This window comes from Panicum hallii, chromosome 9 (genome assembly GCF_002211085.1).
Source record: "Panicum hallii strain FIL2 chromosome 9, PHallii_v3.1, whole genome shotgun sequence".
Classification (NCBI taxonomy): domain Eukaryota; kingdom Viridiplantae; phylum Streptophyta; class Magnoliopsida; order Poales; family Poaceae; genus Panicum; species Panicum hallii.
This window is the reverse complement of record NC_038050.1, coordinates 55,064,926-55,186,364: the sequence shown is the minus strand read 5'-3', so window position 1 is coordinate 55,186,364 and position 121,439 is coordinate 55,064,926. Positions and strand designations below refer to the sequence as shown.

At 46.2% G+C, this 121,439-nt stretch overlaps 12 protein-coding genes and 1 long non-coding RNA gene across 18 annotated transcripts; 5 read left to right on the top strand and 8 right to left on the bottom strand.

The window, feature by feature from the left end:
- The first annotated feature begins 3,481 nt into the window (after nt 1-3,481).
- Nucleotides 3,482-5,292, top strand: LOC112877995 (trihelix transcription factor ASIL1). Its single transcript, XM_025942371.1, has one exon. The coding sequence runs from the start codon at nt 4,011-4,013 to the stop codon at nt 4,959-4,961; it is 951 nt and encodes a 316-aa protein (XP_025798156.1). The 5' UTR covers nt 3,482-4,010; the 3' UTR covers nt 4,962-5,292.
- A 586-nt stretch (nt 5,293-5,878) lies between these two features.
- On the bottom strand, nt 5,879-9,377 carry LOC112876641 (polyadenylate-binding protein 1-like). Of its 2 annotated transcripts, none has more exons than XR_003225350.1 (6): nt 9,088-9,377; nt 8,841-8,916; nt 7,388-7,461; nt 6,945-7,136; nt 6,726-6,861; nt 5,879-6,264 (listed from the first exon to the last, which is right to left on the bottom strand). XR_003225350.1 is itself a non-coding variant. In XM_025940794.1 (6 exons), the coding sequence occupies exons 1-6, from the start codon at nt 9,235-9,237 to the stop codon at nt 6,210-6,212; spliced, it is 621 nt and encodes a 206-aa protein (XP_025796579.1). In that variant the 5' UTR covers nt 9,238-9,377; the 3' UTR covers nt 5,879-6,209. The 2 variants fall into 2 exon arrangements, 1 of the variants encoding a protein (XP_025796579.1); XM_025940794.1 differs by having other exon boundaries at nt 6,788-6,861.
- Nucleotides 9,378-13,410: 4,033 nt separating this feature from the next.
- On the bottom strand, nt 13,411-16,635 carry LOC112873156 (phospho-2-dehydro-3-deoxyheptonate aldolase 1, chloroplastic-like). The gene is made up of 5 exons (XM_025936176.1): nt 16,210-16,635; nt 14,953-15,230; nt 14,391-14,667; nt 13,768-14,013; nt 13,411-13,680 (listed from the first exon to the last, which is right to left on the bottom strand). Exons 1-5 carry the CDS (start codon nt 16,633-16,635, stop codon nt 13,411-13,413), a joined length of 1,497 nt encoding a protein of 498 aa, XP_025791961.1.
- Nucleotides 16,636-17,086: 451 nt separating this feature from the next.
- Nucleotides 17,087-20,283, bottom strand: LOC112878272 (serine/threonine-protein kinase SAPK3). Its single transcript, XM_025942717.1, has 9 exons — nt 19,915-20,283; nt 19,622-19,696; nt 19,057-19,158; nt 18,903-18,956; nt 18,730-18,822; nt 18,526-18,618; nt 17,944-18,048; nt 17,718-17,816; nt 17,087-17,596 (listed from the first exon to the last, which is right to left on the bottom strand). Exons 1-9 carry the CDS (start codon nt 20,035-20,037, stop codon nt 17,339-17,341), a joined length of 1,002 nt encoding a protein of 333 aa, XP_025798502.1. The 5' UTR covers nt 20,038-20,283; the 3' UTR covers nt 17,087-17,338.
- Nucleotides 20,284-22,808: 2,525 nt separating this feature from the next.
- LOC112878274 (calcineurin B-like protein 1) lies at nt 22,809-26,204 on the top strand. The gene is made up of 8 exons (XM_025942720.1): nt 22,809-23,415; nt 23,706-23,788; nt 24,498-24,557; nt 24,659-24,767; nt 24,842-24,894; nt 25,107-25,187; nt 25,300-25,412; nt 25,831-26,204. The coding sequence occupies exons 1-8, from the start codon at nt 23,337-23,339 to the stop codon at nt 25,892-25,894; spliced, it is 642 nt and encodes a 213-aa protein (XP_025798505.1). The 5' UTR covers nt 22,809-23,336; the 3' UTR covers nt 25,895-26,204.
- Nucleotides 26,205-27,562: 1,358 nt separating this feature from the next.
- LOC112878273 (putative casein kinase II subunit beta-4) lies at nt 27,563-31,355 on the top strand. 2 transcript variants are annotated; one of them, XM_025942718.1, is made up of 6 exons: nt 27,712-28,015; nt 29,755-29,973; nt 30,230-30,339; nt 30,434-30,599; nt 30,915-31,055; nt 31,216-31,355. In XM_025942718.1, the coding sequence occupies exons 1-5, from the start codon at nt 27,859-27,861 to the stop codon at nt 31,046-31,048; spliced, it is 786 nt and encodes a 261-aa protein (XP_025798503.1). In that variant the 5' UTR covers nt 27,712-27,858; the 3' UTR covers nt 31,049-31,055; nt 31,216-31,355. The 2 variants fall into 2 exon arrangements, with proteins under 2 accessions (XP_025798504.1, XP_025798503.1); XM_025942719.1 differs by having other exon boundaries at nt 27,563-28,015; nt 30,915-31,305.
- Nucleotides 31,356-34,839: 3,484 nt separating this feature from the next.
- On the top strand, nt 34,840-38,717 carry LOC112877340. The gene is made up of 3 exons (XM_025941636.1): nt 34,840-35,927; nt 37,658-37,916; nt 38,009-38,717. The coding sequence occupies exons 1-3, from the start codon at nt 34,987-34,989 to the stop codon at nt 38,180-38,182; spliced, it is 1,374 nt and encodes a 457-aa protein (XP_025797421.1). The 5' UTR covers nt 34,840-34,986; the 3' UTR covers nt 38,183-38,717.
- Nucleotides 38,718-43,341: 4,624 nt separating this feature from the next.
- LOC112873895 lies at nt 43,342-47,648 on the bottom strand. Its single transcript, XR_003224846.1, has 2 exons — nt 47,445-47,648; nt 43,342-43,783 (listed from the first exon to the last, which is right to left on the bottom strand). It is a non-coding gene; the product is annotated as an uncharacterized LOC112873895 (long non-coding RNA).
- Nucleotides 47,649-53,915: 6,267 nt separating this feature from the next.
- LOC112877752 (metacaspase-1) lies at nt 53,916-57,578 on the top strand. Its single transcript, XM_025942111.1, has 5 exons — nt 53,916-54,447; nt 55,617-55,947; nt 56,590-56,710; nt 56,870-57,085; nt 57,177-57,578. The coding sequence occupies exons 1-5, from the start codon at nt 54,120-54,122 to the stop codon at nt 57,234-57,236; spliced, it is 1,056 nt and encodes a 351-aa protein (XP_025797896.1). The 5' UTR covers nt 53,916-54,119; the 3' UTR covers nt 57,237-57,578.
- A 215-nt stretch (nt 57,579-57,793) lies between these two features.
- On the bottom strand, nt 57,794-58,804 carry LOC112873155 (probable CCR4-associated factor 1 homolog 11). The gene has a single exon (XM_025936175.1). The coding sequence runs from the start codon at nt 58,802-58,804 to the stop codon at nt 57,830-57,832; it is 975 nt and encodes a 324-aa protein (XP_025791960.1). The 3' UTR covers nt 57,794-57,829.
- A 9,430-nt stretch (nt 58,805-68,234) lies between these two features.
- On the bottom strand, nt 68,235-71,264 carry LOC112874787 (beta-amylase 3, chloroplastic). The gene is made up of 4 exons (XM_025938314.1): nt 70,532-71,264; nt 69,656-69,866; nt 69,428-69,538; nt 68,235-69,340 (listed from the first exon to the last, which is right to left on the bottom strand). The coding sequence occupies exons 1-4, from the start codon at nt 71,071-71,073 to the stop codon at nt 68,534-68,536; spliced, it is 1,671 nt and encodes a 556-aa protein (XP_025794099.1). The 5' UTR covers nt 71,074-71,264; the 3' UTR covers nt 68,235-68,533.
- A 3,356-nt stretch (nt 71,265-74,620) lies between these two features.
- Nucleotides 74,621-107,274, bottom strand: LOC112874336. 3 transcript variants are annotated; one of them, XM_025937611.1, is made up of 63 exons: nt 106,960-107,258; nt 104,640-104,743; nt 104,386-104,520; nt 104,253-104,303; nt 103,996-104,090; nt 103,810-103,927; nt 103,228-103,329; nt 102,800-102,982; nt 102,564-102,724; nt 101,106-101,276; nt 100,391-100,480; nt 99,998-100,313; nt 99,802-99,906; nt 99,630-99,725; nt 99,479-99,546; nt 98,859-98,979; nt 98,600-98,776; nt 98,281-98,490; nt 98,089-98,198; nt 97,501-97,597; nt 97,300-97,398; nt 97,065-97,217; nt 96,919-96,993; nt 96,340-96,834; nt 95,845-96,177; nt 95,622-95,753; nt 95,380-95,493; nt 95,089-95,273; nt 94,856-94,964; nt 93,855-93,998; nt 93,455-93,742; nt 91,977-92,630; nt 91,690-91,878; nt 91,000-91,103; nt 88,037-88,326; nt 87,870-87,954; nt 87,461-87,778; nt 87,021-87,365; nt 86,456-86,942; nt 86,141-86,304; nt 85,572-85,731; nt 85,167-85,427; nt 84,408-84,596; nt 84,218-84,260; nt 84,014-84,138; nt 82,954-83,880; nt 82,802-82,875; nt 82,364-82,703; nt 82,186-82,284; nt 81,961-82,113; nt 81,230-81,411; nt 80,634-81,149; nt 80,124-80,301; nt 79,901-80,037; nt 79,355-79,481; nt 77,906-78,127; nt 77,474-77,833; nt 76,530-76,688; nt 76,175-76,450; nt 75,881-76,081; nt 75,746-75,798; nt 75,554-75,662; nt 74,621-75,348 (listed from the first exon to the last, which is right to left on the bottom strand). In XM_025937611.1, exons 1-63 carry the CDS (start codon nt 107,054-107,056, stop codon nt 74,980-74,982), a joined length of 12,630 nt encoding a protein of 4,209 aa, XP_025793396.1. In that variant the 5' UTR covers nt 107,057-107,258; the 3' UTR covers nt 74,621-74,979. The 3 variants fall into 3 exon arrangements, 2 of the variants coding, with proteins under 2 accessions (XP_025793396.1, XP_025793397.1); XR_003224944.1 differs by lacking the exons at nt 74,621-75,348; nt 75,554-75,662; nt 75,746-75,798; ... (1 more) ...; nt 76,175-76,450; nt 76,530-76,688 and having other exon boundaries at nt 77,483-77,833; nt 79,375-79,481; nt 106,960-107,274; XM_025937612.1 differs by lacking the exons at nt 100,391-100,480; nt 101,106-101,276; nt 102,564-102,724; ... (6 more) ...; nt 104,640-104,743; nt 106,960-107,258 and having other exon boundaries at nt 99,998-100,075; nt 100,165-100,224.
- A 6,131-nt stretch (nt 107,275-113,405) lies between these two features.
- LOC112875846 (BOI-related E3 ubiquitin-protein ligase 1-like) lies at nt 113,406-115,359 on the bottom strand. Of its 2 annotated transcripts, none has more exons than XM_025939843.1 (4): nt 115,014-115,359; nt 114,799-114,920; nt 114,383-114,666; nt 113,406-114,293 (listed from the first exon to the last, which is right to left on the bottom strand). In XM_025939843.1, exons 1-4 carry the CDS (start codon nt 115,073-115,075, stop codon nt 113,721-113,723), a joined length of 1,041 nt encoding a protein of 346 aa, XP_025795628.1. In that variant the 5' UTR covers nt 115,076-115,359; the 3' UTR covers nt 113,406-113,720. The 2 variants fall into 2 exon arrangements, with proteins under 2 accessions (XP_025795628.1, XP_025795629.1); XM_025939844.1 differs by having other exon boundaries at nt 114,799-114,917.
- Nucleotides 115,360-121,439: the final 6,080 nt, after the last annotated feature.

Genomic DNA, 121,439 nt, shown 5'->3' with positions numbered 1-121,439 from the left:
GTGCGTTGCTGGTGGTCCGGAGCGGCACCGGGGATCTGGAGCCCACGGTTGGGGTCACCTCCCAACTGCCGGACCGCCAGGCCGCCCTCGTCCAGAGTCGGCATCGACGCCAGGATAGATGACCGCAGCGCCTGGTCCTTGCACAGGGCCTTGATCCCGCCCGGGAGGACCAGGGACTCTGGGCTGAACGCATCGCCGGTCATCGCCCGGAGCGCCGCCTCCAGCTCCGCCCTGGTGAAGTCACCGCCGGGCCCGCGCGCGATCCTGCAGCCGTCATTTAGTCCCGTGTACATGTAGGCCATCCGGGACCGCTGTTGTAGGGGAGCAATTCGCCGCTTCAGGAAGTCGCCCAGCACCATCATGGATGTCAGGCCGCTCCTCGCCAGCTTCTTGATCCGGTTCAGGACCGGGTCGAGCTCCGCTGCGATAGTCGGTTTGGCCTTCCAGGTGCTCCGGTCACTTTGGGGGGCTCCGTTGGCAGCTCTAGGCGGTCATGGGGGTCGGCCTTCGTGATGACCCAGCCTTCGCGCCAGTCCTCCCACGTAGAGCTGGAGAAGGCGCTGATGTAGGAGCTCGCCACCCCCTGCCAGAGCTGGAAGTAATAGGCGCCAATCTCGCGCTTAGCCCTTCCAGTCCCGACCAAGGCGTAGAAGTGCTTGAAGATGCTGGTGCAGGGGCGCACCCCCACGAACATCTCCATGAAGTGGGCGAAGACCGCCACGAGGAGGATGGAGTGGGGGATGAGATGATGAAGTTGAAGGCCGAACTCCTCTAGGAGTAGGAGGAAGAAGGAGGAGAACGGAGGAACCAACCCGCACATAATGTACGAGTTGAGGAGGACGAACTCCCCCGCGGCAAGGTCGCGGGGGGGGGGGGGGGGAATCTTGCCGGCCCTGATCTTCCCGGCCAGCGCCGGCGCGGTCCATCCAAGAAGGCGGCGCACTGAGTCCAGCCCCAGCTGGGCCTGGCTCTGGAAGCGGCACGGAAAAGGAAGCGAAGACATCGCGATGGATGTTGAGGTCGCTGAGGGTGGATCGCAAGGAAGCGGGGAGGAGAAAGAAGCCGAGCGCAAGGGAGCTGTTCGCAAGGAAGATGGCGAAGGGGAAGGGGCGCTGCAGCGTCTGTTGATGGCAAGAGCGAAAAGGTAGCCGTTCCCTTCGGCGCTTACCTTTTATGCAAAAAGCTGTTCCCCTCTTGCGCACCGCGGCAACCGGGAGGAAGTCGAACGGTTGCCTACACCAAGCCCCCTCCTCTCACACCCAATGACCGGTGGGCCCAGGCCCGCTGGTCAGCGGCATGACTACGGGATGGAAGGGGGAAAGGTGGAATCCGAACCGTCCTAGCCGCGGGACGGGCTCGAATAAGACAAGAATCTGAACCGCCTGACGCGCACGGCGCGGGCGGTGGACGGGCCCCTCGGGGATCCCGCTTTGGGCGAAAGGACATCCATGCCCTTCCCCGGCGGGAACAACCTGTCCACCCGGCGCAATGCTGGAATCTGGCCCACCTGCGGGTTCATCCCTCACCCGAGGTGGGCCCGGGGGCCTCTGTCGGTACATACGAACAGGGGTACCTCCTGCTAGGGTGTCTAGACCCTTAGCGTCTTATCATCCGTAATCTCTCCCTCGTCTTCTGGGTGACGTGGCGTACGGCCCGGGCCTGACAGCTGGGACCACGGTCTCCGGACCTTCCCCAAGCTCTAAGAGGTCCGGGGCCTCCACGTGCCCAAGAGGGCAGGAGAGCTCTCGGGCAGCCCCCGCGGACCCGGACTCCCCAGGGAGGTCCGGGGCCGCCACGTGTGATGGCCGGACCATCACGGGCCTGACCGCTCCAACCGGCCTTGGGGGCCCGGACCCCCACCCTCCGGGGAGGGGTCCGGTGCCGCCACGTGCCGCCCCTGCGGAAGAAGCGGGGTTGGCCCTGCCACATGCGTGTGGCAGGAGGCCCTTCGCGGGTCTCCAGCCCACCTACCAGCATTTAATGCGGTAGCTAGGCCGGACGCGCCCAAATCAAAAAGTGTGGCCTGCCCCTGACACACGAAACAGGTAGGCTGACACCACAGTAAGCCCGCCTGTTTCCAAGGCGGCGCGTCGCGTCACCGAATACTGTGCGCAGGCGGCGTACAGTCCCGTCACAGCGCCGCGCGCGGCGTAATGATGGTCTGTAACAGGAGGACCGAGGCGTGCGCTGCTACAGTGCGCACGGAGGCAACGGCGCGGCGGGTCAGCACTGCTCTCTCGCCTGACAGAATCACACCTAGCAGTGGCAGCACAGCTTCACTCTTGGGTAACACTGACAGCGGTCACTGTGCCTGTAGGACAGCACACGACCATATCCAGGTTGTGGATACGCACACTATCTTCCCAACCGTGAAGGCTACAACAGGGAGCTGGAGATGGAGATTTCCATATCACTTAGAATAGGTTCCTGTTGGCCGGGCCCGCCTGTCGGGACCCCGCACAGTGTAAGCACCTCCCTTGAACTATAAAAGGGAGAGTGCACTCGTTAGAAGAAAAAGGTTCAGACAGACACATACAAACACAAACTAAGGCGCATCCGTGCTCACACCATCAATACAACGCCAAAGTGGACGTAGGGTATTACGCTCCGGCGGCCCGAACCACTCTAAAATCCTTGTGTCCTTCCTGCGTTCATCCGCCCACCGATCATGCGCTCCTAAGTCTTCTCCAAACCCATCCTAACTAGGATTAGGCGGGTGTATTCCGCCACCCGGCTGGAGATTTCCTCCGACAGTATACTAATGCACGTATTTTATTTTTTAAAAAGTTATTTGCTAAGTAGTTCACTCGTTTACACCAACGTTGAAACAACATAATAAGGCCACGCATCAAATCTCTTTCTCACGATACCTTTGAAACATGACATCGTGTTTTAGGCGTCATATTTAATAGGCTTCCAAGGATACTTGCTCCTCAATGGTACTACGGTTTTTATTTCTATTTCTAGATTCTAGAAAATTCATTCTTTTGGTGCAATTTCCTTGAGCCGTGGTCTTCAATGGTACTATGTTTATTTTTTTGAAATTGTGATATTTTGTACTTTTGCAAGTGTAGGGTGAATTACCTGTAGCCTTGAAAAAGATGCTTCTACAATTTATTGAACCCACCAAAAATATATCTTGAGAGCATATTCAGTTGGAACTATGTATGTTAATATATTTTTTTATATAAATTAATCAATATAAAATCAGTTTAAAATAAAACTAATTCGTGTTTCCATTTTAAAAGACGGTGACCTTCCTATCACTCGCGCGCAGGGCGCGGGCCAACTACCGTCTACCGGGACCCAAACACCATCAGTCACGCCGGCACGGAACGCGCGTGGGCGCGGCCGCCGCCGCCCGAAAGAACAATTAAGCGGAGGAGCGGTTCACCGGATCGATCGGCGTGGCCGCTCACGGCGTCACGCGGACCCAACAACCGCCTCCGCGGCTGGAGCTGGATTTCGGAAAGGCGGGGGCAAAAAATCAGGCCGGGGACGGGCGGAACCGGGGAGGAAAGGCGGGGGGCGGCCGCCGCTCGCCACCCACCTAACCTGCACCCATCCCGATCCGACACGGCACACCGCCACGCCGCGCGGCTGCGGCTGCGGAGGCGGGGGCGCCCGCGCCCACCGCGGCACGGGCTCCGCACGATGCGGCGCCGTGTGACCGGGTGCCATCACGCCCCCTCCGGCCCTCCTCCCCCCCTTCCCCCCTCACGGCCGCACCCGTCCGCCGCGCGCCGCGAGGGTACGCGACAAACCCCGCAAAACCACCGCACCGCTCCGCCCGCCCACGCGGCCGCAGCGGTGGGCGATGATGCCCTCCCCAGCCGGTCATTTCACCGCGAGGGCGCGGCCCACGCCCAGCGGCCCACCACCGCACCGCCTCCTCCGCCTCCTCCTTTTATGACCGGCTCCCCTCCTCCGCCTCCGTTCCCCATCTCCTCCACCACCAAACCCTAGCCGCCTCCCTTCGCCGCCGCCGTCGCCGTCGCCGCTGACCGGTCATGTCTTCCTCGTCCTCCGACGCGGCCAGGGACGATGTCTCCTCCCCGGACCTCCCTCCTCTAGCCGCGCCCGTCGCCGCCGCAGCCGCTGCGGCCGCGGCCGCGGCCTCCTCGATGGGAGGCATGGGGCTCGGCGGCGGGGCCTCCGGGCGGAGGCTGCCGCCGCCGTGCTGGACGCACGAGGAGACCCTCGCGCTCATCGAGGCGTACCGCGACAGGTGGGAGGCGCTGCGCAAGGGCAACCTGCGGGCCGCGGACTGGGACGACGTCGCCAACGCCGTCACCGCGCGCTGCGGGCGGTTCCCCACCGCCACGCCCAAGTCCGGCGTGCAGTGCCGTCACAAGATCGAGAAGCTCCGGAAGCGGTACCGCGCCGAGCGGTCGCGCTCCGCCGGCCGGTCCAAGGGGCCCAAGTGGCCGTTCTTCCCACTCCTCCACGACCTCGCCGGCGGCGGCGTGCCGGACCCGAGCCCCAACGCCATCGTCAAGATCAAGACCAAGGGCCCCGTGCCGCCGGCGTCCACGCCTTCCCCCGTGTCCTCCCCTTCCTCCGAGGAGGCCGTGCGGAGCAGGAGCCTGCACGGGCTCATCTCCAACGGCGGGGCCGGGAGCGGGCTGCGCTTCACCATCCCCAAGGCCTCCCGCTCCAGACCCGCCGCGGTGGCTGCTTTCAATCCGGAGAGGAACCACGGAGAGGACGACGCCGAGTCAGAGGCCATGGCCGAGGTGGCCGACGCGCTGCGGGCCGTCGGAGAGAGGTTCCTGCGGATGGAGGAGCGCAGGCTGGAGCTGTCCCTCCAGATGGAGAAGGAACGGATGGAATCTGAGATGAAGCGCACCCAGACGATGCTCGACGCGCAGCAGCTCTTCCTCGAGGCCTTCCTCGGCAAGCAGCAACAGCACAAGAAGGCGAGGCTCTCCCCAGCCTCCAGGGCTATGGAAGAGGATTGATGACAGACAGCTGCTCCGCTTCTGCTCTGTGGACAATGTGTTTATGCTTACTTGCTCCGGTGTTAACTGCTGTTCATGCTAGTAGTTTTTGGTAGTTGTTGACTTGTGATGTTATCAGTAGCGGTTTACTCTTCTTGTGTATGGATGGTGAATTGAACTCAACAAGGGGTTTGGGGCAAAGGATGTATGTGTAGGATATGGATAAGGAGGGAAGGAGGAGGTTTGAATCAGAATTTAAAAGTCTCAGTTGTAATCAGTGAACCACTTGTTATATAAGTTATGATGAGCTGCCGGTGTTATGTTGAAACGCTGCAAGCTTGTTCAGATGTCATCTGCCCGTTGTAGATTTTGTTAGAGTTTACTTGCTTGATTTTGTTATAAGAATTCTTGTGTGTGTTTGAGTTTGACTTCCCAGGTGCTGGCCCGGCAGTCGGCACTGCGTGTGGTTCTTGAAATTTGGTGAGCAAGCATGTGGCATATCAACTTTACTGAAACTGTGTTTTCTGTGTTAACTGCATCTGTTGCAGTCAATCCGTCAGGAATGTTTCCTAAGCTGAAGCATTACGGGGAACTCTGCTGATTTGTATAGTACCACGATTGTTCAGCTTGTTTTTCTTTTCTGTGTTAACTGCAACAGATTAATGGAGTAGTAAGCTATGGTAGCAGAACTAAGATAATAACAAAGCACAAACCACAAAGCTTCTTCGCACTATAGTATATCAGAGATAGGAACACATGAAAAGAGTCTTGCAAATCGTGGTGACAGATAGAAACAAATATTTCACCCAGACCCAGGTAATTGTGAGTACATAACGCAATACAGCCCTTCCGCTCAGAACAACAGAACATTTAGATTAACTGAAGATCAAAAGGCGGCAAAAGAACATCCAGATTAACTGAAAATCAAAAAGCATACATCACATAACTAGAGTTACTCCATTGCAACTTTCTGGTCAAAAAGAGGGCTCCGAACAAAACTACAGTTCCTGAACATCTGCCAATCCGGTTGATTTCAGATAATTGCAGAAAAAATCACGGATGCACATTTTCTAAGTAGAAGGATGTATTAAAGTTTGATCTTCAAGGGAGGTACGACAATGAAGAAACTATGTAAGGGCCGCGTCTTCCGATTCCTGCCTATCCGGGATGCACAACACTGGAACTATACCTCTATACCACGATATGTTGGGGAGATTTTCTAGCTCAAGAAAACTAAATGTATCGGTGAATCACATCAGCCCAGTAGGATCAGTAGTAAGGGCTGTAGCCGTACCCCAGGAACCTCCTGAACCTTGGTAACTTCCTAAAGAGAAGATAAAACAAAAGTTAGAAATATAATTCGGAATGAATCGGGAAATTCACCACATTTCATGAATCATAAGGCTTGTTTTCCAGATCAACTTCTGCACTGAGAACATTTTAGCCATGTTTTTCCCCAGGGAGAAGCCAACAAGGAAAAGGTTAGCTTCACAGAGAAGATGGAGAAGTCGTTTGGTAAATGTTAACTTGGAAAGGTGAGAGAGAGAGATATGGAGGTGTGGATGGGCACAAGTTTGAGAAGCCATAAATGACACTCCTAACACATTCATTTCCTTTCAACAGATGAGCTTAGCTTCTGGAGAACCTAGGCTTACAAGCCACTCATTTCATCCAGATTCAGATTCATGCTGGAGAAGCTCAAGTGGAGCTAGGCCAAACAAGGACTCAGGGCACCTCAAAGCTCAAAAGTGATAATGTGAAGATTACACCTAATCAACATAGCACCTTCATGTGTAGCATCTTTGCACATCCATGTGTAATGTATCTTCATGAAGAAATGTCCTTACCCATATGATGGATAGAAAGGATGCCTTCCCCTAGATTGCTTCATTCCTGGAATGTTGGTTCTTTTTGGACAAACCTACATTTAAAAAGAAGCAGACAAGAAATGTTAGGAAGTTGAAAACAAATCACGTGTAAATATTACAGAAAGTTCTTTTGGACCTTCAAAGGACGGCCATGAAGTTCTGTTTCATTCAAAAGAAGAGCATTCTGGACAGCCTCAACTTCATCAAACTCCACATAAGCAAAGCCTTTTGGTTGACCAAAGCTGTCTGTCAAGATTGTCACTCTGTTGATAGTTCCACAAAACTGAAAATGCTGCTGAACTTCCTCTGGCAAGCAAGCATAGTCAACCTGACGCAGGGTGACACATGTTTTACATCTTACTCACAATCATAGCAGACTAAGATCTATATGACGTCATTTTAATTCATTTTTTACATGTAGACATATAGTACACCATGAATCCTAGCCACAGAAAGAAACAATTGAAGTTTATTGATGTGCTCCCTTTGAATACAGAATCATTGCTCAAGGACTGCTGCCCCAGTGTTTAGGACATGCTTGAATGACACTAGGATAAGCAGCACGAGAAGAAAACTCACATTCCCGACATAGATGGAGCGAGCATCCACCTCAGCCTTTTCAGCTGTTGCTGCTGCAGCTTCAGATTCTTCTTCTGAGAATACAAATAAAAAGAAAAATAGTGGTAAACAGACTATAGAACTCAATGGAAAATTGAAGCAGTACGCCATTGAAGCATTGGGGTGGGGGGAAACAATTACTGCACAGCACCTGCAATCAGAATTATGAAGTGTGTAATAAGTAAAAGGTACTTAAATACAGCAATGAACCCTTTTATTACTATGATTGTATAAAGTATAGATGGTTTTACAAATAAGTAAATAAGCAGAGGTATATGGTATGACACATATCTTACTTTGACACCTTCAAAATATTGCAGAATACACTGTTTTTCTAAATAAGGTCATGTGAAAGTTTGTCTTTTGCTGCCAATAAATTTTTAGAAGCAGAAGTGCGAATGGGGTGAAAGAGATAGCTATAAGCAATTAAGCTGGGCAAAAGCTTTAGTCACATTATGTCTATGAGTACAAATTGTGCTTTCTATGGAATATAGTGTTGACATCATCATGGTGCCCTATGCAAACACAGCTGTGCTGTGTAACCAGAGAAGAATGTTATGCATCTGGAATCTCCATTATGACACCGATAAATTCTAGCGAGGGGACATAATGCGTCGCAATTATCTTTTTGTGTTTACTTGAATGCTTTCATCACGGAACAAGATGCCTGATGCACATATTTCCTAGCTGTACTGGGCTCATAATCGAATTCTAGGAGACATAAAAGCACCATTAGACAAAAATCAAAATGCAGCCCTGGTCTGATGAACTGATGATTCTCTCTAGAGACACAATTGTTAACCACAGAAAATAACATTCTAAGGGCTCCTATGGAATGCAGGATTCTCAAGATGTTCAATGCCAGAATGTGCTTGCTTAAAGCATCTCCGATAGCTTACCTACTGAATTGTAACTATACTAGGCATGATTTGACTTCGGCCACATATATCGATCATTTAGTCCTCAAAACAAGCGGTTCAATTTCAATACAAAATACTATCACTGACCAACACAGCAAATAATGGCAGGACACATATATAATGCTCATCAACCCACGTAACACCTAAGAATGCTGAAGTGCAGCATCCAGTATTCATCAATCCACTCTAATTAATATATTTAGTTTACTGCAACCAGACAACACAACATCTCCTCAAACATGATCAAATAGAATAGCCAATAGCCATTTATTGGCAGAAAACTGAAGCCAACCACATAGCACCAGAAGGACCGACATGCTCCAAACAAACAGCACCGCAAGTTCTATCACCTAAATGGCTATATTAGGATGCTGTACTCCAGTATCCAGCCAACCTCCTGCCTCCACATTTCAATTCAGCGCCGACTCGCACAGAGAAAACAAGCCGCCAATGCAACAAGCAAACAGAGATGGTTGTGTTAGCGACCGGATTACCGTGCGATGCGGCGGGTGGTATCTCGAACTCCAGCTTCTCCAACTCGCGCAGCCGCCTCCGCATTTCCTCAATCTCCTGCACGCCACAATACCCTAACATGCATGAGCACCGCACGCCACCAAACCATACCAATTACCAAGCAAAACCATCATCGCTCCAATCCCTCCACGTAAGTAAGGACTAAGGAGTCGGCATTGCAGAACACGCGCGTGCGCGCAGGCGCAGGCACACACCACACGCACGCACCTGATCCCTGGTGGAGAGGCTGGCGCGGAGCGCGGCGGCGGAAGGGTGCCCCGTCTCTCCGTCCCCGACGGGGCAGGCGCGCGCGCGGCCCCCCGAGCCGCGCATCTCGCCGCCGCTTGGGCCTCGCTTCGCCGTCATCGTCGTCGCCATCTCCTTCGCCGCAAGTGCTGCTTCGCTTCGGTGCGCTCCCAACTCCCCCCTCTTGTCGCTCGCTTGTCGTGTCTGCGACTCTGCGTGAGCGTGGCGGACGACGCGGTGCGGTTTCGGTTGGTCCCGGAGATGCTTCTGCAGTTCTGTTTCTCTTTTGCTTTGGGATTTGGGAGGGCCGGAGGGGAAGTGGGGAAAAAGGCAACTGGGCGAATCCAACGGTCGCGAATGTACAGGCGACGGTTCGGATCATCCCTAGACGAGAGGCAAAGCAATCTAGCAAGTCCAAAAACGTCGTGACTTGCGGTGATGCATAAGCTGGCAGGAAGCAACCTTGCCTGAGTAATCATGCATTTCCTTCCGAATAGATTTCGTAAGGTTGTGATAGGATGAATACAGTTTTGGCATCAAACATGGATCAAGTGCTCACTCGGTTTGTTCGAGTGAATTCAAGCGCACGACTCTCCGCACAAGCTCAATTCAAATGGCCACCTTCTTAAGGCATAATTGTAAAACTTGTCCTAAACGTCAGTGACTGGTTTCAAGCCATGAGCCAGTCCTTAGGCTGCCTCCAATGACCGGCTTTTGAGCTCCATTATGCGTACTTCATCAGTTTAGGAAGAGCTTTGTTACTATGCTTGGGAGGAACCTGAGGTTCCTTCCAGCGTAATTATCGTCAGCCGTTGATTACAAAAATAGAGGATTTTTGTTAAATAAGGGTAGTGTAGTAATTACTTCCTCCGTTTCAAATTGTAGGTCGTTTTTGCAAATTTAGATGCATAAATTTTGTTATGTATCTAGACACAATATATATCTAGGTGCATAGCAAAACTACATATCTAAATTTGTCAAAATGACCTAAAATTTGAAATGAAGGGAGTGTATCTAAGTTAATTTACTCTTCTCCGTTCAGTTCAACGAGAGATCGAAACAAATCCCTTCTCCTCCGTCTGGCATGCAAAGGGGCTCGCCGACGTCCGCTGCACTGGAAGTCGCCGGGCCATCACGCCGTCTACGTGTTCGTTACATGTTTATGTTCCTCTACCAACAACTTCCAGGAAGGGCACATCAAGAACAGTGTGCGACACCACGGTATCTGTGCGGCCGGCGATCCAAGAGGAGCCGGATTTCCTTGGTGGTGTTCCCACAGGAACCTCTCCATCGCCCACAGCTGCTTCTTCTAGGAGGCCAACCAGGTTCACACCGCCATCAGGAACACATAGTTCATTCCTGAGCTAGCTGGATTGAATCACATGCGGGGGTGGGGGTCTGGACGACGGCGATGGCCGGCAGCGATAGAGATTATGCGGAGGAAGTTGAGAAATGTGCGACAATTGCAGTTGGACCGATGTAACGCACAATTGGCTGAAATGTTAAATCAAAGTACCAAAATACCCTTAATTTGTAGGTTCCGGTCCATATTTAAGTTCCTTTCACTTTTTAACCATTGGATCTGGACTCTTTAACGGCTCTTAAAATTTCCAAGTACCATAAAATTTTTCATTTAGATATTATGGACTTGGTGGTAGTGATTAATTGAGATGTTAGGGTGATGCTGGCTGACGGAACGGTTGGAGAGCTACCAGAGAAGACAAACGATGCAGGTGCAAACATCAGAATGATACACCTTGAGATAGATAAAGTAGATAATGAGCATTAGTGGATCGCCGATCAACAACTCGTGTTCATCGACTCAAGCAAATAACAAAATTCAGTCATCTAGAAGAGAATCGCTTCACCCTAATTACAAAATGAAATGCTTCACCCTAATTACGAAATGAAAATTACTATGAAAACAAATGGAAAGTCTATTATCTTAATATTCTAGTGCTAAGAGAACCACCACGTTATTAGCTTTATAAGGTTAAGAAAAACCTATATTATCAGATTTTATGGTGACCTAACAATCCATATTAAACCAAAGATCCATCTCATATATACCAACTATAGCTTAAATTTGGAATCAAAAATCAAGAAAGATAGTAGTTTGAGTTCCACCAGAATTGGCAGGCAAATACCTAAATAAAAGTAGCTAAATTCAATAAAAAATGAACAAAATAATATTTCAATTTCAATTTGCATTGGAAATAAAAATACCTAAATAAAGTGCCTATTTAATATATAATTTAGTTATAGCTACAATTTAGGTTAAAATATGAACATTTATGCCATTTGAATTGATAAGTAGAACACCTAAATGAAGAGCCCATGCAAAATATAAAAAGTTTAAAGCTATTATTTTTACAATAATAAAAAATAACCACTTCAGTTTTATCCACCCATGATCTTAATAATGCAATTGGTCACACATTTCGCTCAAGTGACTAGAAATTGAAATGTTATTTGTCAAAATAAAACAAGAGAAATATTATTTTGAGTTCCATACTAATTGGAATGCAAAAGGTACCTTAATAAAGAGCCTAGCTCAATTCAGAATAAAATAACGAAAAATGATTTCATTTTTTGTTGGTTTTGGAAGCAAACTGCCTAAATAAAAAGCTTACTTAAATATAATTAATTGAAAGCTAAAACTTGGGTTTAAAAAATATGAAATTCATTCTATTCAAATATGGAAACAAAATACCTAAATAAAGAGCCTATACTAAGCATAACTAATTTAAAGCTGAAATTTTGAGTTAGAGTAATAAAAAAATAGTATTTTGATTTATCAATCCATTACCTGATTCGCTCTCGGTGCCTAGAAATTGAGATATTAATTGTGAGAACATGAGCAAATGTGCACCGTCAATTTTGGTGTGTCTTCCAATTATAAGGGTACAGATCTATCGCAAGAATGAAGGGTGTTCACACATACTCGCGTAGTTGGACCATGCCGAGAACAAGTTGTGCGAGCTGCGGCTACAGGTGAAGTCCGGAATGTGGTTGAAGGCGCGCAGGTTGAGAGTGACAGAGGGGCGTTGTCGTGTTGCTAACTAGATGAAGCATATGGTGGATGAGACATACAAGGACCATGCTTAATTGATTTCAGGTGCATCATATCAAAGGTGAAAGGGAGCGCCGTAAGATCCTGAGGACCAAGATCGAGATGCTACCGAAGAACATTCATTGGCATCATGATGGAGATGTAGGTGAAATTCACCATGACAAACGCGGATACAGAGACCTTCCAGATCAAGGTGGAGCAGGGGCACATCATAGAGAGGAAACATACCAAGAACAGTAGCATATTGAAGACCAAGGCGATGTGGAAGACACATAACGAAGCACTACTACATCCTAGTGAGGCTGCCAGTCTTGTACCAAAGGTGTATTTTTGCTATGGACGCCAAGCTGAACGCGGCTCGCAAAGAGCTAGAGGGTATCAAGACAGGGAGACCCACTTCATATACTGTGGAGGTGATCCCGTTCATGACGTCCACAGGCTATTGAGGCCGCGCTGAACGTGGGCAAAAAGAGGCGAACTGAAACATATCAAAAGAGTAGTAGTTCTTGGCATCCATCGCGTGATCATTTAGTGAGCAAGTTGGCTGGCTCAAGGCGTGTGAAACAATGCGGTGCGTTGGTGTTAGTGAGAAAGACATTGAGAGGAAAGCAGCTCAAAAGAATATATTGAGAGAAAACCAACTCAAAAGAACCTATATATACGTAGCTCATCACTGCGAGGAAAGCAAAAATACGATTAGAAGAACAAAGTTGTTTGTTGCTCTTAACTATCACTGACATATAGTTGCTCTTAACTATCACTGACATATTAGTTGCACTATTAGCACGGGTTACCTTGTAGTTTGCTTGGACTATCACAAATTCCAAAACGTACATGGACGTATATCACTTAACCACAGTCAATCCAGAAAGCATAAGCACCCGATCATATTCAGAAATCTAACTTTTAGATTCACGAATCAATTTACCTTTTTCCAGTTAAGATGGTAACAGCATCCACCAACAGATTTCTTCGTGAATAACGCGGACAAAACACCTCATAGCCTTCGCTTTGGACTGATTACTGAACCGCTAGTTAAGATGAAGACATTATTTTAAGAATAGCTAGTTAAGGATGAAGAATCAAGACATTTCATATCTATAGTCTGTACTGCCAAAAATCAATTGGCAACTATTATTAGTCAAAGAAGAGCTAAAGGATGTGAATCTATCTTCTCTAGCAGCTGTGAATAGCTTATAAGTGGCAAAATTCAATCTTCATTCCTTATCCTCTTAAGCAACAACCCTGGAAATCCAGTTGTTCCATGCCCTGTTTCTCTTGTTCCTTAGCCTGTCAGCAATGGCAAAAGCCAGCTCGAGGGACTGCGACGCGTTCAGCCTGGGGTCACATTGTGTGTGGTAGCAATCACTCAGATCATCAAATGTCACCGCCTTGGATCCACCAATACACTCTGTAACGTTCTGCCCCGTCATCTCCAAGTGAACACCTCCAGGGTAGCTTCCCTCTTGCTCATGAACATCAAAGAAAGCTCTGAGCTCAGCCTGCACAAACAAGTGCCAAGTGGTATGAAAATACAGACCGTCAGAAGGTTGCTTATTACCAAATGAAAGCAGAAGGCCTGTTCTTACCCTGATCGCATCGAATGACCTTGTCTTCAGCCCACACGGTGCACTGATGGTGTTTCCGTGCATTGGATCGCTAACCCAAGTAACAATCATCCCAGCTTGGCGTACTGCTCTGATCATATGTGGAAGCTTGACACGCATGTTCTCAGCCCCCATTCTTGTGATAAGTGTCAATCTCCCGGGCTTATTGTGAGGGTTCAGAATCTCACACAATTTCACAAGCTCTGATGGATCAAGTTTATCACTTACCTATATATATAGCATATGCAAGTTAATACTGGCCAGAGGAAGATAACCATAAAACAGTAACTAATATGCTTCTGTCTATAACTGCTGAAAACGGGACATTGCACTAACTATTATAGCCAGCAGTACGATATTCAATGCTACAAGACTGCAGCTCTCATAGCTTTTTTCAGGAAAAATGATGAGATCTGATAGCTAAGATTACTACTGGTTCACACATGAAATGGATTTTCAATTCTTACTTATGACCATATATGAGAAATCCATCGATCAATACCAATAAGACGCATAGCTTGAGAATTTCTACAGACATATTATATGGAAAGATGTTAACTGGAGATTTTATCCAACACAGTCTACTCTGGTAGCATGGTTATTACCTTTACACCCAGAGGATTCGAAATACCACGCAGGAATTCAACATGAGCACCATCCAGCTGCCTAGTCCTCTCACCAACCCAAAGCATGTGTGCAGAACAGTCATAGTACATGCCAGTGATGGAGTCCTCCCTAGTCAGTGCTTGCTCATATGGTAAATGAAGGCACTCATGGGATGTCCATAACTCAGCTGTGGTCATGATGGGGTGTTGAGGAGTCATACCAGCAGCAGCCATAAATCCAATGGCATCCTGAACCCTCTGTGAAAGCTCCAGATACCTGCTAGCACAAGAAGTTATCATATATGATCTGTAATTTAATATATAAGAATGAATACCATTAAATATGGTATATACAGTACAAGCACTGTGCTAAAAGGGTCTGATGACATCCATAACAGTCGGATAAACAAACTTTTGTTATATTTGTTGTTTTGCACACTGGATTTTCTGCCTGAAGCAAAGCCAATAACACGTGAAGTTTTCATTGAGAAAAGAAAAGTGAAAAGAGTAGCATAAAATTAATTGCAGAAGGCATAGTCACTCGATGACACTAGCTAAGTACCTGTCTCCTTGTGTGCTGTGCCTCAAGAAATCGAGATTCCACTGGGTGACTCTCTGAAGATCTGCGAACCCTCCATGGGCAAATCCTCTGAGAAGATTTAGGGTGCTCGCGGACTGGCCGTAGGCCTGAATCAACCTTTCAGGATCTGGTACACGCGATTTTTCATCAAAAGCGTCACCGTTGATGATATCCCCTCTGTAGGAGGGAAGCGTTACCCCATCCCTAGTCTCAGTTGGGTTCGATCTTGGCTTTGCAAATTGACCAGCCATCCTTCCAACCTGAGATACATCATCATCAACACCTTTTATAAGCTACTCGAGAGTAGCTCTTCTTATATAAACTACTCGATAATCTGCCGGCTCAAACAACAGGTTAGTGTCGCATTTTGCTCATGCAGAATGATAAATCACGAGTGGACAAAATTAAAATGTTTTAATGGTGGCCCTTTTTCTTTTTTTCCCAAACGTAACAGAAGAGCAGGTTAAGAGATTGAAATACAGATTATTGCTTTCAGAACATCACGAATGTATTTTCCCATTTACATATCCACACCAGTGATGCTAAACAAATGTGATCCTAGTCTCAATACTGTGTTGGTTTTCATTTTTCCTTATTTTTACTTAACCTTTTGCAAATGTCCAATCTGCATCTTGTTACAGTCTCCAGAGTCAGACACCTATCTCTGATCTTAGGATAGCCTGAGTCCTCTTTCGGCACATTGAACAAATATTCAATATCTAGAAACATGGCAAATAGCTTGTTTCAACATATTTTCAGCTTCATTTCGCCTATAGTTTGCCGATGACTTAAAACCGATTCAAGTTACCAGAAAACAATCATTATACTACCGAACAGTGAACTATACAGCACAGAAACTTAATACAATGACATTTGTAATGTCATCTATTTTAAAGAGAAACTGGGACTTGGGAGGATGACAAAAGGGATCCTGAAACAGATTAATTGAAAACGTATTGCATATTCTCAAATCTAGCAATTTGAATGTCACGAACGTGCCAAATTCTAAATTATGATTGATATTGAGACGCGTCGAAGTCAAATATCCACAACAATCCAAACAAAAGTCATAAATTCTCGTTAGGGCAGTGCAAATCGTGCAATTTATTAGGCGCAGATTTTTGCAAACGAAGAACGATCATTTAGGGGAAGAAACAATGCTTGGATTGGATCAGGGGAGGGGAGAGGACGCGGGGTGGTGACTGCTGATTGGTGAACCATGAATGAAGGAATAACGACCTTGATGGTGGGCATCTGACCGCCGAAGGTGAGGACGACGGCCATCTGCAGCATGAGCCGGAACGTGTCGCGGATGTTGTTGGCGCCGAAATCCTTGAAGCTCTCGGCGCAGTCGCCGCCCTGCAGGAGGAACGCCCGTCCCATGGCCGCCTCCCCGAGCCGCTCCTCCAGCTTCCGCACCTCTCCCGCGAACACCAGAGGCGGGAAGGCCTCCAGCGAGCGCTCCGCGCCCTCCAGCGCGGCCTGATCGGGGTACTCCGGGATCTGCCGCGCGGGGCGCGCGCGCCAGCTGCCCGGCGCCCACTCGCCCGGCCCCGCAGTGGCCGCGCGCGCCGTCGTGGGGCACCGCCGCCGCGGCCTCGTCCGCGGGACGAGGGAGCGCGGGGCAATGGCGGGAGCCGGCGGCGCAATGGGCAGGGACGCCATTGTGGCGGTGGCCGTGGCGATGGAGTGGAGATCGAGTCTAGGGAGCGAGGCGGCGTCGCGACGAGAGGGAAGGAGGCGGGCGCGGCGAAGTCTGTTGCCGCGAAACGTTTTGCATGGAACGCGTCCATCAGCGCGTCACCCATGTGTCCGGTGCGTGCATGTGGCGGCGCGTGGCAGAGGGCACAGGAGCACAAGGATTATGGACCATTGGATCTGGATTCTGGAAGTCCGGAGCACAGGATTTCCTGGCGGCTTCTCGGTAGTTTGTAGGGTTTTTACCCTTTCACTTTCGCTAGCAGTTTAATTTTTAGGCAGGTTGGAGTTGGGAGTATTTCGCACTGCACAAGGGGTGGGCGCAAAGGGTGCTTTGAGATTCGTACACGTTTTGCCAAAATATCGTGCAAAACAAAAACGATGGCGTGCAGCTGGACCGCCCGTCCGGCACGTACCGTACACAAACCCAACTTCTTTACTTTTATTTATCATTGTCAATCACTGCACCCTAGTTAATCCCGTGCCATGCAATGTACAATTATACAGCTGCTATACAGAGTAACAATGCAACATTCCTTACCACACGCACACTCGACATTCCTTATTGTTGGTTAGGTTCAGCGGCACCGTATCCCCGTTCCTCGATCATGCCCGTCCATATGCAGCACGAAGGTCCCATGATGAGCTGCATGGAAGAGCTGATCACTGATCAGTAGGTGTCCTCGGCGTCGGCCTCTTCCTCGTCGCTCTCCAGCGCGGCCATCTCGGCGAGCAGCGCCGGGTCCACCACCTTGGACATGTCGCCGGGGGTCTTGGCCTCCTGGACGATCCGCATGATCTCGTCCACGGCCTGAGCCGGCTCGGCGGGCTCCGTGTCCTTGTAGTTGGCCTTCTCCCACTCCGAGATCTCCCGCGGCAGGTTCTTCAGGAACCACGGGTGCTTCTTTATCTCCGGGATCGTGATCCTCTTCAGCAAGACAAGAGTTTCAGAAGGATTCACTTTGTCAGTCAGTCTCACGTATTTGCCTCTTGGAACAATCTGAAGGTCAGGGTAACTTGGCTTTCCTGAACACGGAAAGAGGAAGTACCTTTGAAGGATCGGAGACGAAAATTTGAGACAGAAGGCGTCTGCAGTCTGAAGACACTCTCACATAATCCGGGATGGAGTATTGCACGCCAAGAATTCTCTGTCAGGCACAAGACGCACATTTTGCATTGCTTTCAGAGTTCCATGCTTTCAGATTCGCCAAACAAGCGATTGAAGCAAGTTGTGACAACCAACAGAATGGGAAAGGATATGAATGAGATGATTACGCTGATCGTTTTGCGGAAGTTCCTTGGATCCTCGGGATCTTCAAATGGATATGATCCCACGAGCATTACATACAGTGTCACGCCGCAGGACCAAACATCTGCTACCTGGATGAATTGAATGAGTTTTGTCACAACATGCAGAGTTGAAAGGTAACCGTGTAATGTTTCAGAAAGTTCAGAAGTCTAAACGCTTCCATGGAAGCACACAACAACTTCATATCCCTGCTTGTCTTCAGTGTAAGCATTTTCAGTGGTAGTGCCACAATGAATTGATTAGAACTTAAATGCTATATTACTGTGGTCACTCAATGTTAGAAAAAGAATACAGTTCATGTACTTCCGGAGCAGCATATCTGCTTGCTTTTAGTGACAAAACAATATTCTGTGAAGGATTCCAAACTCAAGTCCTCAATCAAAGATATGAAAACTGAAGGCACTAAACTAGCAATATCCTTTAGCTCAGTTCTCACAAAAAGAATTCAAAACTTTCTGTAGATAGTGCAATAGTTGATACATAATAAAGTGGAGAACTTGGGATTGTCAAAAAAAGAAGAAGAAAAGAAATGGCAATAAGTCATTCACCTTGCCATCATACTCCTTTCTTGAAAGAACCTCAGGCGCTATGTAAGCTGGAGTGCCAACTGTTGATTTTGGTTTTGAGTGCAGCAAGGCAGACTGAAAAGCACACAAGCGAAGTTTATAACTGATTCAACGACACAAAAGAAGTCAGTTACTGGTAAAGTTAAGATGCAGAACAGAGCTAGTTGCAATATCCATATATAGCACCTTTGAGTAACCAAAGTCACAAATTTTCACACGAGGTGTTGGACTCCCATCAAGGAGGGTGTTCTCAAGTTTAAGATCACGGTGACAAATTTCCTGCATTCACATTTGCATTTCATCAACTCTTGTGCGCTGCTATTCATAAACTTTGTGGACTGTTTGAAGCAAAACCATACCATGGAATGGCAGTAGCTGACCCCTGATATCAGCTGCTGAAAGAAATACCTGGACTATTGACATTAACAACAAAGGAAACACAAAATATTAGTCAGACATGGTTTGGGGCGAGGAACATAAGCTCAGGATAGGAGAAGTAGGGCCAAAGGGAACCTCATCTTCACTGAATCTCCCCGCGGTGCAGATTTTCTCGAAGAGCTCTCCACCAGCAGCATATTCCATTACAATGGCGAGATGTGTGGGTGTTAAACAAACCTGTTACCCATTGATTCGCAGAACAAACGATGAACTTGTCATTCAATTTGGTCCTAAGATGATAAATTTCTCAGTGTTCGAAAATGATTTAGCTAGGCTTATACTGCAGAGTAAAATAGGATGCCTCTGAAACTGCTCTGATAACTATCAAATGATAATAGTTTGTTGCTTTGTGCAGCTCCGCTAATAGTGAATTCAGTGCTGCTAAACATAGGACAGATGCGAACAGCCGAAAACAACATACTAGAACTGAAAGGCAGAGCTCCTTCCATTTACGTTTTTAAAAAAAGAAAACAACATACTATCCCTTATCTCCCAAAAAGAGTACCACTTTTACTTTGTAGGCATACTTCTCAGTTCAGATTTTCAGATTTCAGAACCATCAAACGTCATGAATTCAATTCGATAAAATCAACAGATAAAGCTAATCAATCAAACGATGAGTTCAATTTTTTTGAATTACCTCCTTGAACCGAACGATGTTAGGGTGCCGGAGCGACTGGTGATTGATGATCTCCCTCTGCACATTCTCATCAATCTGCACGGATACATAGCTCAAAAGTCAAAACACTATCCAAGAAACACCACACACATAAAAAAACATCAAGTCAGGGGCACTTTGTAGACTGAAACCCCCATTTTTCTCACCATGAAACGACCCTGCAACACCCTACCATTCCTAATTCCGAAGCAGCAAACCCCAAAATCAAGCATGAACGGGAAACCAAAGACCAAAGCCGCGAGACTGCTGCGTACCTTCTTGCCCCTCTCGATGTACTTGACGGCGACGAGCTCCTTGGTCCGCTTATCCCTGACCAGCCTGGCTACCCCGAAGTTACCGGCTCCCAGCTCCTTCAGCGCCTCGTACCTCTCCTCCATTTGCAGCACACACACCCGACCAAGACCTCCCGAAAATGGCGACTTCAGAGCAAAGGAGTCTCCCGGAGAAGAACCGAGCGACCAACCCCCAATCAGAAGACTGCGAACTCTAACCAAACCAGACCGGATCGAATAGAGAATTCCTCGGTCGCAGTCGCGGCGTCGACGCGAAAGCGACGAAGTGAGGAAGGGATGTGGGACTTGGAGGCCAAGCGACGCGACGTCGGCGACGGCAGGCTTGGAGCGACGCGGCGAGGCGGTGGGCCGGATGCTCGACAGGTGGATGAGGCGGCGGTGTTCTTCCGAGGCTGTCTCCAGCAGCGTTCCCGTTCTCTATTGCTCCAGCAGCGTTCTCTAAATGGTCCTCTAAAATAGAGAACCCTACAGGTTTCCTCTGTATATAGAGATTCTCTCTCCTCTTCTCTATTTTTTCTTTACGTTTCAAACACTGAATTAAATAAAAATAAAATATGTCCATAGCGTTTGAGGTATGATAAATACGTACGTATAAAAATTTGGAACAAAATACGTTTCTAATATAGGGTTTAATGTATAGAGAACGAGATTTAGAGAACGTTGTTGGAGAGAAATGAGATATAGAGAAGAGAATCTTGTAGAGAATTCTGTAAATGAAGGATGTAGAGGATGGGATTTGGAGGATATCGCTGGAGATAGCCTGAGGGCGGGCGTGGGCCCGGAGTGGCGTCGCTGTTCGAAGGTCCCGGCGCGGCGGCCGGCAGTCCATGGGTATAAAGTAGGTGACGCGTCCTTTCTGAATGCGACGTGGCCTCTGCCGCGGGCCCCTCTAACGGCCTGGGGCCATGCAACCGTAGACCCATGCGGCCCAGTTTGCTTGCACTGCTGCAATTGCACGGACTGATTTTATGGGCCTAGTACGGGCTTCATTTCCTGTGGTATGTTTCCCAGCAAAAGATTTTGACTTGCCTACCATTCAGAAAAAGAAAAATAAAGAACACATTGGAGAAAAAAACTGTGTGACCGGTGGAAAAAAGATGTGGCGAGATAGGAAAAAGTATGACAGGTCTCATTTGACGTTTATCAGTTTATTACATAAAAATGGACCCTCGCCTAAGAACTGTAGCATGCCGAATATTTGGTTCGGCAAACAACCACATAAATGCCAAATTCACAACTGGACAAGGAAACCCGGTGCTCTTCCTACACACAGCCAACTGTTCTTTCTTGATGACGCTTGCCGAGCACACAGAGAAGCGCCCAAATTAGAAGCTCATAGCAGACTTTAAACCACTCCAAGGTAGTACTAAGCCCCACTATTTCATTCAGCAAAGTACCTATCAATTCAGATCTGGGTATCTTTAGCTGCCCCCACAGTTCGCAAAAGTTTAGCTATCTGTGTTCCAACAGTATTATGCTCATCAAGCCCCAATGCATCGCTCGTCGAACACCATTTTGGGGCAAGCCAGTGCTTCAGCCACTAAAACTGAATTGTGATGGTCATACCTGGCGGCTGAAAAGCGAGCACAAACAACTGATGATCGTTCCAAATCAATGCCCCGGACCGTCCCTGTAGTCGGCTTTGGTTCTTGAGATGCGTGGGCAACGACTGGCATGGTAAACCAAGCGACTTGAGATGAAATCAAACACCTGTGATAATCTGCCATCAATCAATCACAATCACATGCAAGAGCAATGATTGTAAGATAATAGCCTAGCCGGCTGTGCTCTTAGGCCAGTCTCGGTGGGGAGTGCTATCTTACAGTTGTTAAGACTGGAAAATTGGTAACTATATCGGGTAATGACACTCATCCTCCTCTCTCCTCATAAACGACTCTGCTAGCAAATTTGCTAATGTGGTATGATATTTAATGCTTATGACACTCCTATGATACTCCTATTGAAATTGGCCTTATACGTGACAAAATCTAGATAGCTACCCAGATTTTAGAAAACTAGTTCAATTAACCGAAGAAGGGCTACTACCTTAAGAGCATTAATTCCCTAGAAGAATAGCACATGAAGCAAGCTAGTATTGCTGATGGTGTCGATGCAGATAATGTTGTCAAGAAATCGTAACATTGCTCCATGCGATATCAGAATCAAATCCTAAGACGAGTCTCAACATGGCACAATTGCCATAATTAAAAATTTAGTATCCGAACCGGATAAGTGTTATAAGAATGAAACTTCTCTTTTATCCCACAAAACTCTCTATTTTTTTCTCTTTATAATGATTCTACTACATCAGCAAAATTTAATGCAATAAAATTTTTATAAAACTTCACTGAGACTGATCAAATCAAAAGGAGTCAGAACAGATTATTCAGGTTCGAGAATCCTCTGATTCCCCCAAGAAAAGGTATACAAGTTTAAAATGGTCTACAAACAACGCACGGTCTCGCGAATTCCGTCCCCGGAGCTGACCAGACGCGAATAACCGAGCAGAAGGATCCGCCGGCCGCCGCAGCGTGTGTGGGCTACTTACTTGGCTGCTGCGACCGAGTGGGAGTGGCCTTCCAGGTCGTCGGGTGCGTGCACCGGTGCCGTGCCCGTGCGCCACCGCCCACCCGCTCGTTTCGTCATTCTGGGCGTGGCCAGCCGCCAGCGACGGGCGGGTCCGAGAATAGCCGCCGCGGGGATCCGCGCGGGTGCGCTGTCGCGTGCCGAGTCGCTCGTGCCGTCGCGCGGCTTCGTCTCGGCACCCCTTTTCGCCGCACGTTTTGGCCCGTTTCCCAGTAGAAGAAGCGTCGACAGGGACGCGGCACATGCGACGCCGTGGCGGAGGGAACGAACTGACCCGAGGCCGAACGGGGGGCAGAGGTACGGGGAAGAGCGTGAGCCCGCGCTCCTGCCCGCCGGGGGCCAGCCAGGGTTCAGCTCCCCGTCCCCGTCTCCGCCCAGGTCGGTTCGTCTCCGCCCCAACGCGTGGGCGCGACGGGTGCGCCCCCCACACTGTCTGGTCCGTTCCGCTACCCGCTCCCACCAACCAATCGCCGCCGCGTCGCCTCCTCTTCCCCGCCCGCACGGCCTCGCCTCGGCGCCTCGCTCCTCGCCAGAAGAAGCCAGGCTGCAGCCGGAGAACTCGAAGGCCCCCAGCCTCCGTCCCTCCGACCCCGCGCTGCCGGCCCAGATCCGCTCGCCCTGCCGCGCTCGTACCCCCCAGCTCTCACTCGCCGCCGCTCTGCGGCGAAGGCAGCCGCCAGCGCGGGCCCATTTCTAGGCGGGGCCGCGGGCGGCGGTGTTGTCGCGCGGGGCGGGGCCTAGCAGATTGGCTGATTTGAGTGGTTGGTTCGGGTTCTCGGGCCCGTCACGCCGCAGCGATGGGGTGCTTCGCTTCCACGGCGAAGCGGCAGCACCCTGGCTACGAGGACCCCGTACAACTCGCCTCCCAGACCGCCTGTGAGTACGCCGATCCCCCATCCCTTGCCGGCTTGCCTGTGCGTGCGTGCGAGCCACTCGCATGTTCTTCTTCGAGCTTTGATTTCATTTCTGAACGATTGCTGTGTTTGGAATTGGATTAGGATGGCCAAATGTTTCGGTCTATATATTTTGGTGTAGAATACTAGGGTATCTTTGATATCTGTGCAGTAGTGCTGGATCAATGCTGCATCATCCTTTTGATTTATGGATTCGTTTCATTGCCCTGAATAGATCTTGCTTAAATCCGTGCATTTGTTTTGTACATGTAGTCAGCGTTAGTGAAGTTGAGGCCCTGTTTGAGCTGTTCAAGAGCATAAGTGGTTCGGTCATTGATGATGGCCTGATCAACAAGGTATGTTCTATTATACCATATCGTATAGTCAGTTTTGCACGGATGAACATCATATAGCTATTTACCTTTAATTGCTGCTTGTGAGAGTAGAAGTTGAACCTTGTAATCATACATTTTGTCGTCAGCTGCAGAACTTATGCAGGAATGCTATTTTTATGTACTATTGTGGCCTCCAAGATTTATATTACAATATGCATTTTTTTTCTACACACTGTGGTTCCTTCGAAACCTTCCTTCTTACAAGGCAGCTCAAAATTATACATCTTAATAAAGTACTTTACTTTTGTTACACGAAATTGTCACACTTATTATTATGTTTTACAATTGAGCATGGAATAGGTTAAACTTGTTCCTAAGTTATTGGTGTAGCCTAAAGTGAGGTGCCAGGCCACCCAGTTGTTGACTTACAACAAGGATATAGCTGTTCGGAAAATAAGCTCTTGCATGCCATACAATTCATATTTCAGCTAAGCCAAATCTGTGCCACATTAGAAGTAATGCATTTTATATCCCAGATTTACTTTGCACATCATGTTATACAAAGTTTACGAACTGTCATGTAAGCACTCATACAGATACAGAAGTACAGACGAAATCTTGATGCCATCTTCTTTCAAAAAAGATTTAAAAATCTTGATGCCATCGGAAACTAAATTTGTGAACATAAAAACCTAGAGTGTTTAATCTTTGCCATCATTTTACGGTGCAGGAAGAATTCCAGCTAGCATTATTTAAAAATCAGAGGAAGGAAAATCTATTTGCTAATCGGGTATGCATCTCCTTGACTTATTCTCATTTGAGTTTCGCTATTATGTTGTGCTTTCAAGAACTATTGGCATCTGTTAAATTTACACGAAACTGGCCTTGCAGATATTTGACCTTTTCGATGTCAAGAAAAGGGGAGTCATTGATTTTGGCGACTTTGTTCGAGCTCTAAATGTATTTCATCCAAACATACCAATGGAAGAAAAAATTGATTGTAAGTTCTTATCTTTTTATTTCAACTTTATTTGTTCTCATGTGCTATCTTTCTAAGCTTGAACTACCTGACAGTCTCGTTCAAGCTATATGATATGGATGGTACAGGGTTTATTGAACGGAAGGAGGTAATTGCTGGACTCTTTCTGGATCTATGCTTATGCGCATGTTTTCTTAATGCTAACTTCTCCTTGAGAATTATTAAATAGCCGTAAACAAGATATTTGTTTATGTGCAACCAATAAGCTAGTGGCATAGACACTTATGTATTTCTAATCTGAGGAAAGCTTCCTGCCATTTATTGGCTAACTAAAACTTGTATTGTAATCCTTCTGTGCAGGTTAAGCAGATGTTAATTGCTCTTCTAGGGGAATCAGAGATGAGGTTATCTGATGAGATCATTGAGACAATCCTGGACAAGGTTTTTTAACATTTCATTAGAAATTATATAGTTTCTTGGATTGTAGAATGTAGTTCATTCTTGTGACCTATACTGGAGTTAAGACTTACAGAGACTTATGTGGTGATGACAGACATTTTCAGATGCTGATGCGAATCAGGATGGGAAAATAGATAGAGCAGAGTGGGAGAGTTTTGTCACAAGAAATCCTTCCTTGATGAAGATAATGACTCTACCATACCTCAAGTAAGCAGTTTGTGGAAACTACATTGAGTATGATAGAATATAGATATTCAGAAGCATGTCTAAATAAGTTACGACTGCATCACTTTAAAGCTTAACTGATGACTCCGCCACCAGAATATGATTGTTAAGACCATGAGCATCACAGTAACTAGCACATTTTAATTGCCAAAAGGAGTTCTCAATGTTTATTTGATCTGCAGCGGTTTTTCTGGCACCTGAATCTAAACAACGTATTTACTTTCAAAGTGCTCCTGCCTCTATACTCTTGTTTAGAGAATTGATGGTACTGTCATAGTTGTATTACATTTAACTGGAAGCACCACTGGCCCGCTTTAAATACTTGCTTCATGTTTTGCATGAACTTTGATTTGAAGCAACAAAGATACCTGCTAACCGTTTTGCGTGGTCAATATTTCAGGGACATAACAACGACATTTCCCAGCTTTGTGTTTAACTCTGAGGTCGACGATCTTGTCACATGACCACAATTCTTCCATAGATGTATAGTTAACGAAAGGTTTTGCTTTCCTTAAAGCGCAAAAAGCAGAAGCTTGGTACTGGACATGAAGATTTCTAGCTTATTATGAGGGAGGGTTTATTTATGCGGCTGCCAAGGAAGGCGTGTCAAATCGCTAGCCACAGACTTACTCGACAAGTGTGGTATTGTAGTTTTAACGCACGATGCTGGTGCTTTTGTGTTGGTGATTGCGAGATTGTAGCAGTATTCAGAGATGGAACATTTACATGTTCTTTTACCAGTGGGAAGTTTGTGGTTTATCTGTGCTGATCTCATTTTATTCGTGTCACAATAGTACTGCATTCTACCCTCTTCCAAATTGTACGTTGTTTTGATAAATCTAGATACATAGTTTTTGCTACGTATTTAGATAAAGCGTATATCTAGATGTATAACAAAAGCTATGTATCTAGATTTGCTAAAACGACCTGCGGTTTGGAATGGATGGAGTATTTCATTTTTGTGGTTTCCAATTGCATACTTTTCACGGTTAGGCAACCGTTTCCTGCATCGCTACATGTGATAGCTTTTAGCTAATTGCGGCAAAAAAGATCTCGAGATTAGCTTCTTGCAATCTTGCGGTGTATGTACGATTTGACGTGGACTAGATGATTGCTGTAATGTGCTGTTAACATACGTCATAAAACATACTGTCATGCTGATGAATCGACTCCCATTTTCCTCTGCCGTCTGAAATCTAAATGATCGCAAAGCATTATCTCGTAGAACCGTCTAGTTTTTGTTATGCTGATATGGAGCAAAAGTTCTGATGGAGTGATTAACGGGAACATGACACGGATCAAGAACGTGACGTTTTCGGCCATTCTCAGCTCCTAGTTCGATAGCCTCGTTCTGGTGTCCTAGTTAAGACCTAAGAAGATTAAATTTCGCCTGTTTTTTTTTGTTGATGTAAAGGTTAAGCACACGCCTCGGGCTTGTAATGCGGATGCGGTAGCGCTCTACCTTGCTGGGGTTGGGGGCGACTGGGCGAGGTTTATGCCGGCCGGTGTCATGCTTTTGGCCTGAGATGTTGCCTCCTCATGTAATTGAACTGGTTGCTGGCGAGGTGAGGTCAGCGTGAGTTAGCGAATGCTTTCCATCTAAAAAAAGAATACGTGACGTTCTGCTACAAATCGTGCAAGCTACCACTCCTAGAGCATAATGAAAATTGCTGCCTTGAATGGTGACAGTATAGCTCACATGCTTCTTATTTTGATGGTAATGCCTCCATGTGAAAACGTAAGGCACGGTTTGAACAGATATAGCTAATGAATATAAATTTGGCGTCACTTTCAATTCGAATACGAAAGGTACTAGATCTATATCTCACTCTACACACTTCTCGCCTAATTCCTAGATAAAGATTAGAAAATTTGAATCTTAAATATGCATGTGCGTCTTAAAAAAAGAGCAGGAGGAAGTATGATTATTTATTGGAATATGATCTAGTAATGTTTGTGAGGGAATTTTGTGAGAGAAAACTGATAGGAAAGGAGCTTTGGCCCACATGCTGGAGAAGTACCGTTTGGGCCACCTCTCACTCTCTAAGCCCAAGAGCCGACACCGATGAGGTACGCGCACTTGGAATAAAATATCTGCAGGTGTGGGATGTCCTTTTTTGCGGAGAACCCCCGGTACCTGTCCGAATTTCAGCCGCCGCCCGCCCACCTCGCGCACGCCCACGGGCTCTCTTCTCTCCCCAACCCTCGCCCCGCGCCTCGTCACCTCTCCGATCTCTCTCTTCTCTCTCCATCTCGTTTCCCCCGCCTGCGCAGCCAGCAAACCCTAGCCCGAGCGCCCACCTGCGAACCCCGACTCCCCGAGGTTCCCTGGGAACGGAGATTGGAGCTGCCGCGCAAGGATCGGAAGAGCGGGAGCAGCGGCGCCTTACGTGGATCGGGGTTGTTCGGCGGCGGCGGCGGCGTGGGGATGGACCGGAAGCGCATCAAGGACGCCCTCGAGAAGCACCTCGAGAAGTCGTCGCCGTCGACCTCCAGGGGCGTCGTGACCAAGGAGAGGGAGCGCCTCGCTCCTCCCGGGAAGCTGTCAGCGTCGCTCGGCAAGGCCGCGAAGGTGTCCGATAGTGGTGAGAGCCTAGACCGTTCGCGAACCTTTTGTTCTTTACCTGTTCGGATTACCTTCATCATTGTGTATAAACTGCCGCATTGCATGCTTTGTTTGGAAGATGCGACTTTTCTGTTTTTTTTTGGGACAGAATCTTATGTTGACATTTAGTGTGCTGGGATTAGATGCCGTGGCTTCGTATTTTGTGGCCCCTTTGAATGAGATGCTCACTTCATTGCCATCGCTGAAGATGGTCTGCTTCCCGTTTGTGTGTTGGTGCTTTTGCACTAAGTTGTTAAGCAATATAAACTAGGAAACCGGTGAATACGAGTAAAGACTAAAGAGTTAATGAACCAAATGGAATAGGATTCAGAAGCTGAGATGTGTCTGGAAATCAGCAATAATAAGGAACCAAATGGAAGTGCAAATAACATGTATTGCTGGAAGGATGAGATGGATCAAAAGGCTTACCAAACATTTATCATAGAATCAGAAAATAAACGTTTTGTCTTTTCATTATTGGTTAATAGTGTAATACCTTATTTGCTGGAGAATGTGTGATTATTTTCTTCTGCTTGCTTACCAATCTGTTAGTCAGACCGGTGGATTCTCAAGTTTCTGTTATATTTGAACATCTTTAATATGGTATTGTAGGCAACAAAGCACTTGCTGCAGCATGAGGTTGTATACTTGTATAGGATTATATCTTTGTATAAGGTACTCTATCGGCCATGAAAAAGAACTAGCGGTACACAGATCCTTATTAAGAATGTTTGAAATGAGGATAAAAATAGGTGTTTTGGAGCACTAAAGAAAAATCTTTCCTGTCAAATGTTTTAGATGATATGGGGAGAATCATGACGAATAAAAGGAAAAGTAATAGGATGGGAGACAGCAGGAAATGAACATAGTGGTGATGCGGAGTTAATGTTCTGTTTCAGCATCTTATGTTGTGGGAAGCATTGGCACTTCACTTTGATGCGACTTGTTAATTGTGGTTGGATCGATGTTGGTGCATGTGGGACTGATCAACAAACTGAATGATTCATAGTCGCATTATTTTTTCTCTGTATCGAACAGAGGGGACATGTGCCACTGAGGCACTTGGCCGAACAAGTTGATGCCATTCTGTTTGATTCACTTTTTCACTCTTCGCTAGCCTTTAGATATATCCAGGGTGGAGCGATGAACTTGTGGAATGGCCGAACGGGGCTGGGCAAGGAGAAAAGGATAAATTCTGTTGTGCAGATTGTGGATAGATTATATTCTCATTTAGAACTGAAAACAAGCATTGGGCAAAGAGCGTTGAACATAAGACAACATGCCTACAACCCAGGTGTTCTACCCCGATGTAGTTTGTATTCAACCTGCAGAGTTTCCATCTGGTTTTCCTTTGTTGTTCTGCTCATCTCTGGTAATGGTGGGCACCATCACGCCTTGATGCAGAATATGGCTGCACTTCTAATCAAACTTTAGGAACAACTTGATACTTCTTCCCAAATCCTGAGCACAAAAAAGAAAGATTCTTTACAATTTATAAGTGATGTGGTATGCTTTGCCTTTTGTTTTGCGGATCGATATGAAAAATGTAAATAATATACATTTGTTTGTTAGAACATGCTTTAAAAGATTTTTCTAGCATCTGTCTATATTTTGCTTATGATTGTTGTTCTGTATCCACATTAGCAGGGATTCTTAATATATATTCGATTTTGCATCATTAGGCACCCCTTAACCTTCCTTTTCCCATTGGGACTGCAGAGGAATTCGAATCTGACAGTGAAGATTCTGATGTCAGTGGTTCTGAGGGCGAGGACACATCCTGGATCGCATGGTTCTGTAGCTTGCGAGGCAATGAATTCTTCTGCGAGATTGATGATGATTACATACAGGATGATTTCAACCTGTGTGGTCTGAGTAATCAAGTGCCATATTATGATTATGCACTTGATCTCATCTTAGACATTGAGTCTTCAAATGGTGAGATTGTCTTAACTTAAGAAAGCTACTGGTTTAATATCTACTGTAGGCCGTAGATATACATATTGGTTTGCCTTTTCTTATTTTCACACCACCTGACCTTATCTTGTTTGCATTCTTTATTTGTGTTGATAAATATCTTCCTAAAGAGTCGATTCCGTCAACCAGTGGATATGGCCCTTGTATAATAAAAACCACAAATAGGTATAGATTATTTGTGCTGTTGTACTCATGAAATGGGACCATTTATGTACAGGCGACGTGTTCACTGAGGAGCAAAATGAATTGATCGAGTCATCTGCAGAGATGCTGTATGGATTAATTCATGCACGATACATCTTAACAAGCAAGGGTCTAGCTGCAATGGTAATCTGTCTTTTGATCCTATGGATGACATCAAGATATGTTGTGGGCTCTTATCTCAGTGTGATATTGAACTTCCTGCTTTCATTTGCCGCAGTTGGAAAAGTTCAAGAACTATGACTTTGGTAGATGCCCCAGAGTGTACTGCTGTGGTCAGCCCTGCCTTCCAGCAGGACAATCAGATATTCCTAGATCGAGCACAGTGAAAATATATTGTCCGAAATGTGAAGAACTTCACTATCCAAGATCCAAGTACCAAGGCAGTATCCTTTTAACCAATTTTGTCATTATTTTGGTATGATATTTCCATAATTCCATTTACATCTGCTGAGTGAAGAGTGGCCCTTTTATGCTGCTCTTTTAACCACCTTTTAAACTACTGATATATCTTTCTTTGCAATGTTATGTTTTCTATCATCTCCATGCCAACAGCCTAGTATCACATTGAGCATTTCTCCATTATTACTTGCCTTCACTCCTTTTTTTTTTTGGCAAACTCTTCTTGGTAAACATTCGTTGGTAGATATTTGTCATTCAGTTGCAATTACTTGTCCTTGCACATCCTTCACTTTACCCAGACATAGATGGAGCATACTTCGGGACGACATTCCCCCATCTTTTCCTGATGACATACCCACACTTGAAGCCGCAGAAGCCGTCGCAGCAATACACCCCAAGAGTCTTCGGCTTCAAACTTCACAAGAAGTCATGACAGAGCTGTACGTCCAGCAAAAGCACCCTTTTACCTAGGTTTTAGGGAAAGCACCGTGGCCCCCAAATGTTGTGGCCTTTTCATGTACCAATTCGCGAGCTTGGGTCTTGCTGTAAACTGATGTGGAATTGTACCTGTTTTCTGATATTGCTATTCTGTAACCTTAGGTTCCCTCCCTCGCTCACTCGATCAAAGTACGGCTTTACGCATGGTTTCAGGTAATTTAACACGAAGTATTTCGCCTGCTCTTTTTTATATTTGGATGTTTTCACCGAACCCGTTCCCAGGTAAGCAAGATTTACAGTCAGTTCACTGTGTCCTGGTTACATGTGTGGAGTTGTGTTTGTGGTTACTAGTCTGCCGGTACCATCCGGCATGAATACATGCCGACTGTTGGCATGTACGTGCTGCGCCGGCATCTGAATCTTGCTATTGGAACTTGGAAGCAGACATGGTAACGGTGGCCTTTGCAGGAACAAACACATGAAACGCATGCTAAGGGCAGTCCCAACACATGGACCACATGCTCTTGCTGTGTGGTGTGAGCCGTGCCCTCTTTCCAGTTTTTGACCTTGCCCTATGTCCGCTCCCGGATGACCGCCCTTCATCAGTTTTCAACGTCGGGCGTCGGCATCATTCGAGCCGGTCGATCGACATGCGCCGACGGCAGCGGCCGGGAACAGCGAGCGACGTCGCCGTCGTGCGGACGCCGATGCCGACCGGCCTGCGTAGGGCACTTGACCAGACAGGCAGCAGGCGGCGAGGCCGAGTGAGCCGCACTGCACGCGCTTGCGCTGGGCGGGTTCGCCGCATTCGCCGCTGTTTCCCCTTCACCCTAGCCAAACCACCGCCTGCAGGTCTAATTCAGGGCGTGTTCAGTTCGGCGCACCTGACCTCGACTTGGACCATTTTTTTCTTTTCTTTTCCTTTCCTTTTCTTTCTTCCACGCTCCATGGCTTACCGTTGCCATGGCGCGGATTCGGGCGCAAAGGTTGATCGAAAATCGGCTAGCCAGCGTGCTGCCCTCACGATTTCCTGCAGAATAAATTTAGAGCAAGATTTATCGCAGGTCCTTAAACTTATCTGGTTGTGTCATTTAGATTCCTATACTCTTAAGTTGCATACCTAACTCTCTAAACTTGGCCTCTGGTGTGGTTTAGGTACCTGTACTCTTAAAGTGCAGATCTTGCCCTCTAAATTTGCCTTTGCGTGTCATCTAGATCTATCTACTCTCAAAATATGGTGCCATATGATAGGATCAAATTGTTATGCTTTCAAGCAAGCCATTACTTTCGTTGTCTTCTTTTTAGACTCGTTTTGTTGCTATGGAGTGTTTATAGGCCCTTGATTCTAGTTTGCAAAGTACAGCTACAAGTTATTAAATTTTTGAACAATCTTCAAAGAATAGAGCATGACTGTCATATACTGCGTCAGAAGTGAAAAATCATCGAGCTTTCTTGATTGGTACTTATCAATATTCTCTACATACACATGCTAAACCAAAATTTAATTTATTTGAGTATAGTTAAGCTATATCTATAAAAAATAAGTTTTGCAATATAATTGAAATGGCACTATATACATGGACGTAGATGACAACCGAATCCAAGTTTAAAGGTCCAAATATGTATTTTGAAAGTACAGTACTCAGATGGCACCACAGGCGAAGCTAGGTCCGAGAGTACCGTGGTGCACTTCTTCATTTCTATAGCAATTCTATAATTATTAAGTAATACTCCACTAAGTAGTTTTAGATTTTGCATTTGGACCCTGGTGCACGTGGGGCGCCATGGAAGATGACTGTAGCTTCGCCTCTGGATGCACTTGAAACCAAGTTTAAAGGACCAAATATGCAATTTGAGAGTATAGGGACACACAAGTTAAAGAACCAATCATGTATTTTACTCATAAATTTTTTAGCACACACCGAGGGATAATGCCAACATAAGCTATTGTCATACTATTTGTTTTGTCTGACAACGCAATTATGCAGCATTACTCTATCCTTTACACGCACATTAAACTAGCGTAATCCTCATTGACTACACGTCGGACCATGTCGCCGTCAAAAGGCCCCGCGGATAAGCACGGCCCGCCGATGGAATCGACGCAGCACCTTTTGCCCATCAGGCCATCAGGCGCGCGGCGAATTTTCTTCGGGCTCCCGCGGCGGCGTCCCTGTCGGCGCATACGGCCACAGGCCGCAGGCATGTCTTCCCTACGCCTGACGCCATGGACGAATCCAAAATGTTCAAACAAAATTATGGGCGAAAATGCAAGGGGCATTATCGTTTCCGAGGAGATATGTTTTCGAAATTCGAATATTCGCTCGAGCAGACGAAACGCGACACGCCGATGCTGATGAAGAGGCTGCAGGCCTGGGGTAATCGCCGGAATGGCTTATTTATCACACGTACAGCTAGCCGCCGTATTATGTAAATATCCGTTGAAGATAACGATGTTTCAAAATAAAATAAAATATTTCGGAACAAGATAGAAATATGTTAGAACATTGTTATCTTTTAGCTTTTTATTTTATTCTAGAATATTTTATTTTATTTTAAAATATTATTATCTCCAATGAAAATGCACGATGATACAGCGGATATCAGTGCTTGTCGACGAATAAAAGCGCATAGTTGCATGCGAGGACGTCCGGATCTCGCCTCGCCTTTGTCGTTCGTCCTCCCCCCGTCCCCCGTTCAGATCCGGAGACCTGCTGAGCGAGGCCGCACGCAGCGCCCGTGTGCAACTGCATCAGCCGTGTGCATGTCTGCTTGTCTGCCTGCCTCCCCGGATTCCGCTCCGCTCCCAGCCTCCGGTCGCCACCTCCTGTGCGCCGGGCCACTGTTCTGCCTTGCAGGATAGGTCATATGTGGTTGTAATACTAGTGTTCATGTTTCTAGTTTTGCTTTTGAGCGTTTTAAAATAGATCCGTGCAAAAATAAAATTTGTATGCTCATACTTGACCCTATAGGCCTACACTATCTCGCAGGATACGTGAGGTAGTACCAGTGTGTTCTGCTCACCATTTTTCGAGCGTTCTATACCAAGCATGCCATAAGCGTTCTCAATCATTCAGCTCGATTGGATTACATGAAGCACGTCAGCACAGAGACGAAGGTTGTTAGAGCCTTGACACGAAAAAGGGCAAGCTCGGCAGAACCAAAGAGCGAAAAGAGAAAGGCAAAGCTGAGAAGGATTAATTCTTGCTAGCGACTTCTCTGTCCCTAAATAAATGCTAGCTCCGCTGTTTCACAAAGTCTGTCGATGGATGTCCTCCTACATTGAACATTGATTTGGTCAAGGTTGCGCCATGGTGTTGGACTTCAGCGTTACATGTCTCGAAGTAGAAATGTTTTCGTCCCGCATTGTGAACAAAACCACACACCCGTTGCGACACACTCTTTCATTTTATTATCAGAGAGAGATTAGTAGAAGGCGTAACTAGAGCTTGAGCTACAGTTATAACGAGGCAACGGAAAATTCCTTCGTGGCTACAGCAACTACTTGACACAAAAGGAACACACCTTGTACTCTACGCTATTGGTTTTTAAGTTTGAAATTTGAACGTTCAATCTTTCCGGACGTCCTGGTCAAAGCAATCATCCTGTAATTTTGCATTGAAATGTTTTACCAGATCAGATTGATTTGCATTGCACAAACAAGAAATGAAAAAAAAAAGAAACCAGCGAAGGGAGGGGGGGGGGGGGGGGGGGGGGGAAGAAGAGGTAGAAGACCCGTAAAAATCGGTGCAGGAAAAGGGCGGAAGAAAAAGCGTAAGGCGGCCGCCCCCACCACCACCATCCCCCTCTCCCTCCCTCCCTTCCCCGCCCATCTCCGCCTCGCCTCGCCCGCATCGGCCCATGTCTCTCTCCTCCGCCGGCCACCACCACCCCCTCCCGACCCGACCAACCCCGAACCCCACTTCCGATTAGATGCAACACCACCACCACCTCCCCACCGCCGCCGCCTCCGCGCCGGAGCCGGCGGCCGCGGCGGCGGACCCCTCGCCCCCGCCGGTCCCCGATCCCTCCTCCCTCCGCATCCACATCCCGTCGAGCCCGCACCACGCGCTGCCCTCCACCCCGCACAAGCGCCCCGTCGTCATGACCTCCTCCTCCTCCTCGTCCACCCCCACTCGCCCCTCGCCGTCGCCCTTCACCCCGCCGCGGAGGCGCAAGGTCCCCGCGCCCGCGCCCCCCGCGGGGGCGGCCGCGGCCAGGCACCTCCTCCGCTGCCTGCACCTCCGCCTGCGCATCCTCCTCCTTATCTCGCTCCCCACCCTCTACTTCCTCTCCCCGACCCCCGCCATCCTCCCGCGCTCCCTTCTCGCCGACTTCCTCTCCGCCGCGGCCTTCTCCTGCGCGCTCCTCCTCCTCCTCTGCCTCTCCCTGCCCCGCCTCCCCTTCGCGCTGCCGCTCCCGCTCCCGCTCCGCCGCGCGCGCCGATCCCCGATCCTCTGGTCCATCGGCTCCTCGCCCTCCGCGTCCGCGACCACCCCTACTACTGGCCATTTCGTCCAGGTGTACAGCAACGGCGACGTCTACGAGGGCCAGTTCCACCGCGGCCGCTGCACGGGCAGCGGCGTCTACTACTACTACATGAGCGGGAGGTACGAGGGGGACTGGGTCGACGGCAAGTACGACGGCTTTGGCGTCGAGACCTGGGCTAGGGGGAGCCGGTACAGGGGCCAGTATCGCCAGGGGCTCAGGCATGGCTACGGCGTGTACAGGTTCTACACCGGGGATGTGTACGCCGGGGAGTGGTCCAATGGCCAGAGCCATGGGTATGGCGTGCACACCTGTGAGGATGGCAGCCGGTACATCGGAGAGTTCAAGAGGGGCGTCAAGCATGGCCTCGGCCACTACCATTTCAGGTGTGAAATTGAACGTGTTTTTCCTGTGCTGCTCGAGATTTTGTGATTGTTGTGGAAGCAAGTTAAATGTGCAACTTACTGCTGTGCTACGTGTTAGTAAGGAGTAAATGATCATTTCACTATACAGATATGCAGTTTTTGTGAAATGTTTTGCTGCTTTGAATTCTGCTGATGTGTTTATTGGTGACAACATATGATTACTAAACTAAATTGTGTATGCTTTACTTCCTGGTCGTTAAATATTTGCACTCTTTTGTGGCTTGTGGGAAGTGGAATGTGTGTATCCACCCTAAACAGATCTCTAGTGTAGTTGTCTATATCATGATATAGCCTATGAATTGTTATTACTGTTGTGATACTGGGCAGGCACCATGCGCTAGTATGCTATCAACTCGTTGGTGGATGTTCTTCCACCCAATTATGTGATGCATTAGCTGTATTAGTTTGTTGTTGCATTGTTTTCTGTTGAATCGAATGCTTCCTTTGACTAAAGCGAAAGACTTTGATTAGATGGTTGTTTCCAAGGAGTTAAGAGACGTCTGCTTACAGAAAACCCAATTTGGCTTTTGCCATTTTCTGTTTGTGGTGGTTCTGAAAACATATTGATAGTCTTCTATATTTATTTGTACGGATATCAACCTGTCAATTATATATAGGAATAGTTTATAACGCTTGTACGAACATTTTATATGCATACACTATGTGCCTAGTTTCTCCTGCGAGATAGTGAATCAACTAATGGAAATCTTCCCTCTCTTCAAAAAGGAGACAACTCCCTGTTTTCAGCTTCACACAAGTGGTCTTTGGTACCATATAGCACTAATAAACACCAGTAGCTCATCATTTGGTTAGATAGCTAGTCATTTTGGTTATGTTACTTCTGTGTTGTTCCTCTAAACTTTATGTGTGTCATGTAGTTTATGTCATTCTGCATTATCTTTTATTAGAATTAGTTCAATAAAGTTTCTAAACCCACGGAGTTAGGACATGGCCAGTTGGCCACATCATTGAGGCACATTGTTTACAGTTTCTTGTCCACATTGTTCTCTCAATATAGAAATGTAGACATGTGTTTGAAATTTATATCAACTCGTATTATATCTTGTTGTCTGATTGAGTATGGGCTATATTAGCTGCATCATGGCATGTTTAGATTTGGATGTCATATTTGTTGGTATTTGAGGATTGGCTACATCCAAAGATGGCAAACTTATACTTATTTAACTCTATTGTCTTCATCTAGAAGCTGCTAAAATAATTGTATTTTCAGTTTGGCATGTTTTGGGATGTTAGTATATTAAATCGTACATGACATGTTCTAGTTACTGGTACATGTTTCCAATGAACCAGCTTGTGCTTTTAAACTCATGGTAGCCTGCCCCGACTTGCTTGGGGCTAATGGCTTTGTTGTTGTAGTTTATCTTGATTTACTATTTCTTTGGCAATTCTTCATACTTCTTTCTTTCACTATGAATTCCCCTTTTGCTTTGATTAGTGACAGCAGAAACTAAAGACATCCATTGTGTTTGTGCTCTATAATATTAATTAGTTGTAGCTAAAGATAAGAAATCTTGCATGGTAGGATTTGCAGTATGTTATCATCACCCCTTCATTGTTGTTTGGCCTTGTCCAGTATATTTGTTATCTGTATGTCTATGCCGTTGTATATATCATATAGGTAAAACCACAACTAAAGGAGCTTTGAACTAATGTTTTGTGAACTTCTGTAGGAATGGTGACACCTACGCTGGAGAGTACTTTGCTGATAGGATGCATGGCTTTGGAGTCTACAGTTTTGCCAATGGCCATAGATATGAGGGAGCATGGCATGAGGGCAGAAGACAGGGTTTAGGCATGTATAGTTTCAGGAATGGAGAGACACAAGCTGGGCACTGGCAAAATGGAGTTCTTGATACTTTAAGCACCCAGAACTTTATCCCTGGATCACCTATTGCTGTGAACCATTCCAAGGTCCTCAATGCAGTGCAGGTAATGTGCTTGACGATCACCTTATTAGTCAGACTCTCATGATATATGGTATAACTGTATTTGCCGATTCCTGATCCTATGGCACTATCCAGGAAGCGAGAAGAGCTGCAGAGAAGGCCTATGACATCCCAAGAGTAGATGATAAGGTGAACAGGGCCGTTGCAGCAGCTAATAAAGCAGCCAATGCAGCCAGGGTGGCTGCTGTGAAGGCTGCACAAAAGCGCATCCCCAGTAACGGCGACGATCTACCACTGTCAGTAGTGTGACAATGAAGCCAACATAAGGTTGGCATGGAGCTGCTTCGCGATGCCATAGCATCACCAATTGCCCGACAAAACCTTCGGCTTCCCGGTAGGGGAATCCGCTGCTCAATCATCGGGCCATGGCGGCACCTGAGTGACTGCCCGCTGCTTTCAAGCTTTGAGAGCAGACCAAGTTTGCCGCCACCCCTTACATACATCTTTGTGGTGTCTTTTGCGATGTAGCAGAACTCCTGCTCGGAGAACTTTCCATTGTCAAAGGCAACTGGTTGAGGTCAGTAGTAGGTTCCTCCTGCTTTTTTTTCTTCAGTGTAATACTCACCCTATGTTAGAGATATGATGATGTACACCCCAACATCAGGAGACAAAACATGTTTCTTGTCTCTCGTCAAGCATGTACAGAACCTACATGTTTCGTGGTTGCCGGCCGTGCTGGTTGGAGATACCTTCACGTTCCGCCCGCCACTGTTTGTACTTTGTACCAGAACGCATAAAGATATCATGATCATGAGTGCCTCCTGTCGTTTTGGTGGTTGATGTATTACTATAAATTGAAAGTATTTTGGTTGTTTACTAAGCTTAAGCTGCGATAGAGTTCCTTGGGAAAATCATTAGTTGTGGCCTGTGTGGCGCGGGGGGTTGGGGGGTGGGGGGGGGGTGGTGGGGGGTTGGGGGGGGGGGCGGCCGGCGCGGGTTTCGTGCCTGGCATTCCTTGGTTTGCTATAGCTCCGAATCCATGCCAGAGCTCCTCTAGGTTGTCCCCCCGAACGGCAGGGCCGTGCGCGAGCGCGCGCGTTACCGGAAGGAAGATGCCATTCTTGGCGCGCCGAGGCCTCCGATTACATAGCAGCGTCCAATGCCGGTCCGTGATGGCATTAGCCGAGGCGCTCTCTATCATTAGTTCGACCGCTGGTTAATTGATGGGAATCGAGATACATAACTTAGTCAAATTTGGTGTTTTGGTCCCCAACTTTATCCCGAGGGTTAAGTTCGTCACTTAATTTTTAAATTGGCCAATATAGTCCCTCAAAATAAAACGTTTTGAGGTCAAACTCGTCCTTGTGCTAATATTATACTCATAATAATATGAGATAAATTAAAAAGTTCTTTTTGCCCTTAGATTCTTTTTCCCCTCCTCAATTTCCACTGTTTGTGTTACTACTCGCTCAACTTTCCGTAATATTTTATATGGTGCTACGTAGTTATGCAATAAGTAACTTTAATTTTACTCTCTATATGTCCGCAATATAATACGATGCATTGATAAATAAAATTCTAGATTCCAATTTAAACACTTGTGATGTTCAGCTCTTAAATGAATTTAGAAGGGGCAGGAGCTAAGGGCAAAGAAGATTTTTTCATAAATCTTATATTATTATAAAGTATAATATCAGCATAAGGATGAGTTTGACAAAAATAAAAGTTGAGGGACTATATTGGCCAATCTGAAAGTTAAGGGATGAACTAGACCCTCGGCTCAAAGTTATAGGGCTAAAACGGCTATTTTGCTAATTGGAAACTGAAATCCACCGCTATCGAGGCACGGCTTTGTTTAAGTAGGAGAGATTATTGAGTGATCACTTTTTAATGTGGCGACGTGAACTACCAGCCAATGTTTGCAGTTCGTTCGAGAACGTATAAAAATGTCACTCATGTCACGTGTAATTGTAAATTGAACTATTATTTCCACAAGTCGAGTAGTAATTTGCGTTGTAGGTCATTGTTATTTGGACATTACTACGTTTCATGCGATCATCTTTATGGATATAGAATTTCAGTCACTCAGTTGGTTTTCACTAACTTGACAAATATTTTTAGATATTTAATAAGAAAACAGGATAAACAGCTGAAACGCTGAGACAACAAATAGATCCTGTCGAGTTGGGCCAATTCAAGGCCGGGAAGGCCCAACCCGGTGGATGCAGAAGTTGGGGTGGTCGGATGAATTTTTTAAAAAGGGGTTTAAAAAAATTAAATTCGGAAAACGGGTGCCGTTTTGAAAAAATTTAAAAAATGGGTGCCTCCCGCCCGATCAACGGGCGGGAAGCGTGGGGTCGGAGATCTCCCGTCCATCCAACGGGCGGGGGGTCCAAAAATATTTCCCAGGCCCTTCCCGAGGGCCTCTTCACGAATAAGAAAAGTTTCTTATTCGCGAAGAGGCTCCTGACGCGGCATCCCGCCCATCCAAGGGGCGGGAGGTCCCCCGAGGGGCATCCCGCCCTTCCAACGGGCGGGAGGTTACCCGGAGGGGCATCCTGCCCTCCCAACGGGCGGGACGTCCCTCCCCCCAACTATTTAAGTCCCCAACCACCCCCAAATTCTTATATTATTCAGCAAAAATCAAGAAAAAAAGAAAGGAAGGAGAGGAAGAGAGGAGAGGAAGCGGCGAAGCCCTGTTCACAAGTCGTTTGGAGGTATATTCTCGTTCTAGTCGTATAATTATCAATTGTTTTTAGGAATATTTGTTAGGGTAGTTATATTTTGAATAGTTTTCAGTCTTTTCAATAGCTTTTAGAAATATTTGTTAGGGTAGTTATATTTTAAATAGTTTTTAGTATATTCAATAGTTTTTAGATATATTTCTTAGGGTAGTTATATTTTGAATAGTTTTAGTAATTTCAATAGTTTTTAGATATATTTCTTAGGGTAGTTATATTTTGAATAGTTTTTAGTATTTTCAATAGTTTTAGGAATATTTCTTAGGGTAGTTATATTTTGAGGAGTTTTTAGTATTTTCAATAGTTTTTAGAAATATTTCTTAGGGTAGTTATATTTTGAGGAGTTTTTAGTATTTTCAATAGTTTTTAGAAATATTTCTTAGGGTAGTTATATTTTGAATAGTTTTTAGTATTTTTAATAGTTTTTAGGAATATTTCTTAGGGTAGTTATATTTTGAGGAGTTTTTAGTATTTTCAATAGTTTTTAGAAATATTTCTTAGGGTAGTTATATTTTGAATAGTTTTTAGTATTTTTAATAGTTTTTTAGGAATATTTCTTAGGGTAGTTATATTTTGAGGAGTTTTTAGTATTTTCAATAGTTGTTAGAAATATTTCTTAGGGTAGTTATATTTTGATGAGTTTTTAGTATTTTCAATAGTTGTTAGAAATATTTCTTAGGGTAGTTATATTTTGAGGAGTTTTTAGTATTTTCAATAGTTGTTAGAAATATTTCTTAGGGTAGTTATATTTTGAATAGTTTTTAGTATTTTCAATTATTTGTAGGAATATATCTTAGGGTAGTTATATTTTTCATGCAGATATGGCGCAGACACCGGAGCTCCTTGACGCGAACACCGACGAACGGCACAGGTCGTACCTGGTAGCGGTGGAGGGGCGGCAGCTTCATGAGTTGCGCCCTCGTGTAGCAAAGGTGTTGTTGCACTTGGATGACCGCTGGCTTGACAGGTGATACTTTGTATTTTTGTACAGAATGAATGTATAGCTTGTACGATAATTGTAACCACAATGCAAAATATACAGGTTACGTGAGGCTGGTTTGCTGCCACTCGCACGTATGCTTCAGGCCGGCGACGGCCAAGCCGGTGGCGCCAAGAAGCGGATGCAGCTGGACCGCTCTCTACTTGCGGCGTTGGCGGATAGGTGGCATCCGGAGACGCACACGTTCCACTTGCCGTGCGGGGAGATGACCCCCACATTGCAGGACGTGTCGTACCTGCTCGGGCTTCCCATTGCAGGTGAAGCTGTTGGCCCGGTTGCCGTGCCACCTACCTGGAGGGCGGAGCTTCAGGAGCGGTTTGCTCCAGTGAACCCGCCACATTTTGTGGACGTACCTGACGCGCCCGGCCCCGCCAAGGGTTGGGTAATACAATATAGGGTACGTATAATTATTTTTAGTTAATTTAATTGAATCATATGTGACTACCTCTAAGCATTGAAGAAATATATTTCAGACTCAGAATCTCCATCCTCTGACTGGGCAGTACGAGGTGTCGCGCTGCTTGGAGGCATATCTGTTGTGGTTGTTCGGCTGGACTATTTTCTGCAACTCTAGCGGCAATTATGTGGACAAGGTTCTCATCCAGTACGCGCGCGCGATTGCCGATGCGGAGCTGGGCCAGATACTTGGGTGGAGCTGGGGGTCGGCAGTGCTTAATGCCACGTACCGAGGCCTTTGCCAGGCCTGTTTCAAGACGGAGAGGACCGCCGACATCATTGGTCCCTCCCAAACGTATGACGCTTCAGGTGCGCTTCAGGTGCACAGTCCCAGGATGACCCGTTCACACCAGCACCTCCTCCGCCTCGTCCTCACCGTGCTCCAGATGCATTCACGTACTCGGAGGGCCACATACGCTGACGGCCTAGGACTAGAGGGGGAGGACGAAGAGAGCGCGAGGTTCGGGACAGGCGGGGTAGATACTCCTGATTCGGTGGACTCTATATACTTAAACTGTTTTTGTATGTACTATTTTATTTTTAATAGGTTGATGTATCGTACTATCGTAATATTTGTATTCTACGTTGCAAAATGTTATCGTTTAACCATCTTCATATGAGTTTTAGATACAGTAATCTTCTTTGTAAAATTGAATTATAATTTAATATGTATACAAAAGGGTATGACGAATAAATCTTATATTTGAAAAAAATATGAATTTAAAATAGTATGTAAAACAAGAATTCGAACAGAAATAAAGAAAATGAGAAAATAGGAACTTCTCGCCCGTTGGGCGGGCGGGATGCCTCAGGGGCTTGAGAAGAGGCCCTCGGGAGGAGCCTGGGAAAAATTTTCGGACCTCCCGCCCGTTGGATGGGCGGGAGGTCGCCTCCCGCCCGATCATCGGGCGGGAGGCACCCAATTTTCAAAAATTTTCAAAGCGGTACCCCTTTTCAAATTTATTTTTTATCCCTCTTTTTAAAAAAGCCCGTGGTCGGATCGCATGCAAGTTTTCCTAAATTCTCCGTGCCCTAATTTCGCCGCCTCCACTCGTAACCACTATGGTGCCCCACTATTTTTCTCTAGGAATAGTAATAGATCCGTTTAGAGAAACTCCACCAATACTTTCTAAATCAAACCATCCATGTGCTAAATAGAGGTTGCCTCTATTGTTTTGGGGCTTTCAAATTTGCTTCAACTACAGCAATAGCCCTCAATTCTACTTATAATAGAGGGCTCCCTAGAGACTCCCTAGGCATAGAGGGTGGAGGAGAGAATTTGGATACCTTCTCAAAATAGAGGGTCCAATAGAGGATCTGCTGCAGTTCATCTTTTTTACTTAGCCCCCTAAACTTAAGATAAGGATCTGCTTAGAGGGTCTGCTGGAGTTGCTCTCAGATGCGGATAGAGCAAAATCTACTCACGATAAAACTCTAACATACCTTAGCTACACCCACACCTGCAATACTAAGGGGCTGTTTGGATGCCTGCCTTAGGCGCCACACCGCGTCTAAGGTGCGGCGGCCGATTTGGCCGCCACACCTGTGGCGCGAAATGTGTGGCGTGGCGCGGCGTGTTAGGCAGGCATCCAAACAGCCCCTAACATGTGGAAGTTTACACTTGCACCCGTTAGGCACCCAACGGAGTGCTTCTACTGTCCGCATGGACGATAATTTAGGAGGCAACACCCACCTTTGGCCCCCAAGGTCCACCTGCACAAGGAAGTACAATGGCTGATTAGTGGAATAAATATGTTAATGTTAGCTAAATTTAGTACAAAGATCTTCAAAATAAGATCAAACTTTACTATGTTGGATGATATTTTCTAAGGAACATATTTTTATAAGGGTTGAACATTTTGTTATGAAATAGGAACAAATGTTCGGGTTCAAAAATAATATTTTATGTTCATAAAAAATATCATAAGAAATAAAGTTTTTACAAACAAAATATTATGGATATATAATTATGAGTCAAACAAAAAAATTATATATATAGGTCAAATATACAAACTCATGAAATTAATATTCATACATCTAGAACAAATCATGAATACTCGTAGAAAAAATAAATATAGAACAAATCCTATAAATACGAGGAACGATAAGTCTGTTGGATCTGCTGAAGTCCAAAGTGGGAACGATTATACACAGGTTCAATCATCAAATGAATGGAGCAATTTCAAGGTACCAAGGCTAACCAAATATTTTCTGATTACCAAGCGAGACGTGGTTAATGTGTGATATATGTTATCATGTTGTTTGCTGAAATTTTGTGCTAAAGTTTTTTTTTTTGCTAAAGTTGTCACTAATATCCTTTGTATTAGAAAATGGAGAAGAGGAAGAAGACAGACTCGAGCAGGGATTACATTAAAATGGAGAAGAGGAAGAAGACAGACTCGAGCAGGGATTACATTTCTTGGAATGATGATATGGACAAGGTCCTAATTAACACTTTTGTAGAATCTACAACAAGGGTGACAGATGCTAAAATAGGTGAAAATCTCATGTCTATTCGGCAGCTATCAAAACCGCTCGGGAGAAGTGCAATGTGGATGTCACCAAAGAGAACATCTTGCACCATCATTAGCGGTATGTTGGGATCAAGTGGCTTTGGTTGGGACTGCAATAAAAATAGAATATCTGCTGATAGTAAGAGTATACATCGGTAAGTATCATAAACCATCTAGTCATTACATTGCACTTTATTAGCCTGCAGTTTATTGGTGTTGCCACGACTGAATCAGATGCTTGCTTTTAAAATGGATATTGTTGTCATATAGTTAACTGATGTTCTTGATCTAGAATTCTCTTAAAATTTATCTTTGCTTATTTTACTTTAAATTGAACAGTTAGTTCTGCTGTAGTTTTTATTCTTGTTTAAATCACAATACTGTTAAAATGTGTACCTGTTCTTGCTTTTAAAATGGATATTGCTGCCATATATGAATGGATGACAGAACACTTCGTATCACAATGCTGAAATATTTTTAGTTCACTGACTAGAGTTTTTCCATATTTCATGTCTTTCTTGTTTCCGGTCATTGTTCCAGCCATTTGGTTTCAAATAATATTTACTATTGGTTTTCCAAGATGTGTCACTTTTTTCTTGTATGCAACTTCAATCTATTTTTAGTTGGCCATGCTCTATATAACCAACTACATTTGCTATCCACAATCAGCTACATGTTATCCATAATCAGCTACTGTTTCCGGTCATTATAACAACCTGTTTAACTGTGTTTGTTTTCGATCATTGTAGCATCCTGTTTAACTGTCAAATGAGCTAATTTTATACTATTTGGTTGTTGATCGGTTTCTTCCTAGTCTTGTTCAATATTTTCTCATCCAGTGATGTCTATATTGTTTGCTTGTTGGTCTATTTGTTATTATCTCTATCCCTTCCTCAAAAATTAACTTTTAGCAGATACTTCATATTCACCACATCAGTTTTTGCAGAAAAATAAGGAGGCAATTGGATACATGCAAAAGACTGTCCCATAGTAGGACTCAATCAGTTTGGTGTTTGGCAAAGATCAGGCAACTGGTGATGCAGTAAAGACTGTAGCTGGGAGCTCTAAAGAGATGAGCAAGGAAGAGAGTATTTACAAAAACCTACTTCATCATCCACTTCAGCTAGTTTAAAGAGAGCGCAGTCTGGTGACTCATTTACCTCTATAATAGCTAAAAAACTGCTAAATTTACTGATGCACTTAAGAAGGAAGTACCTAAAGGCCTAACATCCAAGGAAATTCTCAACACATTGAATGAGGTGGAGAGATTTCTCAACACATTGAATGAGGTGGAGAGATTACATGAGGTCATTGTGCTGGATTTGTTTGACATTCTAACTAGTGATCCACGCAAGTATGAGTCTGTCTTGGCACTTTCAAATATGGTGAGAAAGAAATGGCTCTTGAAACAGCAGAAGAAGTGAAGAAACTAGTCTCTACCTATAAATTATGTCAAGTGGTGACTTCTGTCTATTTAACTTGCATCTATCTTGTAATCATTGGTGGGTAATCCTATATTAATCCTTCCATACTTTTATGCCTACCATGTTTGCTTTCATTCCAAGTGTGTATCTTTGTATCTGATTTGCCCCTAAGATTCTGGAATCTTAGTTAAAGAGAGAATTCTAAATCTGAGTGGCTGGAGGGAGGGGGAGAGTTATGAAATATGAATGTCTATCATTTTAAGTTTCTGTCATTCTTTTGGTTGGTGTAGATTTAAAATCTGAGTGGCTGGAGGGAGGTAGAGAGTTCTGAAATCTAAATGGCTGAAACAAGTAATTGACAAGGATTCTTTTTTTAGTTGGTGTAGTTTTGAAATTTGAATGGTTGGAGGGAGAGAGAGTTTTGAAATCTGAATGACGGGGTGTAGATAGAGTATGTTATTTGGATGGAGTTTGTTTTTATGCAGTCTTAAAAAAATTCCTTGTTTGATCATCCAAACAGGATTTGGAATTTGACTTATGGAAAGCGATTCTAGGGATATCAAACAAAATAATTCACTTGAATTAGATTCTTGATAATTAAATTGTTGTTGAATCTAATTTCTGGAATCTAAATATTGGAATGTGTTTCAATTCTAGTGAACCAAATAGGGACTAAAAGATTCTGTTGGAAAATAAAATGGACCTAACACACTAATGTGAGGATCAATACTTAACAAACTAGTCTCTTTATTGCTACAACGGTTGTATTATAATGAAGCACTCTTGCACTTTTAGGTGGCTAGCCTAAGGCGCTGGACTTTTGAAGTGTTTTGGCTTTCAGAAAAAGCTGAAAGTCAATCAAAGGGCAATGCCCCCAGCAAAGTTTTAACCACCGAAAGCAGCTTTCACTCAGTATAATTTCCACAACAGGTCCGATCTTGCTTTTACCCTCAAAATTACCCGCCTACCATCCATTATGCGCGTACCGCTTTGATCTCTTTTCTCCTTCCCCCCGGCGTCTCCTCGTCTCGGCTCTACAAAAAATACAGAGCAGCGAAGCTCCCCCTATGCGGCAGCAACGCGGGGGCTTGTATGCCGCCCCCCTCCCCATGGTGCTCCTCCTCCACGCCGGCGGCACCAAGGCTGAGCTCCGCTCCCGATGGAGGTTGCCAGTGGAGGCAGCCATGCTCCGGCAGCCCCTCTCTGCTCCGCGCCCTACCCTCCTGGACGCAGGAGCTCCCAGAAGCGGCGGCGCGAGCTCCCTCGCGGGCGGCCTTGATTTGGGGGGAGGAGAGAGGGGGGCGGAGAGGGACGCGCTGCTCCCCCAGTGGGAGGAGGAGAGAGAGGGGCCACGGGTAGGTGTAGGAGCGCAAGCTCCGCCGCGGGCGGTCTCGATTTGGGTGGAAGAGAGAGAGAGGGGGGCGGAGAGGGGCGCACCTGCTCCCCCGGTGGGAGGAGGAGAGAGGGGGGCCGCGAGCGGGTGCGGGAGCGCGAGCTCCGCTGCCGACGGCGCGCGCGTGAGATCCGCTCGTTAGTGTACCGCTGGGAGGAAGAAGATGTCGACGAGTGGGGTCTGCTCGTCAGTGAGAGAGGGAGAGAGTTGAGCAGGGTGGATGACACGTGGGGTCCGCTCGTAAGTGTTTCCAAAAAGCTATGGCTGTTTTACCAAACGGCTTTTAGTTTTCTTACATTCCACAACTTATATTAGTTTTTCCACAGTTCACACCTTAACTAAACAAACCCTGACACTCACACCTCACCCTTTCTTCTATCTAGCACTATATCCTTACTCTCATCTACCATGTTCATGGTTGAATGCCATGGCAAGGGAGGGGAAGGCCAAGGGGATCATGAGGTAAAGACAAGTGCCTCCATTTTAGAGATTTTCTAGATATTACAACATTATCTAATTTTTCTTATTACCAATTCTGTAGTACTCTATGAAATATCTCTCATTCGTTCATGTACGGTGTAGAAATCTCTAGAAGACTGTCTTGCTTTCTTTCAACACACCTCCTCAAGGCAAACTTCTTTTGTCTTGCAGACCATGCCGAGCGTGTCAGGGATAGATCCTCTGGCACCGCAAGGAAGCTACCTGTGAGGGAAAAGAAGTCTGATTCCTATTAGGATTCCACTGTAATCCTATTAGAACTCAGATCTTGTAATCCTACTAGGACTCCTACCTTGTAATCCTACTAGGAACCCCGTCCCCTAGGATATATAAAGGAGGGCAGGGATACCTTGATAGGCAGAGAATCAACAGAGATCAGCCAACAGGCAACTTAACACCCAAACGCAGAGCGCAATATACAACATCCCAAAACAGGACGTAGGGTATTACGCTACTCTAGCGGTCCGAACCGATCTAAATTTGTGTCTTGTATCCTTGCGTTCACCTTTAAGTTTCAGATCCGGCGATCCCTCACCAAATAATCACCTACATTAGGGTATCCCTAAGTAGGCCGACGGTAAAAATAGCGACAGATGGCGCCCACCGTGGGGCCGATCGTCGCGATCATTGGGCGAATTTGAAGGACCTCTTCATCAACATCAATCCACTCAAGGTGGCGGATTGCTACTTCGTACATATGCATCGGCGGATCGTTTCATCGAGTTCGAGATCGGATCCTTCAGCGAACGGCTACATCGACCTCGACTACTCGGCTCGACTTCACCTCGCGCTGCAACGTCGATGCACCGCGGCCGCCGACCTCGACGACCCGGTTCAACTTTGGCTTGTGCCGCAATGTCCGCGCGCAGCAGTTCGACTACTTCAACTTCGCGAGGAGGCTCGACGGCCTGCAAGCGACTACTTCGACTTCGCGAGAAGGCTCGGCGGCCCGCCGGCGATCACTTCGACTTTGCGAGGACGATCGGCGGCCCGCCGATGACTACTTCGACTACTCATCTTGACTAGAAACTAGTCGAGGGCGAGCCTCACAGCAACGACTACATTCGTCCACGAATTGAGCTAAGTGACTTATACCTTTTCCGACTTGTTCTTCACAAGATCGGCTACCTTTTTGGGTACGCCTCTCGACGGGCATGAAACCCTTGAGGGCTACACCATGATCGACTACCTATCTGTGTACATCTCTCGACGGGCATTGAAACCCTCCAGAGCTACACTTCGCCGACTACTTATCCGTGTACGACTCTCGATGGGCATTGAAACCCTCCAGAGCTACACTTCGTCGATTACTTTTTGGGCAACGCGCATTCATTCTGTCGCAATGTTGACTACTTTTGCGCACAGCGCATCCTCTTTGTTGCATGATGTAACATCCCAGTTTTCATCACTATTGAAAGAAATGCAAAGTAAGGGTGTTTGCGTAATTTTATAAAAGTACAAGGCCTTTTATGCAAATATTTAATTTACAAAAGTAACTTTTAAATTTACTCAGGACTAAAGTGTAAAAATGCGAGTCATCATGACATGTCTGTCCAATCATTATGACGAGTCTATCCCGTCATAATGACATGTCTATCCAACCATTATGACAAGTCTATCCCGCCATAATGACATGTCTATCCAACCATTATGACAAGTCTATCCCATCATCATGACGTGTCATAAATGCTTGCATTTAGGTCCTGAATTTTATAAAGTTTTACCCTTTAGGACAAAAGCAATTCAAATCCGACTTTTGTTCAAAAATTCAGGTGTAAAAACATAAGCTTTGAGTTTTTGAATTTGAGCCCTAAAGCAATGTTGTGGAGTTTGAAAAACTCTTCAACTTCCGTTTTGGGCATTTCTTCATTTGAGTTTTGGATTGATGGGAAATTTTGCCTTACAGATGAGTCCCTGCAGTTTTCTGAAATTGCGCATAAGTCCTTGAGGAATTCCATTTCCCTTTCCCCTCTATTTTCCTTCTCCGGTGCTTTCTTTATCTTCACTGGCAGCACCATCCCCTTTGATCTATAAATAGGACCCCCCCTCTTCTGCCATCCACCCATGAGCAAGGTAGATAAGTTGTGGTAAGGTTAGTGCTGGACTAGCCACTTAAAGGTGTGCGTTCCTTCGTGACTTTGTCGCTCCAATAAGGTAAGTGTTAGTCTCCTGGTTAAACTTGAGTACGTAGTATATAGGTTGTGATTCATCTGTTGGTAGGCTCCACCTCGCCATAAATCAGGGTCGTCGCACACAGCGCCGGCCGAGATATTTTTCCGCCGCGCGAACCACCTCACCTCATTTAAAAAGGAAGCCGACGCACCTCCCTGCCGTCCCCCACCCGTGCTCGCTTTCGCTCGCGCACGCGCGACACACCGGCCCCACAACGGGACCGCGCACTGCCGCCGGCACCGCGCCGTGCCGCCCACCTCCGCGTCCCCACCTTGCCCACGCCGCTGCAGCGTCCTCATCGGCTTTGCCGCCTCGACGCTCGCGTCTTCAGTGCTGCCACTGTTTGAGCTGACAGCGAGCTGCCGCAGCCCACGCCGTCGCCGTCCCTGTGCGACGCCGCTGCTGCTCTCCTTGCCTATAAAAGGAGCGAGGCCGTGATGAACTCCACCATCAGCCCTAACACACCGAGCCGCTTCACTTTGCTAGCTGAACCACTTCTCCCGAGACCAGTTCACTCACGAGACGAAGCTCCAACAGTTGACCCTCTCCTCAAATCATGTACTATCTATTTCTCCTATTTTCATCTCCATTTGAGCTTATTTTATAGCTTGCTTGTGTTGTTTGCCGGTTGCGCCGTTTCCGCCGTAGATCACGGAGTGACCGAGGAGGAGCCGGCCAGGGAGTACGAAGGCCAGTACAGCGCGCCGGAGCCAGAAGACCCGTACCGCGAGCAGGAAGCCGCCGCCGTCGCCGACGCGTACGTAAGCGAAGGCAAGTTTCATCGACCCCTACGTGAGCGGTTGCATCCATGTGAGGACGTCTAGTTGTAGCTCTGGTTTAAGATCGATTACATATACCGATGCTCGAGTGATTGAGTGTGCTCATACATGCATATGAGTAGTTATGCATATCCAGAGTTGAGACTAGTATATGAAGGGTTTTGGCTGAAGCTAGGGCAGCTGGGTATGCTGGAGCCGGCGCTACCGTGGTGGTAGACTGGCAGGTGAGTGCTACCGTGGAGGTAGGCTCGAGTTGACATGTTGAGGAATGATTGCTGCCCTGGTGAACCATAAGGACCGAGTTATTTTGACATCTCACCTAGCTTACTTTAGTACGACCACAGGTTCCGTTATGGGCCGGACTTAGCCTAATCCCACTGGTTAGCCTGACGGTCGCAGGGATGGTTCACGGGTATAGACCATTGGGGTCAGGGCCCGAGGGTTGTGCGGCCGGGCTGGGACGTGACCACGGCTGGGTGTCGGCTATGTCGGTTGTCCGTTCGGGCAGTCGAGCTTGTGGGTACAGTGTACGACCTCTGCAGAGTGTAGAATCCATTCGAATGGTCAATGTCCACGGAATGGACAGGCTACGGTGTGGTCCTGACAACTAGTGAGCTACCTACTGTGGGTTGTGTCGGGAAGAGTTGTATAACTTAAGTTGCATTACTAATGCATTGTGATTAATGTGCATCGTGCATATCATTCCCCTCCCGTAGGGTGAGGTGGAACTTACTGAGTACTTTTGTACTCACCCGTTTATGACTTGTTGCAGAGGATCCTGATTTTGTGTCTGAGGAAGGCGAGTAGTTCGTGCCCTATACCCAAGTCTGGAGTGGTGCCGTCGCAGTAGAAGCCACCATGTCAGATGAAGAGTTTACACTCGCGTTTATCACCGCTATTGTTGTATTCCTAGTTTATGTTATTATTGTAATTGAACGTATTAAATAAAGCTATGTATGACTGTGGCACCACTTGTGTAATGTATTTTCGCCAGAGACTGCTTTCTGGTGTTTAAATACATGTTTAGCTCCGGTTGTTTAGACCGGGGCGTTTCAAGTGGTATCAGAGCCATGCTTGGCTGTAGAACACGAACCGGTAGTAACGATGACCGTAGGAGCCCTAGTATGGTCAATCCATGAGACCCTATTAGTCCTTAAAACTTTATCCTTATTATGCTAACCCTACCTTTGTAAGTTAGATGGCGGATGACTGGACCACCACCTACTGCATCAACGAAGATGGGTTTCCCAGGGTGCTTTATGCTGCCACGGTGTGACTGGGTATTCCGGAACGACCGGAGTATGCGGGTCGCGAGTTCATGGAGCATGGCACCGAAAGCTGTGAGGTCACCGTCCATATTGGTGCCAGTGATAAATACTTGGAAATGCAACCCTGGAGCATCACCGCCACTGGAGCCCGTATGCCTGATACCATTCAACTTGCCGCTCGCAAGGCACTGCGGTACCTGTGCCAGATGTTCGAATGGCACTTGGGTTCCACTCCCATGAAGTACTTTCCACCGTTGGACCGTAGCCGTCCTGCCTGGGCGGCGAGGATCCGCAACCTGGAAAGCCCCGCAGGGACAGAGAAGAACCCCACAGTTGTCGCTATGTCTGGCTACTTGCTTAGCCTCGACGATTTGTGCGACCAACTGCATCAGCGTGTGAGAGATTTAATCCAGCGTGCTGAGGGAGCGGAGTCCCGCTGGCATAAGGCTAATTGGCCTTAGCTCAGGCAGAAGCTCGAGCGGCTGAAGCTGAAAGCCGCCTCGCCGTGGCTGAAGAAAACCTTAGGGAACAGGCAGATCACCACAGTCAACTCCTTAGGGGTGTTTACCTAGTGGACCGTGCCAAGCGCAAGGAACGCCATCCCAGGACCGCCGCGGAGCCACCAATCCTGGAGGGGATCCCACTGTACCCTTTGTCCCAACCGCGCAGGAGGATTTGCGAATCAGTGCCGCCCACGCCTCCCGCGTCTCCCCGAGATCCCGGAAACAGTGACCCCGAAGACCGTGTTGTAGGGTCCAGTAGTCGAGTCGTCCCGGCCGACCCTTAAAAGTCGAGCCGCGTTATTGTAATCCGTCGTGTCATGTATCCCTGCTTGTTTGAATGAATGCTTGGTGCTTGAATGATTTGTTTGTGTTCTGTGCTACTAGAACTCCTACCTTGTAATCCTACTAGAACTCCTACCTTGTAATCCTACTAGGAACCCCGTCTCCTGGGATATATAAAGGAGGGCAGGGATATCTAGATAGGCAGAGAATCAATATAGATCAGCCAACAGGTAACTCAACACCCAAGCGCAGAGCGCAATATACAACACCCAAAACAAGACGTAGGGTATTACGCTACTCTAGCGGCCCGAACCTGTCTAAATTTGTGTCTTGTGTCCTTGCGTTCACCTTCAAGTTTCAGATCCGGCGATCCCTCACCAAATAATCACCTACCTTAGGGTATCCCTAGGTAGGCCGACGGTAAAAACACCGACAGAGCCCATTTTGAAATTTCTCAAATTTTACGTTGTGAAGACCGTTGATGAAGATATCTACAATATGCTCTTTCGTCTTAGCAAGTTGGTAGACACCAGTATTTTTAAAAAAGACACCAATATCCTTTGTTATAAGGACATATATACCATAAATTCCATCATAACCACTCATCTATTGTCGGGACTTGAAGTGCATGAATTCTCAAATCTCAAGCAAAAAGTGGACCTTAAGCTGCTCCAGGTTTATCCTCTTCAGTGATACGACCTACAATACACATATATCTAATCTCTTTACGTATTCTTTCAGGAAAGAAATGTGTTTTTGCTTACACTCAGGGACCAGAAACGAAATGAAAATATAAATATGAATAGAAAGTTCATACTCCTACAAGAATGTAGGGCCTGTCTGCATAATGATTCGAGGGCTCAATTGCACAACAACACCTGTTCCGACTTCCGAGCGTTGATCGCGCAATCAACGGCAGCAGTCGGACCTGGGTCGGTCAGCGAGGCCGTCATCATCCTTAAGCACGAAGGAAAAAGGAAAATGAAAACGCGCAGGCGCAGCGACCTTGGGCCGCGGGCGCGGTGCTTTTCCCATCGAAACAACAAGACGAGCCACGCGCTGACGCGCAAACCGAACCCAGCACCACCAAACGACCGGACCAGACCAACCAATCCACCTGCCACCTCGCCCGGCGACCCGTCTCCTCCCGTCGACTCGCGTCCCCGCCGCCGGCAGAGACGGGCAACGCCAACGCGGCTGCGAGATCGGCGGGCAGGATGATGATGCTGATCAACTGCTCGGGGTGCCGCACCCCGCTGCAGCTGCCGCACGGGGCGCCCTGCATCCGCTGCGCCATCTGCGGGGCCGTCACGCACGTCGCCCCCGCCCCTCACGCCGACCCCAGCCGCGGCGCCGTGCAGCCGGCGCCGGGGTGGGGCCCGCCCCCGCCGCCGGCGCACGGGCGGAAGCGCGCCGTGGTGTGCGGGATCTCGTACCGCTACTCGCGCCACGAGCTCAAGGGCTGCATCAACGACGCCAAGTGCATGCGGCACCTGCTTATGACGCGCTTCAACTTCCCCGACGATTCGATCATCATGCTCAATGGTTGGTAATCCCGCACCTCCGTTCTCCATCTCTGATGTTAGCAACCCTCACCCTTGGCCTAGGGAATCGATCGAGTTGGCTGGCCGCAATTTCGGGTCAACTTTATGTTAGCATCAGATCCTCGTATATATGGTTCGTCCGTGACGCGAATGATTTGCTAGGGGCAGATACGGTGGAATATGATGATTGGAGAATACTTGCGGTCGGGTACCTTTATTCATTCCAATTATTTTTATTCTTGTTCTGTTGGAGAACTTATGGTAATTGATATCACTACAATACACATTTGGTTCATTGCTACAGGACTAAATGAATGAATGTCTCGTACGGGTTTATGGGATATGTTTGTTAATGTCGTTTGTCTGACCTATTAATTTTGATTCAAGCCATTTGAAAACACATGCATCTGAATATGTGCTTGCTTTGCCATTTTGAATGATCGATGATGTTGGTCAGGTTGATATAATCAGAAGAATGGTGTGGTTTCCGCTAGTATTTTTGCCAAGCCAGGAGATTTTGTTTTCATGCTGTGATCTCACCTACTGAATCTCAAGTGTGAAACTACGAAGTCAAGGAATGTTCACTGTTTAGGGTGGTTATATAAATCGTTTGTCCTGCAAGTTTCTGTAAAGAAAAGTTAAGATTTTTGTACTGCTCGTAAATTCTAAATGCTGGAATTAACCTTTTATTAAAAAATAAAAAAAGAAAGTAAAGTTTCACAATTGGGACTTTTGAATATGCAACTTAATTTTGAATGTTATCTAGATTTGATGCTTGATATGGTTGTCCATGTCCAGCTTACGATGCTAACAGAACTCTAGCTTATCATGTTCTCCGCAATTGACTAACTGTATCTGTTTGCCTATGGTTTTGCATGTTTATTAGCTTCTTGTGAGTGTTCTGCTGAAGTTGAGTAGATTGTCCACGTTTTATACCAATTGAAGTGCAAATAGTACCTTAGAGCTTGTTTCCTTCGTTTTTTCTCCTCTTGTGTTAAATCTACGATGCCACACGTAGAGACACTTTTATACTAGGTAACGTTTAGATGGCCTGATGGATTTGCATTTTGATTAGAAACTTTAGGTATTGAGTGTAAGTTTCTGATAATGTGTACTGTGCTTCTACTCTTGAACTCTCAAAAATCTAACACATTGGTTACATTCTTGCAGAAGAACAAACCGACCCCTACAAAATCCCAACAAAGCATAACATAAGGATGGCCATGTATTGGCTTGTGCAAGGTTGTCAGCCTGGAGACTCGTTGGTGTTCCATTATTCTGGGCATGGAGCACAACAAAGAAACTACAGTGGAGATGAGGTTGATGGGTTTGATGAAACTCTCTGCCCATTGGATTTTGAGACACAAGGAATGATTGTGGATGATGAGATAAATACAGCGCTTGTTAGACCACTTCCTCATGGAGTTAAACTTCATGCACTCATTGATGCTTGTCATAGTGGGACTGCACTTGATTTGCCATTCCTCTGCAGAATGAACAGGTTAATTTTTAGCATGCATGTTCGTTTGGTATTTTTCGTTTCTCTCTCTTACTCTTGGCATATAAAGAGCTGTTCCTGAACCTAATGTGAATCTTATTATCTTCTGGTATCTGAAATTAACACTGCAAGAAACTTCTACCTATCCCCTAAAAACAACTGCTACCTATCTCTGAACCTAATGCAAATCTCAAGTTGGTCTTGTTATTAATGTTTAAAATCATGATGATATGATTTTATTGAGATACAATGGAAAGATCACCAAACACCAATGAGCTAAAATTCTTTGCCAACTATATCATTGGTGGTAGACCTCATATTACTTCCATGAATCTCCAACGAATTGATAATGATGTGCTACGTGACTACCATTTGTTTGCAACAGTAGTGATGTCATTTTTATCATCATATACCCTTGTTACACATAATTGCAACCATTGCAACATGAATCTATTCAGTTAATTTATCCCTGGTGCATCAGCTAAAAGTTTATCTGGCGTAGAGTTAGCAATGTAGTTTTTGTTCGGCATATTTTAGTTTCATGTTTCTTTCCGTAAGTGTAGCTGGCAAGCATACGTCTATTAACATTCTAGTTATGGTAGAGATCGCTTCAGCTAAGGTGTCTTATTTATATTGATATTACAGGAGTGGTCAATACGGCTGGGAAGATCACCGGCCACGATCAGGTGTCTGGAAAGGCACTAGTGGCGGGGAGGCTATTTCATTTAGTGGTTGTGATGATGATCAGACCTCTGCAGATACTTCTGTAAGTTCTAGATTCACATTCACTCCTCTACGAGTTATTGCAGTAATGTCTATGTGCTATTTATACAGTTTCTTGTTTATGTTTGATCAAGTCTGTTTTGCTCTGCTTCAACCCACTGCTGTTCTTATCATTTGATTCAATTGGAATTGTCCTGATCAGGCTTTGTCAAAGATCACTTCAACTGGCGCAATGACATTCTGCTTCATCCAGGCCATTGAACGTGGCCAGGGCACCACCTACGGTAGTATCCTGAACTCCATGCGTACGACAATCCGCAACACAGGCGAATCAGCAGGTGTTGGTGGTGGTGCCGTTACATCACTAATTACAATGCTTCTTACGGGCGGGAGCCTTTCTACTGGTGGGCTGAGACAGGTGAATTCTTGGGCTTTGTACAAAAGTCTTTGGTTCATTCAAGTTTGGATTAGCTTTTCATATTGGTAGCTGTTTGCTTTGTGCTATGCAGGAGCCACAGCTGACAGCGTGCGATCCATTCGATGTCTACGCGAAGCCCTTCTCGCTATGACGGTTCCTGGTATTCCAGAAGAAGCTACTATATAGGTGCTCCCGTTTCACGTTATCATCATCTACATTTTCGTTATTGGAAGTGATCCATCCCATCCCATAAAATAGAGCTAAAATGTATGCTTGTGGATTTGACATCTATTTAGGACGATTTCCACCTTTGAACCATTCACAATGCGGGAGATTGCACTTTATTGCTTGTTCAGGCCCCATAATGTTCAGTGCACGGTTGGTAAAGGACAGCTGCCCAATTTGACGTCTTATTTCTGCAGTTTCATTTTCTTCTCGTTTTTTCCATTGTCTCGTCCAATTATTGTTATTTAATTGCAAAAGGGTTAACTTATAGTTTGGTTTTGAATCTTTCATCTTTTGATTGTGCTTACTGGTTCATAAAGATCGAAGCTATAGGGAAATCAGTATATATCATTTATTTCTGAGATGAAATTTGTGTACACCAATAATTTTAGCCCATTCTGGCCCAATGAGCCCAAGACAAACGTTCCCTATATCATCATAGTTGGACTAGAAAGTTTTTTTTCAAAAAAAAAAAGATCTCTTCAAATCATTTGTTTGAATTGGTGACCCCTCAAGAGTTCAGACAGTCTGCAGTCCATGCAGGACACCTTTGTATCTGGTCACGTCCCCTCGGAACTGATGATATCGTAGCGTTATAAACGCTTCTAGAGCGAGCACGCTGCCGGCGCCAGCGAGCGGGTGCAACGCCAGCGGCGGCGCCAGCCTGAGCCTGCCGGCGATGTGTTCCAGCCCCACCGGCATGTCTCGGCAGTCGGCGGCCATCCTCGCCACATCGTAGACGTCCTCGCCAAGAGACCGCCGCACCGAGCCGAGGAACCCGGCCATGTCGCCGGGAAGCGGGTCGCCGCCGTTGAGGACCTTCATCAGGTACGCGAGGTGGTAGGCGCCGGTGTGCGTGACCAACGACACCCCCGGCCGGCTGCTCAGCAACCCGCTGCGGCGGAGGGCCCTGGTGAGCTGCTCCATTGGGACGCCGCGAAGGCGGTGCTCGAGGCAGTTCAGGCCGCGCCGGCCCAGGTGCAGGAGCGACTGGACGGCGTGGGGGTCGGCGTCCGGGTCGAAGTCGGACAGGTTGAACTCCCACGCGGCGAACCGCCCGTCGTCGGTGGCGACGGCGAGCCCGACCTGGAGCGGCTTGAGTGCGTCCACGTTCGCCTTCAGGACGGTGTAACGCTTCTCCGCAGTGAGCGCGCCGAGGTCCTGGGCGCCGTGGATGACGCCGGGATAGTGGACCTTCACGGCGACGCAGCGCGCGTGCGCCGCGAAGTAGCCCATGTCGCGGCGCACGGCGTCGAAGTTGTCCGCCCAGACCGCGTTGACCGGGACTCGGAACGGCCGCGGCAGCGGTGCCTGCATGGGGACGCCGCCGGGGTAGAAAGCTGCCAGCGCCGGCATGGGGGCGGCGGGGTAGAATGCTGCCGGCGCCGGTATGGGGACGGCGGTGGGGTGCAAAGCTGCGGGTGCGTAGGGTAGTGCAGGCATGGCCATGGCGAAAGGTGGTCCCGGCGAGTAGAACGCGCCGGCGGGGTTCATGACGCTCCTCCGGCTCTGGCTTTGCTTCTGCTGCCGTAGATCGTAATCGCAAAGCACGAAGTCTCCTGCCCACGTTGTGGACATAAATATTGGGGGGCGTTGGGGATTGTTTGATGCGAGTTCGGTTCTGAATCCGTTTCGAACCTCGGGCTCCAACTACGAGTCGGAGAAACGAAGGCAACGTACGGAGTAAGGAAGCGTGGAAGGCGACGAGACATGCATGGACTCGAACTCGATCAAACACGGCCGAAACCGAAAGGAAGCCCACGCAGCCCAGCAAGTTCACGGCCTCGAAGTTTTGTCGATCAAAGACAGCGGAAAGAAAGCCCAGCAGACAAACAAAAGTTCACAGCGTCGGCCCAGTCAAGCAAGTGCTTAGTATTTATTTTTATTTTTTTTGCGAAGAGAAAAAGCTTGATCATTAAGTTTAATCAGGTAACATTACAATCTAGGAGCACAGCATGCTGTATACATCTAGGAATTTCTGTTAACCAAACCTCTGAGCTGAAAGCTCGTCTAGCATGTTGTGCCAATTCATATGCTACTGTATTTTGCTCTCTATTGATCTTGACCAAACAGACATTTCCCAGCATTCTCATGACGTTTTTGCCATCTTCTACCAAGCTTGCGTAAATAGAACGATTAATTCCATGCTTAGCAAGAGCAGCCACACAACTAGAACAATCAGAATCTAGAATCACTGGGCCGTGACACCATTGATGAGCCAACCATAAGCCGAGGAGTGTTAGACTTGGGGGTCGGCTACCACGTTGATTAGATTAGGAGAAACCATATGATACTAACATAAGGCGAGCGTGAGAGAGAGAGAGAGGGAAGAAGAGGGGCACGGGGTTATACCTTCGTGCCCCCGCCATGGTCGGGGCGGTGCTGGAGCTTGCGGTGGCCGAGGTTCGGGTCGCAGGCGCAGGCACGGGTCGAGACGAAGACGTGGACGGTGGCCGGTGATGGAGCTTCCCGCCGCTACTGCGCCTCCTTTAGATCGGCTAGGGTTACAGTGTCGGTGGGGTGGCGGCGGCGGCGATCTTCGTATCCCGTGCCGCTGGCCCCCACCTATCCTTTTATAGCGCAGCGCGACGGAGGCCCACTAGCTAGGAACGAGCTGGGGCGCCCCCGATTAGGGCGCGGGGTGAGGAGGCCCATCGGGCCCGGGAGATCAAACTAACGGTCTCCCCCTTGATCTCACCCTATACTTTTCTTTTCCTTTTACCTTTTCGCGTTTCGTCATAGATTTGTGTACAGAGCATGCCTCATCGTCATGATCATCTACTGATAGATTTAGAAGCTACAATTCACGCTTCCATTCAGAGACGGATTCTTTAACCTTTTGGGCCCTTGTAGTCCGAAGATCACAGGCTATCCCTTAGCCCCATGCCGGCTACGTGTTCCTTGAACACGCTGGGTGGTAAGCCTTTCGTTAGCGGATCCGCAAGCATTTTTACTGTGCTTATATACTCGAGATTTATAATCTGATCTCGGACTTTATCTTTCACAACATAATACTTTATATCAATGTGTTTGGCAGCACCACTTGTCTTGTTATTGTGTGCATACATTACTGCGGGCTCATTGTCGCAGTATAACGTTAATGGTCTAGATATGTCGTCGACCATTTTCAAACTGGGTATAAACTTCTTTAGCCAATTCACCTGCCCCGTAGCCTCATAACATGCAACAAACTCGGCATACATTGTGAACGATGTAATGACGGTTTGTTTACAACTTTTCCACGATATTGCTCCCCACGCAAGGGTGAACACATATCCTGACGTGGATTTTCTATCATCTCCTGCAGAATCGGAGTCTGATTATCTTATCATACGCAGATATTCTATTTTTCTGTATGTTAACCTGAGGCTTTTTGTTCCTTGCAAATAGTGTAGAACTTTCTTTACTAACTTCCAGTGTCCTGGTCCTGGATTACTCTGGAATCTGCCAAGCAACCCGGTAACGTAAGCTATATCATGGCGTGTGCACACTTGTGCATACTTTAAGCTTCCCACAGCTGAAGCATATGGTACCATTTTCATTTGATCAATTTCATATTAATTTCATATTGATTGTTGGGACATTGAAATTCCCCATATCTGTCGCACTTAACAATAGGTGCAGGTGAGGCACTGCATTTATGCATATTAAATTTATTTAGGACCTTTTCTATATATATCTTTTGAGACAGTTCTAATACCCTTTTCAATCTGTCTCGATGAATCTCGATTCCTAGAACGAATCTTGCTTCACCAAGATCTTTCATCTCGAAATATGAGGATAAAAACTTTTTCATTTCTAGTAGTAGACTGACATCACTACCTACCAGTAGGATGTCATCCACATACAGGATTAGGAAGATATACTTCCCGTTCTTGAACTTTGCGTAAACGCAATTGTCCTCAATATTTTTTTTGAACCCGAATTCTTTTATTGTTTTATTGAACTTCAAGTACCACTGTCTTGAAGCTTGCTTTAGCCTATAAATCGATTTCTTCAGACGGCATTCCAATTTTTCTTTACCTTCCACGACAAAACCTTTCGGTTGTGCCATGTAGACGGTTTCATCTAGGTCCCCGTTCAGGAATGCTGTCTTCACATCCATCTGATGTAATTCTAAATCATAATGAGCCACAAGGGCCATTATAATTCTGAAAGAATCTTTACATGAGACTGGAGAGAAAGTCTCATTGTAATCAATTTCTTCTCTTTGTGTGTATCCTTTTGCCACGAGTCGTGCTTTAAATTTATCTATATTCCCTTGGGAGTCATATTTGGTTTTGTAGACCTATTTGCAGCCTATTGTCTTGGCTACTTTAGGAATTTCCTCTAAGTCCCACACTTTGTTGGTACATATCGATTTGATTTCATCTTTCATGGCATCAAGCCATTTATACGAGTGTTCACTTCTCATGGCTTCTTCAAATGAAGTGGGATCATCCTCCATTTGAATTTCTTCGCTATTATAGACTTCATAGTCGTCGGAAATAGCGGGCTTCCTTGTTCTTTGAGGTCTCCCATGGGTTTGAGCCTGCGGTGCCTCATCTGTTTGGGGCTGCTGTTGCTCCCCTTCTTGTGTGGCAATAGGCTCGTCAGGAGCCTTATGAATGGGTTCCACATCCTCGTTCACTGTTACCACAGGGGGCTACTGCAGGTGTTGGCATCGCAGTGACTTGCACTAGCGGTGCAGTAACAGCGAGCAGCGAGAAGAATGATTCCTGAATCACGGGATTGGGTGTATATACCTGCTTCTCTTCAAGATCAATCTTCCTAACTGTGCGGCTCCCCCGGATCATTTGATCTTCAAGGAAGACTGCGTGTCTCGTTTCATCAAATTTTGTGGATCTGTCTAGTCAGTAGAAATGAAAACCCTTTGACCTTTCTGGATAGTCAATGAAATAGCAAGATACTATTTTGGAATCTAGTTTCGTAATGGTCGGGTTAAATACTTTTGCCTCAGCAGGACTCCCCCACACTCGTAGGTGATTCACTGAGGGTACTCTACCTGTCCACATCTCATATGGTGTTTTCGGCACCGATTTATTTGGAACTCTATTGAGAATATGAATGGCGGTTTTCAAAGTCTCCATCCATAAACTTACTGGCAACGTAGAGTAGCTGATCATGCTTCGCACCATATCCATCAGGGTACGATTACGTCTTTCAGCCACTCCGTTCTGCTGAGGTTCGCCCGGCATCGAGCACTGGGCTACTATGCCTTGCTCCATCAGGAACTTCGCAAAAGGTCCTGGGACTTGGCCATATGGGGTATGTCGACCGTAGTATTCCCCTCCACGATCGGATCTTACGATTTTAATCTTTAAATCGTGTTGATTTTCTACTTCAGCCTTAAATATTTTAAATTTATCCAAAGCCTCAGATCTTTCTTTAATTGGATAAATGTATCCATAATGGGAATAATCATCTGTGAACGTTATGAACGAATCATAGCCATCCACACTCTTTACATTGAACGGACCACAGATATCTGTGTGAATTATCTCTAATACACCTGTGCTCCTCTTAGCATTTTTCTTTATTTTCTTTAAAAATTTTCCTTTTATGCATTCAATGCATTGTTCTAAGTCAGAGAACTCTAATGAAGGAAGAATTTCATTTTTAACTAATCTCTCTATTCTCCCCCTCGAAATATGGCCTAAACGACAATGCCATAATTTCGATGACGCATCTTGAGTTCTTTTTCGTTTTCTATTCGCGATTGTAGATGAGAATACATTCGCGTTGTTATCGCATACGGAATTCACACTTTCACGCAATGATATCAAATAAAGATCGTTTCTTCGGAATGCAATGAAAATAACTGTATCATTACATTCTATCAAACACCTGCCATCTCCAAATAGACAGGTATAACCATCTTTGTCCAAGTAAGACACACTAATCAAGTTCCTCTGTAAAGAAGGTACACATAAAACATCTCTAAGAATTATAATAAAGTCAGTGTCGAGTTCCAGATGAACATCTCCCACTGCTTCAACGTCTGCCTGGGCTCCGTTGGCAACTTTAATTTGCCTTTCGCTTCTTTGAGTGGTTCTCGTCGAACGAAATCTCTGCAATGAACTTGCAACATGAATAGTTGCTCCTGAATCAATCCACCAAGTGGTTTTTGAATATTCTATATACAAGGATTCATTTACGAATGAAATAATATTCTCACATCTCTTTTCCATGATCATCTTTAAGTATCTGTGACAGTTTTTCTTGTAGTGACCCCTTTCTTTGCAGTAGAGACATTGGTCCTTCTCTACTAGAACCTGTCCTTCTTGACGTCGGTGTTGATGAGAACATTTGCCTTTAGAAGAGGATGAAGAAGAGGATGAAAAATTACCTTTGAAATTGGCATTCTTCTTCTTGTTCACATAGTTTAAAGATCCGTCAGTGGCGGATTTTATCCTTTCCTCCTCCTGAACATACATCGCAATGGTCTTTTCTATATCCCAAGTATGTGGTTGGGTGTTATAATTGACAACAAAAGTGTCAAATTCTTTTGGCAACGAAGCAAAAATCAAATGGACAATGTGATCCTCCTTGAAGACAAGGTCCAATGACTTAAGCTTGTTGTTCTGATTGACCATGCGATGAATATGTTCTCTGATGCTACCTCCATTGTATTTTTCTGAAACCAGTTGTTTAATTAACTGGGTTGCATAAGTCTTTGAAGAACCAGTGTACTGGTTTTTTAATTTCTCAAGATACTCTGTTATAGTAGCACAATCTGGAATTGAGCCCATAATGGCAGGCTCAATCGTGTTCTTTACCACTGCCAAGCACTTCTTGTTGGCAGAGAGCCATTTAGCATAAAGCCTATCATAATCTGCTTTTTTCTTTCTTATAAGAAAGCTCTGTTTGCTTCCAAGAAACATCTGTGTCTGTGTCCTTCCTCACAGGAGTCACAGGCTCTGTGGGAGTCGGTGTAGCTAGAACCCAATCCAGTTCACCCATGATGAAATACAGATCTAGCTTTCTGTACCATTCATGGTAATTATCTCCCTTTAATATAGGAATATCATTGATGGAAATCATCATTGATAACCCTCCTGAAAAAAATATACATGAGTGGTGAAAACATTAAAATAAACTCGATTATATTGTTGCATATGTAAAAATACGACGTTGGTCGGGATTTTAAAACATGCAATAACCTTTTGTATTAAATCTAAAACACCGTTGGGCAGAATTAGAGGTAATACATGAAAATTATCTATCAAAAGGATTAAGACATAATTTCTTTTTGTATTAAATCTAAAATACCGTTGGGCATAAATAGAAATAATATATTAAAATTATCTATCAAAAGATAATACAATAGTAATTGCAATATTTGTCATTGTTAACGTTGGTCAAAAAATAACAATATTATAATTTAAAAAATTATCTATTTGCCTTGAAAATTTAAATTATCCCGTTGGTTCAAATTTCAATGACAAGACAATTAATCATTAGCATATGAAATTATTTAATCTTTACAGCGGAAAACTTTAATTCTATCAAAAATATGTCTCTTTATCTTTTGGAAAATATTGTATCACAATGCAATCAAATTTGAATTTGAAATGCATCAAATACAATGAAATTCTATTGAAAAATGACTCTGGAAAAATAAAAAAAATGGTGCACTGCTCTTCTCTCTAATCCGGCCCAGCCGGCCTAACTCGTGCACGGCAGCTCACCAGGATAACTGGCCCGTGCACGTGGCGGTGGCCCATGGCCAACGGCCCGTTAGCGCCGGCATGCGAGCCTGCGCGTGCGCCCGCGGCGACCGGGCAAGGCAACCTGGGCCCGGGCCGTGAAAGAGCCGTCCCGCCTGGGCTGAAAGAGGCCCATCTACGCGCGGCTCGATCTCGACCGTCGGATGGAGATCAACGGCCGCGCGTCGATCTCGGCGAAACAAAAACCCCCACACCGGCCCTCCCCGCGAAACCCTAGATCATTTCCTCCCTCTCTCCCCGGCGCCTCCTTCTTCCCCACCCACGCGAGCGAGAGTGGATCGGCTACCGGCGGCGCGGAGCGAGCGGCGCCACCACGAGCCCCCTCGCCGGCGCGCGCGTCCACCGCAAGGTGAGCGCGCCGCCGTCGAGCGGCTTCACCGTGGTGCCCAGATCCGGCACGGCACGGCACGGCACGGCATCACCGCCGAGCTGCACGGCGGCGGCCCGCGCAGCTTCTGTCCGCGCGAGGCCCAAAACCAATAGAGAGATAATAGAGAGATTAGTTAAAAATGAAATTCTTCCTCCATTAGAGTTCTCTGACTTAGAACAATGCATTGAATGCATAAAAGGAAAATTCGTAAAGAAAATAAAGAAAAATGCTAAGAGGAGCACAAGTGTATTATAGATAATTCACACAGATATCTGTGGTCCGTTCAATGTAAAGAGTGTGGATGGCTCTGATACCATTGTTAGACTTGGGGATCGGCTACCGTGTTGATTAGATTAGGAGAAACCATATGATACTAACATAAGGCGAGCGCGAGAGAGAGAGAGAGGGAGGGGAGAAGAGGGGCACGGGGTTATACCTTCGTGCCCTTGCGTCGCGGGCGTTGCAGATGTGCCCACCATGGTCGGGGCGGTGCTGGAGCTTGCGGTGGCCGAGGTTCGGGTCGCGGGCGTGGGCACGGGTCGAGACGAAGACGTGGACGGTGGCCGGCGATGGAGCTTTCCGCCGCTACTGCGCCTCCTTTAGATCGGCTAGGGTTACAGTGTCGGTGGGGTGGCGGCGGCGGCGATCTTCATATCCCGTGCCGCTGGCCCCGACCTATCCTTTTATAGCGCAGCGGGACGGGGACCCACCAGCTAGGAACGAGTTGGGGCGCCCCGATCAGGGCGCGGGGTGAGAAGGCCCATCGGGCCCGGGAGATCAAACTAACAAGGAGCTCTGCTTCTTCCGCCGAGGAGCACTGAAACATGTACCTCCACGAAGAGAGAAGGACATGTCCCTCGTGATCACGAATGATGACCCCTACAGAGGCTTCTCCCGTCGTCTCAACAGAACTTCCATCAGCATTTATTTTAATCCATCCTTCCTCCGGTGGTTGCCACAAGTGCTTGGGTGTTTGCTTCTCCAGAGGCACCTTGTGTTTTTGTTTTCCTGCAAAAACATTGAGGGGAGACTTTCCTTTCACATCATCTATAATGTTCTGTTGTTCTTGCAAAAAAGTTCTTTGCAGGGCTCTTAAAGCACGAGCTGAGGCATCAATAGACAGTCGGCCTCCTCCATGAGTCATAGAACTGCGGTCGCTCCAGTTGCGCCGAAAGATTAGGATTATCATAGAGCGCTCTTCATCAGACAGCTGATCTAGCAAGAGTAAAAACCAGTCTGGACCTGAGAATTGAAGTAGAGAATCATCCGGCACAGGCCAATCTGTACGCATTGCTTCCAGGAGAGCACGAGAATGAGAGCAACCGACCACTGCATGGTAAGTTGATTCAGATTCCATACCACAAATATTACACGTATCATCCTTCAAGATATTCCTAGCTTTCTTGTTTTTATTAGTTGGGAGAGCATTTCTTGCTAAGCGCCAAGCGAAAATTCTAACTTTTGGAGGGATATTTGCTTTCCATATATGCTGCCATAGACAAGTACCATTTTATTCTCACTGCTTGAAGCATGTATCTCAAGGGTGCTCATGTTCAGTGCAAGTTGTAGGCACTTTTTACTGAAAAGATGCCAGAGCGCTCATAATGCCAGGCTATGATATCCACAGCTAGAATACAGCTTAACTTTCAGGATCTCTTCAACATCTACGGGAGCAAAATTCTGTTGTAGAATGTTCATCTTCCATTCCATTCGCTCTTCATCAATAAGATCAGCCACCCATTTAAACCTTGAATGTCGTCTTCTTGTGACTGGTCTCAAATAAAAATCTCTTGGAATCCAATTATCACGCCAAATACGTATATTTTTGCCATTCCTGACACGACAGATTGTGCCTTTTTTTTTAACAGTTCAATACCATACTCAATCGCACGCCAAGTATTTGAAGCATTGCCCGTGAAGACCATGTCTAGCAAATTCCCATTAGGAAAATACTTAGCTTTTAGAAGTCTAGAACAGAGACTATTCGGGAAAAATAATAGCCGCCAAGCTTGCTGACCCAACAAAGCTTGGTTAAAAAGCCGAAAGTCTCTGAAGCCCATCCCACCTCTGCATTTTGGCTGCACCAAATTATTCCAAGAAATCCAATGAGTCTTCCTTTTTCCTTCTTCTGCACCCCACCAATACAGTCTAATCATTCTCATAAGGTCATCACAAAGGCCCTTAGGAAGTTTAAAGACACTCATCATATATGTGGCCAGGACTTGTGCAACTGATTTTATCAAAACCTCCTTTCCTGCCATTGATAGATTTTTATCACTCCAGTCAGCCAATCTTTTACCAAAACGTGCTCTAATCAGTTGGAACTTATCTTTCTTCATACAACCCTCTGGAGTGGGCAAACCGAGATATTTCTCGTCAAATGCCTCTTTCTCAATTTGTAGCATGCCTCGGACGGAATCCTTGGCCTCATCAGAGCATAAAATCCCAAACATAATAGAGCATTTTTGGCGATTGATTAATTGACCAGTGCAGCTACAATACATCTGCAGGATATTTTTTATGCGACTTGCTTGCTCTGAATTCGCTTTTAAAAAATAGTAGGCTATCATCTGCAAACAAAAGGTGTGATATGGGAGGTGCCTGATGACAGACGCTTAGTATTTATTTTTGTCGGCCAGCTTCACGAGAATACGAGATGCACATGTTCAGAGATGGAGATGGTCGTATGGCGCCTCCATTCTCGGCAATGAGCTGATAGAGCCACCGTTTGAAATGCGAGAATCTCGTACGATTTCTATCAAATTTGCACTGATTTTTGTATAATCCCTACTGAGTCGCACTGAAAATCTTTGCACAATCGAAGAGTCTAGTTAGTAGTATTGGCATTGCAAGTTGTTTCATCTGAATTTACGACAAGCTGCTCCTTATAATACAGTTTCGAATGAACAAAGAAACACAAGACAGCCTGAGCCTATTCTGGTTCTGGACATTGCCTGCCTGCTTATCTACCTGCTCGATTACAGCCTATAAAACTCTGCAACCTGCAAGCCCCCTGAATCTATACAGTTCCCCTTCTCCGGTGCGCGTACCCTAACACACATACCACAGCACGGTGCATGTGTGTGATCCGCACGCACAGGCATGGGGTTTGGGGAACCACGCCTACCATGCCGCGGCGGTGGCGGTGGCGGCGCCCTCAGCCTCCGGCGCTTTCCTCTCCTTGGCGGCGTCGAGGAAGCCGACGTACAGGTCCGAGTGGCCCGTGTCGCACCGCGGCAGCGCCGGCCTCGTGCCGCCGTCGGCCATGGCCCTCACGAAGGACACGAACTCCCGCCAGTTGTCGCCGTCGAAGAGCGTCTTGTTCATGCGCAGGTACGTGAACGCCGCCAGCCCGGCGCCCCTCGCCGTGGACACCACCTGCGAGAACGCCGCCTCGTCGTACCGCTCCAGCGCGTTCTCGCCCGCGAGCTCCACCCCGGCGGCGCTCGCGGCGGCCTTGACCTGCCGCACCAGCTGCTCGGGCGAGCAGCTGGCGTGCTGCGGCTGCTGCTCGTCCTTCATCTCCATGCACGTGAAGTTGAGCACGGCGCCGCGCTTGGCCAGCATGCGCGCGATGGGCGCGTACCCGTCGCGGTGCCGCGTGTTGTAGTACCCGGCTGTGAGCTCCGCCGCGTGGGACCGGGTCCCGTAGTGCCAGTGGATGCCGGCGACCTTGGCCGAGAGCGTGGCGCCCGTGCCGCCGAACACGGCCTCGGCCGCGGCCAGGACGCGGTCGCCGTGCTCCAGGAGCATGCCGGAGTACCACTCCAGGAAGAACTGGCCGTACTCGGTGCTCCACGTGCCGTCGTGCCGGAAGAAGCCCGTCTCCTCGGGCATCTGCTTGTACTCGCCGGCGTCGTGCGGCCCGCCCCTACCCCACTCCTCGTGCCCCGCTGCCACCGCCGCGGCTTCCAGCGATGCCCGCATGTACTGCACCGACACAAACAAGCACAACAATTCAGCAAACGCCCATCAACAATTCCAAACATTTAACACTTATCATGTGTTGTTTCCTACCTTATCATAGCATTGGAACTCGCCGATGCCAGGGAAACGCCAGGTTCCGTTGGCCTCTGGGTAGGAAGGATACCTCAGCTCTCCACAGGGTCCCATGCCCACTTGGATCTCCTGTACGAAACACAAGTGGTTCAGTCTCAGTCATCACAGCATCTTGACAGGCTATGCTCAAACTGCCATTGCAATGTTCAGCGATCAATAAGAATGTTCAGTTTAATTGATGATTACCGCGATGACGTTGCCGAGGTAGTCGCGGAACCTCTCACGGAAGCTGCGCATGTAATCGGTGTAGACCTGGATGGGGGTCCGGCCCTTGAGCACGGGCAGAGTGTCGCAGCCGAGGGAGATGTACTCAGGGTTGCGCCGGCCGGACCTGTCCGTGTACACGATGTCCGGGTTGCTGCTCATCTCCTCCAGCACCCATGGTGGCAACGGGATGCTGCAAATGTCAGAGCAACAAACATCAATAAAAGAGTACCAGCAACAGATAAAATTGTTTAACCCTTTTCGATTTTTATGAAAGTTATTTAGCTGTGGACCTAGCATCTATCAACTACTCAATCATGTCGTCTTAATCAGGCAATTGGTTAGCTGTTAGCAGTCAGCACCAACAGATGATTGGGGGTTATAATCTTTGGATCTTTTCCCTTCGGTTCCTGTGGTAGCAACAATTCTGCTATGTTCTGTTCTTTTGCTAGTCACAACTTTAACCTGTCTTTTGACAAACTGGTTGCTTGCCGACCGGGAGATACCAAGGCCTTGCGTGCAAGGGACCAACAAATGAAAAGCGGCAAGTCTGGAGTTAACGGGCCCTAACCGTCTAATTAATTGAGGATTGAAGCTAGTAACCCCCGTGAGCATAACGTGTTCGCCTATTTTTGTTTTGTTGGCACCCCCTTCAAGCTAAAGCACAGCAATTGGTTCCTCAGAAACCGGAAAGAACGCAGTGAATTTCATTTCACACCAGAGTGTGAACTCTGAACTGTCTGAAGCATCACAAGTTCAATTCCGACAAATCTAGTACTAGCCAATAAGTTATCTGCGCGATTGCTACCACTACCGGAGCACAGGGGCAAGGCGATTACTGGAACGGAGATGGCTTACTTGCAGGTGTCGCCGACGTTGCCGCCGCACTGGTGGAAGGACATGACGGCCTGGAGGCGCAGCCCGGCGCGCTCCACCATGCGCACCAGCTCGGCGTAGGCCTCCCAGTCGTAGCGCCCGGGGCCCTCCCGCTCCACGACGCCCCACCAGACGTCCACCATGACGCCCTCCACCCCGGCGCCCCGCAGCGCCATGAGACTCGCCGCCACCGCGCGCTGCCGCGACAGCTGGCCGCCGGGCCCCACCGTGTCCAGCGGCAGCATCACGTAGACGGGGACCCCGCCGCGCGCGCGCCCGTGCTCGTGGACCGCGCCGCCGGCGTGCAGCAGCTCGGCGGCCTCGGCCGGCGCGCGGCCCGCCGCCGGCGCGGGCGCGGCCGCCCTGACGAGGCGCAGCCTGCGGCCCGGCGCGGCGGCGTGGGGCGCGGCGGGCACGGCGGCGCAGCACGGCAGCGCGTCGTCGACGCCGGGCTTGTGGAGCAGCTTGGAGGTGGGGTCGACGGGCGACAGGAACGACGTGGTGGAACGCAGCGTCAGCGCCATGGCTTCTGCCTTCGGATCAGAGGCGAGAACCAACCAACCAACAAGGCTGCGAGAGAGGAAGAGGGATGCTTGCGCTTGACAAGAGAAGGGAAGAGGAATGGGAAGGGAGATTTATAGAGAAGCGGAGGATTCAACTCGGCTGCAAAGGCTGTGAGATTGAGAAGCGGAGGAATTGGGAGGAGAGGCTCGGTGCGGGCTGGGCGCCGTATTTATAGAGGAATTGCCGGTGGAGGCGTGTGACGGCGACGGATGGCTCGGGTGCTTATCCTCCCTAATCAAACAATCAACGCCAGGATCAGGACTAATCAAACGGACGCGAGCTCGTTAGAGACTGAGGATGATTGCATCAGCCTATCTATCCGTAATCCGCCTGCCCGTTGCGTTGCCTCCTGCTGCTGCTGCTGGGCGGCGCTGGGGGTCATATCCGAACTGTTTATTTTTTAAAATTTGTCTCTGCTCCTGTCCTGCAAATACTAATCACTTATCCATCTCATGTATGACACGGCAGCAGCAGCGGTACACTACCCGTGCCGTCCCATGGCTGACGTGGCGCGCCGACCAGCTGCTGAGCTAGGCTGTTCTAGAGCGGATTAGGGAGTGTGATCACTGTAGCACGAGCTGCACGGCGCCGTCCGAAGCGCACCGCGTGGGCGGACGGGCGCGCCACGTCCGCGCTCGTTTCACTTGGCCGAGAGGAGGGGGGCGGCTTTGAAACAGATAAGAGAGTATTATCCGCCCGCCGGCCCGGGGACGGACGGGAGCGGGCGGCCGACGTGGCGTGCGGGTTGACGTGTTCAAACCGCGTTCAGGCCCTGATGGGCCGTGAGGCTGGCAGCAGGGCCCCGCGGACGGGCTGCGGGAGGGCCCGGTCCAAGCGCGACCGGGACCGGGCGAGCGAGAGCGAGAGCTGGCAGGTAGCCCTTGCCTGGTTGCGAACCCAGTTTTGGCATGGCACGCACGCACCGCCACGTAGCGAGGCTGCGACCAATGGCTCCGGGTGAACCCATGTGCCACTTGCGCCAAATCGCCAACGGCCAACGAGGAACATGCGCGGTGCTCCAGCCGTATTTACATTCTATTATCTCTTTTTTTTTGACTCATTCCATGAACCATGATAATACATTTCCCTTTTGTTCAAATTAGAGTAGAAATGGTGAAATGGATGAAAAAGGGCTTGGAGCACGGTGAAGTATGGACTAGGTGTAAATGGAAGGAGCGGAGTAGGTACCGTTTATGAGTTTATTGTAGGTTAATTTGTACAGATAGTGGTCAATTGGTGGTTAGATTCTATTAGTCCTAATTAACTCATAATTAACATCTGTTTAGATTTATTTACATTTAGGTTAATTTTTACCATACTTTTAACCCATCCACCCGTCGGTGTTTGATGCACGGCCCGTCGGTGTTTGGTGCACGGTCGGTTTGGAAGCTTGCGGCTTCGCGTGCAACAAGACTAAACGCGAGTGAGTCAGCATACACGCGGACGTAAACGACCTACCAGCAAACCTCCTGCAGTGCCCGCCATCACGCACGTCCTTTGTCGAGCCTGTCCTACTCGAATGCTACTCTACTCTGGTTAGTCGCAGCTGTCATCACGCATGGGTAGGTTCACTCAATTGCTCATGCTTATCAGATGTTTTCGCACATGATGCTCATCTAGTAGATCGCAATTAGAAGTGTGATCATTCACGTGTAAGAGCGAAAAAGGCACCAAGTTCCACTCTTACGTCTTGGAACTTCTGTAAGTACAAGGCCAGATCACCACATGCGCCCTACCCTTCCAATTGCGATCGGATCGGCAAGCAATGGCTGGTACAGGCCAACGTGATCAACTGATCATTAAACAAAACCAAATTACCGACAGAGCCTTCTACAGCCGGACATGTCACATAGATGATTCTTACTGACGGTTAACAAACCAACAACCGACAGACTGTAGTCACGCTCTCATGCAACACGCATGGCTCCAAGGCCCTAGAGCACGAGGAGCACTGCAACAGATCCCAGGACGGCGTTCGTCTGGCGCCGGCCGCGGCGGGTGCGGGTAGGCGATGAGCTGGTGGTGACGCGGCCGCGCGCGGGCACCAAGAGCAAACGCGTGGCTGCCGTGGCGGCCTTATCCGCCCCCCGGCCCGCGCCCGTCGCCGCGCGCACCTCCACCCCATGTTTCCGGACGCACCCCGCGCGGGCCCGGGCTGCTCTCGCCTCTCGGCTTTGCTTTTCTGTTGCCAGGTTTGGCCCGCGGGGCCCGGCGCCGGCGACCTTTTGGGCCCCTTGCCGGGCGCGCGCTTGTGGCTCTTGTTCCACGCACCGCCTGTTCACTCTTGTCTCCTCCGTTGCGTCCACTTCAATTTTTTCCCATTAAAAAAGAAAGACTAAGAAGCTTGGTTTGCGTATGCACATGATTCAAAACACCTGCTGCTGATGTCACCATTGACCTACTGATTGGCCATGGCCCCAATTGTGAGTCATATGTATCACAAGTGGGCTCGTACAATAATTCGATAAAGTGCAACTCCATGCTCATCTTTAAACATTTGAAAATCACTGTAAAAAAGAACTTTTAAAGAAAAGACCCCGCCAGTTAAAAGCTATTTCTAAAATGGAAAAACGTTTTTTTAAAAAATATTTTTTAGCCAACTATCTATGAATTCTCCAATAAAATTGGTCAGAGCTCGACTTGTAATGGAGAGAGTATACAAAAATAACATACCATCTATGCATAATTCCAGATTCCTATATATAATTGACACGAAATTGAAAACTATGAACCAGCTGTGCAGCTGATTGAATTTCCAGTTCTGGGTTCTCAGCGAAGAAAAAAAGAGAAAACACTTCACGGTGCCACTTTGCAGAAATATCTCTCCCTGTAGCCGATATTTCCATCCTCGAGACTTGTATAGCTAGACACCAACAGTGGTCTGCTTTCCATGTCGCCACCGGATCGTGCGCGGTCTTTTGCTTGTTTCTCCCTCCGGTGTCCGCCTCGCCGTGGACCACAACCACCGGCCATCCCCGTCGGTTCACACGGCGGCGTTTGCGTGCCGAACCTGCGCGGCCCGGACAGCCGTTGCTTCGCTGCTCCATCGGACGGGGGAAGCGACGCGAGATGTGGCTCCGACGAGGCGCTCCGCAGGTGCGTGCGTGCATGCAAGCGAAACGGCAGACGGGGACGACTGGACGAGCGTCTCGCCTGATCTCATCCCAAACCCAACCCAAATGCCCCTGTCAAACACCGGTGGCACCTCCATCAGGCGCCGCGCCGCGTGCTTCTCTCCAACATGCTCCTGTCAAAAAATCTTGGTCGATCGGGAGCTCGCCCCCCGCGTCGCTGATCGCGTGCGACGGTGAGGGATGAGGGTGCGCGTCATAGCTGATGATTTTGCTTGCTTCCCGGATGCGGCAACAAGAAACTTTTAGGCTACTGACTGCAATGATTTTCACTTTGACCGGAGGGGATTTGATGTTACCTTTACTTTTGAAACTTTTATGTTTGGAACCAGCTCTATTGTCTCTGCACTCTCTAGCAAAACTGCAAAGCCGCAAATTCATACAGTAACATTATGCAGAGCGAGTACCATGAAATGTATGATTATTTACCCGCCAAAAAAAAATTAGCATGATTAGTTATCCAAGGCTGGACAACCTGTGACAAGCGTTACAAAATTTTGCATTTACAGTTACAACCGTTGACCTAGTACTGTTAGTTTACAACACTTGCACCCAGAGAAAAGGGCTGGATGCAAGGCTCTCTGTGTGTATGCTCTGACCACGGAGAAACGAAGAGTGGTCCGAAAGATGTGGCTTTCTTCGAGCTTTCGTGCACGAGAATGCTGGTCCATCTCTGCCCCAGCCGAGTTTTCTTGCACGCACGTATATGTATTATGTACATCCTCTTTCATAGTTTCACGCACGGTATGCTTGCTTTTCTTGTCGTGGAGTCCCTGATGCTCGCTGTACATGCGACTCCAATATCTTCTTGGGCCTCAGCTCAGACTGTTCTTTTGGGACACGAAGTGCCATGAACTGCAGTGAGTCGCTCCGAACTTGGTAGATATAGCATCCCCATGGGTAAGCATCTGATGACGCCCATATGATTTGCTCCTCATACTCCGCATCCTCAGTGAGTCTCTCATCCACGCAGAGAGCACAGTCAAGTGGGGGCTCCTCAAAAGCGGGCACAGCAACACACCCAAGGGCTAGGTAGCCGCCAGGTGGTCTTGGAAGCCATATTGACACAGGGCTTTTGTAATCCTCAGCACAGTTTCTCCAAACCTGCACAAAAATCAAATATGAGTGAAATATGTGAATAAGGACTCCCCCCACGCCCTCCAATACAGATACAGTGATGAGTGCTCGAATAGTAACAATGAGCTGCCCTAAAATTAATAAATTTGTTAGCATAAAAGTAGCATAAACAATTATATTATTTCAGTTACTTAACAATGACCAAGAAAAAAAAATCCTGTTGAATACTGACCAGGTCGTAGCCCAGAGGCAGTGCAAAATTCCCATTGGCATTTTTGTAGACAGCAGTAAGAGGTGGTGGATAGGTGCCGGCATGAGCAATATCTCCAATTGAGACATACCTGAAATAATTCGCTCAGTATCTATAGCATCAGCATAAAATATGTTACATTAGTGGGACATGTCAACATGTCTAACTTCATACCCATTAGGGCACAAAGGCCTCCAGATGCTGAACACCCTTCCATCATCCGCAACCTAAAATAAACATCAACAGTTGTTTTACATCAGATATCTGGAAAAAAATATTTTTTCAGTCACTCAGATTGTGCTGAATTACCTGCTTGGCAACCAGTTTACATCGGCTCTGGAGTTCTGGTTCACTGCTCCACATTTTCTGGAAGTTTACCGTGTGGTTCATGAGTCGTTGCTCAACATCACTAGAAGTTCCTCTCGAGCTTATCAAAGACCTAGAAAGACTGTGGGATTCCCTTTTATCATCATCTGACGCAAAATAAACATGGCGCTGGCCTGATGGAACCTATTATGGTTTTGTTCAGAAGTACAAGTTCAGTTCAGGAGAGTTGGTTTCTAAAAAGAAAAGAGTACAGTTCAGGAGAGCAGGAGAGAGTACCTTCAATGGTATAACTTTCATTGCTGCCTGGTGAGATCTCCACATTTTCCGAACTGAAGAACAAAGTGAAAGTGCCTGAGGTTCACGATCTTCATCAACGCTGCACTTGATAAGTCTTACAAAGTTCTCAGACCTCCTAAAATTCTTCAGGTGAATGATAACATGTGAAGGCCTCTGATACCCAGCTTTTGCTAGCTCCAGCGCAAGTACTTCTTCCCAAGGAACATCCCAAAGTATTTTGGAAGGTTTCTTGTCCATTTTATCTAGATCCAAGCACTAAACAAACGAAGAACGTGAGTTTTAATTAAAATCTTGAAGTAACACGATGATACAATCAGAAAGGAATAAGCCTCACCTGAAGCAGTATCACCCGTTTGTTAGTTACTAAAGCAATCCTCTGGTTTGGCAAAATAAAATGGTCCTCATAGTAATCAGACCATGCATACTTAGAAGGTTCTCGAAATAAATCCGTGCATGCAAAATATCTGCTTGCTTCTGCCAGGTAAAGGGCCATCTGAAGTAGATAGTAATCGAATTTAGTTGCACAGCATGAAAAAAAATCACTCTCTTCTGACTAATACTATTAGCATCAGAACCATTTCCTGATACTTATTTTTATTTTCAATTGGAAACTTGCCCTGTGTGCTTGATCAATCTAACCATAAGCCCATAATGTCCAAATTGGATCCTTTCAAGTAAAAGTTTAGCTCCCAGTACAACTATGTGCTAATTGACTCTTAGGCTACAGAGCTCTTAACAAATTCTGCATAACTCAACCTTTCCTACAATTCCAAATGGGAGAAACAAATATAAATGGCATTTGTGACTAGATAACTTTTGCCATATTGTAAGCTGGTTGAAGTAAGGCCAGGCAAGTGGTTACAAATCATTTTCCAAGGATTTGGTACTTTGGTTTTGCTGGCGTATTTGGAGTTGCAAAGATAAATGCATTATTCGGAGTTCCTCAGAGTGACCTCAGAGTGAACTCAAGAGTGATTCATAGGACTGAGTCAGCTAGTACTAAAGGAAAGGGCCTTAAAGAATGAAATATGGTATATCCAGCTTGGCTGTGATGAACCATAACAATTCTCGACATATACGAAAAATCTTCAGGATGCTTCATTTCATTCATTAGGTTTACCTTACTCTTCTTGTTATTTTTTCAGTTTTATTTGAGTTCCTTAATAGATATTAGACTGGCGACCTACTTTCAGAAATCAGTGAATCCTTTTGTACATTTATTTTCTCACAAAAAGGCAAAAGGAAAAGAAATGGACAATATTGAAACAAGCACCGTACCTGACCAGCAGCTTCAACTTTGTCATACTCTCTTATTATACCATCTCGGTGGATAGCACGAGGATCTCTTATCCTCTGGGGTACAGATTTGTTACTTATAATGTTGACACATCTCATAAAACTAGCACTAATTCCATCAACTGTCAGTGAGAAAAAATCCAGAGCCCCACTTAAAGGTTGTACAATGAAACCTACAAAAGCACGTCCAAGACCAGGTGCAATGCCTATAAGACCATACTGTCTGGCACTCTCAACTGGCTTTCTTAAGACACCAGAAACCCCAAAAGCCAAACCCTGAGCAAATGCTTCAGTCCCTTGAACTAGTCCATCGCCAACACCAGTGATCCTCCTTGACCAGACCTAAATAACATTCCACTTAAGCGTTTCACTGAGCGAACATAAACACGGATAGAACCATATAAGTTATTTCACCTGCTTTGATCTCAGCTGAAGAAATTGCCCATCAGTAGAGAGCTCCGCAAATCCTTTACTAAGTGATGATAAAGTTGATTTCGTCACTCCAAAAAAATCTACAGAAAAGATTAGATGCAGAGGATTATGGATCAGATCTCTCTTGATTCGGTTCATGATAGCAGGGATGATGGAGCTCTTCCGCATAAACCGGCTTCTATGCATGACCTTCCGCAGATGTACCTAAGGCAAACATCAAGGGAGATTTCATGGGACTGAAAGTATAAACCTCTATTTAACAATTCAGAAATAAGACTAGCCCAAGAGTTTTGAATTGGATCATGAATACACGACGCCAACTTCTGATAACACATAATTCTGGCAGACATGAAAGGAAAAGAAAAATAAAATTATTCCCATTTAACAACTATCATTTGATTGACCCTACAAAATGACCAACCTTGCCTCAGTTATCAGCACTAGAGTGAATTGCTTAGGTCCAATGAAAACTAAGCTGAACAGCTTCACTTTTGAGTATGGTATTTAGGGTAGTGCACTGACAGACATATTCTTCCTGGAGTTCCACTTGAACTAATGTTGCATAAGTTGTATTGAGTTGCATGCACCAACCAATTCAACCCAAAAGTTTAAGCTGATGTGGAAAGGTGAGCAATTCACTTATACTTCAACACTCCCCCTCATGTGCAGGCTCCGCTAGGCCTCAAACGTGGAAATAAGAGTCAGCTGCAATTATTTTATTTAATTGCGCCTGCTAGGATTCGAACTCGAGACCTCTGGCACTGATACCATATTGAGTTGCATGCACCAACCAATTCAACCCAAAAGCTTAAGCTGATGGGGAGAGGTAGGCAATTCACTTATACTTCAACACGTTGCACCTGGCTCAAATACCATAAAGATAATGGAACTGAGTTATTAGGGAATGCGCTAACCAGATCTCTACCTGGATTTATCAGGGGATGCTGTGTTTGTAACTACTGATTGGAAAATGTCCTCCGCCAGAGAGCAAAGACATGTTTACGAAAATTCTCAGCCTCCACCAGCGCGGACACCCATTTACGTGAAATAAACAAAGCTATGAAAGGCAGTGCCGACTATCCAAGAACATATCCTACCCAGCAAAAGTACAGACAACTCTGAAAATAGCCACAGACAACTCTGAAAATAGCCACCTGTGTGGCTATCCTGACGCAAAAAGCAGGGGTAATGCTTGAGAAACAGGTAAGGCGATTTTTTGGCAGACAGTTCAACTGGCAATATGGTATCAACATTCGTTTCTCTTTTTGCAGAATATTTTGAACTGAAATTTAGCATAACTATACAGAAGGTCTTAAACTCAACAGTTCCTGGATACTTATGAACATGCACAAACCTATCCTAACATAACTGGGTTAGCCAGGCACTAGTCATGAAACATGATGTTGAATACATAAACTGACTTCACGCTACCTGAATCTTAAAGGCATTACCCACAGCAGATAGGACAGGGCTCCATACGCCCAGGACACCTCGAGGTCTTTGAGTAGGTGCAGTTTCCAGAGATATTTTTAGCCTTATCTCTGAAATATCAACAAGCCTGCAAATTATACAATTACTTTGTGACACATGTCATGTTGTATTCCAGCTAAGTTATATTTAGACTGAAAAAACTTAGTACATACGTGCCACAGAAGCAAAAGAAAACAAAGACCAAACAGGAGAGCTGCATGTCTTTCCATCAAGAAGAAGGCACAATGTTTATGAACATTTACAAATACGGTAGTAAGAAAGAGTTTTGAGTCATCATTCCAGTTTCCAGGAAGGGTAAAGCATTTATCTCTATCTAGATAACAAGTGTAGCACCCAATAATAATTACTGATACATGACAGGATGCATCAAATTGGAAACGCGGCAAAGAAATTTCAGATGTAAAAAGACATGTCCAAAAAAATAGGAAAGTCTAACAATTGCTATAGAAAGTTAGATGGCAACGTGACTGCAACTTAGGAGCTTACTCTATTCGTATCTCAGGATCCACTTCAGTGACAGTTGTGCTGCTGCTGGCACTGACAAATCGAAGATTGTTGTAGAAATCAACTAGTGCCCAAATAATGGGTTCATGAATATTCAGTCTCCATGTTTCATCAATTACCTAGAGAAAATATGACTTTCACTTTTTCAGTATGGGTTGATATTAAATAAATTTGCTTGTCAAAATATGCACAACAACAACATTACCCGGATATAGACATGTGGGTAAACTTGAATGCCGTTAGATGTCACATTGCTAACAGCAATGTTTGCTTTGAACACAGGATGGTTTGAATCAGGCTTGCTCTCAGTGGCCAAAACAACAGGCATTGTAGACAGTGGCAACTGATTATCTAGTTGCAACTGGCCAAGAATTAACTTAAATCTGCAAAACACTATATGTATAAAAAAAGATGGCTCGGTGCACATAATGCCATGATTAGGAAAATGAGATGCCATAAAGCTAGGTTTATAGGTATGCCATCAGCTAACTACTAGAATGTTGTCCAAAGATTATGCCAATTTGAAAGCAGCAGTGGTAGTGGATTGAAGAATATGACATACAAAAAATGGTGAAGAACTAAGTGTACATTAACATTGCCAAGTCCCCACAATGATGGAAGACATTTCTCTTGCATAGGGAAGAAAAGGTGATTTCTAGACCTGTGCATGTCTTGACAGGATGTTGATGAAACAAAATATTAGTTGCAACTATACCTGCTAGTGGTCCCAGAATCATAACCAGTCATGTACGAAATGAAAACCTTCTGCAGATGCAAGTATAAAAGCTCTCTCGGCTTATGATCAATCAAAGATATTCCAACAACTCCAAGTTCAACAATAAGCTCCAAGGGCCTGGCACCTGGCTCTATCTCGTTTTCTTTCAATGCAGATGCTTGGTGATCCATCAATTCAGATCCAGGCAATCCATATACTTCATCTTTTCTCGGGTAATCGGTAAACTTCAGTATCTTAATATCACTAGTCTCAACCATACTGAACTTTAGGCCATGTTCCCTAAAACTCGCATAACTTCCTACAGGATTTTCAAGGTCAACACATAGGACACAAGCTACATCTCCTTTCTGGATGCTAACATCAATAGCTTTCTGTCCATATGGGTCATCCCAAGAATATTTTCTGGTTGAAAGTGGTTTCACTTCGATCCAAGTATCTTCACCTAAACCAGACTGGCGAGTACTGATTGTTGTAGTACCTGTCCGGTTCTCAATCCTACAAGCAACCATACAATGGCCATAGTCATAAAAAGGGGAAATAAATGTCTGCATGCTGTTGTTACCATTTCATACTACCTGATTGGCCCATATGCTGGCCCCATACGGAATACAACCAAGAATCTTGAACCTTCTTCGTAGCCACGTATCTCGGCTTTCACAAATTTCTTGTTACCATCCTGCTTTCTCATTGCTATAATAATGGTGTCTTCTTTTACTATCTCCAGAGGTTGACACCAGTCTGTATCCACCAGTCGGACCTTCAAATAGGGCAGAAGATAATTGCATTTCAAATATGTTCATCCAAATGATTCAAGCAGAAAATTGTAATGCTCAAGGAAAATTGTGGTATTTTCTTAGAGCAGAGCCCATCGTGATATCCTTACCTTACCTGACATTAATTACTCATGCTAGGTAACACATGCATCCACATATCATTCTCATTACTCTAGATAGATAAATGTTTGGAAAGGTAAAATAATGAAAACTCAACAAGTCAAAGCATTAGACGTATAACACAGACTGCACATTTTCACATAGAACAATTGACATAACCAACAATATGATGAACGTAACTAAAAAGAAAAAATCGACAATGCAATGTACAGAAACCACATTGAGCATATAAAGAGCAGGCAAAAGACAGTTGAACCAAATGGCCAACACAGTCTCTTACACAAAAGACACCACAACAAAAGATCTTGAGAAGAAGAAAATACTAACATGATAAATAGATAAATAATGGATCCATCAACAATTCATGCATACAATTAACCTAAATGGTGCTATCATTGAGAATGATGTAGTACCTGCAGCTTGTCAGTATCACTCTGAGAGTACATAAAGGAAACCCTCCAGTCATATGCTTGTAGGACCTTTGGCTCATCTTGAACATTAAGTTTTATGTACAAATCTTGTCCAATCCTGTTCGTGAATGTTATGTATGGGCGCACATGGATAACCTGTTGTGTCACGACATGAAATTAATTGATTTGACACTTACTACATGAAATTGTATATTAACATGCAGCTACCTTTGTTGGAACAGCTTGATATGAGGATGGCTTCGAACAAAGAAGAATATGCATGCATTTTCCATCATCATCGTAGGCAGAAAGATCAATCGCACCATCCTGAATAGATAGGAACAACGTTATTACAATCGAAGTGGTTCAAAACAAGAAATAAAAACAAAAGAAGATCCAAACTAACCATATCACCAAGAGGTGATAATTCTTTTACAGATCCAAACCGTCCTCCATGTCCACCAACACATGATAAAAGGCCTAAGCCCTTAAAATTTAATCCAGATGCTATAGTGTATCCCTCAACCAATTCATCATGTTTTATATCATAGAGGTGCTTCTCACTCGTTTCCAAATGTGAACGTGCAAGAATCCGCTTCTTCTCTTTCTTTCCAGAGGTATCAATGAATCGCAGAGTAAGTGGAGGTAATCTAGCAAAAGATATCCAATAGGGAACATATATTCTGATAACCCTTGCCATCAAATAGTCATTGTCGCTGCTTTGTTCAAGCAGAATTTGTACAGTCCTACAGAACAACGGAAGACGAATAGGCTAAGAGAAGCTCGACTAGTGAACAGTTATGGGATGTTATCCACTAGACATTTTTCATGTTTGCATTGTTACCTTCGAGATAAAGAGCTGCTTAGATTGATAAATTTTGAAGGTGCTTGGGTTGGATGTGATATAAGAACAGGCTCCTGGAACCAGAAAGACATTTCAATATGTGCAAAAAAAATTGAGAAAGCATATATTTGTGAAAGAAATTTTATACATACATCCATTTGTTCCCATCCCCCATGCGGAATGAGGGACAAGTACAAAGGGTTTCTTGGATCAACATTGTGAACCTTCACAGCCTCTCCAGGATTTAAGGTACCACGAGAGCAACTTGAATCTTCATCACCAAGGTGACTAGAACTAACAGTATAATGTGCAGAAATGGGAAGGTAGTATGCCAAACACAACGGGGACTTGATTACGATGCTCCAATCGTATACTGGATCCATGTGAACATCTTTGCCTATTTCCTTGGCTTCTATACTCAAGCAAAACCATAGTCCATGGCAAGAACTGGAAGTGCCATCAATCTGCGAGCAGAATAGCAAGTTTTCTGATTCATACAGATCTGATACACATATATCTAAGATCTCCTCCTTTCTAAACTCAGTTTGACTGCGTCTCTCCTGGACATCACTCCAGGAGTAATTCATGTGCTCATGATGGATTGCCGGTCTTAGCTGCAACATGTATGGCACATCAGGATGTGAGAGACCTGATAATGGGACTGGAACCACAGAATTGGGCTCCAACGTTCCCATCAAGATTTGATCCTCTTTGACAGAACTGTCTTTTCCCTGTTCATCTGATAGTGCACTTCGAACGAATATCCCTTTTAGACGCAAATCAACAACAAAATTGGTTGTGTTCATAACTGACACAAGGGAACGTATGCTAACATATCTGTTGCCTTCATTGACTGTTGCTTCACTAGCAATCACACAATTGCCAAACCTCCAACATGCAGCAGGTACAGCATAGTTTAACTTCATGTTTGTCCAAGGCCCATCTTTGGAAGGACTAATCTGGATATATCCAGTCTTACTTCTTCCAGGACTGGCTGTGTTCCCTTGTTGTACACTAGCTCTACCAGAAACAATTACAGAAAATCTTATTTTCCCACTAAGTTTAACAGTTTCAGGTTCCTGCGAATAATTGTGGATGTCATGTCATAAAAAAATATCTAAATATAAATTTCCCAGAAGCACACCATGTGTGCACTCTATTCTGAAACAGTGACTCAATCAATACATGGTTCTCCAAGTATTCAGTTCTCACCACTGTCTTGGTTGACATAAGGTCACCTGAAGTCAAATCAAATTTGGCAGAGTCCGACTTCGAGGTAGGAGGGAGCTTTTGCACAACTTGTTTCAATGGAGCAGAGTATATACCAACTGGTTCACCTGTTCTCAGCATAAATAATAAACTAGTGTAGAAAAACAAACAAAATAATAGTTATTGTTTTGCACTAAAACAACGAACCTCTACCAGCATCAAGCACAAGAAGCTCCAGAATATAATTCTCCTGAAACATTTTCGGGTGAAAACGAAATGTTAATAAAATGAAAACATGGCTGTTGAAAAACTTACGACTAACCACAGTGGAGCAACCATCATGGATATCTAAAGGACAAGGAGCACAGATGTTTCAGATTGTGCTCAGTTCACATACCTCAGATTTGACTTTGAAAAAGAACATTTCGTTCCAGTTCACCTTTCTAATGTTCTGTGACGAGTGTTCTCCAGCAGCAGCACAAGTACGGGCACTCTGTTGCTGAGCATCAGATATAGAATGATTTTCTGAAAAGAGCCGCACTGCAGTCATATATTCACCAGTTGCTAATCCTTCACCAACCTTGATCTGGGAAGGAAAACTAAGTTTAGAATGACCGGAAAATGTCCTTTGCAATAATTTATTTAGCAGAAGAGTTATTTGCAATTTTGGGTTCAGAATTCAATGCAAGGCATGGGCTTGAGCATTTCAAAATTGGAATCAGTTGATATCCCTCACTAGCATGTTAGCATGTGAACACTCTAGTTCCCGTCATGGTCAGAAAAGATGGACTTGGACATCGTAATAATAGGTATAGATCCAATACAGTTTACCAGAAACTGGTTGTCACCATCCAAGTTTCCCACCTCCAGTTAAGGCAATTTGGAGTTTTGGAGATCAGCTGGCAGTCAATAATAAGCCAGCTACCCATCACTATCAGTTTACATTGTCTGGCGCTGGCTTCAAATGCTAGGGTATTTCAGCATGTGCTAACACAAACAAAAGTAGTAAAGCAAGCTGTGAAAGTGGGTCAAAGAGTTGACCACACCACTTCATCACAGGGCAAGCAAAATGCAGGCATGCAGATGCAGCAGAAGATGCTGAAGATTCAGCTGAAAGGTCAAAAAGTACATAGCTGAGTGCAAAGAAAAGAGCTACCTCAGCATCCGCGAGAATGGCAGTTATCATCAACCGGTATGACTTAGCAGATTTTCCATTTAAATGAGAATCCAATAGATCCTTTGAAGCCGGAACTTTTATGGACCTATCATCCCCAGATGGCAACAGAGTTACAAGTGAGCTGCTATTTTCAGCTGTTCTTATGTATATATCTTGCCCGAGTTTGTTTTGTGGGACAACGTAATAACAACTTCTTCGATGAACGTCAAGAACTGGTCGTTCAGTAGAAGAAAATGTTTCCTGATAATAGAACAAAAGAACACTAACTCAGAAAACAAATCATGACAAAATGTGAACTAAAGGCTCAAAACAAAATAAGTGCAGCTTTCCATCTTTTTTTATAGATGGCAAGACAACAAAATTTTAAGCTTAAAATAGATATACCTTCTTGTTTAATTCATCACCAAGGCTAATATTGTTCCAGCTAGCATAAGCTTGTGATAACATGTTTGTATTGGAAACTGATACATTCAAATTCAGATCTCGAGTTGAGGTAATACGGAGTTGGCCAGGAGAACCTGGTGTATTCATGTCACATTGGTACCTGATATTCATAAAAAATGATTACCAAATTATGAAATAACAATTCAACAAGAAGCTGTGATTTTGTAAATAATATGGTGTTACATGCCATGGCTTAACAGGTAAGTAGAACAGGCGAAACCTAGTGAATATCCAAGCTCAAATTATTATTAAATACTTGTGAACACAAAATAATGGAAGTTTATATCTACAGTGTACCTGTGATTTTAAACCATGAAAATGAACTGTTAAAACATAGGCAGGATACCAACAAGAATGGTTTGTTTCTCAGGAGATTTTCAGTTCATGTGCGTTGTACTTTTTGTGTGGCCATTCCTAGGCCTTTCTAATACACATTTATCTCTATACATATTATATAATTATTCAGTAGGGTCCTCCCATACTGCTGAACTGCCTCCTAGAAGAGTTACCTTAGAAATCCATCCGTTGGTTCAATGAAGGGCTCCCATGAACTATACTTATCATTATAGGATCTGGCCACAAACGACAAGCTCACGGTCGCATTTAGATGATGAGAACCCCCATGGTAACTAAGTCCAACACTGTCAAAGGACATGCCAAATAGCGGCACCATCTGCATGGAATAGTTCAAACATGAATCTGAGAGAACAATAGAACATAACAGCATCAGGAGAGCTACAGCATTTGCAATAAAGACACAAGTCAATAATCATGTAAGATGTTTAAATAATCATCGCTAGCCATGTACTTCATATAAGACTCACCATTCCTCCATAATCATCAAAGGAAACAGCTGAAAATGCTTTAATTTCCGCATCAATAATGATGCTATCTGAACTGCTTGATGTAGGTGGACCAGCAAGCTTCAGTGCAAGCCTCTTGGGAGGTTTTCTATATCCACTTCTCACAAGAAATGTACCAGCATCGTTATCAACAATCCATAAGCTAAAAGGTTCAGATGTTTTAGCATTAGATGAATCCCATACACTTTCCTCAGAAAATTGACCTCCCATCACCATGTCACTTCTAATACATCTTAACAAACTGAAGTCCTCTTTCTCTGGAGAACTTTTAGATGCAACACATCCTAATGCCACAAAACCTGAAGGAGCTTTAGGAAACCAAAATGATATACCCTCAGTACCCTGGTGCTTCTTAATTCGGCCAACAAGATCGTAACCTTCAGGAGCTCTGAGAAAAGTGTCTTCACCAGTATCACGAAGGACAACAGCTGAATTCGGTGGTTCATACCTACAATTGAAGATAAATATTAAGTTGTGTGTTGATGGACCTTGGTTCTCAAATGACAGAATAATATACAAATGATACCCGTTAACAGCTATGTCACCAAAGTAACACATTCCTTCAGACAACATTGGGCGCCATATTGAGAGCTTCTTTGGTGAAGAGGTCCCACTATTTGACCAAATTAGTTTAAAGCTTGCTACCGCTTCAAATAGCCGACCTGAGGTCAATGCTGATCTTTCTAGCTGAGAGGCATCATTCATATAATCTTGCCTCCTAGAGATAGTCTTGGGAGATGAGTCTGCACTGTTGAACAGCATATGTCGAAGATCATAAGCATTTCCATGCATGCTCATGCTTGCAGGATCTCCAGGTAAAAAGGAACCAAAAGAGTTATCAACACGCCAGAATATCATGTCACTATTATCCCTAAAAAAGACAATTGAAGGACAAAATGCATGAGTGAGCAATCTCTGTAGCTATACAACAAATATGAAAACAAGTTCAGGGAATATGTATTTGACCTCAGTGCAATGCAGTCCCTTAGATTACATGATGAAACCAAGGAAGCAGTTAAACAGAAAACTGAAGACAAAGGCGGTTCAGCAGTTCCAGGTGAAACAACACAACCCATTGCAACATAACCCACCGGTGCTACAGGTAACCAAACAGAGCAGAGCTGGCCAACATTAGAGAGCTTATTCTTCAAGTCTCTCTCGTTCTGATGAAAAATGTTTGTTCTTGGAGAACTAGATTGCCATACTAGCTTGTATGATAAAGGCCTTTTGACCCTTATAACATTTGTGTTCAAAGCAAGGACTCCTTTGGAAGGAGGGTCATTCCTAAGATGAAAAAAGAACTAGATATTACAAATCCTTCCAACAACAAAGCAAGTTAAGAAAAAGATGGGAGAATGAAAGAGTAATCACAAACATTGGTGTGAGATAATCGCCAAAAATGGCATATCCAGATGGAGCACGTGGTCGCCAGAAAGAGAACACTTGATCATTTGTATTGCCTAAAACATGTCAACGAATGCAAATTATAAACCATGACTAAAACTCTAAAAGTATACACCAACATAACAAGTTTTCTAGTACCTTGCACTGTTGCAATTTTGTCAAACTGGTAGCACTCCAGTGACATTTTCTTTGATGACATCCTGAGAAACGCTGAAATTTCTTCCTCAACCGCTAAAAACAGTCTGAGAATACTAAAAGAAAAATTCATATATATTTCAGAAACCAGCAGATGTAAATTTGTCTTGCCAGACGCATTGGAATATTTCACGGCCATGTCAAACGGCTCTATAACTCTGATGCCATTACTCTCCATTTTTAAACCAAGTATGTTTCCACTCATCTCCATACTGCCGCCTTTCATTATAAGCCTGTCGCATAAAAAAGGGGTTAGTCCCCAACATACAGAGGAGTAAAGAAAGAACATTGTTTTATGTGTCAGCCACATGTTGGCAGAACTTTTTTTTCCGTTACAGGAAATGGCATGCTTCAATAAGTTTCTAGGCACAGATGATTATATGATTTTCTTGTCAGATGGAAATATGAAGTAAATGTAAAAGACAAATGATGCAAGATTAAATGCAATCAGACATGAAAGCATTCTGGCTTTGACCAACATAATTTATCCCATCGTGTATATGTTACATCAATATGTACCAACAGCAGTAGTATATATGTTATGGGTGGCCAAAGGGCCATCCCATGTATCCTGCACGTGAAGAGAGAAGGATAAGGAGAGAAATTATATTAGTTAGTTGGTTCGTTAGTATAATTGCTGGCTCTATATATACGGAGGCATGAAAATCATCTGATACCAAGCAATGAAGAAGAATTAATTCCAAGGCTCCCAATAGTGTAGTCTCCCTCCAAGCCCATTCCGTCCGGCTATCTTCCTAGCGGTGTTTACCTTAATGACCTAAGGATCATAACATCTGGTATCACAAGTCAGGGATCCTTTCCCATGGCTTCTCCTGCCAATCAATCTGACCTAAGGATCATAACATCTGGTATCACAAGTCAGGGATCCTTTCCCATGGCTTATCCTGCCAATCAATCTGCAACGTTGTTGGGTTCGCCGTTGCCAACCCCATGGACAACAGCACCAAAGCCGGACGTGCCACAGTCTGCATGCTCTGATCCAGAACTCAGAGACTTAGCAGGCAAGCTGCGGAGGTTGCTCGGTGCCAGAGAAGAGCAGTGCAAGGAACTCGAGATTTGGCGGACAGGCTGAGAAGGAAATTGATCCACTCATAGAGAAGATGACACCACGTGAGGGCCTTTTCAGCACAGTCCCCAAGCCAAGTGATGGTCTCCTTGGAGCAGCTCCCATAGCTGCACCGAACTTGCTATATGGGGTGTTGCCTCAGATAGGGCCAAGAACTTCCATGGTGGAGAAGAAGCTGCCAACGACCTCGTCACCAGCAGTGCCTGCTCCATTGACAGTGCCAAGTTCAGCCAAGGGAACTGCATCCTTGCGCCGATCTTCTGCAGTGCTGCAGCGACAAATCATTGCAGATCAAGACACAACCATGGCAAGGGAAAAAGGTTGGCACAGCATGCTGTGCTTTGGCACCGCCGGCAACAGTACGAGGGGCAACGTATCTGCAGGTGCAGAATATGACAAAGGCCGTAGATGCTCGCGTTCCGGACCGTGATGCGCCATCTCAGCACTGGCTGCCAAGGGCCCATCTCTGCATATTGTCCCTGCACCTCGCTCAGTCTGGCTTGAGCAATTGGAGCCGTGCCATTTGTTATCGTCCACGGTACACACTTCATTCCAAGTTGCGGCATGCCACATTTGTGGTTCCGATGTTGCTGCCACCTTTGCTACCACTCACGGCCCACCAGGGGCCTGCCTCCACAACCACGCTCGGCTCCGCCACGCCACACACCACAAGCGGCTGTGGCAATCTTCTTGCTGGAGAAACCCCAGACATTGCACCATGAGTTTTTTTCGTCCAGATCTTGCACGGGACAAAGGACATTCACGTGATGTTCTATCCCTTTGTGCTTGCAGATGGGGTCCACCAACAGTTGGAGATGCAGCACAAATAGAGAGTCTGAATTTATTTTGCGTTTTAGTTACAAATAACGTAGTTAAGCTGAGATGTAAAAGGCTTGATCATTTGTTGAGTGGAGTCATCCTGAGAAAGGTTTGCTGCAGCTCAAGGACAAGCTGCTCAGAAAGGGGGGAGAAGTGTTATGGGTGGCCAGAGGGCTGGCCATCTATCCTGCATGTGAGGAGATAGGATTAGGAGAGAGATTAGATTAGTTGGTTGGTCTGTTAGGATAATTATCAGGTTGTTAGGTGTCAGCTCTATATATATGGAGGCACGGCAGTCATTTGTTATCAAGCAATGAAGAATTAATTCCAAGTCCCCTAATAGTCTAGTCTCCCTCCAAGCCGACTCCATCTGGCTATCTTCCCGGAGGTAGTACAAGATAATCCGTGGGCAAGAAAATCAAATCTGCAAACTTTATTGCCATGGTATAGCTTTGATAAATGTTAATTACATCCTTGTTAAGAGATTAGTTATATATGCAGTCATATAACTTAAGAGAGAAATAAATGTCCAAAAAGCACCAGAACCAACTGGCTGCACAAGGTAGCTTTGTATCATCAGTTCCAGACATCGAGGAAAGAATTTCATGCTTGTGTTGTGAATGCATACATAGCAACTTTGTAATAACAGGTTTTTTATAGCAAAAATGATTCAATATCTTGTTCGCTCATTCCATACAATAAGGAAAGGAAATGACAGTGATGCATCATGTATTTATCAATATCCGCAACATGTACTAGACATTTGAATTTGATATTGAAAATTTGGTTTTTAGAATCACTTACATTTTAATTTGATATCGAATATTTGCAGATATACAATATAGCTGTGATTATTTGGTACATTCTAGAAAAATGCTCCACTTCTTTTTTCTAATGATAAATAAAATTAATACAGGTGGGGATCCTAACCATCAACAAAAAATAGTTCAAAAACAGAATTGAGAACTACATTGCACCAAGTGACACCCGAAAACCTGACCTGCAATATGCATCTGTACGTGCATGAATAACCTTTGTTGACAGCGCTAAGTTTTCACCAGCATTTCTTGATGTACTGTAGAAAGTAAGCTCTGGTCCAATAGCCTGAAACAATCAGGTAATCAGACAATACACTTCAATCATACAATTACGTATTGACACTCATGTGTGGATGCAGCAGTTTAGAAAATCACATATGGAGTTGCTCCATAGTTTGTAAGTTGTAACCTGCTGGAAACTGCACTACTTAACAATTAGCACAGATGGTGGAATTTTGGAAAATCTTGCGGATTTAGGAATCTTATGATTATAAGCCACATGCACCAGCCCATTGATCCAAAAGCTTAAGCACTTATGAGGAAAGGAGCCCCTTCCCTCCCAGCTCCCGCAGGTTTAACAAGATGTGCTATAGAGTCGGCTGCAATTTTTCTATTTAAAATGCACCAGCCAGACTTGAATTCAAGACATGAATAAACCAATTCATGCTAAATCTTAAGTATTAGGGAATGTATAGCCAGTGATTTGTTCATTCCTTGCATACTTGTAGTTCCTTCCTTGTATACTAGCCATTGGCTATATACATAATGACTAGGGGGTGTATAGAATACGATATTGTGCGGTACACGAGAAAACTGTGTTAAGAAAGTTATGAATTGATGTCTGAAATATAGCTACAAGTACAAAGCAATACCTGTAATTCCATTATGAATTCTGTTGATACGTCAGCACTTTCATTCTTAATTGTGTCTTCTGCAATTTCCTTGCTGGGACCTGGCGAAAGACCATCATCTTCTCTTATTAAGTAGACACAGTCATTCTCTGATGCTGAATAACAGCAATCATCACCGAGAGAAACACAGGAGTCCAAATATTCACCATTCTGTAGCAAGATATCGCATTGCCAAGACAAAAAAAAGGTTATATAGGTGTGGTAAGTATAAAGTGGGAATAATAGAAATTGAAAGCACAGAATATTACCACTATAGTGACATTCCGAAATTGCAACCTCTTACACCCCAGCACATGAATAAAACTCTCAGAGCTAGGGCTTGATATGATTTTACCCTCTCTATCCAGCAAATATAACTTTCCACCCTTCCCATCATATATAAAGTGATCAAATCTTTCACTATCAACAATCAAGGGCTTCTGAGGTGAAAGACTAAATGTTGAATCCTCCTGATAATAAATCTGATCATTCAATACCACTGGAGAAATCATGTGTAGAAGGTCCTTGTCTTCGTCATTGGATAAAAGACTCCGAGCGGATGGCACAAAGAACTCAACTATGGCTAGTAAGAAGTCAAGTGCCACAAGAAACTTGGGTCGCTGAACACAGAGAGAGAGAGATGATGAAGCTTTTCGGAAGATGGCATCAAGAATGAGCATCGAGGGGATTGGCTCAAGGCCTAGATCCTTTTGTATTCTTTGTTCGCCTGAATCAGGTTCATTAGGATTATCATAGCCATCAGCGGATGATGTGTCTCGAACGGTTGCAGATTTTCCAATGGCAAGCCTTAACTCATCTTTTGTTCCTTCACGATCATCAAAAACAGAAAAGCCTTTGAGGGTAGCATACAGAAAACTCTCTTCTCGTGTGTTTGATTTATAGAGAAGCCATGCACCACTCGCCTGCATAAAGAAAATATATGAGATGTAAACCAATCCGAGTAAAGAGCTATAGACCCATATGAAAGAAATCTCCAAAGGGGGAAATGTATACTTAAAATCTGACCTAGACTCACAAAATAAGGCACCAGAAGAATACTTCAACACACAGAGAAACAGCATAAAAAAATTTATCTGATTCTCAAGTGACTATAGACACCTATACCAATTCCCATTGTTACATTCTATCCATATTTGGAGAGAATGTACCTCCATCCCTCTAGGTTGTCCTATGTTTGTGTTCACTATTTACATAGCTGAGATTGAGCAGCTCCATATAAATGACCATGTACCAAGCCTGTGAACCCTCTTGAACCTTTCCAAACATACTAAATGCAGTTTTGATACTTTTATTTGTTAGGCTAGGAGTATACTAAATTTCCCTCACGGAAGACTGGCTGGGGTCCATTTTTCAAGTTGTTCCTGTCTAGTGGTGAGAAACTGGTACCAAATGCAATACACATCTCATTTTTCTAGGCTTTGTATAAACAAACTAAAACTTAAGAAATTTTCGTTAGAATTTACATTTTTCTTGCAAAACTATCACAATGTTACTTCATTTTACGTGTAAAAGTACACTTACTGATACCGGTTCAGCTAGAGAGCGAAATGCTCACCACATGTTTAGGGATAATGTCACAAGTGGTATGCTATTGTACAAAGTTGAGTTCAGACAAGCTTTTAACATGATTTGAGACAAGCACATGCAAGGTAAAGGAAAAGCTATGAAAAACAAACAGAGCAGTCAATGCAGTTCCAAAGTATTTTTCTCTATGAAAATTGAATACCTGCACACTAGCCAGACGAGAATCTCTTGTTGATCCTGAATGCAGTGAAAGCTCAACCAGATTTATTGAGACAGAAAATTTATTAGATATCCATGTTTCCGCATCATGGGACAAGTCCTGAATACTTTCAGAAGATGATGCTGATGCATGAGATGGAGTAGTGGCAGTGCCATATCGAGGATCATCCAGAGTAGGCATAGTACGTGGTGTCTCGGAGAAGTTAGACAATGCACATTCAGATATGATCTCATATTCTCGATTAGATAGTGCTGCTTTCAAAACATCCACCTACAAGATATTGTAGATAAAAGAAACAAGCATCTCAATGGAGCTATAAGAAAAACAAATTAATCTAACCAGGGGCCTCCAATTAAAGATGCATTCAGAGCAAATGTGCTACCTTAATTGCTGCCTCCACCGCTGGCAATTGATGCCTGAGATCACGCAACGATCTACGAAGTTCAAATGAAAGACCTTCCACATCTTGAATTATGGTTTCACCACGCACCATATCCATACCAATAACTAAATTTATGTCCTTTACCTATAAAGGAAAGTTTATTAGTTCTATAGAATGATTTTAAGCACGGTATCAAGACACTGTGATGAGGAATAAAATATGCAAAACAGCTGTTTGGTTGCTCAGTGTTCTAAATAGGAAACTAAAACATAAAGTTCAACATGACAGGAACTTGGCATAGATTCCTGCAAGCCTAAAACACAAAAATCATAATAAAGATACAATCAGTCATGGCTACTATAAGCTGCACTCAGAAGCCTGTTACTATTTTACAACAAGATCAGCTATATGAGACAGGTAAATTTCATGATGGCATAAATTTGTTCACAGTAAATTTCAGTATGTTGAGATTTAAACACCCAACGTCGTTAGATGCGCAAGGAATCTTGTTCTTGTTTCTAAAAAGGTGCAGCCTAACCATCTTCGTCTAGCTACTCCCTCCGTTCCAAATTATAGCTCGTTTCGGCTTTTCTAGATACATAGTTTTTCTTATGCACCTAGATATACGCAATGTCCAGATACATAGCAAAAACTATGTATCTAGAAAAGCCAAAACGACCTATAAATTGGAATGGAAGGAGTAGTAATCAAATCAATAGAACAGCAATACCACTGCTAGGTTAACACATGACCTCTAAGTTACATGTTGGCACAATTTTGGCATTTGATGAAGTGGCCCAAGATAAAGATGGAATTATGGAAACAGTTCCTGCTCCAAGGTGTTGACTTCTTGAATAGGATCTTCTAATGATATGATGCAGGCCATTTCCGAATATCTATGCTAATCCCTGTTCATTGTTAATAAATAGATACGTCCAGCACAGATCTCCCCTCTTGATTCCCAATTAAAAAGAGAGAACTTGTTGACGAAGTGAACTTACTGTAACTGTCAAAATGTCTAAGTGAACAGCGCTCATCTCATTCTTATCACCACCTATCCACTGGAATTCATTTTGGACAGTTATGTATAGGACGTCAAGCTCCAAAAAGCTGCAAACCAAAGTGATCACCTTTAAGATATCATGTTTTTCTCAAACACGCACAAGAGCTGCGAATCTTTGTATTAAAGAAGAAGAAGAATAAATCATGTTCATATACACAAAAGCATCCTTACTCAGCACTATCAGTTTCACGGGGCATACAAATTATAGGCCTACTGAAAGAAACATCCAATTTGAGAGCAGGTGACCCTTCCATATCAGTTTTGCTAACCCACTTCTCCGAGTTAGTCACATCGTCTTTCAGCTTTACAACACCATCAGAACTTTTTGGGACAAGTCCCATAAAATAACTGATAATCTGCACAGACACACACACACACACACACACACACACACACAGAGACAGAGGGAGAGGTTAAACTATTTGCAGGATTAAGAAACAAATTGAGCTCTAAACACCATACCTCTTGAACAAAACGGTTTAGGTACACAATTCTAACTTCAGAAAGCTGCCCTACAAGGCTATAGTCATAACCACAATAATCTTCATCACCAACATTATATGAACTAAAGTCAATCTGCACCATGATTTTTAAAAATTGATTATTCTTCTGCGATTCATAAAAAGATTATTTTCTAGAAAAAATTTAAAGCATAATAAGTTACAGCCTACAACAAGAAAGTTAAATCAATTAAAATGGAATACCTCCACAAATGAATGTCCTCCAGGATTTCGCATGTCACAAACCCAAAAGTAAGGGTGACTGCTACGAAGACTATCATCACTTATTTTAAGGTTTCCAAGTGCAGCCTTTATGCTGAATGATGATGTGAACACCTTGAGTAATGCCACAGATAGTCAAGAACCTAGCATGCTTAAAAAAATCCAAACCAAAACCTATGACGAAGATTAGAGATGGTCATATTACCTTTATATCAGTTGAGAGGTTATTTTGTGATAAAGTAGCAAGCCGATCACCATTCTCATTCATCAGTAATATCTGTGCCTCTGCCATGTTGCACGTAAGATGAAAAACTATTCTGCTTTTACCTTTAGCCAGTAACCCTTTTATGGCTGGCTCTGGTCCCAGATCAGACATAGATTCCTCAATTGTACCACCTTCTACAGTAGCAGGATATGTGTCTTTATCTTTATCAGTATCAGGCCCATTTGCAAGGTTGATGGAATTCATAAATTCCATGATTGCAATAACAGTTGGCCGATGGCAAAAGAAGGTCAAAGTAGCAATGCTTACAACTACCTGGTAAAATGTAGCAACAATATGAAATATCACACATGATCGAGGTGGTAGGAGGAATAGCTACATTGATACAATAAGCCTAAGCATGATCAATACGCTAGGAGGAATAGGTTCATCTATACAAAACCTAAGCATATAACAGACAAGATTTGAGATATTTACCCTGTTGTCCAAGTTGTTGTACTGGGGAGAATGCTGGTCATAAATCACTATCTGAGCTTTCACAAAACTGTCGAAAGTATCATTACCATCAAAAGTGAATCCGACAGTTTGAAGTTCACTGTCTGGTATCAAACCAGGTATTCGATTAAATGTTGGGGGCTGTAGGGAAGGAAGACTAGTAGGCAAGAAATTCTGGGTACTGAAATAATCTGATATAGTCCTCTCTTGAACCATAGGTGTTTCAAATTCATCAAAATCATCTGATGCCTCAAAAAAGTTTTCCTCGCTGTCAGTTTTCTTCAATGGAGTGCCTTTAGGTCCTGCACTGTTCTTTCGACTAGGTGAGGGGACTTCTTGGGTTTGCATGCTATTTATAAAAGACCTTGCCAAGAACCTTGGCACTGGACTTCCTGGGTAGTAATACTGGTCCTCAATTTCTAGTGACCCCAAAATAGTTCCTATCAGTAGATTGCCACCTTTAATTGAAAGTTCAACCTGTTTTGTTCCAAAAGAAAACATATATATAAATAAATCGCAAAGCAAGGAGCAAAAGTGGAAAACAGATGAAAAGATTGATACCTGGCCACCAACTGCCCGAAATTCAAACAGGCTGCTCTCTTTAGCTAGAAGAATTTTTTTTAGTTTGTGGTTACTCTACAGAAGCATGGGTTACATTATTAACAATAAATCAAGATTACAAAGAATGTTAGTTATGAAAGAAATACCTCATAGCCACATGAAAAGCATATCTTTAGCTCATCAAGAATGCCAGCAACAAATAATTTCTCTGTGTCAACAATATCCGTAAAGTTGCCTTTGAATGAGTTGGTCTCTGACGGGAGAGCAACTTCAGGAAAGCTCGAGACTGCAGCAGAACCCTGCAAGCAGGCTAATAATTGTAAGGATGCCAACAGAAGATAAATAATGCAATGAAGAATTGACAAAAAGAGCAAGGAGTACCGATGCACGGTATATAGCACCCTGCAAGCGGCTCTGCCATATCTTTCGTCCTTCCTCATTATCAAACAACAAAATTAAAGCACCAGTGTCCTCCACAATCTGTAAGAGAAGAAAGTTTATTAAGATAATAATTTATGCCAGGAGGATTGAAGCAGAATAACACTTATGAAGTGGATAATGAACTGTGCTACTTGACCATTCCTTGGGATTAACTTGGCCAGAATCGTGCAGTGCCAGGATGTTATGCACACCATTTGTAAGCTCAGTAGGGACCTGATGAACTTGTTTCCCACGTAAACTGCAACTCAACACAAACAGGTAAAAACAAGTGTGCAGGCACATAAAAGAAACAAAATGAACAGAAACCATTCATATAATCACACGACATCATGTCTACCAGACATAGATTTAACTATCATGTTGTTATTGAAAAATTGAAGGCATTAAACAATGCAAAATATCTGATGGTCTTGGTATCAGAAGCACAAATCACCAGGTAGAGAAACTTGATTATAAAAATACCTGTAAAAGTACCGAGGTACAAAAGATGACACAACAAGCTCAAGATTCTACCATTGCTGAAGCAATGGCTCATGATGAAAATACTAACAAGTATTTAAAGTTTCATATGTTGGAAATTCGAGTAATTTTGCGATGGTAAACACGATAAATTCAGGGGTAGTGTTCAGTGGAATCCCAGACAGCATCAACTAAACATGCATGTAGACACTAAAAACTCCAAACTTGACAATTACTTAGAATTAAGAACTATATAAGAAAGTTCATAACCTGAGCCATTGCTTGTATGTTGTAGACGTTGAATTTTCAAATACATAGAGAAATGGGCCCACCAGACGCAAGTATCTGCGTTGCCAAGCAGCTTCCCGGTTTCCAACACCCTAATAACAAATCAAGGAAAAAATTGAAAATGAACATAATCCTTAAATGATGGATCATTAGTGAGTACATTACAATGCAAACCTTCCATGTGAGAAGAGACGACCATCCTTCAAAGTCAGCCTGATCCCACAAGTGTTCAAGATCTGAAGTGCTATTCTCACTATCACTATCTTGAAAAATCTTTAAAATTTCCATCAAACGATGATAGCGTGCTGGAGAGAAATGAAATCCCAAGGAAGGAACCCGTATCGCCATTCTTGTGGAAGGATACAGAGGACTTTCCAAGTGGATCTGTGCCACAGAAGGAGCAGCGACCCATGTCATGTTGATAACATTTAATTTCCCTCCTTTAATTTTCAATTATTTTGTGTGGGGAGGAGAAGGTGGAGTATTGTTTTACCTGCTGAAGCTTCAAAGCAATCCCACACCTGTCAATCACTGGCAACAAGTTGATTCCATCAGATGTTTCATTCCAATGGTAATCACCATCCACTAGGAATGCAGATACATCACTAAGCACCAAATTGAAGTTTAGATATATATCCTGCTCTTCTGAAGAATAGGAATCCCATATTTCCTGAAGCAACAAGTGACATTAGTAGCACTCAAAACCAACTAGTTAAGACAACAAAATCGTACTTTCAAATAGCGGACACCACCTCTGTCCGAAGAACTAAATTTCCAAGGTCAAGCAAAAGCTTAGTCTCATGTACATCATCTGGTCGGAACTTGGTAGGGACAGTAATTTTAGGAGCAGCAATATCCATGTTCAGGGAAAACCTGATAGGGTTATGTAATTGACTAGTCAGAATCGAAGAAAGGATTGACAAAAGAAAGTATAACTAAGTCCTTTAGTGACTTTGGAATAGAAGCAAAGGAGTACAGGAAAGCAATGATGTAGAGTAATTTAAATATGAACCGAAACCAATGACGTCAGCATAATTTCATGTTATAGACAAAGTGACAACAATCCTTATTTTTACGTAAAATGAACAACATTTTTCAACTACCATTTTTGAGGTTGAAATGCTATTAAAATATTTACTCCCCTTATTATTGTAGTTACTGAGTACAAAACTATGGTTGCTGAATCAGTTTTTTTTCCATAACAACAATTACTGGTAGGAAGCTTGTAATGCACAGGTTGCTTCATGAAAGGCACTGAAATCTTATTGAACCCACAACTCCTAGAGAATTGTTTTTATATTATCTTTTTTATCCATGTCAATATATTTCTTTTGTTCTTGGTGTATGAAAATGGTGAAGAAATTATACTAACCTGGACTGATCTTTAAGCACCCGAGTCATTTGCTGTTGAGCGGTCCGTTTCACTTCATCTAATGTCATCTTACAAAGCAACACAGAATGATCAATCAATCATCTGATCCCATGAAACAGTATTTCTTCAAATCAAATTTACTTGTAGATACCTGTACAGCAGCAGCAGTTTCTAGTGCCAGGTTCTGGCTAATGGTAGGGCTACTCTTGAAGAAGCCAACGATTTGATCGATTGAATCTTTTAAATACTATCAGAACAGAAATTCAAATAATCAAAGAGTAGAATAAATGCATGCAGACAAAGGTATAACGAGAATAACTTACAGTTATATAACAAGGAGAAGCTTTAGCTGTCAAACTCCAATCCAGTTGCTCATCGAATGGTTTGTAGGAGAAGATACCAACAAAAGAGTCAACAGCATTTGCACTCTGATGTACAGAATATGGAATCGTTTGAGTGACTACCATAATTTACAGAATATGAATGTGTAAAAGGCAAACTGAAGAATCAAACAGAAACCTCAGCAAGCAGGCCATATGGAGATAACAGCCTGTAGGAACCAAGCTTCAGACCAAATATTTTTGCCTCCGGATACATCTTCAAGTTACAGAAGAAATCTTGACATGAGAGATCAGCTAGGCACTCCGAATCATCAATGGTAAGCTTTGATGCATTATGATTCATACGTATTTCAAAATCAAATTGCATCAGTTTCATATCCTGCTGATCAGGGATATACTCATTGTTTTCTTTGTATCCAATGATCTGATTTAATCTTTCCCAATCTTCATCAGTAAAACTCTTTAAATCTTCCTCGTCCTTTGAAGAGCCAGTCCTGTATGAAGAGCACTGATTAATTGCCACATATTTAACAGTTCAGAAAAAATAAGATTGTATGGCCCAGAAATCAACCATCCAAATGACCACCAGGATTGCTTTTTATTTTGTTGAGCATACTGATACGTCTCTGCTGACTGTTCTACAAACTTGTGAGCCAACATCCTACACAAAGTAAGAGATTAAAAGTAATTGAATTGAGGAATCTACAATCCTCAATGGGATAAATGATGTGGTATAAGCACGTATGTAGCATAATTTTTCATTGAGTGGAAATAATTATGAGAAGAGACAACAGTGCAGATGGTATACATGGTAAAATGCTCTGAAACATGCAGTTTACATGGAACAAGTGAGCATGTATTCATTATAGCATGCAATTTACAGGAGCATCAAAAGGCTCGGCGGCTGGGCCAATGTCAGTATAGCATGCATTCAATGTTCTTTCCCAGGCAGTGATAGGAAGGCTGGGGCAACAACAGTATAGCACTCATTTAACGGTCTTTACTGGGAAGAGGGTAGCTGAGCAACTAAGAGAATATAGGGAAGTGGGGAACAAACAGTGAGTAAGGTGAACTTCTTTTGTGGATCAAGCAAAGATCACCAAGTACAAAATTGTGAAGGCAAAACTTTCGGGCAACCACCCTAAATTCTATATCACACTCTTTTAGGAACCTCTGGCACAGATCATGCATCATTCTACCAGCTTTTTTCACTTAACATTTGCAGCCAGGAATCACAGGATAATCCTCATGGAGGATGTATTCAAGGACAAGCAAAAGCATGTTACCTCCATTGTAGAATAACCTCCATATCAAGTTCACGGTCCATCCTCTTAATCTCCTCATGGTCATCAACAACCAGTCGGCTCATGTCAGATTTCAAGAGGGATGCATATAAAGATACATATGCCTTCCGAAGTCGTGCATTTCTCAACAATTGCTCCCAAGATAGACTCCAACTGCACACATAAGATAGATATATCACCGCAAAAAAATCGACAACATCGCATTAACATAAAAGCAAATGAAATGATGAGAAATAAATGACAATAAAGTTAAAGAAAACAATGTCAAACAAAATATCAGTGATACTACTTGAACACCCATCCTAGCATAAAGTAATGATAAGAAACAAAGAATCAAATCAATTGCCAGGATTATCAGGTGCTTGAGTCACTTGTTCTTACATAAAAGTAGCTGACATATCACATATGGTGCAATACTACAAATATAAACTATCGGCCCCACCCAAACAAAGAAAAATACAAGCAAATAACCTGCTGCATGATTAAAACAAATTCTGTGATGTGCATTGGACTTACTGTGAAGTAAAGCAAAACACAATAACCACTCCTCTGGTATATAGGTAGCCCGAGCTACGCAGGAGGATAATGTAACTAGAAACTAAGGTAGTGTTTGGTTCATCCACTTTGCTGCGGGAACTGATTACGGTGCAGACGGATAACGCTGTTTCATGTTTGCTTCGAGTGCTCCGTAACACGATACCGTGGAATCGCTTCCCATGTATTTCAAAGGTGTTAACGCTCCATCGTGAGGTGAAATAGATCCCATCCTGCTTTCTTTTACCTGCGCTCCTCGCGATTGGCCAATCCCTCATCGCTCGCGCCTGGCACTAGCTAGCTGGTGGAGCGAGGACATGTGGTCTGCGGGAGTAGCGACAGGGCCTTTGTTCATTGCCTGTTTCCCTTTCCATTACCAGATGAGCACCAAACAATCACAGGAATTCATTACTGTTTTCAGGTCACAGCCGTGATCGATTCCATTACCGTTTGCGTTTACATTCTCCTAACCAAACAGCACCTAAGTGAACACTGATTCTGTCATATGCAGACCGTTAGGGCACATGTTTTGTGTGTGTGTGTTTGTGTGTGTGTGTGGGGGGGGGGGGGGGAAGCAGCACCATGGCCCTTTAGGGCTGGTGCACTGTTCATGCGCAGCTACTGTTCAAACAGTACCCACAGAACTAAAGCCTTACGATTTGGCTGTTGTTAGATATAAGATCAGATTGGTTTGTTTCCTTAATCCCAGAGATTATTGCCTTAAGGGTCAACTCACCCCATCTCCCATTCTAAGAACAACATCAGGCTATCCTCCCACTGGTGCTTCTTACCCCATTGATGAACCAAGGTTCATCACATATGGGGAATGGAAATAGATTCATGATACTAAAAAACTACGGAATCAATGTATGAATTGGAGGTCAGAGAAGAATATGCAGATTATACCTTGATTTCTTTATTTCCTGAGTCACCACCTTGTATGAATACTTCCACCATGCCCGTGGATCTGATTTTACTGGTAACGAAGGTCGGAGATGAGCATATCTCAGCCGTTGGTTAAAAGAAGAGAAATTGTCAGCCATCTTCAAGATGTCCCTGTAGCCATCCTGGTTTGAGGAAAAAGGTATTACCGTTCACAGTGCTTCGGATAAAACTGGAAGATAAAAGACAAGATTACAAACCTTTGATAATGAAAGAGTAACATCATCCAAATCAACAGCAGCATTTTGCAATGCCTGTCCTGTTTTCTTTGCCTCAGTAAGTTGTATTTTTGTATATTTTGCTTTGCCAGATACAGGTTGTAAAATGTAAGTGTGCTTTTTTGAAACAGATCCGGAACTGCCCTGCTCTGGGAACTCAAAAATCTGAAATACATTTTATAAAACAACAAATATTTTTCAGGTAACTGGATGCGAACAATGGAAGAACAGACAACCTCCCACTAAAACCTCACTATAGCACCATGCCTACCCATCAATCCTCCATGTGGCTGTGCTGGCAGATATTGCAAAAAAAAAAAATGGGGAGAGGGAGAGGACAACTGTCTCTATGCAGATTTATACTCTCAAGCCAGGGTCTTTATTTGCGAATGAACACAACTGGAAGGTACCTGACTCCATTCCGATGGCAGTAAATCTTCCCAGGGCTTATCCACAGTCCAAGGACTGCTATCGGAGTTGAAATACATCGCCAGACTCTCAAGTTCAACAGACTGCAGAAACATTTACTAGTAAGCTACCAAAGGCAAGTAAGATAAAGAACTTATGCGAGATGATTGAAAGGAAAAGAAAAGCCAAAGCTGAAAGAAAATGCAAGATAAATATGCCAGATGCTCCCAAATTCAAAAGGATGCATTAATTGAAGGGAACACAATTCATTCTAGGTGCAGAAACCTTTGTGCAAACAAGAATAACACCAAAATTAGAAAACTGGAAAGTGAATCATAGTTGTTGTTACTGTGGAAACTAATATTTTTCTATGCAAAAACTTAAAAAGCACCATTTTTTAGAGATGGAAGATAGATATGTCAAAGAAATGTCACAGGCATTTGCTCATGTACTCACTTTCCTTTTGAAAAAAGGATTACCCGTGGATAGCAAAAACGAAACTGAACTACCAGATGTTATCAGCAGACATGAAATAAAATCAGACTAATAATAGAAACAAAATGTAGAACTTAGGAACGATGTACCTTTTTTACTCGTTCCAAATCCCCACCAGTAGCAAAAGTCTCCTTTCCAAGGTCGTCCACAGTAACTGCCGAAAGCTTTGAAAGTACCACACCTGCTGCGAAAGGGTGGCCTGGATTGCTACAGGAAAGTCATGGTATTTTAATATATATCATGAAAGATAAATACACCAAACAGAATTGCATTACCTCTCTACATCTTCATATCTTATATGAATATTGCCGATAGATAACTTGATATTTCCAATTACAGTGCTAATGAAAGATCCAAGCCATGACGAATTCTTCAAAAGAGAAAATTGCAATGAGAAATAAACAAAGTATCTAAGATGGTCAGCTCCAAACCCCACAACAGCAGGTAAAAAATGTAGGGGAGCATGACTCTCCCAACCATTAGCAGTCCATGGTCATAGTACAATAGTACAGAACTAGGTATCGGCACATACTAGTTCAGATTTCAGTTGCTGCTGGCGCTCCAATAATTTTATCTCCATTTCCTGTGCAAATAACAAACAAATCAGTACTTGCATGGATCTGATAGATTGCAAAATCACTTAGCTACCATCAGAAGTTTATTACCCTAACTCTACTTCTTTTTGCTTCCTGGACAGCATCCTCGCTGCAACCTTCAACTTGTGTTGCTGGTTCTGCTAGTATAAAAATCCGATCAAGATAAACCAAAACTGGCTCTTGTCCAAGCCTGCTCCATGGAACCTAACAATCATTGACATGAACCTCCTTTATCCCGTTCCTCCTTATTACAAAGAATCATAAAATCACAAATACAGCAAACTAGTGCTGCATTTGTACTAAGCAAAGAAATTACTACAAACCTTGAGTTTCACTGAACCAAGGAAACCAGCTTTGACTCTAACAGGCAACTTCAAAGAATTGAGCGCTTCTGGCTTCAATTGCATGTTCGTGAGCTCTACATCGCCTGGAATAATGTTGCAGAAAAGATTTGTGTCATTAGGTAACAGAAGATACAGACGGTATCAATGATGAAAATATGGTCGATAGATGGGGCAAGAAAAATGTATGTCATCATGCATGAGCACAAACGAATGTGGGTATCTTCAAGCTCTAGCTAACACTTATTAAGTAATATGGACCACACATTGTATTTTGATATCATCATGAAGCCACTGCCAATTGCCCAATTGCATCAAATATCCAGAACTGTTCTGCAAGCGACCCAATTGCATCTATATTATTTGCTGACATCAAATATCCTGTCCATCTATCCAATGATGCAATATTACTCACATCCTGTGGTCACTAACACAAAAGGGCATCTGATACCTACTATCGTCCCATACACTTCTCATGACACAGTCTTCATTACAAGCTCAATAAATTCCTGTAATGTTCTCATCAAATGTTGAAGACAAATGACACCTTGATTTCCAAATGCAATGTTAACTAACATGTCAGCAAATAATATAGATGTCTGACCAAAATCAGGCTCACAAATACACCCATTATGCAATCACCTGCTATGAAAAATTCCTGCAACATATCTAAAAATATCGTTGCCAAGTGCCAACCATTGCTGTATTTATTTTTCTCAGGTATGGCTGGGAAGTTGTGTACCAGGCAGATAAATGTATGCCCCCAGCCCAAAAGGAAAAACATCACAGAGAATACAGATTTATCATGCAAGCAACCGTGACTACAAATGAAAATTCAACTCTCATTTTATCCTGTGGACACCTTATCATCAGTGCCTAACATGAGGTTGAAAAGCTCTTATAAGCAATCAGAACCAAGATTATGCTCCAATTCAGGCAATTTTTTCTGAGAATATGCAGGAGAGATGTGTATCTTTGTATGCTCCATTTTTCAAGCACAGTCCAGACAATCAGCATGTTCAGATGATCAGCTTATCACTGTGAAGGTACCTTTTAAAAAAAAATCAGCAAACCATGTTGTCCAAATATATTGTGTTCTTATATGCAGGCCACACGTGTCTGCTGGGGTATTACTTTTGAGGGAAATAATTGTTCCACACGACATGCATAATTCATCTTCCATGCCCTCCTCATTCCATTCCTAAAGCTCTTACAGTTGCAACCCTAAGCATAACTCTGCTGTAAAAAAAACAGTGCATTTCAGATGTGCGTGTGAAGTGGATTATGAGTTCAGCTCGCTGAAGGATTCTGAGCCCAAACATTAGCACAGGTCTGACCGTTGACTAAATGTTAGCATATTTAACAAGTTTAGTGAGTGTACAGATTCAGCCAGTCAGGAACATCAGTTACATATTCCACTTACAGTTATTTTGCGTGAACAATCTATACGTGAAGACGTACCACTTGCATCTCCAGTTTTATATTGGTCAGTTTCCAATATGATAGCATCTCAATAACAGCAATCCTCATATTCAGGGATCTAAATACTCCACTGCGCATCCCCTATCCCAGCAGAGTGCCTTCATAATTCTGTAATCTGAAGCTAGAAGTTTGAACAATTCACGCAAAGCTGTCACTAGCCCTTCCACTGACAAATTTCCAGGACTGTTCCACAAGACGCTGTGTTGCTCGAAGACATGCTTAGTGACTGGTAGACATCTCAACACTAAGATAGCTGGCACAAATACTTAGAAACAGCCAGCAGCTCCACCACGTAAGAGACCACAACAGTGCATCATCAAGTTAGTTTCATAACTCTGAGCACTGAAACTGGAACCTCTTTGGAACAAAAATAGCTTAAACAGCTCTGTGATCACAGAGGGAACCGAAGTGACACAAGGGAGAGTCGGAGATTCATCACATTCACGAAACCAACTTCAGCCTACCACATAAATACCCCTCAGATTGTTATCTGCTGCCCCCATCCATTGCAACCATGAGCCTTTCGAACAATCAAGCTCAACAAAAAGCTTCAGTCAGTGCCTAAACCCCCAGTCACTCCTGATCGCACTACGAACAGAATCAGCAATCGGGGTACCACAATGTAGCATGCGCATCAACCCACGCTCAGACTGAACTCCTCAACATCCAAAACCACACGAAACCACTGTTCCTCGTCAATTTGTCGGCACTAAAACTACTAATTAAGCACGCACGACGCCCAATTAAAAAAAACAAATCCTATCAATGCGCAACAAGCAGCAACGGGTGGACGAGAAGGGAAGTTAAAGTGGCGGCTCACCTCTCCAGACGCTGATCTTCAGCGCCTCCTTGTTGAGCCCCCGGACGTAGTTGCCGAGGTACTTCTGCAGCAGGAAGGCAACCTGGTCCTCCAACATCTCGGCCGCCGCCGGCGATAGGCGGCGCCCGCCGGCGCCGCCACCGCGAGACCCGAAGGAGCGGGGCGGAGGGAGACGCGCTCCGGCTGCCGGTCCCCTCGCTCGGCGCGTCGCGCGAGAGGGAGAAGAGCAAGGACTCGGCTAGCACGCAGCAGCCAGCCCACAAGGCAGAGAGGAGGCGGCGGTTTTTTTTGTCTCGAGCGACTCGAGTCGAGGAGAAAGAAAAAGAAAGGGGAAGGGATAGGCGGAGCCGCGGAGGAGATCGCCAGAACGATGCAGGTGGCGCGGCGAATGCCCGGAATGCCCTCGCGGATCCGGGGCATCTACGGATCCTGCCTGGGCCCACGATTACGAAAACCGCCGGGGTTACGCCCGGACGTGGCGTTCTTCCTTCTTCGTGCGACGTGGCGGTTAGGCATGGGGCTCGATCGTCCAGCACCACCGAGAGAAGGCACAGCTGGAACCGTCCAGGAATGAAGCGGACGCAATTCGGTTTGTTAATTGCGCATTAAATACTGCAGTTTGGTCGTCTTGGGAGTAAAATATTTGCCAGATCGCACGCAAGTTGCTTTTATCTAATCTGGATCGCATTTAGCATAGCAGGGGGACGTGAGTGTGACAGTCGACGTATCCATGGACAGGACGGCGCGGGGTGCTGGCGTTATTTGGTGGCAACTCGGTGGGCGTCGGCGATGGCGCCGGTCGAGGCACTCCGGCGTACGGCGCCGCAGGGGTGGACACGCACGCGAACAAGACGAGACGAGGGCCTCCGCTTTATCCCCGAGCACGCAAAGGTGGCGACGCGGGAGGGCGGCCACGCGCGCGCCGCCGTGGTCTGCGTGGGGCCCACAGATGGAGCGCCAGTTTCCTGCGTGAGCTGTGTGACTTTCTGACCTCCTGCCCTGGACCTCGGGCGCGGCGTGCCACGGTGCCACCTGCCCGCCCAGCCGACCGACACCTGCTAGCTGTTGTCGCGCACGGAAACACGCAGGCCTCATCTCGGGAGCCAGGCCGTCAGGATCTCGATGCGATACCCCCAACCCTAACCCCAAAATCTCTTTTTCGTGGGAAATTTGGGGCATGTTTTGATCTTCAGACTTCAGCAATAACAAGGGGATAGACATTTGGTAAGGGTAGAAAAGAAAATAAGAAACTCACTTTTGAATGCTACCTAGCCTGCAGCCGGGAGATCAAAATCGTGGGATTCACGTGTAGCAAGTTTGACCTCTCCTGGCTAGGCGAGGTGGATCCAAAGTTCCAAACGTCTTCTTGGTGGCTGATGACTTGCTTAATAGACCAAGTAATTAGCCTTGCAAAGTACTTAGTGGTACTAGCATATGGTTTCGCAAAGAAAAAAGAGTACTAGCATATGATGCACGGAGGAAAAGGCCTGTAGACACTTGTTTTCTCTATGGAATGGACATATGGTGGGTGCGTGCTTAGCCTGACCTGCAGGACCAAAGATTCTGATTACAGTAATACGATACAAAAGGATGGCAGCAGGGTTCAAGGTATGAGCTACACTTTCAGGCCCAGCAGCAGGTGCCTCCGGAACGATCGGCGGTCCCGTTTTCTTCGATGCTGGTTTGCCGCCACTTGGGAGTACTTTGTTCCTTTCTTCAGCCATACTCTACCAGTTACGATCAGAATATTCGTTAGGATCAAAGGGATGATCGTGATTTTCTTTTCAATGAATCGGAGGAAATTATCGAGTGAGGTAGGCAGTAATCGGAAGGCCTATCCGTGATTCCATTCTGAGAAGAAATACTCGATGGGCCGTTTTTGGCCTCAACGGGCATTTCTTGGCCCATTATTACATAAGGATCCGTGGAATGAGCCGCATGGCTACTTCATATTTGTAGAAGCCCATCACAACCTCTATCATACCTCAGGCCCATAACAACAACAAGAAGGGAGCAGCATCCGGCCTGTTTCACATGTTAATGCCTCTCCACTGTTATTTAAGTGAACTCTATACGCGGTAATGCACGCATGACACGTCATCTTCCAAATCATTCGAAGAAAAAAATAGGATTTGTCTTCGCCGAAAACCACATCCGCTTAGAGCTTAGCGCGCAATGCGCTGGACTAGTTGATCTAAAAGGCTGGAGCCGCTCCACTATAAGTATTTTTCCCCCCTCGCTCAAAATCGCACCCGATCTCCGCATTCATCATTCATGCACTTCTCGTGGCCAGGGGCAAGCAGCAAAGCATCATTCCCGTGCCTAAACCACCACGATCTTGCTCCACGAAAAGAAAATTATAAAAGGGCACGACACACGGATCGCCACCGGTCAAGTCCGCACCAACAGCCGCCCCCGGCAGTGCGTCGGCTGGGCTACTTCTTGGTTAAGAAATTCCACGGGCATTTTTTTTTCTTTTCCTACTTTATTAGGCTAGCCCATCACAGATCTCAAGGTCCATTGGATATGTCCTATCCAGAGGCGACGACGCAGAAGGGATTGGTTCCCTGCAACATCGGGCTGATCCTTGATCCACTCCAACGCCACGCTCTCGTAGCCTAGCTGAACAGGCATCTTGCCGTTTCTTCCTTCAACCACCGAGAGAAGAGCATCACTTGCGGGGCGCGCGCACCTCCCTACGTGCACGCATTTGATTCTCTGACATCGAAAAACAGATCGCATCCATCCAGGAGCCTCCAGCTTTTCTTTTTGCCGAGGACTGCAAGTTTGGTACCCGTAATTTTCAGCAGCTCCCATCGACCGTCGTCCTCGTCCCTTCGTCCGCGCTCGCACGGCTCCGTTGACACAGGGGATGCCTCCGGTTTCACGTCCCGTCGTCAGTTACCGCGTGCCGGTGGCTGTTCCTCCTCGTCGCCGGCGTGGTTACTGGTGCAGGCTTATGGCGTCAGTGCTTCTGTCACTGGTGTGTTTTCACTGTCAGTTTGCCGCTGGGAGGATGGAGGATCGAAGGGGCTACTGGTCGCGACGCCACGGCGTCAGCGTCGCTTACTTTCTCTTCTACTATCTCCTGATGCGAACCGGCCTCGGCTAGTGGAAAGTGGAGACACCAAGTGGCCGACGCTCGGTACGAAGCAGCTGTCCATGCCTTCGATCCCGACCTGGCAACCTTGAATTTTTCATTTCTCTCGATCGTTCGCCCGTGTGAATGAATCGCATCGTCCTACCATCATCACCAAGGTTTATTATGCCTTCGCCTAACTTGTCTGACCGATACGCCTTCTGAATCCCTGACAAATGTCTGGCTCACCGCCGGGGATCGGGCAAGCTGCTGCATTTTTTTCTTCTTTCTGACGGTTCAAACAAGCGCAATGCAGCGATTAATCCATGGATCGAAACAGCACCATAAATGGTGGTTGGCAACATAGCAAGTGGGAGAGGAATGGATGCTCGAGTTCTGGCACAGGGTGCATCGAAGGTAGGCATGATCCGTCTGTCTTGAGGCCCTTCTCTCCGCTGCCGAGTGCTGACACGGCCAAGCACAACAACCTTGCATAACATCTTGTTAGATGTCGTTTCCCTTCGGCACAAAAGAACAGTGGAAACCGAGCATGAGTCAGTTTCCCCCAACCGATTACCCAGGTTCAGACTCTTCAGAGTTCAGACAGGGAGTGTTGTAGTTGTAACCGACTGCCTCCACCCGCATCATCCTCCCGCTGATTGAGCACTGCACATCAACCCGGCCGATTCGGCCCGGGATTGCGTTCGCTTCAGGGTACGGGGTTCAGCAGTAAAGGCGGCGGGATCGATCTGGATCTGCGGCTGCCTCGCATCGCATGTGCACGAAAAGACTACACAGAGATGTGCAGCAGCGTCATCAGCGTGTGTCTTGCCAAGAAAGGCCGCTGCCGATACAGACGAGCTGCCATGCTTGTCGATCGCTGTGACTTCAAGGTAAAAGGAAAAGGATTGATTATTCGATTTTCTTATAATTGATTGTTCGAGTTGGGCTGGTGCCGGCAACACGAGCATAGCACCGGCTGGAAGCTCAGCGCGAGAGTGGCGTTGCTCTTGGCACGTACTGCACGGCTGAGCTTGAATCACTACTCTTGTGTGCCTTGTAGGTGAGAGTTTGTTGGGCAAGCGGTGGTACACGCTAATCTGTGAGAGTACATGACAAGGTCCCCGGACTTCGGGTGCCACGTACGCTAGGTGGCGTTGTCCTGTTGACACGTCGCTCAAAGCGCGCTGCCGCGCTCCCGGTGCAGATCTCATCAACTTCCATTCTAGTCGTCGTCCAGAAGCGACCGGGGGTTGGATATCATCATCCATCTAACCTCGAGATCCACATGGAAGGCGCCTGCGATGGCCCGCCTGTCAGCGTCCACGTGGTGGCCGCAGGACAGTGGGGCCCCGACGCCGCTGCCCGGCCCACCTGTCGATGGCAGCGACATCGCGACGATTCGAACCCCCTTCCCGCTTGCCGCGTACTAGTATCTTCCACGACCCCATCCCTCCGGCCATGGCGCACCGCTTCGCCGAGGCTTGCTTGCCTTGCGAGTGCGCCTGTCCGGCGATCGCGACCGCTGCTCACGGGAGCGCGCCTCTCAACCGTCCACCGCCGCATGCAATGATGCGACACCGCTGACTGGGGAAATGGGAATCCGGCCTGGCTTTGGTGCGCCTGCTTTGCGTGTCGTGTATTGCACACGCGCAGCAGCTAAGGGTCGCACGGTGCCGTACGCAAGCGAACGTGTTGCGGTGGTGCCGTGGTGGTTTCGGCACGCTCGTGAAGCGCGCAGCATACATGCACCGCGCCCGGCTTCACGCTCCTGTCGGAGTCACGGTCGTGCGCGGCGTACAACCGTATCGTTTCTATCGTGTAGAGCACTGCTGGTCCTGCCATGCATAACCGCGACGGAAGATAGACATGTCTCGCACGGGGCTCGTGCCGGCACGTCCAACGCCGCGCGACAGAGATACATCGATTCACGATACAGCCACCACCAGCACAACGCCGATGTTGTTTGGGTATTTGCCGTGCCACTTCCATGCATGCGTCTCGAGACAAAGGCACGAGGGAGAGAGCAGATCGATACTGTCAGTTACAGTATTTACCAGGGGTATAATTACTTCTTACCTCCTACGGCAATCACCACCTGATCACAAGGATAATAACAAAAGGAGCCCTGCTGCCGGCACCGCCGCTCGGTGGCGCCGCCGCAGCCCAACGGCGCGCGGGCGCGATCGGGCTCGCATCATTCCAAGCACGAGAGTCGCCGCTGAAGGCGAGTCACGCTCGAGCGATTGGGAGCCAGACGTTGACGCCGGCGTACCGCAGCGCCAGAGGAACAGCGAGTGCGGTGCAGCTATAGCTCTAGCCTTTTGCTCTCGTGCATCCCAGCCAGGCCACCGGCGCTTGAATGGGAGGGCAACCGCGACAGGTTTCTAGTCGCTCGTAGGCCCACCTGCAGCTCGCAAATCCTATCTCTTCGGATATTTCGGGTTGATGCTTCCGCCCCACCGGCCACGGCGGCTACGAGCCCCGGCAATGCGTTTCTCAAGCGCAAACCCGCCGTGCTGCCATGCGTGATGGCGCTGCTGTTTGGCGTATACTCCCTAGCCTTTTCCCTCTCTTTCTTTTTCCGTATGAATTTGCTAATCGGCCGGCACCACTCTGCCGTGTTGTTTGGGTGATCGGGAGGTGAAGAACACGTGCAGTCTCTCTCGGCGCCCATGCCAACAGTACACGGGTAGCAGCGAGGCAGTGACCGCACACCCATCGCCCAGGAACTGTAAACAGCACACACAGCAACCGGCCGGCGCTGCAAGTGCTGCGGCAGGCGAGAGAGGAGAAGAATGCGCGGGAACCAACGGCCGCCCACCCCGGGCGGTGGCCCCACCAGGCACCGGCCCCACTTACTACTAACTTCGGTATCAGCCCACCAGTGCGGGTGGGCCCGACGCGGCCCAACTCCCCACCAAAGCCCGAGATCCCGCCGTGATCGGTTCCGATCGTGCGCCGCGATGCGGACGCGCGGGGCGGGGGGCTTCCGTCGTGGGCGGTTGCGCCCCGAATTGAATTGGCGGAGGCTGTGCTGCAACCGCACGCCGCCGCGCCGCGCCGGCCGCGCACCCCGATCCGGCCACCTCTGCGGCTGACGTTGCGCGCCGAACAACCGACAGGGCCGCTGCTCCACGCGCCCGATCGGGATCGCGCGGCGACGACGCCGGCGGCCGCGCCCGCGTACGGACGGCGCGGCGAGGCTCGCGTCCCCGTCACGTGACCGGCCGCGTCTCCCGCCACTGCGCATCACGCGTGTCCGCGCCTCGCCTTTAACCGCATCGGCCCCGATGCAAGGCGTTGCTGGCTGCTGCAGTTTTAGCATCGCACTGTGTATCACGTAGGAACTGCAGCCTCTCAGACGTGTACTGGGAAAGTCATTAATCAGGCGGCAAAAAGTGAAAAATCGCATGCTGACAGCATCATTGCCTTCCAAAATGTACTGCCGGTCAATGATCGAGCAATGCCTTCCAGAAATCCACAAGAACAAAGGCAAAAGACAGCAGGATACTAGTGCTAGAACTAGATTGAACTAATACTCCTAATAGAGGGATTAATGAACAAATGGGAAAAAGAGAGAAGTAATAAACTCTACACAATTTTCCATCGTTTTCATCGGCCATTTCAAGTACGCATTTTGGCAGGAGTACCAATCGTTTTCTCCTTTTTCCTAATGGAGCTACGAGAAGAACACTTGGACCGTGCCGGTGACCGCGCCGCGGCACATGGGGCAGGCCGCCGCGACGGCGCCGGCGGCGAAGGGCGCGGTGGCGGGGACGGCGGGCTCGCAGTCGGCGCAGACGCAGAGGTGGCGGCACGGGAGCAGCACGACGGAGGCCGACGCCCGCCGGCATGTCCGGCACGGCCTGGCCGGCGGCGGCGGCGGCGGGGCGATCTCCACCACTCTGTCCGGGTCCACGAAGCACGACCCGACGTCGTCCGCCGCCGCGCCCGCGTTGTCCTCCTCTTCCTCGGCCTTGCCCCTCGCCTGAGCCGCGGCCGCCGCCTGCTGCAGCTGCGCGTGGAGCGCCGCGGCCGTGGACTGGTCCGCGAGCGCCTTCGCCTGCCACGCCGCCGCCTCCGCCCGCAGCCGCGCCACCCGGTCCTCCAGGTCGGCGCCACGCCGCACGGCCTCCGAGGCCTCCGCCTCCTTCTCCCTAATCCGCTGAGACGCCGCCGCCTCGGCCGCGACGAGCAGCGAGCGGTACTGCCGCCGCCGAGCGTCAGCCAGAGCGCGCCGGAGCCTCTCCGCCTGCAAGCGACATGGAGCCCGTCAGCAACAGAGGCCGGCGTATGTCGGTGGCGGTAGCAAGGCAATCAATCAAGCGGCCCGGCCCTTACATGTTCTTGGATCAGCCGGTCCATCTCGTTCCTGTGCTGATCGCGCTGCGCGGCGAGCTCGTCGGAGAGGAGACACGACGGCGAGGCCGAGGACGTGGACGACACGTGCTCGGAGCCCTCGTCGAAGTCGAGCCTGAGCCCCATCGCCGGCCGCTTGTGCAGTTGCGCCAGGCTTATCACCTTGGGCCCCTGCGCCTGCGGTTGCGGTTGCAACGAGAAGAGGTGCGGCGACATGGAAGGCGCCGCCTCCGCCTCGCGCTGCCGCTTCCTCCCGGCGCCGCAATCTGCGTGCCCACGGCAACGGAACAAATCAGTCCTATCTAGTATCAATCTCGCCATCCGAAAGCAGCGCATATATGCACAGGAACACGAAATCCTGCAAAAGCAGAGCAAAGCCGGCGCTTTGCTCAGATTACCTCCATGCGAGAAGTCCAGGAAGAGCGGCGGAGCCTGCTGCGGCGCCATCGCCTCCTTCTGCCCCTGCTGCAGCTCCATCGCCGCCGCCATCCGGCTGCTCTCCGGCGCGCCGCCGCCTCTGCTGAGAACCCAGACGGCCAAATCACCCATCCGATCCAACCGACCGGCGATCACCGTGTAAGAAACGACTTAGATGGACAGCAGCGACGGGTACCTGGCGAGGAACGGGGACTCGCGGTGGTGGTGGCGGTGGTGATAATGCGCCTGCACCGCCATTGCTGGAGCCGGGCCAACGAAACCAATCAACGAGGCAACGGACGGGTGGAAGCACGCGCGCGCTAGGCGTGTGGGAGTCGGGTGGGAGGGAGGGAGGAGAGAGTCGCGGGCAACGCGAACGAACTGGTCCACCGCCTCCTCGTCTTATGAGGGCGCCATGGGGGGAGCGTGGCTGCCTGCTCTGTGTCTCCTCTCCCTGCGTCAAGTCTCACCTGCTTCGCGCATGCAGGGAGGACACGGGTGGCAGGCGGGAGGCGTGGCTGGCTGGCTGGCTCGGTTGATGAGGAGAGGGTGGGGTGGCGCTTGCGCCTTTTCATCTTCCTTTTAAACATTCTTTTTACATTTAAGGAGATGCTTAGCGTTAGCGCTGGCCTAATGTGAAAACTGACAAGCAATTTGAAACGATTGATTTCTTTCCAACCAATGTGAAGAAGAATTTAGAGCTGTTCTACATTTAAAACGGTACGAAAAAACTGCTCTGCTCGTCCCTGAGAAAACTGAACCTGCAGTATTCAGCGCCTGTAGTATTCAACATCAGCCTTTCGCTGTAGACTTGTTCTGACATTGGCATACGGCACTTGATCCATATTTCGTCAGACGACTTCCTTCTTGCGATGGTGTTTGTTCCGTAGCGCCAAGCACCAATTATTAGCGAGAAATGGGGGGCGAAAATGCTTTGCAAAAGACGGTGGGCATGGTTGGTGCTGCTGGTGACACATTTGATCATGTCACAGGACTGTTGGAGCGACACCCTTCTGTAAGCAAATCATGTTTGTTTTATCATATGGAGGGCTACGGGTGGGTGAAATATCCGAGGCCCCATATGGAATCCTCCCGAGGAAAAAGGATTTGAAAACAACCTGTCCACTTTTATCATACTCCCAAAACCCACAAAAGTGATTGGGAAAAAGAGGACACATTGATTGCTCGCTAAGCACTGGTGGTGCCGTCCTGCAGCTCCGAAATCCTTTCTCCTCCGGTCGACGTCACGCCGATGCACCCCGCCTCTCATCCATCGACAATCTTCAGCGCAACTAGTTTCGGTTGTGAAATCAAAACTGAATTGATGAGTGATTGCTCCAGACTGTGGTGCTCTGCCAATTCAGAGTCTTCACATTCTTGTCGATGGTGGGGAGGGTTTTCTTCGTTCGTGTCAGCCAGCGTCTACGGTTGTGCCGTGCCATCCAAACCGCCACGCGCATTTTCGGCGTGATCAGAACGGCTGGCTCGTGTCACGCACCGCAAGACAAGGAATTAATCTTCTCGGAAATAGAGGCGTGGGGGGGAGGCAAAACGCCAAAATCGGCTAATCCGGAAGGCGATGAACGCGACGGCGGGGCTGCTCAATTAAAACTGTCGCTGAAAGGATGCGTCTCCCTGACCTGGCCCCGCCTGCAGTTTCTCTGCTCGCGTTAGGTGGCAGCCCTCAGAAACTGGATAAAAGGGGGTGAAAACAATAGCAACTTGCGTTTGGTGGTGCTCCTTTGCATTCACACCGTCGGTTTCTTACGTTACTCTTAACGTTTATTACTGCAGTCTTGACCTGCCTTGGGAGGATGAATGGAGCCTTGGGGTGTTCAATTCAGAGTTTCGGTCTTTCACTTCAGACGTTGGGGTGTGCGGTTCATCAGTTCCATCCAATTCATACGCCGATCGAGTTTCGGACAGAGCACCTAGCCGGAGTCCTCTTCAAGCTCCAATTCATACGTCCTCGCTGGCCGAAATACACGATGAGATGCTCTGAACGCACGGCAAGATCAGCTAGCAGGAGTCCGCTTTCCCATCGTCAAGATCAAGATCAACTGCGCCCAGCAGGCAGCAGGACCGTGGTGATCTCATCAACAATTCAAGTCTTCAGCTGCACAGGAGCCACTACTACCTGTTTATTCGCGATTCCTTTGTTCTCTCTCGATGATGCCAGAGCTGCGCTGCGGCATTTTTCTATTGCGGCGGCATCGGTTCCGATTGAAAAATTCGAGACGGGAGCACGCCACGGCACGGCAGGGCAGAGGGAGGTGGACTCTTCCGTAGAGTAGCCATTCGTTTTCCGCTCGGTAGCTTTCTTCGGGGGGAGGCAGTGTGGCTACTGCTAGGCGCGTAGCGCTACGTTACCAAGGCGCGCCATTATTCATCCCGGAATCATCACCAGGACAGGAAGCGAGCGCCGGTGGGCGGACAGAGACGTGCGCTCGTCGGATGGGGGCGCGGCGTGGGCGTGGCACCCGGGCCGGGAGGGAAGAGTTCGGAGGCGTCGGGGCCGGGGTTGACCGCAATCGCAGATTCGCGGGGGAGAAAACAAAAAAAACACAGCGCGTCACGGAAGTTGACAAGAGCTTTTCTTGGCAACCGCGACGACGGCCGCTTTGCGTCGCGAAAGCAGCCGCGTTGGGTTCCCGCGGCGAGCGACGCGAAAGGCCGCCCGCGGCCGCCTCGCCTCAGAGCCACAGCCACCTTTGCTCCTGCGGTGGCCTCGCGCGGCGCAAAGGGTCAGTCAAGCGGGTCGGGGCAGAGCTGCCCGGCGAAGCACGACTCGGACGCAGCGCAGCCGGTGATGAAGCGGCATTTCGTGCATGCCGGGGCGGGGCGCTCCGCTTTACAACGACGAGGCCAACTACACGACGCCTTCTCCTTTCCTTTAAATGTGTCTCGAGCTCTGGAACGGCGAAATTACGGGGAGCGGGCTACTGCTACCCTACCCAGGCAGCGGCTGCGGCTTCTGCTGCTGGTAACTTCGCCTTCACTTTCGCCGATCCGGTCAACAGGATACCGTTGGAGCTGGAGCTGCTACAGTTCATCCCCCCCCCCCCCCCCCGGCCCGGGCGCCCGGCCGGTGCACGGTCTCCCCGCGACATGTTCGGTCGGTCGTCGGACCGGACCGGTGGTTGATGACCTGTGGGGGGTCGGGGCGGCTCTCGCGGGCTCGCCTCTCTGCCAGCACTAGCGAGAGCGAGGAGTGGACGAGAGAGCTCCTCCACCGGTACTTCTTCGAAAATCGACTTTTAGATATTTGCCACTTCTCTTCACGCAAATTTAATTATTTGCTAAAATTGCTGACATGGCATGTCAGATCAGCTTGCCAGGGTGGAGGGGGCATACGAAATGATCCCGTGCCCCTGCCTTATCCCGCGCTCTCTCTCCTTCTATCCTTATGACCAGTGGGACCCACATCGTCTTCCACCTACGTCTTCTTCTTCCTCCAGCCACTAAGTTGCACCCGTCGGCTGCCATCTCTGTCACCAAGTTGCGCTGGATACGTGAGCTGCGTTGACGCTCGGTCCGTGCGCGAGGCCTTCGAGGGCGTGCTCTCCGCCGCCCATGGCGGTCATCGTGTGTGTCACTAGCGCTGGCGGCTTCATCGGGTCGTGGATCGTCAAACTCCTCCTCCTTGTACGCACCTCCCGCTGCGCAGGTGCGTGAGCAGAGCCACTCGACCGCGCGCTGCTAGCCACCACTACAAGCAGCAGGTCCATGGCCGGTGTCCCTGCTAGCTAAGATCACCTACAGGTCTCGCCGACGCGGGGATCATGGTCACCGAGCGTGGCCATCTGGATCTCGAGGCCCTTGCCGTAGCAGGCGGTGGCGGTCTATGACGGCTTCTAGTGGTTCTCGTTGGCCGCGGGCTGCATCATCCTTGGCCTCAGCGGTCGCCGGTGGCGTGATGGCGGTACGTTCGAGGATGAGGATCGCGTCAGCGTGCCGGCCCAGGATGCAGTGGACGGCGACGGCGACATGGAGGCTCATGGCAAGCTCAAGCTCGGCGCCCTCCCCACGACGCTCGAGCACCCGGGCGGCGCGCTCGGCAAACTTGAGTGTGTGCACAGCACCGCCGCTCTCCTTGCTCGCCGCGCGGGTGGACACGAGCGTGGCGAGGGCGGAGGCGAAGGCGGAGACGACGGTGACGAGGAGGTGGTCACGGAGCGGGTGGTCCGGAGGGAATGAGAGGAAGGAGGTGAGGAGGTCCGGTAGGTGAGTGGAAGGAAGTAGAAGATGGAGGTGGAAGAAGATGATTGGATCCCACCAGTCATAGAGATAGAAAAGAGAAGGAACAACTTATACTGTGATAAGGCAAGGGGTATTGGGATCTTTTCACGTGCCCCCTCCACGCTGGACAGCTGACCTGGCATGCCACATCGGCGTTTTTGGTAAATAATTAGTTTTGCGCTAAGATGAGTGAGAAATATGATAGAAGCTAAAATAAAAGTGGCTTTCGGAAAAATGCTATCCGTAAGTAAAGATGCAGGTTATATTTATTTTGGATCATTCGGTCGACTCAAAAATTTGATAAAATAAAATAGGATGGTATTGTACGTAATTAATTTAGAAGAAGAAATAAATTAAAATAACATGTTATCATAATTATAATTATTTAGGTCACAATAAAATAGGATGGCATTATGCATAATTAATTTAGAAGAAGAAATAAATTAAAATAATATATTATGATAATTATAATTATTTAATTAACCTATAAAATATACTAGTTCGGAATTCGGGGGGCGAAGCTGCGAGATTCCTCCGCAACTCTTTCACAACGAGCAGTATATACATCGACGCGATCCCTGCTCCGGACAACGCGGGCCTCGAAGGTTACAGCGTCGACGCAAAAGAATTTACTGGTGAAAGGGCCCGGTGCGCTTTCTCCAAAGTGAAACAGTCGAAATGTCCTGAACGCACGGCCGTCGGCCGGGCCGGCAATCTTTTTCCCTTTACTTTTCTTTATCTGCCTAGTGCTGTGCAGTCCCTCCAAACTGACGCCGCCGCCTACTGCGACGACCATCTCCCCCGACACTCGACACTGAAACTGTATAATTAAACTAGCACTAATTCAAACACTCGCGTCGATTCATGAAGAGCTACCTAGCTGGCTAACCCGGCTGCTGGCGCTCTAAAACGCTAGTGCTTTGTGCGTCGGAAGATGCAGAACCGAAAACCAAAACGAGTTGACCGCTGCTCAACTTTGCCACCACGGCACCATCCTTTCCGTCAGCAGTGGAAAGAGGGAATGGACCGAAGCGAAGCGACAGGGCAAGACCACCGACTCACCGAAGCGTCGTGCAGTGCACCGTCCCCCTCTTTTTTCTTCCCAAGCTAGGGTGGTGCGGAGTAGCGGCACTGTAGCAGCTAGCCGGCCACGATTTTCCTTTTATATTGCGGTGTCAGTGTGTGACGCGAGAGGGCAAGCCAGCCAGCCTGCAGCCTCATGCATGCACACGCTGGTAAGATCCTGTCTGACGGGCAGCGATGTCGTTAGCTTTTGCTAATTTGGTGAAGAGAGATACTAGCAAAATTTTTCCGCTAGCCAGTAATGTGCCACCAGCTGTTAGAGGCTGTTCGTTTCCTACCTCTAAACTTTAGACCCATCGTATCAAAGAGAATCTTGCTATTTAGAAGTATTAAATAAAATCTGTTTACAAAACTTTTTGCACAGCTGGGTGCTAATTTGCGAGATAAATTTAATGAGCCTAATTAATCCATAATTTGCCACAGTGATGCTACAGTAATCATCCGCTAATCATGGACTAATATACCTTATTAGATTCGTCTCGCGAATTAGCACTGGGGTTCTGCAATTAGTTTTGTAGTTAGACTTTATTTAATACTTCTAAATAATAAGATTCTTTTTGATGTGACCCCTCTAAATTTTTCCACACGCAGAATGACCCACCGTGAAAATCAAGGAGCAGATGCATTTATTTTTTTATTTATTATTTCTAACATCCATAACTGACGATGTTGTCACCAGTGCTGGAGCAGGCTACGCAGTATGCATAGCACACTAGCACAGGCACGGAGGCCCCGACTGGCCGGGCTCCTCTCCGTGGTCCGTGCATGAACCAGTGACAACCCCATGCAGGCCGTCTAGCCGGGTGGACGTTTCCGGCCGCATGGCATGAATGCCTACTCCTTTCCAGAAATGACACCTGAGTTTCGCTATCGATTTTCTAAGAAAAGATTTCTCCGCTTTATTTCATCAAAACAAAGCATAGTTTAGGCAGTGCCGGGCCGCCAAAATCAAGGCCCTGTGCCAAACTCTAAAATGAGACCTACTACATCTTAAAAAAATAGAACTGTTATGATTGTACAAATGCACAATAGTTCTAGTTCATACGAAGGAATTAGTAGATAATAGATAAGTACAATAGAGATAGTAAATTACTTCTCTAGCATGACTGGAGTGTTTTTCCAGTAAGCAGCAGGCGCTAGGCTGAACTGAAACCAAGACTGAAAGTCTGAAATTATCGATCAGATCAAGTCGCTGGTCAGATTCCAGAAGCATCAAATAATAAAATTTGTCTAGCATATCACCTTGCGTCCCTCGGTCCAAGTCATCTGTAGACTGCTAGATTAGCAGCAATACGATCGG

What these genes read in the sequence shown, in the direction of transcription:
- LOC112877995 (XM_025942371.1), top strand. Translation starts at nt 4,011, where the DNA reads ATGTCTTCCTCGTCCTCCGACGCGGCCAGGGACGATGTCTCCTCCCCG.
- LOC112876641 (XM_025940794.1), bottom strand. Translation starts at nt 9,237, where the DNA reads ATGGCGACGACGATGACGGCGAAGCGAGGCCCAAGCGGCGGCGAGATG. An exon ending in ACCACCCGCCGCATCGCACG is followed by an intron (nt 7,462 to 8,840) that starts GTAATCCGGTCG and finishes TTGTATTCTCAG; the next exon opens with AAGAAGAATCTGAAGCTGCA. An exon ending in CCTTTCTATCCATCATATGG is followed by an intron (nt 6,265 to 6,787) that starts GTAAGGACATTT and finishes TCTTCTCTTTAG; the next exon opens with GAAGTTACCAAGGTTCAGGA.
- LOC112873156 (XM_025936176.1), bottom strand. Translation starts at nt 16,635, where the DNA reads ATGGCGTCCCTGCCCATTGCGCCGCCGGCTCCCGCCATTGCCCCGCGC. An exon ending in GTCAGATGCCCACCATCAAG is followed by an intron (nt 15,231 to 16,209) that starts GTCGTTATTCCT and finishes GATGTATCTCAG; the next exon opens with GTTGGAAGGATGGCTGGTCA. An exon ending in CGAATCCTCTGGGTGTAAAG is followed by an intron (nt 14,014 to 14,390) that starts GTAATAACCATG and finishes CTATATATATAG; the next exon opens with GTAAGTGATAAACTTGATCC.
- LOC112878272 (XM_025942717.1), bottom strand. Translation starts at nt 20,037, where the DNA reads ATGGAGGAGAGGTACGAGGCGCTGAAGGAGCTGGGAGCCGGTAACTTC. An exon ending in ACATCGTTCGGTTCAAGGAG is followed by an intron (nt 19,159 to 19,621) that starts GTAATTCAAAAA and finishes AATGGGTAACAG; the next exon opens with GTTTGTTTAACACCCACACA. An exon ending in GAAAGGAGTATGATGGCAAG is followed by an intron (nt 18,049 to 18,525) that starts GTGAATGACTTA and finishes CAATTCATCCAG; the next exon opens with GTAGCAGATGTTTGGTCCTG.
- LOC112878274 (XM_025942720.1), top strand. Translation starts at nt 23,337, where the DNA reads ATGGGGTGCTTCGCTTCCACGGCGAAGCGGCAGCACCCTGGCTACGAG. An exon ending in ATGATGGCCTGATCAACAAG is followed by an intron (nt 23,789 to 24,497) that starts GTATGTTCTATT and finishes TTTACGGTGCAG; the next exon opens with GAAGAATTCCAGCTAGCATT. An exon ending in GGTTTATTGAACGGAAGGAG is followed by an intron (nt 24,895 to 25,106) that starts GTAATTGCTGGA and finishes CCTTCTGTGCAG; the next exon opens with GTTAAGCAGATGTTAATTGC.
- LOC112878273 (XM_025942718.1), top strand. Translation starts at nt 27,859, where the DNA reads ATGGACCGGAAGCGCATCAAGGACGCCCTCGAGAAGCACCTCGAGAAG. An exon ending in CGCGAAGGTGTCCGATAGTG is followed by an intron (nt 28,016 to 29,754) that starts GTGAGAGCCTAG and finishes TTGGGACTGCAG; the next exon opens with AGGAATTCGAATCTGACAGT. An exon ending in GCAAGGGTCTAGCTGCAATG is followed by an intron (nt 30,340 to 30,433) that starts GTAATCTGTCTT and finishes CATTTGCCGCAG; the next exon opens with TTGGAAAAGTTCAAGAACTA.
- LOC112877340 (XM_025941636.1), top strand. Translation starts at nt 34,987, where the DNA reads ATGCAACACCACCACCACCTCCCCACCGCCGCCGCCTCCGCGCCGGAG. An exon ending in CTCGGCCACTACCATTTCAG is followed by an intron (nt 35,928 to 37,657) that starts GTGTGAAATTGA and finishes GAACTTCTGTAG; the next exon opens with GAATGGTGACACCTACGCTG. An exon ending in AGGTCCTCAATGCAGTGCAG is followed by an intron (nt 37,917 to 38,008) that starts GTAATGTGCTTG and finishes GGCACTATCCAG; the next exon opens with GAAGCGAGAAGAGCTGCAGA.
- LOC112877752 (XM_025942111.1), top strand. Translation starts at nt 54,120, where the DNA reads ATGATGATGCTGATCAACTGCTCGGGGTGCCGCACCCCGCTGCAGCTG. An exon ending in TTCGATCATCATGCTCAATG is followed by an intron (nt 54,448 to 55,616) that starts GTTGGTAATCCC and finishes ACATTCTTGCAG; the next exon opens with AAGAACAAACCGACCCCTAC. An exon ending in TTCCTCTGCAGAATGAACAG is followed by an intron (nt 55,948 to 56,589) that starts GTTAATTTTTAG and finishes TTGATATTACAG; the next exon opens with GAGTGGTCAATACGGCTGGG.
- LOC112873155 (XM_025936175.1), bottom strand. Translation starts at nt 58,804, where the DNA reads ATGAACCCCGCCGGCGCGTTCTACTCGCCGGGACCACCTTTCGCCATG.
- LOC112874787 (XM_025938314.1), bottom strand. Translation starts at nt 71,073, where the DNA reads ATGGCGCTGACGCTGCGTTCCACCACGTCGTTCCTGTCGCCCGTCGAC. An exon ending in ACCTCGGCAACGTCATCGCG is followed by an intron (nt 69,539 to 69,655) that starts GTAATCATCAAT and finishes TGTTTCGTACAG; the next exon opens with GAGATCCAAGTGGGCATGGG. An exon ending in AGTTCCAATGCTATGATAAG is followed by an intron (nt 69,341 to 69,427) that starts GTAGGAAACAAC and finishes GTGTCGGTGCAG; the next exon opens with TACATGCGGGCATCGCTGGA.
- LOC112874336 (XM_025937611.1), bottom strand. Translation starts at nt 107,056, where the DNA reads ATGTTGGAGGACCAGGTTGCCTTCCTGCTGCAGAAGTACCTCGGCAAC. An exon ending in GTGCTTAAAGATCAGTCCAG is followed by an intron (nt 98,980 to 99,478) that starts GTTAGTATAATT and finishes TAACCCTATCAG; the next exon opens with GTTTTCCCTGAACATGGATA. An exon ending in TATCACCTCTTGGTGATATG is followed by an intron (nt 82,285 to 82,363) that starts GTTAGTTTGGAT and finishes CTATCTATTCAG; the next exon opens with GATGGTGCGATTGATCTTTC.
- LOC112875846 (XM_025939843.1), bottom strand. Translation starts at nt 115,075, where the DNA reads ATGGCGGTGCAGGCGCATTATCACCACCGCCACCACCACCGCGAGTCC. An exon ending in CCTGGACTTCTCGCATGGAG is followed by an intron (nt 114,667 to 114,798) that starts GTAATCTGAGCA and finishes GTGGGCACGCAG; the next exon opens with ATTGCGGCGCCGGGAGGAAG. An exon ending in ACCGGCTGATCCAAGAACAT is followed by an intron (nt 114,294 to 114,382) that starts GTAAGGGCCGGG and finishes TGTCGCTTGCAG; the next exon opens with GCGGAGAGGCTCCGGCGCGC.